Genomic DNA, 144179 nt, shown 5'->3' on the forward strand with positions numbered 1-144179 from the left:
TGTACCCTGCGATGAATTGGCACCCTATCCAGGGTGTACCCCGCCTTGTGCCCTAAGTCTCCTGGGATAAGCTTCAGGTCCCTACGACCCTGAATACAGGATGAAGCGGTATAAAAGTAAGTGAGTTTGAAAAGTGTCAGGAAATATGTATAAATTTATTAATTTAAATTATAAAAATATAAATTTGCAAACAGTGGGTGAGGGTGGCAAGAAAAAAACTCCCTGTGATGACAATCGAAAGAAACCGTGAGAAAAGCCTGATTCAACAGGGTGATAACGGATAGCAGGGATTGATCTGTAGTCATACTGAGTGTTAGGTTGCTGGAAGTTTAGTATAACAGAAAAAGTGTTAAAGTTAACATGGAGTTTTCTTTCGTTGAAGACTCTGGTATAAAAATGTTTGTGTGTGAATTTCAGTCCTGAGTGATTGCAGTCACAAGTTATCAAAGAACATCTGCCCACATCATCTTCAATTGGAACTGTCTCCAAACACCTCCCGAGGTAGGTATGAAGGTAGGTACAACTTTAATGTCATTGCATAGTTAGTACAAGTACTCAACAACAAAATACAATAACAAAAATACAATTGTCATCTAATAGAGGTGCAATTAACAAAATTAGTGTATATACATTACATCAGTGCAAATATAGGCATTGGGGTGATTATAAGGTTTTAATTGGAGGCTAAATATGAAATGGTAACATTATATATATATATATATATATATATATATATATATATATATATATATATATATATATATGTGTGTGTGTGTGTGTGTGTGTGTGATTGGTCCGGAGTGCACATACTTTTGACCATACAGTATAATGTACAGTATGTTGATTAGTCTAGGCTCAGACTTGAGCGGCACTCGGAGATGTAGTACAACAAATGACCACACGAGGGCACGAATGAGTTCAGCGCCAGTCTAAAACGCGCTTACTCTGTGCGTCCCGTACGCAGACGGGTTTCACCTCTAACTCTGTCCTGTTGGTGTTTACTGGGCGGTGTTCAGTATTTATAACCTGCACCATGCTGCAAATGAAAAATCGTTTAAAATATTGTCCGCTCGCCATCGCCGCCGGCCGCGTGCTGTCAGGGGCGGGGAGAAACCCGCGGGTCTTCCTGGATGTCGCGGCTGACGGCGAGTTTCTTGGCAGGATTATAATCGAAGTAAGACGCTATACTGTGTTTATTCATTAACTTAAACGCGTGCTGTGTGTATCCTGCTTTAGAAATGATTTTTTTTCTTTCTTTTGTTCAGCTCAATGCAGAGGTGGTTCCCAAAACAGCAGGTGAGACTCTATGGTCGGTCTGTTTGTTTGTTTGTTTGAACCTATAGCACTGCGTTGTTGAATCCTCGATTTTGATTGGTCAGAATGTAATACCGTATAACAGCAGCTCTGTTCTGGAAAATTCCAGTTTCACATTAATGTGCTAGTTCTATGTAGTATTATAGTTTCTATAGTAACAATGGGGGGAAAACTAATACACATAAACTAATTATAAACAGATTAAAATCATGTTCTTATTTAATGAAGAAATATCATATTATACAGATCCCAGAAGTCAATATCTACAATCGTGGCCAAAAGTTTGGAGAATGACACAAATATTAGTTTTCACAAAGTTTGCTGCTGAACTGCTTTTAGTTTGTTTCAGTTGTTTCTGTGATGTACTAAAATATAATTACAAGCACTTCATATGTTTCAAAGGCTTTTATCGACAATTACATTTCGACATTTATGCAAAGAGCCAGTATTTGCAGTATTGGCCCTTCTATTTCAGGACCTCTGCAATTCGACTGGGCATGCTCTCAATCAACTTCTGGGCCAAATCCTGACTGATAGCAACCCCTTCTTTCACAATCACTTCTTGGAGTTTGTCAGAATTAGTGGGTTTTTGTTTGTCCACCCGCCTCTTGAGGATTGACCACAAGTTCTCAATGGGATTAAGATCTGGGGAGTTTCCAGGCCGTGGACCCAAAATTTCAACGTTTTGGTCCCCGAGCCACTTAGTTATTACTTTTGCCTTATGGCACGGTGCTCCATCGTGCTAGAAAATGCATTGTTCTTCACCAAACTGTTGTTGGATTGTTGGAAGAAGTTGCTGTTGGAGGGTGTTTTGGTGCCATTCTTTATTCATGGCTGTGTTTTTGGGCAAAATTGTGAGTGAGCCCACTCCCTTGGATGAGAAGCAACCCCACACATGAATGGTCTCAGGATGCTTTACTGTTGGCATTACACAGGACTGATGGTAGCGCTCACCTTTTCTTCTCCGGACAAGCCTTTTTCCAGATGCCCCAAACAATTGGAAAGAAGTGGCTTCTTTGCTGCCCTTCTTGACACCAGGCCATCTTTCAAAAGTCTTCGCCTCACTGTTCATGCAGATGCGCTCACACCTGTCTGCTGCCATTCCTGAGCAAAGCCATGGTTAACAATAGAAGAACAATCATTTCAAGCATCACCCTCCTTTTAACATGTCAAGTCTGCCAACTCTTCATAACATTCTGGAGTATATGCAAATTGCTATTATAAAAACTTAAGCAGCAACTTTTCCAATTTCGAATATTTATGTAATTCTCAAAACTTTTGGCCACAACTGTACATGCATTTTCCTTCTCTGAGTGGTATCACAAATTTAAAAGATTATTTTTGTAACACACCAACAGATGGCAGCACTGTGAGGCAGAGGTACAGTAAGGTGGCTTTACCTTCGTAAGTCAGTGTGCCAAAAGACATCGTCCTGTGTACATCGGGAGCTGTGCAACTAGAGCCAATGAGACCACATGCGTTACCACATCTGCTTTTTATGTCATGGACAACAAGTTAGAACAAATAGCGATTGTGAATTTTTGCATGAAACTGGGCAAATCTGCCACAGATACATGATTCGGCAAGTTTACAGCCATGCTGCAATGAATTGTTCAAGGTGTTGTGAGTGGCACGTGCACTTCAGTGGAAGAACATTACTGGAAGACGACGAAAGATCACGAAGACCTTCAACAAGCTCAATCCCTGAAAAATGTCAGAACCATTCAGCAACTCTCTTTTAAACATAATATAGCTAATCGTAAACTTTGATACTACTCCGAATGAAATTTTATATAATTATTTTTTAGCTTAAATACATCCGGACCCAACACCACTCAGCTGTTTTCTTTGGGTCTAAAGTCAGTAGTCTACCAGACTCAGCCCAGAACAATCACTGCACTAAACATCTGCATGTAACATCACCAGCTCACAAGTATTGCAAAGTCAGAGACAGTCCATTTAAACTTTTGCTGTAATTTATAATCAAATAGTATACAAAAAAATGCTTGTTTATGGATTCCGGCCTTTAGTTCGCCTTGTCTATTTAAAGAGTGTCAGCGGTCAGCTCTTTGTAACACTTGACAAGCTTTCCATTACAAGAATGTCTATTATTTTTAAATTTTAAAAATAGATAATGGAACCACATAAAAAATGAGAAATTCTAAGGTAATATTAGATACTAATTCGTTTATGCAATTCCACAACATTGAATCTAACTTAACCAGTTGAACAGCATGACATGTAGCCATGTGTTAAGTTCAAAATTGTAATTATGGTTTGCAAATTTGTGTGTTGTAAGAGAAATTAAACACTTTAGGTTATGTTTTTATTGACGAAGATTCAAGTCTTACGTTGTAACTGTAACTGTGCTTCATGTTGAGCTACAGCACCTTGCAAAAGTCTTGAGCCGTCCCTCTGTGATTTCTTCATATTTTCCTATAAAAGAGCCAGATTTTCTTGTATTTTTAATGTTTTCTTGAGGAATACTTCTTCTTCCTCCTCCTTTTCTCTTTCCTCCTGAAGGACTTTTTTGGCTCTCGTTTTCAGTCTAGTTTATGTACTTGACCAGTTTCGTTGGAATGTTTGTTTGTTAAGCCACAAAGAGACCTATGAATCATTTAAAAAAAAAAACAAAAAAAAAAAAACATTTACATTAAGGCATGAAACAGTGAGAAGGTGCAGATGATTAGGAGGGTGATTAGTATAGTGGATATGTAGAATGCTGAGCAGTTGGAACAGACGAAAGGGGAAATGAGGTTGCTGTTGAGGTTGTTACATAAATTTTAAATAAATCAAACCAATTTTTTAAATATAATTTTTAGGCTCTTTGCAGCATGCCGCATTAAAAATTTCCTCCCAATTCTTTGACTTAAGACTTTTAATTTATTATTTTCCAACATGTCCCATGTTTTTTTTAAAGCTCCTTGCTTAAAAAGTTAAGCATTGTCATCATATTTGCCATTATTGATAATGATATGGATTTGTTTTATTTTTCAGAGAACTTCAGAGCACTGTGTACAGGAGAGCATGGGTTTGGATACAAGGGTTCCATTTTCCACAGAATCATTCCTGAGTTCATGTGTCAGGTATTTGGTCATTAGCAGTTCTGACACACATTTCATTTTATTTTACACACCTGTCATTACTTCTACAAGGAAGTTTCACAGTATGAAGAAATCACAGAATGTATTTTAATTTTAATGGGCTCTGTTAAAAAAAAAAAAAAGAAGAAAAAAGTCCCTGTGACGATAAAACTTTGAGATTTCCTCTATTTACACTTCAGGCAGCCTAGCAGATGTTAACTGTATAATGTAGTGTTCAACTGCGTGTACTGTGCAGATGTTACATGTGTGCTTGAGCCTGTTCCACAGCTCGAGTGCGTTTATTTTTTACAGGGTGGAGATTTCACAAATCACAATGGCACTGGCGGAAAATCAATTTACGGGAAGAAATTCAACGATGAGAATTTCCAGTTAAAACACACTGAACCAGGTGATGTAACAATGTTATATAAATAAAAACTTTTTTTTTTCCATTTAGTTTTGAGTGATGTAAGATGTTACTCTAGCCTTTTGCTATTTACAGGTTCTCACGTATCATGGATTATAAGGAAACAAACATGGTTCAATAATATATTTTGTAGACGTACATAGAACATGTAGAGTGTATTAGAGAACATTATGATCCAGTCTAGTGTGAGCTGAAGAGCCATTGAGACAGGACAAAGACATTGTTTTAATTGGAAAATGCCCGGTTAGGTAAGTGTTATTAAGAGGAAACAGCTTTCACACATGTTAGGAAGGTGGGGCAGGTGTCAAGACATGACTTGTTCTAATGGCTGAGTGGTCTTATCTTTTTTCTCTTGTTTTTTAAGGGGTAAAATCAGGACATATATTACTATATTTGTATACATCTATACAATACAGCACATTTTAGTTTTATTGGGTATTAATAGTTGGGTAAAAATATTAGGGATTTTCATTAGAGAGTTTCACTTCTACACAGTTCCACTAGATGGTGACATAAGACTTAGTGGTAAAAAGCTCAGATTTTGTAATTCCCTGGCGAATGACCTACTTTTACAGAAAATCAACATCGATGTCTCATAGTGCACTTTTAGTGCCAGGGGGATCCTAAACCAACAGACCCTCCTGATAGATTAATATGGCCAAATTGTGTCAGTTTGTGCAATACTGGCCTGGATGTAATTATAGTAGTGAAGCATAACTTACCCAATCCAGATGTGCCCTCTGCACTGGTATTTTCTGGCTTCCTAGCCACCCCCCCTCCCCCACCAGATTTTATATTTGCGGAACATTTTGTTATAATGTGGCCACTAAATCATTTTTGGTTGTAAATCATTTACTAAACTGTACAATGTGATACATGTCAGCAGTGCATTAAGGGATTGAGACTGAAGTGTGTAATGTTTGCTTGTCTCGGCCTTCACAGGTGTGCTGTCAATGGCGAACTCTGGTCCGAACACCAACGGATCTCAGTTTTTCATCTGCACTGCCAAAACAGAATGGTACGCAGACACGGCCTGCATTCACATAAGATCAAATTCTGTTACTGACATGGTGTACGAGCTGCGTTATCGCGCTGTTTAAGGTTTGTTTTTGTAGTGCTTTATTAACTCTGAAGTCTGACACATCATAGTATATGCTTTATGCTCCCTCTCATTGTTTCCTCAGGCTTGATGGCAAGCATGTTGTGTTTGGTCAAGTGAAAGAGGGCATGGAGACTGTCAGGGTAATGGAGTCGTATGGTTTGCATGATGGAGGAACACTTAAGAAGATTGTCATCACAGACTGTGGGGAACTTAAATAAAATACGGCTTTACACTGCACAGAGCCGACAAATGACTCTTCTCATGAACAGTAAATGATTAATCCCAAGCCAAAAGGTAAATAATTTGATTTTATAGCCAATACTGCATTTGGATGTAATTCTTTCTGATTATAAAGATCTAATGTTTTATGACGTTTTGATTTAAATAAATATGACCCGCTTTTATGTGTGGGGAAATTAGTTTCAGTGCCTTATGCTTGCTAAGTAAGCTCTTCTGCACAACATATTAAATCTTAACAATTTAAATTAAACATTAAAGTTTAAAAAAGGGCATGCAGTTTGTATAACTTTACAGAATAAACTAAACTGTATATAAAACCTATTGTGTGTCTTGTTGTATGGTATTCATTTTTAATGGCTGAAGTGCTGTTTCCAGATGAAGATTACAGCTTTTTTCCCCTGGATCCCTAAGCGCAGACCTACAGAATATACACATGTGGGGTTTAGTTATAGCGTGCATTTCCACAATTCTGCACCGTTGCATTATAAACCTTTTAAACAGACAGTTTAGTTGTGCTTTTTTTGACAATAATGTTAATCTTTTCTTTAAGCCAAGCCTTCCAGTTCCCTGGAACAGGAAGTGACATCATATAGCTGGGTCTATAAAACTTTTTAACATTAAGCTTATTTAGGTTTCTTTTGTATGACGTGAAAGCAAAGCTTCTGTTCCAGTATTCGCCAGACCGTCCATACCTTTCATAGCCTATGTTCTGTGAGTTGAGGTGGAGATGAAGGTGTAGCTTATCACTGTAATGCCTTATGAAAGTAAATTATGAATCTTTTTGGAAAAACAGTCAGCTCTCTTAAATGAAACCATATGTAAGCTGAGATCACAAGGTTTGTTTGAGTTCTCAGATTACAGTGTTACCATGGTGACGCTCACATTCTCATTCTGTTTAAGTCTACATTGTTGTAAAACAAACTTGATATAATTTGGACCTCCACCCTCTTGTGAATTTTTTAGTGATTTGGAATATGTAGTCCAATTACAGAAACTTGGCTTTGAGAGGAACATCTGTCCCACTGCCAAGATCCAACTTTCTCATGTAGTACTCACATGTTTACAATCATCACAAGCCATTATGTGAACAGTAAAAAAAAAAAAAAAAAGACATCTGTCTTTTTTTACTGTGGGCTGTGTGGCAAAGAATATAATTTTTTTTTAGTGAAGTGTTCTAAAAGTATGAAGTGCCAGAAATTCTCTGCCATTCTGTTTTCTTTTTTCTTTTTTTTTAAACAATATATGAACCTGATATCAGAATAGCAATTACTCCTAAGGCAGGATTTAAATGTGGGTTTTTGTTACACAATCATCACCCCTAAGGACCGTATTCTTAATCATTAAACTAAGCATACTGGCTCTCGAGTACGAGATTTGTGATTTTTCAACTCTTACTTAGAGCCAGAAAAAATATACAGCTATCTTTATATAGTTATAGGTGCATCTAGCAAGAAATGTATTATGCTGTATCAAGAAAACAACAAAGGAGAGAAACAAAATAAATTTAGATTCAAAGTTTTAATTCGACAAACCCTAAAAGCAAAGTATTCGATTTTTCTAACTAACAAATAAGGCACATATCGGAATGCCATTTCATGGACATTATGCAACAGTTGAACAGTTGTTTAAAATTCTCCTTTTTCATGCTGTTGCTGTGTCCAATCCAATATGATTTCAAAAGTGTTACAGACATTATAAACATAAACATGAGTTTCTAACTTGTCGCATGAGATTCATCAGTACATTCAGTAAATATGCATTAATCGATATACCCTACATGTGAATAAAGGCATTTCTTTATAACAATCAGTTATTTGCAAGGTGAACTCTATTAAAGCACATCTTCAAGAAATTATATGAACTAATATTAAATAATAAATTGCACAAAAGTATACTTATTAAATCTGTTAAAGTACATGCACATGCAAACTCAACTACAGTTCTTTGTCTCACACGATTAAGCAAACCCTAATTTCAAAAAGACAAGGAAAATAATTCAGATTCATTCTTTGACGTGGCATTAATTGGTGACATTAAAACACTCACAGTTTGATACAGTTTGACTTACAGTGGTGTGAGTCAGTCTTTTACATGAAGTGTTAGTTATTACAATGTTATTGCTTTCCTATAATTGCTATTCGAAAACATCTGTGCAGACACACGGTGATTTTATATCCATATTAAAGCACTTACGTTTGTAATACATAAACTCATGTTATATACTAAGAATATCTAAAACAGCAAAACACAAAATGGCTTGAAAGGGCAACATAATTTTGTACCAACCTTTGAATAATATTATGTCATTATCAATATTTCCTTCATAGTGTATTTCTGTTACTTTTTATACAAAAAAGGTAAAGAAAATGCAGAAAGACCTTCCATAAATATTTTTGTAGGATAAAACCTAAGATTACTGTAAAACAATGTAAAAACTCCCAGCTCGTTAATATCTCAAAAATCTGCCCTTTTTCGCATAAACATTTTTAATATTGCATCATAACATTTAAAAGAGCTAACTTAAAAATTATGGCCATCGAATATATACAGAAAAGTGTACATAAAATTGTATCTTTTAAAAGGGAAAAAAAAATCTCATCTGGTTTCAAATTGCTAAATTTTCCACATCTATACTGGTTTCCAAAATACACATATTGTTCATAAAAAATAAGTTTATGTTGAAAGTAAGCTATAAAAGTCAAGTATATGTATTTCAAGACAAACACACTTGTACTGCAAATGCATGTACATCATTACCTGCAATCGCTCCAGGCCTTTCTGGCTGTAAGAGCAAAACGAGCACATCACAGGGCTTTTAAAAAAAAAACGAATGAATTATAATCTCAGCCATGGTAATCTGTTCTTTTTATGACTTTGATAAATCTGGTAAGATTTTCCTCCTAATTAGTATAATCTTCTAGCTTAAAATGGTGCATACCATTTAGAGTAAATAGCAACTAAGTGGAGAGATTAGGAAATTTACTTCTGAGAAAATTTCTATTTAAGAATAGTAAAGTAGACAGTTTTGTGTTGGGCATTTAGGAATCAGCAGCAAGCAATTAAACTGAAGTCTTAGCTTTTTATGGAGAAAAACAGGCTCTGGCTGATCCACTACCATGATGATCAAAACATAGCACAAACTCGTTGCAAGCTAAATGACTCTGGAAGTAAAAGTTGCCATGTACCAATGTGGGCACAGAGGAGCTATTAGCAACACAATTCCACAGTAAAACTAGACTTATTAAGCAATGAAGAAGCTCTAGCCAAAGACCTTTGGCACTAAGGAACCGATTTTGCACAGAGTTGTTGATTTAAATTTTTTGAGCCAGTAATCTTCCTATCTTTCTGCTGATTCATCCGCAGCAGACTTTACTGATGATTTATCACCAGGCAATCAAATCTAAGGTACAACAAACAGTATTAAATGGAGGGAAAAATAAAGGATGGTTTTAGGTTTTCAGTGCTAATGGGTCCGTTACTTTACCGCCCCATCAAATTCACATCTTAGACCAGCATGAGACATGACATTTACCTCCAGGAATCTCAACATTTCACATCACCTCTTAAAGCATTTTACACTTATCTCTTCAGGCACAGTATACTTCTAAATAGTATCAAACAATTTGTCTCTACAAAACAATTATAGACAACAGAATATATATGAGGTTAGGACTTTTAAAGTTTAGTAAACAATTATACACATTCTAAAGAATCGAGAAATGTGTCTCATTTTATATGTACATCTAGAGTTTTGACAAGACAATATTCTGCCTATAATAACTTCAATCAGAAATTGCTTACAAATGTGTCTACAAATGACCTTTGTTATACAAAATAAAGCTACATTTAAAATATGAACTGGTTTTGATCACACTCAGATGTGACCATTTAGTATGTAAAGTAACTGCTTATAAAACAGAGGTAAACTACAGTATAGACTTTCCATCTTGTAAGTAATATTTATGTCCTTCTCCCAAAACTATAAATTCTTTACATTATACTACATTCCTTAAATAACTCCCTAGCTGATCCTTGGTTCAATCAACTGTAACCAAAACCATGTCTTGTCAGTTTGAGTGCTTTCAAGGCTTTTCAATATAACATACATTGTCCTTTTCTTACTTTTCAGCCATATAACCTCCATTTCATCAAGACTGGCAATTATTTCCCAAAAATCACAGCTCTGATGAAACGAAATCCATCATTTGTCAATTCTATCGGTAATTTGGAAAGCTTTTATACAGCCATGAGTATACAAAATTTTTTAAAGACATGAAATGTGTAACTGTTTTTTTTATATCACTACCCTATTATATACCCCAAGTCTTTACCCCATTATAGTACTTGACAGATATTAGATAAGTATGTATACATCAGAGCTGGTCTGGTTGATTTAAGCACATAAACTAAGTTCTTTTACAGCCACTAATAAATGTTACTAATATAAAATAAACGTCTGGCACTTCGGCTATTGAAGACAAAACCAATGAAGAATTGCATAGATACATCAAAGTCAGAGTCCTGCCTTTAGCAGGCCTTAAACATTATGACATCTTAAATGCAACGGTACCCACATTCAAAAAGATATATGGAGATTGTAATACTGATTCTATCCTGAACAAAATGAACATCCTGTAGCGTTCAGACCTATAATATTGTGAATCTACATCTGCTACTGCTCAGCAAAATAACTAAGACTTGTATACGTTGCATTTCAATGTTGTCCAAAATAATAAGAAAGAGTTAACGTTGGTACTTCTTGACTGCTGAATGCTGTAGTGTTTGGTAAAGTAATCTTGCATGTTATCTGTACTGTATATACGTCAAAAGAAGGAACTTTGCTAAGTTTCCTATAAGATAAATCTATCCTACAGTAGTTTCTAATGGTAAGAGGTGGGGGTTAAATAATATGTGCATACAAATCCCAGTTTAGTTTAATCAATTGCACGACAATATAAAAACATTACAAATAAATATGCAAATAAAAGCCAGGGATGACTAGTACAATATCCCCTGTTAATTCACAGTTAAATTGGTGTGCTGTTGACCCAAAAAAAAAAACATTGCAAGGCATACTCTGCCCTGTGTGACTGAACTAATACAATACCTTTACCACTCAGCACATCCACATAGTTCACTTGACAGGGGAAATGACGGCAGTCTGTAAACACGCAGTCAGAGAGCACAAGGTTGAGGTCAGCCATTGTGCCTGGGTTTGGATATCAATACTGGCAGTGACACCCTTCTAGAATCATATTTTCAATTGTCAATTATACACATATCTCAAATAAATGTGTTTTATGCTTTTGATACACAAGGCCATAATTGCATTAGCGATATTTACAAAACCATTTTGGCACATTTCACTTTTTTCATGAAGCTCCTCATGGGTAGGGCAGATGGGAAGATGGGCAGAGGGAGAGGGACGCAGGAGTGGACATGGACGTGTAGGTCCTTATTGCACACGGCGGCAGTAGTAGCCCAGGACTTTGCACTTCTCACACAGATGCTGCGGGTGCTCCTTGCTCTGGTCAGAGACATCCAGACCATCAGGCTTCTCCAGAGGACGCTGGGAAAAGAAAATACAGCCCGATTCATACTCAGCATTTCTTTTAAATCGGTTCTTCCGACCATAAATCTTTCTCCACCTCAATACCCGGCTAGGGCTGTGGCGCCTTTCAAAGATGGTGATGAGGCCTTGAAGACCAGTATTATGGAAAGTCACGCGAGTTCGGCTTCCTAACCACAATCCGGATCCATCAGACAGGGTGTGTCAAATATCACAGAACTGGTACTGGATATTATGTTCTGATCACTAAAACAATTTCAGTGACATTGGAAACTTTTCAGGATTCCATCCCTCTTGTATGCTTATTGCTCTTGCAAAGTTTCACACCAGCATGACATTTAACAAGGTGAATACTGTTCTTGGAAATTATGTACAAGACCCTGAGAATATGTGTGGGAGCCAGCAGGCTTTGGCTGTTGATCATTAACAATACCTCCACAATCATTTGTTTTCCCATTCATTGCTGCTGCTGAATCTTTTCATGACCCTGTTATTCTTTCCAGTGTGTCTCTGCTGTATTTTATAAATTATGGAAAATCAGGCTAACATGGGTCATTGGGAGGAGGCAATGTAGTATTACACTAGAGTGTTTACTCAAGAATGAAGGGCTTTGTGAATGATAATATTAGGGAATATCGGATACCGCTCTGGATTAAGCATTTGGCTTATGTGCCTAATAACTGGAATAAATTACCTTCAAACAGCAAAAGAACAGAGTCAAGCAGCAAAATTTGAGAGACTGTAGAATTACACCTCTGCTTCTAATCTGCTCATACACAATGTCAGTCGTACTCCCAGAGCAAGGCATTAAATCAGAGGATGATGGAAGCAGCGCTGAAAGCTGTTTTAATGAATTGCTGGAACCATTTCCTTATTGGTCCTTAGTGTGGCAAAGGGCACTATTGAGACACTCTCACTTAGTCATGTAATAGAAACTATTGGGAATGATTAATACTACATTGTGGTACAGCACCACCTCTTCAGCATAAAAAAATAAACAGAGAACATAAGCACACACACATACACACACAAACACTGCGATGTGATTGCTTAAGTTTTAAGAGTTGGCTGCCAATCCAAAGCCTTAGAAACACCGTGTCTAGCTATGGATGTTCTCTCCCAGTTCACCTTGTGTGTTAAACCTTACCTCCTCTGGCACACTGTGCAAATGCTTATCCAGCAATCTATCAAATGTGGTGGATCTGAAGCCCTGGAGAGGATGCCAGTCCGTACCTGGCATCATGTAGACACATATTCACACACTTATTAACATCTGGGCTAATTTAGTCTAGCTAATGCTTCTGGGTTGTGGGGCGAAAAAACATACAGATGAACATGCTGTAGGGAAAACAGATCAGGAAGTATGCATGCATACTATTCTGCATAGTGCGCATAGTCAATAAGCTTTCATATTCCCTCATTAAAAAAAGGCTGAATGCACTGCTGTCTTAACTGCTTCATTAAAGTCATAGTCTTCATTCTCATAGAGCCGCTTTCAAGGGAAACAGGTAAAAGTCTGATGGAGCAATCAGGACTGTAAGGATGGATGTGGATGGGCATCCAGCTCCTTGTTGAATGGCTAACACTTGTGCAACCTTTTTTGAACTTCTCAATCTATTTATACACGTGTCTTTCTCGCCATACTGCGCACAAAGTCTTTGATAAATAACGGCACCAGGTACACCCTCAGATCACCAAAAAAAAAAACTAATCTGCTCTACTTTTGTGCAAATCACAAGTGGGGCCACCATTTTTACTTTTTTAGTCTTCTAACGAAGACTGCACAGTGCGCACCTCAGACTCATAATGTGGTAAATATCTTAAATGCTGATGCTTAAAAGGCACAGAATTTGCCTGCAAGACAAAAGTTAACCACAACAAATTTAATAAAAGGAGCTTCATTTTCCCTTGAGTCTTCTGGTTAGTTTCTCATTATTTTAAAGCCACATTAAAGAACAATGACTTTAGTCAAAGCTTTCTTATTCACCCTTTAATCTAATCCATACTTCCCAGAAATTCTGCGTAAATATACAGCATTAAACGGCAGGGTTTTTGTTTCTTTTTTATATTAAATACAATTAATACACTTTAGACAGACTATACAGGAGTAGTGGTGGTTTTAATCAGACTTCATCTGCTCATTTGAACAGGATTTCCTGGAAACAGAAACCCTGAGGTACATTTTTTTTTTAACTTCTGAGCATGCCTGGGTTCAATCTCAGGTTTCAAGGTAACCAAAATTGCCCCATCCACCACAAAAATTTCACCACACAGTGCAATGTGTGTGTACATTATGAAAGTATGCTTATCATGCAGCATTGTACATGCTCACTGGCATGTATGTGAAATATATGGAAAATGTAGTGAAAGCGGTGTTGCACCTGTTTGTGAGGGTACACGTTGATATGACACTTGATACACTCCTGTCCCATATTGGCCCAGGAGTTTCCACTCATCCACTTCCTCTTGCATTTAGGACACTTGTACTCTCCAAAGCACCTCTTCTTTCCTTGATAAGGTGTCAGTCCTTCACCTTTCGGCCGAGCCTGAAACAGAATCGCAGAATAAAAATTTAGACCTGTATCTTTACTTTTTGATCTGACAAAATTGATCAAAAGTGCTTCATCTCCAGACCTCATTGTGGCAGGTGTAGTTCAAATGTATTTTAATTGAATGTGTAGCAGAGTAAATGTCCTGCTGTTCCATGTCAACATAAGAAATAGATAAAATTTGGACAAATAGTTTTATATCAAAAGTTTCCCTCAAATTTAGGGCCCTAGACAATTAGTTTTAAAAGCTGTTAATGAGATTACACAAGACTTTGATTATAATATAAATATTTGTTTACTGTGCTCCAAAGCGCTATTAAAAAAAAAAAAAAAAGTTGGACATGAATTTATCTGAGTGAGTAATGCTGGCATTGGTATCTGGGCCACAAAAGCAGGATGGAAAACTCATATTTTCCCTTGTGTGTCACAAACAAGAGTTTTATGTCACTGTTATGAGAGAGCATGAAATGCCAACATCCAAAACAAACAAATTTAGAAAATGCCACAAGTCGGTTTATTTCCTTTTAACAGGACAGAAAACAGTATGCATTACATTTATGGAAGAGTAATATTACAGGCATGCAGACTGCCAAGCAAAAACTCCCCTACTGTCACCAGTTCATCACTGGTAAACCAAAGCCATTGTAATGCAAACCAGAAGTGCATGAAGTACAAGCTACAGCAATAACTTCAGCTGCAGAATCCAGCCACTCTTTAAATTTGTGCACTCAAAATGCAGAATCTCAAAGCGTTTTAAATCATTTAAGCACAGATAAGAGTTCGCTCAGTGTGTCAGCATATGTGTATTACTATGGCTCCTTTCCAAATAGTTTGTCCTTACAGGAAAGATAGAGAGAAGGATGAAACAGACAGAAAACAACCTAATCAGTCATTGGCTTCATATATTTTACATCCTGGGCTCTAAGGAGGGCTTTTCAAACAGGTGATAAAAGGAGTCTTCTGAGGACCTGGTCTGTCCATATGAAAGCTATCATATCATATTAGTTCCTGCCTCTGGGTGATGGCTTTCTGCGCCTGAAGCTGATTTCAGACTGTACTAATGATGAGAGGTGGTGGATATGCTGCATTGGTCCCAGATGAGTTATAGTAGGTGAAATCATTAGCATGTGCTCCAGTGTGCAAAGAGCCAGCAACATGCGTCACAACAGGCTCGCTGCATGCAACGGGCCTTCCTCCCAACCTTAAACAATATGACTCAACCACTGTCAACAAACCATCTCCCATGTTAGCAGCAGCTGGAAACCATGACTTTTGTGGCTACATTTCTAAACTTCACAAATGGACTGACGCAAGGCCGATCGAGCATCGCTGTAGGACTGGTGTGGGTGGGGAGCTCTAGGACAGGGGAAAAATAATAAACCCCCCAACATAACTGACCTCAGTCCCACTGATTCATACTTTCCATTGTTGTGATTTATAAAGCATTAGGTGTAACTCCAGCTTAATGGAATGAACAGTCCAAAAACACTGTTGTGTGCTGTTTAAAGCGTATGCTCTGTGTTATGATGTCATGTACGATATGACTCTTTTGCTAGTCATTTGTAGTACATCAGCAGCACATCAACCTTGGCTAACATGCTATACTTTCTGCCTGTTTATGTAGCAAAGAAATATATGATTGATGGCCTTGTGAGTAAGAACCGATGAGCATTACAAGACAATTCACAAGTCCATCTGCTCATGTAAAGGCTTTATTTTTGCAGCAGTCTCTGCTGTATTGTGATTTGTGTTTTAATAGATTTGTTTTTTAATAGATCAAAAAGTTGGCACTAATCTATACATATAATAAAACTGTAAAGTGTGTCTGTACATTGAAGATATTTGCAAAAAAATATTTTGGTGTTGCAACATGAGTAATAGAACACATCAAGATAATTTTTGGAATTTTTGTTTCTCTGTTTGTTTGTGCATGCATCACGTAAAAACTACTGAACGAATTTTAATGGGATTCCACAGATGTGTATTTGGCAGAGCTTGAGGTAACATATAGGCATTGTTTTATTACAATCTTTCCAGGGGGATGCCGATTGCACTTACGAGTGGGCAATTGAGATCTACTTAATAAACACAATCTCATACCTTTATTCCACGCACTTCACCGTAACACGTAAAAATTTTTGTTCCTTCCAAAATTCAACAAATGGCGTTGTACATTTTTTAAAACGCGCTTATGAGTGTGCAGTTAAATTTCACATAAACAAAGTTGTGGGCACAACTATTTAAATCTAAATTTGAAACTGAATTTGTGAAATACCTGACCATCACACACATGTGCATGCTGAACATCAATGTTTCAGATTTAATCTTTGCATTCCTGTAATGATACCCTCTAATCTTCAGGGAAGATTTCACTTTCAGCTACAAGAATGAGAGTGAGATCAGGCACTGACACTGTCTGCGAAGGCCTTGGGTGAAGTCGGCATTCCACTTTATCTTTGTGAGTTTAAGGTCCGTGCTCTTTGAGGATCACTCAACTTTATAAACCTTGCTTTGTCCAAAGAGGCACTGCCATGCTGTAGAACTGTTGGGGATTTCAGTTACAGTGAACACGTACGAAGACATCCTATATGCTGTTATATACTGTGTGCATTAAACTTGGCAACAGTTTGGGGGAAACACACATATGGGTGTGATGATCAGGTGTTGACAAACATCTGGCCATAAAGAGTATTTCATCAATAGTTGAGAATTCAATAAATGGCTGAATAGTATAAGGGTAGCCGGATAGCAAATGAGAAGAGCTTGAATCATAGTCTACATCTGGTTTGTCTAAATGTCTTTTTTACAAGGAATTTAAAAACAGCAGAGAAACAAAAACCCACAAGCTTTAATGGTCTGTAACGCACTGAATTACATTCATCAGTTTATAACTATCTGGATAGCACTGCTCTAAAATCACCTCAAGTGTCTCTATTTGAAGGCAACCTTTTATAATGAATACACCAACAAACAGCTCTGTCTTAATTACAGATTGATGCCAAGGTCTCTGCATTTTGTTTGCATGTTTACACAGTTATCCTCTGTGCACTGCTCTAAAACCAGCGTGACCACTTTACCCTGAATCTCGGCCCTAGCATGCTGGTCAAAGTAGAAGGATGTTTAAAGACAGTTCAGGCTGTTCTTGTGCTAGCATGCTTAAAAAAACAAAAAGAGCACACTGGACCACAAAAGGCTATTTGATGACCACAAGCACAGAGGCACCTAAGCATGGAGATACTGCAAGCACATTGTCTCTCGATGCTATAATCGGCATGCTCTAGCCCTCATGCAGCCTCAAACACTCATGCACTGATGGCTGCTTGGGACATTAGAGGCACGTATCCAGTGACTGTAAGCTGTTTTTGAGGTAAAAAAGGGAATCGAATTTAAGCAGCGTCTCCCCCTTCCCCAGCCCTCCAGCTGTGTCCCCTAAGGAGGATGGAGGAGGCTGGGATTGAGCAACAGAGCCAACCTCCCTGTAACAGGACAAATACCACAGCACGGCAGTCATTGCTCGCAGCTGGAGAGGGCTCTCCAATCAAGCCCTACACGACTGAAGGGAGGAGGAAATCAGAAACAGATGGGTCCCACACTGGTATAACACAAGAAAAAGCTACCCCCCCCCCCTTATAAAACCACTGATCTGCTTTGAATTAGGCATTTAAGTTAGCAAACACGGACCTAAGGAAAGTGCTAAGCTGAAACATTCGCAATGACCGCAGTTGATCGGCATATTATCATTGGAAAAGATCTGCCATATGATTGATAAGTATGTGGCTTCCATGGCTAAGGAACATTTGGAGCACTTAATAACATGACAGGATGAAAAAAAACCAAACAAACTAACTTTCTTTGTGTGAGCCAACAATAATTTGTAAAAACTAATCCCGCCACATGCCAAATCATTGTCTTCATCATTTCCATGTACTGTATGCTGGACTCTCTCTTCCATAGTGAGGCTGATCATTTCTTGACTTTTTTAGTGTTTGTTTAATTTATAACTTCTAGTCCTCTAGTCCTGTGGAATTTTGTGGTTCCAAACACCGACATTATATTTCATGTGCAAACATGTTTTGCACATTGAAACAAACATTGAAATAAATCCAGATAACCTGCAAATTTCAAATGGAAACTATTTCTGAAACCCTAAAAATTAATGGCACATCTTACTCAGAAATGTAATGTTGTTTACAACTACAACATCTTTCTTGCTTCCCTTCTGTGTCACATGTTAATGCCTTCTAGATGACATGATTTATTTGAAGCATGTATTGGAAGCACGACCATGCCATTTAAGTGCATTCTTTGTGGAAATAGTAGAAGACCGCTTTTCTGGCTTCGACTGAGCATTTTGTTTTTGTTAGGAAATACATGCCATCTTTTTCAGACACAGGATGGAGAAAAGCCTGTACAAATCTGTGGACTGCTTTTGGCATTCAGTTGCACAATAGATGTGGTGAATTTGGAAATGACCGAGAGATATAATCTTTAACTAAACACACAACCACTCTTGGAAACTGCAAACAATAGCCTGGAGTTCTTTAGTATGGGCTGAGCATTCACATGAAAATAATTAGGCTTGTAAAATTGAAAATAACTAACATTGGCATACATTTATATCTTTGACACAATTCTACACTGACCGGCAAAAAAAAGAGAAGTCACACACTTCAAGATGTCATTGGCTGCCTCGCCTTTAGCTTTAATTACTGTAATTACGCAGTTTGGTCAATTCATGTGAGAAAATGATTTCTCATGCTCCCAGAACCGCACTCTTATAAATTCAATGCTGGAACATTTAATTTATCACAGAATAAAAAAATTACATACAGTAGATGCAAATTCAGGTCATCATGTGACTTCATTTTATTGCATCATAATGTTGTTGAGACTAGACCTGACCAATTAAAGCAACACAGATCATAACACTGCCTCCAGAGACTTGTTCAGTGGCCACTATGCATGATGGGTACATCTCTTCATGCGCTTCCCTTTTTACCCTGACATGCCCATCGCTCTTGAATAGGGTCAATCTGAACTCAGACCACATGACCTTTTTCCATTGCTGGAGCCCAATCTTTATAATCAATAGAAAATTTAAGTGTTTTTTTCCATCTTAATCTCACTAACGAGTGGTTTTCTTATTTATGGCCACACAGCTGTTTAGTCCCAATCCTGTGATTTCTCATCACATTGTGTAAATTATTTTACGCCAAGCCAGATGTCAATGAGGATTATTAAAATGACATTTTAACATTAATTTAAATGTTAATGTTAATCAAAATTCATATAATTTAAATTAATTGTGGTATTCATTTGTCTTTAGTTGATCTCCTGTTAATATACATGGTCCGAGTACCAGTGTGTGCTCAGTAACACAGCTCCATTAGCATCACAATGCAAAGAGAGGATCAAGCGATGCTCTGTCTGTGCTGGATAGAGAGATTTAGCCAAGGCCAAGTCTTAGTGTGCAGATGGCCTTCCCTGGAGACACACACAGGAGTGACAGTGTCACTCTCATCAGCTGCATGTGTGTGTGTGTGTGTACGCGTGCGTGCGTGAGTGTGTGTGTGTGTCTGTGTGTGTGTGTGTGTGTGTGTGTGTGAGTGTGTGTGCGTGTGTGTGTGCGTGTGCGTGTGTGAGTGCGCGCAAGATTTCCGGCAAGCTCTGCAAAAGGCCTGGGCATTCCAGTCAGGTGCGTGCTGGTGTTATTAATTCCCACAGGGGAGCTTAAATGAAGCCAGTGTTTCCTTAGGTCTTCCCGGGTTCTTTTCTTGCGGGTGCAGCTGTCTCCTTTTCTGCCTGAGACCGAGAGACTGCATCACCGAGACTGACGAAGAGGAACAGGTGTGCTGCTAAATGATAAAGCTGCACGCACACAATGCCTCAGTGTTAGTGAAATCTCCCCTCCTGAAACCGAGCTCTGAGTCTGTCCACAAATTATTAAGCAAAGGCTCTCCTGAGAAACAAGTTGAGTTGGCACTAGCACAGTCTTAGCAGCTGACCTGGGAACAGCACAGCAGCTTTGCTATTCACGGTGTAAGGATAGATGATTCTGGAGTGAGATCCAATGTAGGAGAGGAGAGAAAACGCTAAAAGTATAGTATAATGATTAGCTGGTAAAATCTAACCTGACATTAAGTTCACTAAGCTAAATACTTAAAAACTCTTGGATACTTATCCTTGGATCTGAAACAAAAAACAGGTCTATATTTTCTACCATCTGTAAGTAATAGTAAAATAAATGTGTCTAAAATGTACAAATACACTCATATACTTTTAAGATGCAATGATATCAGGGAGATAAAAAAATACCTTCATTTAAAAACATTTATTTTAAACCTATTACATTTGTTTAGCCTTCATTCATCCCCATACCGCAAACCAATTTAAATGTCTTTAAACCACAATTAAAGTTTTTTCCTTTTTGCTTAAAAGTATTGTGCTTTTTTATCCAACAGTCTAATTTACAATTACTTCAGTGAGGAATATTACATGGAAATGGAAACATCTGCATGTCTGTTCCAGTGCTCCTATATACATTTCCTGGGTATACAATATAGCATGGGGTTAAAGAAGTACAGAATAAAACACTGCATTATACACTCACTCCTTATTTATCTCTCGGGTGTAGTTTAAGGTCAGATAACAATCTGTTCAAGAAATATGCAACAATCCTGAATCTCGGCAGAGGAAATTAGTTTTTTTGTTGCACTGTACAACTTATGAATAATATGCCCAGTTCCTAACATTTTGCATCCTGGGATTTTCTCATTCCAAGAGGTCACTTAATAATTAAACACAGCCCAACTGTTGGGCCCTGCATTCACTTCTAGGTTATTACAAAGCTGCACCATGTTTCCAAGTATTCCAGATAGCGCTGGACAGCTTCCTGGCTACTGGCGCAGGCCCAGCGAGTTTGGCTGCTCCCTCTGCCAGCATATGGAAACTATCAGTGTAAACAATGGAGGACTCGGAGCCTGAGCCCCTGCGCCGGCTCCCACTGCAACACTGGAACAGCAAACCCACCAGATACAACATGCTCAATTACTCCACAAAGAAGAGCAAGTTTGAGTTTGACTTGGCTGAGATGCTGAGGAGATAGAGTTACAGATATGCAAAAGCACCATGATCATTTGTGGCCTCTTTGACTAGCTCAGTCAGCTATCTGATATTTATTTAAACAATTAGCTACAGAATGTTCGATCAGACATCTTATCATTTAATTGAGGTTCACATTGTTTGACTTAAGTAGACGATCTAGCATGTGTTCGTCGGATAAACAGAGCTTAAGCATGATTCTTGCTCCCTTTGGATATTATTTTCTGCTCAATTTCCTATAAATGGCAGTTATAATCCTGAACCATAATTCAATTTTGACCATATTTTCCTTTTCTTAAAAACAATAGTCATAAACTGTAACTTGTAAAGTCCTTATGAATGTACAGCATCCTGTGCAAGTCTGCTTATTTGCTTCACCACATCAGAACTGCTGTCAGTGGGAGTTTGCACTTAGTGCATTCCAGACTAATATAGCATGTACGCAGGCACAGTAACAGGCACAGAAAAAGAGGGCACCCAGGCCAAGTGCTTTCAGGGTTAGCTACTAACACAGATGAATGAGAAGCTCTCTTTATGCTAAATCAAGCCATGGATTATTCACCTGTTTATTTATGCTGACTTATTTATACACTGTGTAAGTCAAGCATCGTTGGCCTCCACTCAATTCTGAGCGATGGCCAAATATTACTTGACTCACAAATACAAACTGTATGAGCTGTAGTAAATGTTGTACTAGCACAAAGACCAGCTATGCATGAGTGCATGTTAGTGTATTAACAGATACACTATCTGACGCATTAATGCAGAGACAGAATGCGCTTATGTTGCTAAATTGGAATATTAACGCTACACAATCAATTAAAACTGCTTCAAGGTTCATTATCCTTTACAAAAGTGGCAGCGCATAAAATATATATTTACATGGCTGTGTTTATTTTTGTTTGTATGCAGACACTGCCAAAAGAAACAGAAATAAAAAAAAAAAAACATTGCCAAGAGGAATAGATATAGTACTTTAAGCACCACAACAGCTCTGTGTTATCCCAATAACGTGCTTTAAACACAATGAAACACAGACCTTAATATGCTTTCAGTAGTCACTTAAAAACATAACACCATATAAATCAGCTCATGGAAACTGGTAGGGTTTTAATTTAGTGGCAGTAAAAAAATATTCAGTTACAGGAACAAATGGAGAAGTAATTATAATACCACTAAATTTTCTCAGTCCCTCACAGGACCAGGTACTGGGGCTTAAACGGTCCAGTGCGAGTGGCTTTAAATTAATTTTATATTTTAAGCATATTATATTATGGTCAACAAGTTTCACTTAAAAAAAAAAACAGATTACAGAATGTAAAAAAATTATATACAAATATATGACTTGTACTGTACTATAGCATTCATTTCCCATAATCAGAGACTGCAGCGAGTGACATGTCATCAGTGTTTATTAGAAGGAACAAGAAGTGTGACCTTGTTGCCTGATCCACAAACCAGCCACATCCACATTTACCGCAAGACTAATATTTCCAGTGACCAGCAAACAGATGGCGAACCACTAATATTTTCCACAAGCTTTACCAAATATGTATTAATCTGTAAACACTTTGCTAAAACACAGTCACTATGAAACACCTATTAGACTTTATGTATTGTAGCACAGCTGGGTAAAATTCTCAAATCTGTTTGTTCAGGAGGTGTTGAATAATTGCATTACTTAACATTAATGCCATCTGCACGGCAGATCACAGGTTTATAGGAATTGTCCTATACATTATCGATCCTATAGTAACAGCGCACTCAATGCAACCTGTAAAGTATAGTGGATGCAGCAATAATCTAGGCATAATTAAAATTTAATTTAATCTCCTGACACCCATGTTACTTTATGTAACATTGCAATTTCTCTTCACTGTTTTTGGTTATTAGCACCTGATAACTATGAAGTTAACTAAAAACAAAAACAAGGAAGTCTGGTAAAAGAACTATATCTAAAGGGCATCGTGTGAGGATTATCAGATGAGGACATTTGGGTCTCAAGTAGTAGAAATTGTGTTTGTTGTTATTTAACAAATAATTATCTTTAATATAATGAAACTTGTATGGTATCACTTTGTAACAGACATAACGCTCAAATGTTTACTTTTCCTCAATGTAAAAGTCTTTAGGACAGATGACATAGTGCTTTTTCATGGTAACATGATGTATTTTAGTATTAATAATTTCAAGAAAGGGGAAAAGGTGTCTCCTGAAGAGATCTTTTACAGCTGCTGTAGGAACCTGTTCTGCAGGCATGCCACAATGTTAATTTGTAAATGTAGGCACACTGCTGTTATAAGAGTAATAAAAATTTTAAGACAAGCTGTTATAGGAAAATGATCAACTGCAGAGTACATTGGGCTGCCCTGCACCATCCAATCATTTAATATTCTCCTGTAACAGCACACCCTATTGCATTTTATGCCTTAGTTTAGCTTCACTTTATTCAGTATGTGTTTATCACGTGTCTCTAGAGTCAGCTGAGCCATTAATCTATGCATCCCTGTATCCAATACACTTGACATTCTTTCTTCAGATATTCATCATATGCAGACAGAAAGACTATAGCTTTAGTGCATTCATGTGACACCAAAACCTCTCTTGGTTTTGTATTCACATTTCAAGTCTTTTAGCCAAGACTGAGTGCTAGAAGCTTCTACACAAAGCTTATGCAAAAAGGCAAATGTTTTCCCATATTCCCTAAAACATTCAATAAAATCCTAAACCATATAAAGTAGTCTTCAGTGCTTTGGATAGACTTATGCATAATGTCTTACCCTCCAATATTTTAGTCACTATTCCTGCTGGATCATATTTGTATATAAATGACCATGCAAAGTGCCTCTTTTTTTCCCCCCAAAACACAGGAGAGAACAGACTGATCTTGGCTGATTATCTGTCTGACATTTCTCAGATATTATACCTCTAAACAGACCTGCTTTTTATGATCCCTTAGGGGACAGGAATGTAACAGCGAATAAACACTTCCTTCGCAATAGATCTGAGAGAAATACACAATGACTGCTGTTTAGTCTCCTCTCAGACACTTTGTCTAACTCCTCTGCGTCAACGTCACCTCTTTCTGGTCTTACAGAAAGAGACGTCACTGAGCGGTTTGTGATTTGCTGTGGTTAGCGAACACAGCTGATCCATGGTAAGGAATTTTAAGTGCACATCCAAACTGCTATCATGTCAGTCAAGCCTAGAAGAGGATAAAGGCCTGTGAAAGGTCATGTGAACCTCTTTTGAACATCCAGTAAAGTTGCAAACAATCATAGCAATTTTGTAATCGACACTATCCTACAACACAAACAATGAAAGGTAACATGTCACATCGCGCAGGTAACTGACAGCATTATAAACAAATAAACACAGCACTTTTATTGTGCAAACAAAATATAAGATTAGCTTTGTTGGCTACATTATTTTACATTATTTGAGGAACCTATAAAGATATCCTTCATATAAACCCAAATCTCCACCAATGTCACACATTGGTATACACGTTTTTAATGTTTACATCACTACCTGCTCACTTAAGTTTGCCATAGTGCTGCACAATTGATTGCATAAAAATATAAATCACAACATGGACCTGTGCAATTATTTTATGTAATTATTTAAGGCTGCAATTTGTTATAGGTAATATACACATAGTAAGGAATGTACATAGCGCTTGCCAATTACTTAAATATTTGTCTATTATTCTTTTTAAATACTTGAGTTGATAAAAAAATATCTGCAAACATCCCTTTAATGAGATCATTTGTGCCATTATTTAGTGTTAACCTTAACAAATATGTGTGAATACAAATTGGTATTTGCTACTATTTAAATACTATTTTACTATTTAAATATCACAGTTTAAATTGAAATCACTGAAATTGTTCTTTTTTTTTTATTAAATTGTGCAGCCTTAGTTGCACAAAACAATAGATATGCTGTATGATGGTAATAACTGTAGAATCTTACTAGTGGTTTTAAAACCAGAAGCTCACCTTAAAATTGTGCCATGTGTAAAGCCATTGTTTTAAGTAAAAAAATTATCTATTGTTTTATGATTGTTTTTACTTAAACTATTACCTTGTGTAAAACACTAATGCCTGTATGCTGAAATGTGCATGTACATGTTGCTGCTCCTAAGATACACTGCATGCTTAATTCAGACTGTAGAATAATACTTTATGCCATTGTGTGCTGTTTTGATTGTTCCATTTGTCAAAACAAGTAAGAATTGATGCTACAGGGAAAGGGCCACAGGATGGTGGCTTGTTCCCAATTCCCTCCCCATATCTTTATTTCAGTTTGAGTAACGCTTAGACAGAAATTGCGGAGAGTCACACCAGACTTCATTCAATACTCGGTGCAGATTATCTCTCACACTTAGATCTCTGATTAGTCTAACCAATCAGGGTTTTTTAAAAACAAATTAAGTAGAATTATCCAAGCATTTTTATTGTAGTTTTGCTCCATCTGATTAAAATTTGAACAAAGGGTAGTCATTTTTTCTCAGCAGCCATATCAACAATAAACACTAGTGACCCAATTTCAGTGACAGCCATGCATGCTCATGCTATAAACTGCCTCCTCCATGTTTGCAAGATGATGTGTTCCGCTTTGGAACACGAGCTCTTCCTTCTTCATACCCTTCTTTTTCTTTCTAGTAAATTCTAGTCTGTTCTTTCTGTTTCTGAGAGTTACCAGTGATTTTAACCTTGAGGAAAACCAACTATAGGCCTATTTACATTCTTGAAAATGTGATTCACTTCGATAATAATGTGCCAATCTCCTCCAGAATAATCGTGACCTGAATACAGGATAAATGTTGTGAACATAGTTTCTCTTTTGTGAACCTCATCATTAGTTGTCTTATCTGGTCTTCATGGCCTTTTGTTGCCGTTCAGTTTGACAGTGCATTCCTTCTTTTAAGAACGTACCAAATTGTTGATCTGGTCACTTCTCTTACAATGAACTCCAGTACTTTAATCTGATTAATGTCATGAACTACTAAGGACAGACACCACACCTGGCCATGATACTGCTTCTCACTCAGTTCGCCAATTAAAGACTGTGTAAAGTCTGAAAATTAAACCATTAAAGCAATGGTTTTGTTGAACTCCCTGTTGAATTTAGGTTAAAAGTCTACTCTTCTATAATATCCTGATTGCTTCATTTCAAGTCCATTGAGGCAAAAATAATTTAAAAAAAAATTGTCAGAGTAATGAGAAGAGTGGTGCCGTGTAGTTTGACTCCCTTTACCCGCGCACAGATTTTAACATTTTTGTTAAGTATATTTATATACTTCTTTTCCAAGTCTAAATTTATTTTAACAATTCATATGGCAAATCTTAATGAAGTTCACAGAGTTCAGCATTAACAGTTTGCCTGTCATTCATCTCTAAATCTGGCATCTGTGTCACCCCTTAAATAAGCCATATCAGTGGTCTCGACCACTAATTAATACCTAAATATGAGCGGGCTTAAAGAGGTGTCGAAACTTAAGAACAGCGTGTGAGAGACTTATTTGTGAATAGGCGCATTGTGTTCTTCGGTTTCTAAGGAGAAGATTTTCTCTACGCCTGGTGCGTAGATAAATGTTTTCAGTGCATCAGGTTTCACTGGAAAAAAAAGATTGCGTTAGCATCAGCATTAGCTGGTATGGCCAAATGTCTTCGACAGATAAAAGTCGACTTTGCAATTTTAGTAGAAAAGACCGAACAGATTTTCTGAGACTACTTTCACACCTTAAACAATCGCTGCTCAAAAACATATGTGTGTAACAGCATATAACATGGAAAGTAAACTGTTTGATGGGGCCAAAGGAATATAACACCAGATTTCACCTTGACCACATGTGTTTATGTAGACCATGACATGACTCTCTTTAAAAACAGGTCACTTCTATAATCACCTCAGTACTGACATGGTCTATCAGCCATGACATGGTCTATCAGCTCAAAAAATCAGCATAAAAATTTGCAAGAAAAATCCATTTGTTTCCTGGAATTTCTAAAAGGTTGATTAATGACTATAATTTAGAAAAAGCTACTTTTCTTGATTCTGTAAGTTGTGGCATGTAGTAGGTCGGCTTGCCTGGTAGCTGCTAATTTGCTTTTGGAAGACTAAGCTCTGCATTAGTCACCTCCATGTTCACAATCCAGCTCCGACTCTGCTCGCCATAACAACTCGTACAGCTGCAAAATGGGGTTAAGTTACCCGGACGATGAATGACAAGAGCAGGTTGGGGGCCTTGCAATATAATGAAAAAGAAAAAAAAAAAAAACAGCAACACATACTCACATCAGATGCATGAACAATTGCAACTGTAACTTCATTGCGCAGTTGTTTTCTTAAATATGGCAACCAAGCAAGTTTTTAAAATAGCAAGCTGATGTTTAGTTTAACATTGACACTGTTGCTCAGTTTGTGTTCATTTTTCTGTGCTGTTTTTGAGATGGATTTTGTCTAGTTTTGTTGGTTGTGTGATACACAGCCATGAAGATGCACATCTCTTTGTGCAACAGAATGGAGCAGCAACCTAGATGCAGAGTGTCTTTTCAAGAGGAAAAAGCCTTCTGTTATATCTCCAGTGTCCCAGATAAGCCCTATCTGTTTACATTTCAGCCTCTGTTTCGCTGTCCGCTCTCAGATAGCCCAAGCAATGTGTCTCTTTCTCCTTCACATAATCTGTGCAACTCTCTTTCTCTCTCTCTCTATCTCTCTCTCTCTCTCTCAAACACACACACACACACACACACACACACACACACACACACACACACACACACACGATGGAGTTTAGGAACTTGAGTAACTGGATGTCTGCAAGACTGCGTTAGAATAGAAGGAAGAGCTCAGGTCAGACTGTAAAAACATTCCCATAGTACCCTTCCCCCACATTCTCTGCTCGCTCACTTCATTCCCACCCCCCTCCTCCAGCGCTTCCCTCAAGACCTCTTTCCAGCAGCTAGGAAGACCAGACACAGGACATTTTTGCCCATGACAAGGCCCTCTCTATATAGCACTAATGTTGATCTGAAAGATTTGGTACACTATGTACCATTTGTCTGCCTTGAGTATAGCTTAAGCTCAGTCGTAAGATTTTGTACATTTAGATGTTATATACATATCAAAAAAAACTTTTTTTACAACAGTGGCACTAATATCGTCTTTCATTTTGACATAAGCAAACACTAATACTGCATGAACACTTCAGTGCAAAGCAGTTAACAATATTAAAACGGTTGAAGACAGAAATTACACTGTGCACGTACGTGAAATTAAACATTTATCTCACATGTTCAGCAAAACTCATGGTAGACAACAGAAGCTGTCTTTTCTGTTCTCTTAGTCAGACTTAAAAGTGATCTGTATCCTTAGTCAGCAGCCCACAAGGGGGAGAACAATATGCACTGACTTCCTGACCCCCTTCGTCTAGAGATCTTAAGTCAAACAATGTGATCCTTAATTAACACTGGCCATTCTGGGCAACGCAAGGCTCTTCCCAACAGTTCCAATTGAGGCGTACACACAAAGCCTGCTGTGTTTGTCCCTCTGACACCACATACTGTGCCCAGGCTGCAAGTCTCCACGGCATGATCGCTGCCATTCAGGCCACAGCGATATTGCTTTTCAGCAAAGAGTGGGAATAATTGAACCCTTCTTATCTATGACTCAAATATGAGAAATGGCCTCTGATTATGTGCATAAAATTCAGTCTTTGACTGCACAGTAATGCTTTTTAATCACACAGGGTATGTTTCATTAAAGATGTAATACCCTTACTTTGCACATTAAACACATTCTAATCATTTTTTAAAGTGTGTTATTAAGAATCAACATGAAATCTAATTAAATAAATACTTGAATTTCCTAATTAAAAAAAAAACATTTACCTACAAGATCCAGATGTGCAAAACGCTCATGTTCGTTTCACTGGCAGGATACATCCTCTTAGACATTGTCAAACTTCTTATTGTTTGTTTTCTTTTATTAGCTTTGAAGCTTAAGAGACATGCCCTGACATGGTCCCCTTGTTAGAAGACAACTGAAGCCTTTAGAGAGGACCTGCTATAAAAATAAACATACATGGAAAATAATTACAGAGGATTTCATTTATAATTGCACTAAACCCTGCAGGATCTCAGAGGCAGAATGATGAGCTGAGAAAACAGACTCTCTCTCTCGCCATCCAAGAAAAGCAGACTTTCTGCAGGACCACCATACAACCGTTGTCTTGTTACTCTTAATAAAGGCATTTTTAAACAACTGAGAAAGCCAGCCTGACAAAACTTTTCAAGCCCTCATAAATCACAATTGCACACTCTTTGAAGATAAAAACATTCCCTAAAAGAGGAGAAAAGAAGCTTTGAGTAAATGCAGCATTAATTTTTAGTAATTTTACTTCAATCTTCACATACAGTATGTCACACAGTATAAGGATTGTTGTGGTGACAGTTAGCATCTCGTCTCTCTGTAAGAAATGAATGCCAAGGCAAAGGCTGGGTGCGTATCTCTATCTACGACAAAGGGAAGTGCTGTGGCTGTTGTATCAGCAAAACCCAGAGGAAGAGTTGTATTCCTGTACTGAACACAAACCATCTGGCAGGAAAGCCTCTTTTCATTTTCTTTCAACTTTGATTTCCGTTTAAAGGAACGGTTCTCAGCGTGTCCTCTTTGACATTGACACTCCATTCACTTCTGTCTGTTTCCAAATTCTGTCCCCCTCTCCTATTTGATGGTAAACATTATTTAATAAACTATACGCTTAGTTTAAACTACACGCATGCAGTTAAAGCTGACTATTCTATTGCACTCTGGCTAAAATATCTTAAGCATCAAACATGGGAAATATGGAACTATTTTGTCTATATACAGACAATTTGTAAATCCTAATTGTATGATCTGCAGGCTATTATTTTAATAATGATAAAATGGTAAACACTGCCTATCCCAAGGACTGACTGAAACATTTGTTTAGTTTCTGAATGTTAGTCCACACGTTTAATGATTTTATGATGCTGTGTTGCAGAATAAAGGCAGTTTATCAGGCCCACAGACAGACAGACTGCGAAAAACACATAGCAGCTGGCTTAGACATCAAGGAATGCAAACACATGATTTATGGCAAGAGTGCACTTAAATTCACAAGGCCAATAGTGGCTGTGCGGTTGTAATGCAAAACAGAGCCTTGTACATTTTTATAACAACACTGAATGATCACAGCTATTGTTTGTTGTGATTCAAGTGATCAGATCAAAGTCAGAGAACTTATGCAAAATAAGATAAGTTATGTTGATTGGAAATACTGAAAGTACAGTATAAATATAGTATGTCCGTTCAGAGTTATTGTTCTGAGGCACTCGTCAGGAAATTGCCTGTGCCCAGATTACAGGAACTAATTGTTTTCCAACTGTGGTAAAGGGTCATCTGTGATGTAACCTACTGCAAAGACAAATTGAAAAGAGATTGCATGGATATATGTAGATTTGGGGATTCGGTGCGGCATGGGTACTATAACTGGGCTTTGCTTATTACATCTGTGTTTATGCAATTATCTCAGCGAGAGCCTTGAGAGAAGGTGGCTGCCTCCTCAAAGATCTCTGATTGCCTCTTACATCAGAGTGTTTTGCTTTCACAGATGTGTCTAGTGTTAATGGAAGTTTTGAACAAACAATGGCTTTCATCTCAAAGAAAAATACACCACCACAGGACTGATATTTGTCATTTCAATATGTTGCAAAACACAAATATTCTCAAAAACAGCAATAACACACCATCAAGGCTTTATCACCTGGACCAAGTGCAGGCAAATGGGTAGGACACGACATGACAACGTTTTTAAACCATTTGCTTAAGCCTGAGTGAGCCTGCAACATGGAGCGGGGGTCGCGGACACACAGGATTAAATTTTTCACTGTTGCTGGAAAGGAGCGAGATCTCCAAAGCCATATGTTACAAAATGCCACAGCGTGTTAAATCTGCCACAGTTGATCAGCAGACCTGTGAGAACCACTGCATTGAGAGGAAGTGAGCCAACGCAACATGAGGGAAACATTTGGGATCAAACCTGAGTCGGCTGATTTGACTCAACAATTTGCTGCCAGGAACAGCAGGGTGGTGTTGTAAGAAGCACTGCTGCCTCACAGCTCCATAGTCACACGTTCAGTCCTGAGCTTGGGTCACTATTTTTACAGAGGTTTACATTTTCTACCTGTGTCCTTGTGGGTTACATACAGTTTGGTCCTCACCTCTTAAAAACAAGTTGAATTGGCTAGGCTGAATCGCCCCTAGGTCTGGATGTGTGTGTATGTTGCATTTTTATAGCCTGGCATCCTATTCTATTCGATTAATTGCATTACTCAGAATAATTAAGTGGGTACTGGAGATGAATAAATAAATAGGTTGTTTAAGAGAAAAATAAGTGGTATTTCTTTCTCAAGAAAAAAAAGCATATACTGTAAAAGATCTTAATGAACAGGAAGAGTGGAAAAGAGAGAAATTTCAGCGAATACAACACTTAATTAAATTACCAGCAAACAAGATCCAGTAACAGACCTTTCAGTGATCATATGGGCTTGGTTAATTGACCGGCAGTTTACTCACAGTGTGCATGAACACAGGTACACAACTGACATAATATTAAACACTTCTTTCTCATGGATTCCTTTCAGCAACCTGACACGCAAATCCGGATATTATTCCACATCCATGCTTAATATTATATTAAAAACCTCCACTTACACGGCCCTGCCACTGATATATTCTGTTAATGATATGACTTGAACCAAGAACCGTCTTTGGTACTTCAATTATCCCAAAAATTCTTTAACATGATCGGGAGATGGCAATAAAGGAACATAATGTTTAATGAAGTTAAACCAGATGTGTTAAAGTAAATCTGAAAGTCTGAAATCTTTGAAATGCAATGTGATGATTCTTTCATGTTAATAAAAAACACATGGATGCCACTGATTTCATACAGAGCTTCCTTTATTCCATTGAGATAATGTATCTTTTGTTGAAACTGTGATCATGGCAATGGAATGTGTATATTTAACCATGTTTCCAATGCAATTTTCCTTTCTGAATTCTTCATTTGCAATTTGCTGCTTTTGAGTAGGTGTTTCGGTAACAAGTTGCCACTGACAATCATGAACCTGTTGAGATTGTTACATTTATCAGCTTTTAATGATAACTACACAACACTTCTTACATTAAGAGGCAGATTTGTAAAATTTTGTGCCATCATAACCTAGGCATTAATGTAAAGGTTTTTGTCGCTTCACTGTTTTTCCATCTAATAACACAAAATTAGAACCTAAAATAATCTAATGATCCACTCATTCTGATAAGACTAATCCACTAATGACAACTTAATGATTTCATGCAATCCTTATGTTTAAGATTATTATAATATATATAATATTCAAGTTCCAAACTTGAAAGAGAACTAAAAGAAACCTCCATTTAAGAGCCAATCGAAACTGCCAATCAGTTTCTGTCAAGTTCTTTTTAGCATTACATGGCCTCAGCTGCTGGAATGCCAATGAGCTTTTTCTTCTACACTCCTCTGAATTTCTGTGATCACTTACTGTATATGATTTCAAAGCCACACATTGTTTCCAAATGGCAAGAATGCACACAATGATTCTGGGCACAGAGTAAAAAAATAATAATAATAAAATATATTTATTTATATATTATGCGATGCTGTTTTGAAGTAAACTTATACGTCTTGCAACCTGTTTCATTGTATGCTGGTTTTGAAGATTCACTATAAACAATTTAAATGCAATCACTTTTCAAAAGTTAACAAACAAACAAAAGTTAATGCTTAAACATATTGTGCAAGACAAAAGGCATAATACATTCCTGTTTCAACACACTGTATTCCTAACAACAGCCACACTGATATTAATGCTATTAGCTATAAGAATACCTGCCATAAATGACTAGCGGTCTCACAATGTGACAGACATGGACACTGGCATGAGGGATGCACTGCAGAGTTCGTGCCTCGCGAGCCTGGCTTACATGCCAAGCAGTCACAGTTCTGCAACCTGCGTTCCATCGCAACACATTTTCCATGAGGAAATCCCTCTGCACGCCAGCATGCACTCAAACTGTTTGGCAAGTGGCAAAACCTCTAAAATGATAACTAGACAGCTCAGGTCTAGATCCAAAAGGATGCTGATAGTAAATGAAAAAACATAAGCTGTCCTGTTTCATAACTAACTTCCACTTGCACTGGTTACTAGCTGCCAACACAGAGGTTTTCACTCTAACTAGCGTTTTAACTAGCGTTTCCAATGGACTGGCCTTCCACTGCTTCCTGTGGTTCAGTTCCCAGCATGGTTGACAAGTGGGATGTCACATGCCAGGCGACTTTAACCCAGCACACATGCTTCCTGCCCCCGTGCAAAATTTTCTCCTCAGCCATGACTTTCACTCATTCCTATCCAATCTGTGCCTTAACACACACCTCCGCTCTCTGTGTCCTGGAAAGAAGGCAGTGTTTCATCCAAGAGCTGGGTAGTGAGCAGGGATGCGGAGTGTGCGCCAAAAGAAGGCTGGAGAATGTGATTCTCAGACCTGGCCTTAGATCACAGAGTTTGCTGTGACCTGTGAAGTCATATCCTCCTGTTTGTGTTGGCAGGGGGCCGGTAGTCCTCTGGGCACTGACGAACTCAGTGAGGACCAGCTTATCCTGGAAATTATTTTCAGTCAGAGTTTACCAAGAAACCTAAGATCTGCTCATATGCTGCTCATTTTTGTTAAGGGCGGACACACACACACTAAAAAACAACATTAGTTTTAAATGTATATAATTTCCTCGTGATCTTTACAGTTTAGTATCAGTAAACTATGTAAGTGCTAATTCAGTGGTGGGGATTTTTCTGTGCATAGTTATGAGAAATGGTAAGTAAATCATATATAGTGAAGACTCAAGAGGGAGCTAAACTGCTTGAATTTAAAGTGTGTAGGTGTGGACGCTGCTTGGGGACCGCTCTTTCTTCTGTTTCTATTGGCATACAGCTGAGAGGCTGAAATTTAAAACAGGTCAGATCTAGCTTATGATTTACACTACGCCCCAGCTCCAGAGCCACAACACACACAAACACACACAAAACACAGAATCTCTCAGGAGGCTCAAAGTCAAAGGAAGTGCACACACAGTCACTGTTTGGACTTCCTGCACTGCAGAGATTCAATCACTCATTTGAATGAAATCCTATTTTTTATTTATTATTCACCTTTTAACAGACAAATGCAAAAATTATTGTTATGCTAAATATTGTGATTGCACCCAAATCATTACAACTACAACTACAACTCAATCTCTTTTGGGATTAGAGATGACTAAACACAGTAGTTATATTAACAGATTTTAAGGCCTATAAACATTATTAGAAGTTGCTTGTTTGTCGCAACATGCAATACTAAACATGTCAGCGTTCCTGTCACAAAATTCACCTAAGGGACTGGTGACAAAGTAGAGGTATTTTATCGCGACGCAGGTCTTTGAACAGTCTGCAGGGAACCCTCATCATCTTTCATAAAGGGCGGCTTGCCATTTTAATCCCACATCTGGTGTGCATTACCATTCCATGCAGCTCTGACTCAAGTCTGGATCTTACTGAGCACCTCACCCTCTCTTTGCGTCCAAAACTCATAAAAACTTCCAGAGTGATGCTGCTTACTGACAAGATCGTTGCACACAAATTAAATTCATGTTAAAGACCACTGCAGAAGAGAGATGCTGTAAATAATTCAATGATTTACAAATGCTCTGCAGTTTACTGTATGATTCACACAACCAGAGAAATCTAAGTAGGTACTGCAAAAGCTTAGTTATGGGAAATCTGATATGCTGCCTTGTGCTGTAAAACAGTGGCCTGCCTGGATCATCTTATCGAACAAGACTGACAAGTAAAACAGAATATCACAAGTTCTCACTCTGTGTCTTTAAATAATGCAGTAATGCATGATTCAGATCAGATTCTGTGTAGACAGACTGGAGACTGATGCTTTGCTTAAGATATTAGTCTCCTTTGTTTATTAAACATCACTTGCTTATAAAAAGACTATGTAGGTGATTTTTAAGAATAGAGGAGTGGGTGTTGAAAAAAAAGAGCTACTTGTGTGAGCGTTAAGTAAAACAAAAAAAACAGAAGAAAAAGAAACATTTGCTAATTATTTAAAGACCACTGGAGTTGCGTACAATACGGTATGGGCTCATTAAATGAACTGGACACACATGACTAAAAGGATTGAGAGTTGCCAGTTTCACAAAGTAGGTTACTGCATCGTCTTTTGCACAACAATATGATATCCTGCTGTTAAATTCATAACAACTCCATCAACTCACTTTGCATTAAAAAAAAGTCAGCAGTATCTTTTGTTAAAGCCTTCATATGAAATTCAACACATGATACTGGGATTAATGGAAATTACCTGAGGGCAATCCTTGATGTAATGGCCCTTATTAAAGCAGAGGTGGCACAGGTAGTTAGGTGGAGGTCTTTTGCTGGGCTTGCGTGGCTCAGAGGTCAGGGAGAGGTCGGAGAAGTGGTCCGTTAGAGAGTTTAGCCCATCTACGATGTTGTTCAGAGAGCCATACGGAGAAACGCTTTTATATAAGCCGTTATTCAAGGCCTGCACATGAACAGAAAACAAAAGAAGCACTTTTAAAATCCATTTACTAAATGAAAAAAAAAAAAGCCAGACATGAAACATGAAGTAAAACTTTTTTTTTAGGAAATATCGTAATTTACACCAAGTTGTTTTCGACCTTCATTTTAAGCCTGCCTGATGGTATTAATCATATTAGTCACATTATGCCAACAGCCTCATAAAACAGGAGTGGAAAACGATATAAACAATTGCATAATGGCTAAATAACCAGAAACCTATAAATATTGGTTTGGTGTACTTAAATTTGCCTAACAACATTGGGGTGGGGTGGGGTGGTAATGGGGTGTACCCAAATTTGCTCAACAACATTACTGCTGCAAGTTACATGCACACAACTAACTTTGCAAGTCAGAGTGATTATTTAGAATAAAATGAAACACCTCACAACTTTTCAAACACTCTGTTTTGCTTAATAATCAGTACGGTTGTGATCACTGCTTTAGCCTAAGGTGCATTAGAAGCACAGCGAGTGCAGGAATGTCACACACACAAATGTCAAAAGGTCTGGGGTGAATAAACTGCGGGAGGAATATCTATTTCTTAAAAAGAGTTTCACCTTGGATTGATATGTTACAGTTGATGTCTTACATATTGCAGAAAACAAATCCTTGGCAAGCGGGCAAAACCGAGTGGCGTGCGGTTTCACGATGCTAACCAGCTCTCGTCTTTTTGCCTGATTCTGTTCATAGGCTAGATAACGTCAGAATACATCAAACGCAATTTATTAAAGCTTTCCCCATGGCTCAACATCTGCCTGTCATTTCCCATCCTGACCGCTGAAACCCATCTTATTGTTTTTCGTGACAGTTGTCTGATCTAGTAATAAGACACACAATAAGCACAAATTTATTCAGACATGTGTAATCTACACTTACATAAGTGGCTTCTATTAAGCTGAGAAAAATAAGTAGATGTTCCCATCATCACATAGAACTGTGTGTGTGCATGTGCTTTCCATTACTGAAGAAAAGCAGTACTGTATTAACTATTGAAGTTTCCAAAACAAATACTCTTTACGCATAAATTTGAGTTTGTGCAACCCAACGTCGAATAAAAAAGGAGAGCATAACAAAAACATTCCTTAATGCAACCATTATGAAAAATAAAATGTGTATAAAGTATCAAATGATTGCAGTAATAAAAGCAGATGATTTAAGATGGTTCGTGATGAACTTAAGTACTGAGGTAGCCTGGAGTGAGAGCAGATGGACATCACACACTTCGTCTTATGGTGGAGTTGTCGTTTCCCTGTTCTCTCACTCAGTAGGAGAGCATCTCAGGGGGTTATTCCTGCCGTGTTATACCTTACTGCTACTTCTTACACACACACACACACACACACACACACACACACACACACACACACACACAGACAGATGCTTACACTTAAAGCATGCATACAGCATGTACACTCACATACTGTATGCAAACATATGTACATAACCAGGCACACATGAGCACACACACTCAAACACACACAGCTGTTGTTGTTATGAGGTTTCTGATTAGGTGAAAGCTTTCTCTAGAGTAGAGGTGATGCTCTGCACACTTCACTGCTTTTACAGAGCTCACAAACAGCACTAAACCTTGCTGACTGTCATCTGGGGCACACTTCTCTAGTAAAGGCCACTATTACCCCTCCCCAACAAAAAACAACATGAAAACTGACCTGGACACAAAGTCTATAACACCATAAATCCATCTCATCCCTTTATGATTAAATAAAAAAATGTTTAATTTAATTGTTTTTTTAATGTGGTACCTGGTATATGTAAAACAGAATACACTCAGGAAGAGGAAATGGCTAATTTAAAGTAACTGAAACTGCCGTACATGTGACATTCACTGCAAAGTTCTCCCTGTGCATGGCAACAAAATGCCACATTGCAGATGAAAAAAAAAAAGATTTCTAACTATTATGTAAATCTATTCATAAGGAAAACTTTATAACTTTAATATAAAGCATCTTATTAAGCTCCTGGAAAAAAAATTCTCTTAACAAATATGCTTTACAGCCATCATCTCAAAAGCATCTCTACAATCCGGTGTTTATTCTTGAAACTTGGTCTTTCCCTATGTAGTGCCAACAGTAATAATGTACTGCACTCATCTTCTGAGGCCCTGGTCTACACATTATGCCAGCAGTTGTTTGTCATTAAACAATCCACTGTAAAACCAGATTCAGATGCTATTTAATTTAACTGGCCAACTTTTTTTTTTTTTTATTGTGTGTTAGTGGATTGCATTTGAAATAATGAGGTCATGTCATTTTACATGCTGCCTGATTTTGTAGAATAATGTTCTCATCAAAGAATTGTGATAAACGCATCCAAACTTTCACAGAAATGTAATTACACAGCGGAAACTAATGCATTTAAAAAAAAACAATCTTCCACAATTTTCCCTTTTTTCTTTTTTAAGATTGGCAGGTGAAAGCAATGGAAGAGCGAAGATCATTTAAAGGAACGCATTCAAGGTGCATAACACAAAGACACAAGTTCATCATGAGTGGAAGAGACGAGTCAGAAATGGCAATCGTGTAAAGGATGTTTTGTAAATAAATTTTGCATTTTGCTAAGTATACAGATTTTTTGGACCTCCTGTACTACATCAGATCAGAAATTAGTCCCCTTTAGCATTCATGGAACATTGTTTAAATAGTCACGTCTTAAGCAATGAATAGTGTGTGCATAGCCTGTATAAGGATTTAACCCTCATATTAACATTGATATTTGACCTTTTCTTTAAGAAAGCAGTAACTCTGTGATCTTAACACATCACAACATCATAACTTATTTCATCTGGGAGGTATTTGAGGATGATGAACATCTCATAATCAGGTTACATAAGATTAAATTTAAATGAATTTGCCAATTTTAGAAAGACACAGTTAAGAGTAATATATAGTATGGAGATAGTGTTTACATAAGAGTCTGTGCGATTCAGTGAGTCAAATCAAAGCGATTCATTAATGAATCAGTGTCTGTGTGTGAAGTTCACTAACATTCTTCAACTTCATATTGAGAAAATTATTATTATTTTTTTTAAACAAGTTGTATTATCGATAATGTATTGACAATAACAAAACAAGAGCTGAGTGTGTCATTCAGAAATGGTTGTTTTATTATAAAAAGTGAGTGTGAACGCAAAAGCTATTTAGCGATAACTAACGGATTCATGTGGCTCGAAATAAACGTCATGGCGCTGCTTATAGACACGGAGCCGTGTGAGCTCACACACACACACACACACCAGGCACAAAGTCAGACTGACGCGAACTTTTCTTGGCACTAAATAGAGAGTGAATCTTCAGAGAAAGGCCCACCTCGTTGCGCTGCAGCTGGAAGAAGCTGTTGAGATAGTTGGAGCTGAGAGAGGAGCTGAGCTCGGCGGCGGGGGTTTTGCTGTAGCTCAGGTCCGGATGGCCAGAACTCGCTTCGGGTCGGAAAGCATCGAAAGCGCTGGTCTGGTGCGTGTCTTGTAAAGAGAGATAAACCCAGTTTAAAAGCTGCGCGGGCTGGTACACCGAGCTGCTGCTGTCAACAGACAACAAGCTCATCTTTAACTGCGGCTAACTTTCTCTTCTGCCACAGTTACTTGTTTTAGACAACTTCGATGACTTGCACGGCTAAGTTTAGTTATAACGCCGCGTCCTGGGCTTTTCCACACCCTTCAGCTCGAAAAGACGCCCTTCTCCCCACTCGGAAAGTGATATTCCTGCCCCAAAACCCCTCTCCGTTACTAGTTCAACTATTCCTCTAACATGTCATGACGGAAAAAAACTGTTTTAGCGCGTTGCTCGCGGCCCGTTATCTGTCTTTATTTGCACAGCTACAGCTAGGACATCATTGCGTATTCAGTAGGTATCCGTGTGCGTCATCGGCTCTAACAGCCAATCAGCACATGGAATACAACACATGCGATACATATTAATGAGGCTCGATAATTATTGGCTAATATTAAGCACTTATCAAATATTCACACTGGCAAGCTGCTAGGGCCATGTCAACCCAAAGTCTGAAACAAAACAGAAATTGTATTCGAGTACCTATTAAAACTGGTTGAGTCATGCGCATATCGTAATATGAATGGTATATATAATGACAAAGTGCATTAAAGGTTATATATATATATATATATATAAACGGATCTTGGAGAAAAACAAGCTTTGATTCTTAGATCAATTACAAACTTCTTATACTAGTTCCTGGAAACATCGCAATGTCGACAAAACTAAACTCAGCAAATTCATTTTAAAACGTTTTTAAGCTTTTTAGGTAATTACTACGTTATAACAAGCGGTGTGTATTTTCACATATTCCACTCAAAAGGAAAACAGACTCACATAAAACAAATGGTCCTGTTTATTTAGCTAGAGGTGAGATTTCTAAGCAACTCCTAAGTAAACATATAACACTTTTCAACACACTGTTGCTTTCACTTCTTTAATCTCAGGATAAATACATAGGTGATGACAAAAGTACTTGTTTCTTTTTTTTAAGGGTTGATTTAATTAGTACAATTTATGGCAAATACACCCTTTAAAATAAGTTCATAAGTTAAAAATGCAGAATGATCTCAGACACTTGCAATATACACTGCTGTATATTTTAAGATTCATTAATCTTATACACAAATAATTAAATGCAGAAGGACTATTTAAGGGTAACCATCAAGCACGCATGTGGTTAAGAGACAAATAAACCCAGTAGTTCCAGCCCTAATAAACCACTGTGCACTTTAAGGGATTTAAGCTACTCCCAGAAGGTTTTGAAGTGTTATTCATAAAATAAATGTAGCTACTGTACATCTCTTGAAAGGATGGTCTTAATGTAGCCTAATAATCTAATTCTGAATATGATGAATAATATTGCATCATATTCAGAATTAGAATAAAACTATTAAAAGGTGCATTAATATGATACCTCAAGAATCAAAAAATACTGTCTGACTCAGTAGCATGCAGATCTCCATGCATTATGTTTAAACTCCCCCTTGTGGTGCTGTAAAGAATCGTTCCTTTTGCATAAAATGTACAACTACATTTACAATTATGGCATTTGGTAGATACCCTTATCCAGACTTACAAAAATTGTTACGGTGTTTAAAAAGGGGGGGAAAAAGAAAGACTGCATTTAGAAACAAAAACAACAAAAAAAATTAAAAGGACATCACATAGTGATGATTTATATCCAGCTTGTATTAAGCAAACTGATAAATTTTACTAAGTGCCTTATTTAAAAGGTTAATTAGCAGATTTTTAATTATTTAAACTTTATTGCATATTCATTATTTTTACTGATTTTGAATCCCTTAAATGACTAATTTATTGATTATTATTTTGTTGATTGTCTAATTGATTTTTTTTTTGTTGTTGTTGCAAATTTGCACTCTTAAAATAGCCTTAATATAATTCAAGCAACAACAATAAACATTCTTTGTCAATTTGGAGTAGCCAGGAAAAAATACTAAAGCGAAGAACCATTTCCCATAATGTTTATTATAATACATAAACTAGTAGCATACATAAGCATACATAAAATGTACTAAGGCATTAGAGGTTAAAAGCTCTTACTTCACTTACTTCTGGAAATGAAAAAGCTTGTCCAGGCATTGCACACACCCTGAAATAATCAGTGCAATCCTTTCATAGTGAATGCTCAAGTTAATTCTGTCCACCCTATGGTAAAATGAATGTGGAAAAATACAGTAGTGAGATCTTCAAATGTCATTTTCGTGAATTCTCAGCACAAACTGCAAACATTACTGTTTGTTCATTTTAAGCTATTTCAAAAAGATTGTTATTTTTAAAAAACGTATACTTTAATAATATATATTTTTAAAAAACATTTTACATCTGTGAGGAATTTTTTGTTTCTAGGGATGTAAAGCACTAGGTAGACACTCGACATACAATATCATGGTATCGAGGTGCTGATTCAATCTTTATTGCGATTATATATATATATTAAAAAATAATAATTCGAAATCACCCTCCTAATTATTTGCTCGTACCACACACATACTGGAACCCTGCGATACCTTCCAATGTGTGAACAGTTTAGACCACGCCACCTGCAGGATTATCGAGGAACAGCAACATTTTACATCAAATGCGAAAATATACAAATGAAAAATTAATTGCAATTTTTTTTTTGAGTCATTGCAATACATGGGCTGCCACACAAAAGAATAACAATAAATCATTAAATCATTTTTCCTCAATCTCTACTTTCTTCCCTGCCTTTTAAAAAGCTTTTCTTCAGTCTTTATTTTATTTATGTACAGTATCATTTTCTTTTCATGTGACTATGATAAAAATCTATTTTTCATGATTTTTCATGTGTAATCTGTAACTGTAACCATATTTATAGGCTCTTCCACAGACATTACACTCAAAAGGCTTTGCATCTGAATGAGTTTTTTTGTGCTTGTTCAGGATATAAATCCGCTTGAAGCTCTTGCCACACTCTCGGCACACGTATGGTCTCTCTCCCGTGTGATCACGCTGGTGCACTCCTAAGTCGTACTTGTCAAAAAACCTTTTGTCACACTGGTCGCAAGAAAATGCCCTTTCCCCAGCATGTCTGCGCAGATGGATTTTCAGATAGGCAGGTTTGGAGAACATCCTGCCACACTGATCACATTCGTACGGCCTTTTCCTACTGTGCCCTCTCCTGTGGTCACTGAGAAGATCATACCGTTTAAACCTTTTCCCACAAGTTTCACAACAGAATGCTTCTTCATTGTCAATGTTTGAGTGCACTTTTAAAAACGTCCTGCCATCATGGCCTTTGTCACGGTGATATTTCTTATGTTTCTGTGTCTTTTTCTGTTTGCATTTTCGTTTCTTGTCTGCATTTGAAGCACAAATCTTTACAAAAGCACAATTTGTTTTTTTATTTAAACATTTATTTAGACGTGTGTTTAGGTTTTCTGCGCATTCTACATCAGACTCTTCATCTTCCATTTCGATAGGAGGAATCAGGCCTTGTGGTAATTCATCATCAGACTGCTGAGATACTTCACTGGTTAGGGTCAGGCCAGAGTCATCATGCTGCTCCTTTTCAATAAGTTCATTCATCTCAGCAGGCTCTTCCTTTATGTCGTCCAATTGAGCACAAGGCAACAATTCTGACTGAGGTAGCTCTGATTCCTGTTTAACTTGTACAGGGCAGGTCAGGTCAGAGTGCAGATCAATAGTGTGCAATGACAAGATGCAGCTTCTTTTAGGTGGTCCATGTTGTGTGTTTTGTTCAGTTTTAATCCGACAAAGCCTCGGTACAGATGACAACCCAGTCTCCATGACTCTCAAGACGATCTGGCATTTCCTGAGGTGTGTACTACTGCTCTCAGAACCTTATTTATTTCCTCTCCTGCTTCCAAGAGAAAAGGGAAAAGCAATAAGCATAAGCAAAAAACAAAAAAAAAGTTAAAAAACAAAACAAAACAATCAATCAAAAATAAAATGAGTTATAGTACTTCACAATTTAAAGATGTGTCATTAAGGACATATAATCTTTCTCCAAATATCTCAGAAGGCTTCCAGAGCAAGAAAACATTCAACTCCAAAACTACTGGCACATTTTAGAAAAAAGGCCAAAAAGGGCCATATTTAAATGAAACAAAAAGAAAAAAATTAATACTATTTATTTTATCTTACTTTAAAAAGATGAACCGAATGAAAACCACCTCCTTTTTTATTTTAGGTTTGATACAACAATAGCAGGGTATATTGATTACAATAATAGTTTTACTTTAGCAACATCAAACTGCTTCTTTAGTTTATGTCCTGCATTTACAGTTTTTATCTGATTTACCCTTGTAGTTAAATGAGAAGCAGGTATTTCTTTTTTTTAATCCAGCAATAAGCAAGATGTTAACCAAGTTGCGTCTTTACAGTTCACATCTCTCGCAAATACAAGGCCCTGCTGTAATGAAACTTCATCAGTTATGTGACTTATCAGATTGTATTGCTGAGCAAGTCTCCATAAATTAATATTTCTGTTCTCTGCCATCTGATATCCTCCAGACCGTATCTAATGTAATATTTTTGTTCTGGCAAAAAAGATGCAGATATATCAATGATGATTAAAATGCTCCCACAGACATGTGTACCTGTAGCAAATGTAATGTGATTACGATAGGAGTTATTAAATGTTAGACAAATCCATAATATCCTCAATTCTTTCACAAAAGATACATGTGTAGCTGTAGGAACTGTAATATAATAAGCAGAATGTTTTAGAAACACTCTCTTTTTAGCTTAAACAAAGGGAACACACTTTCCTATTGGTCGGCAAAATCTGTTTCTACCTGTTCTTCTAATCTGCTATACCTACTGACTGTGTACAGTAAATGTAAGGGATGTGTTGAATTCATTTACAGACATGTGAACCTAAGAAAATGTAATACAATAATCAGAATGCTTGAAAATCAGTCTTTTAAATTTAAACAAGTGGAACAAATTTCCTGGACATCAGGAAAATCTGTTTCCCCTCCTCCCTGCTGGCTGTAGAAAGATCAGGGATGAGATAAAAGCACATGTGTACCAATGCCTAGGAAAATCTGTTAAAATATGTATTAACTTTGTATGTTAGAAATTTAAAGAATAATGAATCAATTCAATCTTACCAACACATTGTCTTTACCGCTATATCCTGTATACAGAGCTGCGATACACCCTGGACAGGGTTCCAATCCATCGCAGGACACAGACACACACTACGGGCAATTTGTGTAAATGCCAATTAGCCTAATCTACATGTCTCTGGACTATTGGTGGAAATCAACTAAGCATGGAAAGAAAATGAAAAACTGTGCACGCAGACCCAAGATGGGAATCAAACCCAGACCCTGGAGGTGCAAGGCCACGATGGTAACCATTAAACCAATGTGCCACCTAAATCAATTCAGATGTTAAATATAATATTAAATGCTTGGCCTGCTTCATGTCTGTTTAATTACCGGGAAACATATATCATGGATTTCAGGAAATTATGCTTTCCTATGATATTTGGGCAAAGATGTAGCTAAAATGGCTGAAAGTCTTTCACATATATTATTACACATGGATAACTATTAAATATTAAATAATCATCAAAGCTTAGAATTGCAGAATGCTTCAATCATTTACAAATTGAAATTGTTTTTAAATCATCAGCAATGAGGTCTAGACTCGCTGTATGTATATTTAAATAGGGAGAACCTCATATACTAGCCTTAAGATAATGGTTCTCTTTATAACTAAGCACTGATCAGCTTCACATCTTAATGCAAACACTTTTGTTTTATGATTTTGGTGTCCTGTCCACACACTAATAGTTTATTAGAAATAGATTTGGTTGTATGAACTGATTTTCGTATGAGTGGAAGGATTATTGTCAATAGTAGATCATAAATATGCGAAAGTCCTTTAAAACACCTGGGCGACGCACGGTTTAAAAGCAGCGCACGCGCCATCGCGTTGCTAGGTTACCAATATATCCCATGCCCGTTAGGTCTGGTGAAACAAATCATCCGGTAAAAATAATGATGATAATAAAGTAAATATTCCGTAAGTAATTATGTTTTTATGTGACTATTCCAGTGATATCTCGATAATAAAATACTTTATAAACCCACAGTTCATTCCCATTAACGTAAACTCTCCCATCTCTGCGGCTCAGTGTTTACGGCCGCCATTTTTAAAGCTGCAGTGGCTCATGGGATATGTAGGACATTAATGAATACCTGTATTCAGCTTTCAAACCCCGGACAGATAAAAGCTCTCCCTGAGGCAGCATGACATGCAAGCATCTGATACGGACTCGATGCCTTAATCTTTACATTTCACACAAACCTCCAGTACATTGGAGATGCCCGAATAGTGATAATCAGATATAGTCCTAAAATAGACAGCGCAGGAACAGGAAAAAAATCCCAAAACTGGCGATATTTTTACTGGAATACGACTGAGCACAAGAGCTGCACACTGACTACAGGGATTATAAAAGCACGCATAGGTTATAATTACTCACACAGCACAGAAAGCGACGTCCTGTTTACATTGTGTTGTCGGTGGATCCGTCATCAGTCTGACTCTGTATCACCACCTAGTGCTGTGGAGGAGACTTGATGCAAGTTTTGCACTGAAGGTGGCGGTGATGAGGGGGTGTATAAACACAAAAGTGGACTGTTAATTATTTCCAGGAAATTTAGCGTTACAAAAATATATGATTTATAATGCAATGGTGCACAATGCTAAAATAAAAATCTTGAGCCTGAACTAGACTTGTACACATTATTTATTGAGATTGCCCAAATCACAATACAGTATTCAAGTCATGTGTTTGATTTCATTTTTCTTAAAAACAAACAAACAAACAAACAAACTGTGAAATGAATAAAAAAATGAGAGAAGGCAAATACATGAGGGAGAGATAAGAGGTCATGTAAAAACAAAATAAAAGATGATGTGGAACAGAAATCAGGAACGTATATTAAGTGTCTAAGTAAGGTTTAAAAAACATTTAAAAGATTTTCTAATTAATCTATCTAAAATCAAATTTCAAAATCAAATCTAATGTTAGTTTAAAACTAAAAAACTTTTTTCTTTTTTAATGCATGAAAAAGTTTAACTGGTAAATTTGGCTGCTGACAACAAATATAAAGTTAAAATATTTTATCAACTTTAAAATATAAAACTCAGCATATAAACCTTCTTATTACAACTGACTTATAAAGATAGGGCAATAGTTTTTGTTCTATCAGGATATCACTGGAATCTCTTTAAAAGAAGCGCAGAGTTAACTTTTTACAAATTTGCTGTGATCTTTCTCTGTGATGGATTGTAGTGTGATATGAGGCGCTCTGCTTCTCTCCAGCCAGCAAGCAACGCTCCATGGACAGTGGAAAAGAAAGATCTGTGTGTGGCCTCTCCAGCATACAGCACCTGTAAGGGCTACAGACGAAGGCCAAGCTATATCACTTTTACATCAAAAACAAATGACTACAGGTAATAAGCACTTGTAAGATTGTAAGATTTTCACTGAAGTTCGTCCCATGACAAAATTGCTATTACAAAGATAAGATTACGATCAAGAAAACAATGTTATCTAATAAAACAGTTTATAGGCTTAAACATTATACAGACACTGGAACTCAGAAGGAATCAGAAAACTTTGTCCTACTGTGAAGTGATGAAGATAACTATACTGTAATATACCTCAGCTTTTGAGCCTGTTAGTGGAAGAGGCTCCGCGAGGTTATCAATATCTTGGCCTGAGCAACCTTTTGCCACATAAGAGTATGATCCGCAAGTGTAGGGATCATGGAACCATTGAGACCGGACAAGCTTCTTTGGTGTAATTGTTGGATTTCCTGCAACATTGCAAAAATATTTAGTTTTTAATGTGCACATATACTGTAATATACATACGTTTGAACATATTAAAATTATTTCTGCCACAGCCCTATTTGAATCCCGAATATATCAAAAATTATTGAATAAATTTTCTGTAACAGCTACCCTGACAGTGATGGCAACTCTAACTCAATTATCGCAAAACACACACCCATATCTTGATAGCTTGCTTTAAATACCATAAATTTTTATTACATAAAGAGCTGGGAAATTTAATTACAAAAAGAGCTTTGGATAAATTACAGTAAAATGTATGTCATGTTACATAACATCTGTGTCGTAATGTTAACAGCATCATACAGCAATAAGTTCACCTGTAAAACTGCAGAGAGTTTAATATAAAGAAATAAAAATGGCAGTAATGGCAGTATTACTGACCTTTTTCATAAATCACAGAGTGTTTGTGTTTATAGCCTTTTCAGCAGGTAAATGCCATAACTCCACTACAGTACGATATTATACTATTTTCTTTTTGTAGTTAGGTAAATTTTATTACTTATGTCTAAATAACAGACATAACATGATTAATAATTACCCATCCTGCAAGTAAAGTCAGTTTTAATGCTAATTCAACTTGCTAAAGTTATCGGAATATCAACCACTGTTGATCCTGGTTATGGGCAGGAAGGGATTAAAAAATATCAAATAAAAATTTTAACATACATACCTAACATTTTGAAAATGAAAACTGACTAAAATTTCCTAATGCACCTTAATGTATTAATAAATAGTTAAAAAGAATGACATGACATTTATTAACAAACAAAAATTGTAAATCACTGACAAAATTCTGCAGTTAAAGAGAATAAAACTTTTATTTTTTGTGGTATGGAACGTAACTGGCTGAATTTCATGGGTCTGACAGTTCACAATTTCAAAACGGGTCGCATCGTGACACCTCAAGGTTGATTATCTTTCCATGGAGTTTTATAACTTAATTAATTTAATATAAGATTTTGTATAATTTTGATGCATCTTGTTAAATCATCACTGTCATTTTACTGTGATAACTGCTTCCATAATACTTATACAATTTATGTTATGTAAAAAAATTCAATTACCGCTACGACGGATATAAATAGAGGTGGCAGTAAGGGTGTTTTCACAATAAGGCTCCGGGTTCATTTCCGAGTGCACAAAAACATTCTGGTTCATGGATTTGGACTAGTGAGAACACAGTCAATCCGCGGCAGCTCAAGGACAAAAAAAAGACAAATTTCCCTGAACATAATATAGACAATAATGTGTATATAGTCATAATATACAATATGTTGTATTCAACAAAAATCTATAAGGGTTTATTACAATGAAAAATAAATATTGCAAAAACTTAAAAATGCAGGCGTCAACTACCAACCAGACAGGGTGAAGACTATCATACACTTTCTCTGAGACATGTGATGCCAGACAACCACATCTTTTCGAACTGCTCTCACTCAACATTTTGGATGCAACAAAAGTCAAAGCAAATCTCTATCCATCCCCTTTGCTTGCGTAAGCTCACAGACATCCATGATTGGCCAGCGTCACCTGATTGCTGCGGGAGTGTGGGTATATAACATCCCTTAGAAAGCACAACCAATCTGCTTTATTACAAGCAAAAGATTCTCCCCCGGAGTCAATCTTCAGATTGCTGTAGCATCACTTGGGAACTGAATTCGTGATCTTTGGCTGAAAGGTCAAATCCCCTTCTATTTCGCCACTTGGAAGCCCAAAAAAATGCTATTTTAACATTGTTGTGTATACATTTCTATGTGCTCTATATTAAGTATGAACATAGTTATTAGAATTACCTGTAAATCTGCGAAGGAGCTGAGTCACTGTGTGCAGCACTTCCTCTTCAGGCAGAGTTTCCATATACTCAGACTCGTGCCCAGCAATCCAACCACAAAGGATATGGCCATATCTGCGTCATAAAAAAAAAAAAAATAATAATAATGTACAATTTAAATATCTGAAATAAGATTAAATTAAGAACTGAATCCTGCTTACCTCTCTGTCGGTTTCAGTACAGAGAAGCAAGACATCTTCCTGATCCAGGAAGTCTTCATATCAGAAACATGATTCTGAAGATCATGTTCATCCTCCCATACAAGGAAAAGCACTTCACAGTCTTTATCCCAAAAGGGCTGCTCAAACTCTAAGAATATTTTATTATTGGTACCAAAACCCAATCTCTGGATGGCGTGCAACTTGTGTTGTGGCAGAGGAGGATTTAGAAGAGTGTTGTGGTGTTTCTTCATATAACCTTTACAAATCAAGACAAATATTAAATTCTTAATCATAATACAGCATGAAATAACAAGGAGAAACAAACATGAGATTGTATAAAATGTACAAAGAAGACAAATAATGTATGGATGGTGCAACAAACTAAACATACCCAGTGGAATGGTAACAATGACATGATCTGCCTCAAAAGTCTCTCCGTTAACACATTCGACTTTAACAGGACATGACCCTCCTCCTGAGCTCAACTGGTTATTCCAGTGAATACACTTAACTGGTTTATTAAACAAGACAATGTCCTTTGGCAGTTCATTCATTATGTGTGTAATTAAGCCTTCATAGCCTCTGAAAAAAGGACACAAATACATAAATTAGATTCAGAATTTACCTATATCCTCAGCTTTAGCTATGAATATTTAGAATAATCTAAAGAGAAGCTGAAGAACAACAGCTTATGACGAGCTTACCCTGGAAAAGTGCAGTCCAGTCCTGGAAGGGACTTATACATGCCAAAGGATTCAAGGTCCACATCATCCATTGTGTGTGTCCCACTCACACCACACTCAAGCTTTATCATTGTGCTGAACATAGCCTGTCTAAGCTTTCTAGCCTCATCATCTTTCCATTCATCATTGCTGATCCGAAGAGCCTCTGTTTTAAGGAACTCCCCCACAGTAGACATGGGAGCTCTGCTACTACTGTGAAACTCCATGCACTTCTCAAGTAATTTCAGAAAGACCTCCACTGCAGGTGCCATTACTTCAGCCTCAAGCTTCTTGCCTGAGCTGGAAAGCCAGGTAGGAAAGAAAAGTGGATGACCACCAACATCCACAGACTGATTCTCCTCAGACATGGACTCTTCGTCAAGTAGCTGGTACTGGGAGGCCAAGCGGAAGACTGGGTTCTCCTGTGAGGGACCATGGATCCAGTTGGCCCCTATTTCTATGATTTTATCACCTGGAGGAAAAAAAAGCAAAGATTTATGACATATTAAATAGATTTTATTTTTGGTCAGGTTTTACTGTACTGTACTGTTTAAAAATATGATTTCTGTAAGAATTAATCTCTATGGATTAGATTGTTTTCCTATAATAATACATTCTAAAGTGTTTTATTCCTCTTTTATGACAGCAAATTGTCAACAATTATTTATGAATTATATAACAGCATGTGGTACTTTATCTAGTGATGTTTATAAATTTTAGTTAATAAATGCTGTTCATGTTATCACTTACATTAAGAAACAGTCATCCCCTCACTAACTCGTTCTTTCTGAGTGCTTTAAATCTGGTCTCAAATATTTTCCCATGAATGTTACTAAGCCTTATCACCTTCAACTTCTTTCACAAATAAGAAATACAGTTACTGTCTTATTACAATTTTTTTTTTAAAATCATTACTTTTATTAGTCTGTATATTATAAGGCTTATATTTCTGTCTGCCAAAGAATCCCTGAGATTTACTGTGGCCAGTTACTACAATCAATCATGTACTGTATTAGAGCGAGTGCATTAATATAAACCTGCTATTTAAACAAAAGTGGAAAAGGCAGAGCCATGCTGTTAAAGAAAATTGACTGCTTTTTTTTAAACCTTATAACTATTCAGGTTTAAGAATTAAACAGCACTGAGGTACAAGCCAATGTTATGTATCACATTCAAGCTACTTCTGCATTCAAACATGCTGACAGGGACAAATTAGTAACCTTTAGTTACAGTTTCTAAGGAAGTGACAGTGCATAGTTCATATAGTGCAGAGATACAGGTCCATACATTTATTACTCTAGTTCATGCACGCACTAACCCATGAATTCAATAAAACAGTAACAAATAGCTGACAGTGGTTTATGTAAACATCACAGGAGATAAGAGGTTTTCAAGCCTACATCTGCAGTGTGTCAAATTATGAATATTTTTTACTTTATACTTTAATTACACTATTTGTTAGGATTTTTTTTGGACACTTCTCCTAGACTGTGAAATCTCATATGCATATGTGTGTGTGTGTGTGTGTGTGTGTGTGTGTGTGTGTGTGTGTGTGTCTTCCTTCCAGCCAACAAGCAGCAAAGCTGACCTGTAAACTTATGGAAGCACAGCAGACACTTCAAGCTTTTCTGTAATAATTTTAAACTGAACAATCTCAAAGCACAGTCCATTTTCTTGGTTTAAACTTTAACTGTTCTTAAAGGAACAAATCAAAAGATTTGTACCTGTGTCACAATCTGTCATACTCCTGCGTAAATTCACAGCATACACTATTCTCATCTTAAGTAATAATTAAAGTGGAGGTGAGTTAGTCTTAGTAACAATTTAATATCATATTTTACTACAACCTTAGCATTACAGTTGTTGGATACGGTGTTGTGTTGTGTCTTCACTCATAAAACAAATTAATGATATACATATTTATGTAATACATACAGTAGATTTATATTGTGTGCGGTATTTTAGGCCGCATCATTCCTCGTTATGCTTCCTTATTATGCCATTTGACATTTCTTTGGATGCCTTTTCCCGAATGGTTCCTATTTAAAATCCACCCACCCACCGACTCCCCACACCACCACTGTGTATAAACTGTGGTGATTACCTTGTTTCCTGAACATGGTATCACCTGCATGGGATTGGCTTATCTGTTATGAGATGGTATGCTGATAAACCATGGCTTGTATATTAAGAATGCTTTCGAATTGGCATATTTCTGCATGCAGAGCCCATACTTGCACATTGACCATGGTAAATGTTACTTATGAGCTTTGTTTCAATGCTTATCTGGTGCTGTAATGCTACGACCTGTATGTTGGGTCTGCTTAGCCATCTTGTTCCCCTAAATTGTGTATTCATAACAGTTTATTTCCCTATCTATCTTTTTATATCTGATGTTTTTAGTTATACACTGCAATGAGGTGTGACTGGATATTTCACAACACTATGTGTTTTGTGCCTTATAAATAAGTTAATCTGTAAACAACAGACCTTATAGGACATGTTCTCTTTCTTATGTCGTATAAATAATTATTTGCCTTTGATAAAGTAGGAATCATTGCTGTGGCTGAGAACACAGCTATAAAAGTAACACTTCATGCATATTATAATATTTAATGTTGTAAACAGCAGTTAAACATTATGAACCATTTTATATAAATAAAAAAATGAAATAAATAAAAAACTTAAATTAACAGAAAAAAAATAAGATGACCTGATATTATGCAGAGTTTTAAAATGCCATTTAAAATGGGTAACAGGACACAGTCAGCTGTCTTCATTGGTCTAGTTATAAGGGCAGTTAGGAAACTGTGTCTGGCGTTACCCATGATAACGAGAGCTGCAGAAAGAATTAGGTTCGTTGAAGAAGTGGGTTCAGGATTAACTTGAAAAACCTGGGCTCTAAGGTGGCAACAAATTGACATTTTTTTTTTTGTCATTTTACAGAAATGACAACAAAATAAGTTTATTTCGAAAGCTGCTCTGAACAATCGTCCGTCACTCAAAATTGGCCGATAATCACTTAACTTTTATAGACTGGTAGTCTTCCAACTGGCCAATCACATAAACGAAAAACGATTGTGGAGCCGCAAGTTGACAGCCACAATAACACTGTGGTCACCAGTCTGGGAATATTACCAAGTCTGTAAACCACAGCAAAACCAAATGGGATAACAGCTGCCAAAAGCTTTAACACAACAAACCTTATTTCCCACTTAAGGAACAAAGCACCGTGGATAATTATGTATGTAAAATTATGAAGGCAGCAGCTAAATCTTGTAAGTCAACCCTCACTCAACCACCTTAGCCTTGAGCCTAAAATATACACAAATAATAATGAAGTGAGAAAAAAGGAGTGGTTTTGTGCGCTGGGTTTACCTTACCGCTGCAAAAATGCGGGCTGATATAAAAGGTGAGCAACTGTTCAGATGCTAATTAAGGAATGAAAATTTTTTGCTCTTAAGTCAAACATCAGCTATTATATTGGTAGTTTCAGTTTCTTTATAATTCACGTGGAACAAATATGTGAGGAAAAAAGAATGGAATATGTTGCCTTGCAATAAAAAAAAGTTTTACATTTATGATGCTTTCTCAGATTGCAAATAAATAAACAAGACTACATAATAAATAGAACACTTTAAATAGCTGATCCCAATGTTTCCCTAAACACCTGGGATCAGCACTCGATATTGGCCAATTCTGATTTCTATGATCGGATCGGTCCCCAAAACACTGATTGGAGCACAGCTAATCATTACTATACGCTTCAACAACATGCAATTTTAGATTATTTTTAGGTGTAGGATAGTATATGGGGCTTAGGTTATATACTGTACTGTAATGTTAGTAGCCGCATGCCAGTGGGAAGAAGTGGTTCAGGTTAGCACTGATGAGAGTTTTTTTTTCCACCGCTCTAGTTCAGGTGCCTGATTTATGAGAGAGAGAAACTGCATGATAGTTTACCTTTGTTACATATACATTAAAAGTGATAGCTAATGTAGGCACAGTTTGCTAAAGATCGGTTCTGATTTAATTGCTATTAATCTACTGTATTTTCACAGTACTGCTAGATTTTAATGTTAAGTTGCTAGATTGAGCTTTATGATACTGAAATCTGTGATTGATTATTCTGAACCATTTTATTATTATTATTATTATTATTATAATAGTCAACAATAAAATGAGCCACATTAGGATTTTTTTGCTCCGGTGACACCAACTAGAACTACAAATAGAGTTCGCACTGATGTTATGAAGATGAACTTGAGGTTTCCATTGGCAGCTGTTGCTTATATAAAAAACTGAAACAGCTTTTAGACACATAATCATGTTTTAAGCTAGCATGTAAAAAACAAAAACAAGAATGTACAATAAATAATTAAATCATAATAAAAACTTCTCTTAAATTGCGGTTGAACTCTGTCTCTCACTCTGGTATTAACGATCACAGCACGTCAGATGCCAGATGTTACTGAAACACTGACAGTTATCTGGCTGTTATGGTTTAGTTACAGGGCTCGGGCAGAGTCGAGCAGTGCTGGGATTGAACTTTTGATCTGCACTGAGTAAGCACTGTGTGTGTGTGTGTGTGTGTGTGTTTCTGCCACAGACATACAGTTCTCTCTCTTACCCAGTCTGCCGGTTTTAACTCTCCCTCCGCTTCTTGCCGTTGCTTCAATAATGCGGACATTTCGGAAGCCCTGTCTGATTAACTTCTGCGCAGCACCGATTCCTGAAATCCCACATCCGATAATAAGCACTGTTGCGTCAAGACCGGAATGGAGACTCATCTTCTCCTTCCTCGAAGCTACTTTCTAACTCACTAATCAACACAGCAGTGACAGTGAGGCTGCAGGGGGAACGAGTCACTTCTGTCACTCAGCGTTTCTGTTTTGCATCTAGATGTATTACCGCCATCTAGCGGCTTGGAATCTGAAACAAGCGATCAACGGATAGAAAAAAAGACCACAGCAGTTTCCTTAGATAATCTTAGATATAATCCTTAAGCACTTTGTAAAGTCTTATCTATTTAATTTCTTGGATTAATCTCCAATCAAGTTTTTTTTTGCCGAATGCAGTTACTAGTTTTCCAGTGCCATTTTTAATCATTTTTTATCATATTCTTTGCATTTCATTAATACGTGTCTAATTGATTACAGTGTGTACAGATTCCATTCAGAAGTTTGCCTATCTTATTGTTTTTAATTGAGTCCTATAGGTCCTAAATTCTCTCACAACACACCACTTCCCCGCTCCCGTCTATGGTTTCATGTAGCTGCCGATGTCAAACTTAAAACGCTGCTAGACCAAAACGCTAAAAACAGTCAAGCACCCACTTACCTCTCAGCTCAAATCACACCCCACACTGCATTACGCTCCCTCAGATCCTCCAGCACTGCTCGACTGGTCCCACCATCTTTTAGGGACTGAGGAAGACATGCATTTAGACTGCTTCCTTTTTTGGCACCTAGGTTGTGGAATCATGTCTAGATGTCTGTTTAAAAAAAAAGGAAGAAAAAAAAAAACATTTACAACAACGTTTGACTGAAGGTACTTATACAGTAGTTATTAACCTAGTAACCAGTGTAAGGATCTTTAAAAAAAACTTGAAAACTTCAACAAAACTTTTGTGAGTTGCCCTGTTATTGCCCTTCTGAATGGAATCTGTACACAGATGTCTGCCAAATGTCTGTCTATTAGTGTAGAATAGCTATTATTTCTACTGTAGGCTATATAATGATATTTGATGAGTTTTTTTTCTTAATCATTGTCTATTATTACATTATGGAATAACCGTCTTTCCCAGTATAACATGTCTCAAGATTTTAGAATGATGAAAATTACAGGCCTCTCTCATCTTTTTAAGTGGGAGAACTTGCAAAGTTGGTGGCTGACTAAATCCTTTTTTGCCCCGCTGTATATTGATTACCTTCTCTGACTTCTAAAACTGTGTACCATCCAGTTATATATCTTACCATATGCTGCTAGCTTGTTAAATTCGATTAGCTGTCCTTCCACAGCATATCATCAAAATCATCAGCATATCATCTACATCAAAATTCTGCCCTTACTGTTTCCTCATTTGCCTAAGCTTTCCTTATATCTGCTTCTAATCCAATCTATTTCTTCATTTTCTAAATCCATTTTGGTATGCAGGCACAAGTTTCTAATTTCTAGGAAATAGGTTAATTATTCTTTTAGAATTCTCCATCGTCTTTTTCCTACTTGCAACATGAGTGCTGATGATTTTTACCAGGTTTTAAAATAAGTATTATAACTGTTTCTACTTTGTTTACATTTTTTCACTAGCCCAGAATTTTAGTACTGCCATCTATTTAATTCTAATATACTAACAGGGCAATTTAAATAATTATTTATTTAAGTGTCAGTTTTATTATTTAAATAATTCCCTATATTTTTAATATTGTCTTCCCTCCTATCTTATTCTAGTATTTTGGAGTTCTTATATTTTTTCTCATATAACTGCTGCTTTAGAGCTCTTTTATACCAAGTTCATGTTTTGAGTAAATGGTGCATTTTGAACTGTCTAAATACTCTGTTTCTATTGCATTTTTACATTTTTCATCACACCATGCATTTTTCTTCTTTTTTTTTTTTTGCTACATATCTCAGCGATGTTTCTACTGCTGTTTTAATAATAACTGTGCACCTTTTAATTTATTTTTTATAAATATACAGTCTTCTTTGTTTTTCGGCTGTTCCCTTTCAGGGGTTGCCACAGCGAATCATCTGCCTGCATCTAACCCTATCCTCTGCATCATCTTCTCTCACCCCAACTAACTTCATGTTCTCTCTCACTGCATCCATAAATCTCCTCTTTGGTCTTCCTTTATACCTGCCGCCTGGCAGTTCCAACCTCAGCATCCTTCTACCAATATTCTCAACTCTGAACATGTCCAAACCACCTCAATCGGGCCTCTCTGACTTGATCTCTAAAACATCTAACATGGGTTGTCCCTCTGAGAAACTAATTTTTGATCCTATCTATCCTTATCACTCCCAAAGAGAACCTCAAGATTTTCATCTCTGCTACCTCCAACTCTTTTCTTCAGTGCCACTGTCTCTAAGCCGTAGAGCATCGCTGGTCTCACCACTGTCTTGAACACCTTTGCTTTTACTCTCGCTTATACTCTTTTGTCACATAACACACCTGACACATTTCGCGACCTATTCCAACCTGCCTGTATCGGCCTCATCACCTTCTTTCCTGCTTTCCGGCTGCTCTGGATCATTGACCCTAAGTACTTAAAGTCCTGCACCCTCTTTATCTCTGCTCCCTGTAGCCTTACCCTTCCACTTACAGTAGGGTCCTCTTATTCATACGCATGTATTATGTCTTGTTACGACTAACTTTCATTCCTCTGCTTTCCAGAGTGTACCTCCATCTCTCTAGATTTTCCTCCACCTGTTCCCTGCTCTCGTTACAAAGCACAATGTCATCTGCAAACATCATTGTCATGGAGACTCTTCTAACCTCATCTGTCATCCTGTCCATCACCATAGCAAACAAAAAGGGGCTCAGAGCCGATCCTTGATGCAGACCCACCTCCACCTTGAACACTTCTGTCACACCTACAGCACATCTCACCACTGTCTTACAGCTCTCATGCATGTTCTGCACCACTCTAACATACTACTTTGCCACTCCAGACTTCCTCATACAATACCACAGCTCCTCTCTCAGCACCCTGTCATACGCTTTCTCTAAATCTACAAAGACACAATGCCTGTTACCTTCTCTGTACTTCTCCATCAGCATCCTCAAAGAAAATACTGCATCCGTTGTACTCTTTCTAGGCATGAAACCATATTGCTGCTTACAAATGCTAACACTCATGGCATGACATTAGGTAAATAAGTAACAACAACAACAGTCAGTGTTTTGGAACAGTTCTTGAAAGAACAGGATTGTCAAGCGCATTTGCAAAACTAATCAAATTCCATGATGAAACTGGCTCTCATGAAGACCATCAGATATATATTATTTATTCTACAGGTTCGTTGCACATTATTTATTGAGTGAAATAAATAACCTGCAAAAAAAACTATAGAAAAAGTAAAAAAAAAACAAAAAAACATTACAATTATGTCTTTGTGGTAGGGGCACAGTGGTAATGGAGGCTAAACCATAGACTATAATTGGTGTTGACGCAAATCCTAAATTTCTGAAATATCGCCCTGAATGTCCTCTAAACAACTCAGATTATTCACATTGTTTTGCAAAACCAAACAGTTGTGTATTAGATATTGTGCTGCTTAATCAGCATTTACTGTAACTCTACCGTCTTCATCAATCACACTGACTTTTTTTGTCAGCCAGGTGACCAGTTCAAGTTTGACAACATTTTGAAGCGTAGAAATGGCAAGCCTCATCCTGCCAAAAAGACTATGAAAAAAGGGGTAAAGAAAATATTCAAATGTGTTGTGAATATTCTTTATATATTAATATAGACCTAGCCAGGTAGAGATTTATAGTTTTTAATAATTGATTGTTCAGTTCTTTGAATGCTGATTGATGTTAAAATCTTCCATACAGTCTTTTATTGTTTTACACTCACTTCAAGGATTTTAGCTATGTTTATTCTTTCCTTTCTGTTGCTTAACATTGAATTTCAGCTTCAATTTAAGTCCCCCCTCCCCAAGATTTTTTTAAACTTATGTCGCGGTGTGTCTTACCTTGATCACAAACTTCAGAGTTACAGTAACTATTTTTGTCATTGGTTTATTTAATGCTTCTCTCGAAATGTATCACATTATATCTTAACAGGCGCTTTTTCTGCTCTTTTTACTCAATTTTATTTATTTCAACTGCAATTTAATTAATTTTAAACCTCATAGGACACTTTATTTCTCCTAGTTTTGGTTAGTTATTTGGGTTCCATTCAACAACCGATGCGTCTTCTAGAACTATCTTAATGCGTACTTTATATCCTTCGCCTCTCCTGTTAGTCTTATAGTTTGTTCCTTAGCCGTTTTTTTTGAGCTTCATTTATTTAATCTACTTTTTTATTTAATCTACTTTTTACTTAGGTTTATCTATTAAAAATGCATTTATTCTGGACCATATTCCACCCTTTACTTTAGCCGCTACTTACGTCTGTTCCCCCAACGCACTTCCTGGTCCGTCACTGTCCTTCTCCCTCCCGGTCGTTTACAATCCGAGCTGTGTTCATTCTCGCCGAGCCTCTCCACCGGCCTCCCTCACAACCCGCACTAATCACTTACTCACTCACTTCCGGTTTTCTATCAGGCTTCGTGCGAGTCAGTCGGGCTCTTTTTACTGAGTCGGTTTATCAGTAAGACTCGGCTCTTTTGATTCATTACACATTATATTTAATGTAGCCTATTAGGATTTTACTGATGTTGTAGAGGAGACTTGTTCGGCTGTCAGTATGGCCTTTTCTTCCAGTTTGGAAGGCCATCCATGGACAGTCATCTCCCTCCCTCACTCTCTCATTCTCTATACTATTTATTCAGGGTGCCTGGAGCCTATGCAAAGAAACCCGGGGCATGAGGAAGGTACATGGCAGGGAACACACACGCGCACACACACTATGGGCAATGCACCAGTTCCACTGTTGGAGGAAAGCCAAGTCCCTGGAGGAAACCCAGCAAGAACATGAAGAAAATGAAAATACCATGCACATAGGGGCACTGGTGGCTCAGAGGGCTAAGGGACTGAGTTACTGATTGAAAGATCGGTGGTTTGATCCCCAGCTCCACCAGGTTGCCACTGTTGTTAACCCTATCTGCTCCAGGGGCGCTGACTCTGCGCTCTGACCTCAGTTATGCTAGGATATGCGAACAAGGAATTTTACTGTGCCATAATGTATAGGTGATAAATAAAGGCTTAACTAAAAAAAAAAAAAAAAAAAAAAAAACAGACCCAATGCCGGAATCAAACCCCTCGACCCTGAAGGTGCAAGGCCACAGTGCCATAGGTATGGACAATACAAAAAAATAAAAATAATTAAAAAACAAACTCCAACAACAAGCCATTTGTACAATAGAAGGTATGTATGGAAGGCTGAATTTAATGGTTGTTTTATGTATGGTCTAAAATAGAAGTACTTTAAAATAATTAATTATTTTTCTAAACAACTCCATTCAAATACTCGAAAAAGAAACGTCCTCTGACTTTCAACTGTTTTTATTTTCAGTAAACTTAATGTGTAAATATTTGTATGAACACTAAAAGAGTCAACACCATAAGACATAAACTAAAAATGTTAGTTTTTTGTTAGTTGGCCACCAGCTGCGTAAAGTACTGCAGTGCATCTCCTCCTCATGGACTGCCTATTGCGGACAGTCTGAGCACTGATGGAGGGATTGTGTGTTCCTGGTATGACTCGGGCAATTGTTGTGGCCATCCTGTACCTGTCACGCAGGTGTGATATTCGGATGTACCGATCCTGTGCAGGTGTTGTTACGCGTGGTCTTCCACTGCGAGGATGATCAGCTGTCCTTCCTGTCTCCCTGTAGCGCTTAGGAGGTCTTAGGCGTCTCACAGTGCGGACATGGCAATTTATTGCCCTAGCCACATCAGCGGTCCTCATGCCCCCCTGCAGCATGCCTAATGCAGGTTCACGCAGATGAGCAGGGACCATGGGCATCTTTCTTTCACTCAAAAAAATGAACATGGCTACCTGTTACATGTACTAAAATGTAATATGTGTTTTGTACATAATAATTTCATGTTTCCAAGATGAACATGAATAAATTATGTTGTATTTGCATGAAATTCTACAACTTAACCTTTATTAGATTCAATCATGGTGAGATAAACCAAAGAGATCTCGTCACTATGAAAACCGGAAATATCAAAGCAAACATCGCGAGAAGAGAACACAGTTGAGAAGACAAACGTTTGGCGGGCGTGTGAAAAAGGTAAGCAGAGATTAATTCCCATCTTTCTAAATAGAAACGAAATACTGAACATAAATGTCACCTGCTGTTTAGCGATGTTTAGTCACGTTATTTTGGTTTAAGCTATTTCTTGTATTTTTAATCACACTTAAAATACCGACGGTAATATGCGCGTGCTTAATCTGCGGTTCGGTTCTGGTTTCGGTCTGTTCTCATGAGTTGTGAAGCGAGAGGAACAAAGTATAAATATTGTTCATTTGATAAATTAAGTATCATAAATTTTAATTGAATCTATCTCTGTATTTTTTCCACAGCAGTTTGTGAGTGAAAAGTGTCCTGTCTGCATCTGACTTCAGGAGTTACCTGACCAACCGTCTCTAACGGTCATATTTAAGTCATAACGTACAGTTATAAAGTACAAAACGTTTCTGTTGGTGTTAATTTTTTTTCTATGATTAATACTTATTTGTGGTGTTTTATGTTTTGTACATCTTTTCAAATTGAGACCTCATCTGTAAGTTGCTGCTGGTGTAAAATAAAAATCTCTGTTTTATCCCGATTGTCTTATGATTCCTTCCTTCACAGAATTCTCTTGACCAGGGCTTGAAATTTAAATTTACTTGAGTTGGATCAACTTAATTTACAACTGAAAAAAATGTTGTACCAACGCTATTCATTTATGTTAACATTATTAAATTATGTTGGACGCAGCTGTAGTAAATAAGTTAAATGAACCTAAAAAATAAATTTGACTGAACCTAAGAACATTAAGTTGGGCCAAAAAAATTGCTTAATGCTGAAAGAAAGCCATTAAATCAGGTGGGAATTCTTTCTATAATTGAATTATGTTCATTCAACGAGTTTTTTTTTTTTTTTTTGAGAGAGTCTCTTAAGTGTCCTGCATTTTTAGAACTGTGACCTTAAATGCCTACTTTCTGTAAGCTGTTAAGGTCTCAACGACCATTCCACAGGTGCATGTTAATTAATTGATTATGGTTAATTGAACATGCTTGGAAAACATTGTTTAAACCCTTTACAATGAAGATCTGTAAAGTTATTTGGATTTTTACAACATTGTTGAAATACACAGTCCTGAAAAAGGGACGTTTCTTGTTTTGCTGAGTATGTGTGTGTATATATATATATATATATATATATATATATATATATATATGAATATTTATGTATGTACAGAAACATGTGGTATTAACCACTAGATGGCACAATTACTGCAATTTATTTCCATTGGGAATGCCAGGAAATTTATTTTAAGCCTATCTTGGCCATATATTGGAACATTTGAATAAACAGGGCCTATAATATGCTTGATTTTACCCAAAATTATTTTATTTTGTTTAATGAAAAAATGTCTGCACTATTTCATTAATCCACAGAAACCCCTATTATTTGGGTAACAAAGCAGTGTGGGTAATAAATAAATTAATGCCCATTTTCCATAATCTTTGTGAAATTTATGACTATAAAATTGGTGTCATTAATTTAGTGTTCCTTGGGTATGTGAGTTATGTAATGCCAAACAAAATTTGAAACTGCTGCTGCTTTCGAGTTTGATATTCTTAAACCACAGGTTCTACATAATGCAACCCTTATGACACAAACAACAATATTTGTAAGCAAAGGTCATTATCTTTGGGAGCATGGCTACTGTTTAGTGCTTCTGTTATCTAAGAATAAGCTTTTTTTTTTATCTTGTGTAGTACAAGTTATATGGCTGTTTGAATGGTTAAACATTGACCTTGGAAATAAAAATTAATGCAGATTTAATGACGTATAAATGTTTATAATTTAAAACTATTTTTTTCAAGTCAACAGACTCAAGTCCAAGTTTTTTTGATTTGTAAATGTACTTTGCACAATGACAATAAGCTCAACTTTAATCTAAATTTTAGACAAGTATTTTTTATTAGTGTCAAGTTGAGATAGAAGTCTGTAAATTTGTGATGCAAGTCCAGAATACTGCTTATTTGTCCTGACTTACTGTAAAAGAGGAGTTAAGCATATTTACAGTACAGTAGGTCACTTCTTGTGGCACATTCACATTTGGCAGTGGGTTTCAACCAATATCACATGTAGGTAAGAGAAAAAGCATAAAACAGTTTAATAAAACCACAAATGATAAAGTCACAACAAAACAAAGGTGGCAGTACTTGTATTTGACAGTAAATTGGGGGTGGAGGTTCGAATATTGCTTCCAGTTTGCGTGTGTGTGTGTGTGTACTGTAAATAGCATTTCCTTTCTTTTCTTTTGTTGGGTACTGCTAGGTAGTTTGGTCCAAACCCCAGAAGTAAAACTTCCAGAGCTAGGTTAATACTTTCATATAAACAGTCCAACAGTCCCACTATTTGAGGACCTTTTCACAAGTTGGCTATTAATTTTCCTGATTTATTAATACTAAAGGTCACAACCCAAATTTGATTGGAACAACTTTTTCCACATGGCATAGTTGAACAAATCAGTTAAGTTTCATCATGAATTTTATGCATGTCTAGATAGTGCTAAATTGTAAAACATCACTGGAAATATGATTGGCTTGTTGTGCACATATGTTTTTTAAAACCATAATTCATATAAAACAATGCACAGACTAGTACACAGGTGGAGTGCCTATTATTTCAACTTAATCAGAACTGAAAAATTATTCAACGACATCAGTCCTGAGAAATTGGCTTTATATTGTTTCCCATGTTGCCTTAGTGAGACAGTGGCACTCCTGCCAGCCGGCACTGATTACTTGTCTTATTCTCATCAAAACACTCCTGGAATAACTCGTGGGAACTGCTACACTCCATAGGTCACTCCCAGAACAATGAGTAGATCTGCTGGACTCATTGTGAGCATGAAGGAAACAGCAAATTACTTTTTTTCTTCTCAAGGAAAATAACTTTGACAATGAATCGCGATAATGCTATTGCTCGTGGAGCATAATAATGTTTCTATAAAAGTGAAGTATAAAATCTGGAAATTAAAAAGTTTATATAGGTTCATTGGTAAATTGTATTTTGATTTTATGGTTGCACAAGTGTGTAAAAAAATACATTAAAAAGGAAAAAAGCAAGATTACCACAGCAAATAACTAAACACATTAATTCAAAACAGAAAGGGAGGGTTTCTTGTTGAAAATCACATGATCATGGCTAATTGTTTACAGTGTGCATCAATCTGAAAGACCTTCTAAAAATGAAGAACTGGAGGATGTTTACACTGAGATTACAGGAAATATGAATCTGCTTAGAATTTTTTTTAATCAAGGGAATTTATAAAATATGATTTATTTATTTATTTTTTTCAGATTTTGTTGTTTTGTGTCTTTGGTTTCGTTATTTTGATGCCCTGCTCTTGATTGGAGTGCTTTGTTTTTGTATTGTGGAATCAAATATAGCTGAAACATACCTTAGAAACCTTATAGTTTATAAGTAGAGTTAGCACAAACAAAATAGAAATATCATGTGTATAAAAGTTTTATTATATATTCTTAAAAAAACAACAATAATAGTGTACTATGTTCAGTGTAAAATCATGATATGTTGTTCAAAAAGTCACTAAATCTTACAAAAAAAATCTAAAGTAAACAAACGGAAAAAAAAAACATAATTTTAAAAATACTTAAGTGCTTTATAAGTTATTTTAACAGTAGCATCTGGTATTGTTGTCATACCTGGTATTGGTATTATGTCATACCTGAGTATTCTATATGAAATCAGAGCCTGGTACTTGCAAACACTAAAAACAGTATAAAGCTTATTGCATCTAGTATGTTCTCTGTCAAAACAAGTAAAAAACTAAGCTCATCACACACAGTCAGTACTTTCAGAAACATCCTTTAGCTGCTGTAGGATCATTGATTTCAGTGCACTGTACCTATTAAAGAAAAAAAATGTTTGAATTAGTGAACTAAATTTTATTTTATTTTAGTCTAGTCTCAGGGTTTACACAGGTCAAACATTCTTTTAAAAATAAATAATTATGTAACAGTAATAAGATTTGTGATAAAACATACTTTTCTGTAAGTTTTGAGATCTCCCTCTCCTCTTCTTCCATCAGTTTTGTGACAAAGCTGTTCAACACTGGCATCTCAAACTTAATGTACTGTGCAACCTAAAAAACACAAAAACAACATTATTTCGTATTGTGGGGGTAACATCCTGCATTTCAAGTAATCGACCTATCACATAGTTTAATCTTGAGTTTGGACAACTTTTACATTTACCTATAAAAGAGTGGCAGCCTGGGAAAGCTAGCCATGGTTGTTGTTAAAAAAAAAAAAAAAAAAAAAAAAACAATTTCCTTTTACATACAGTACAGTTCTGGGATCTATAGGCTGCTTTTTTTCATTGTTTCGTGATGGTGTGCAGACATTTAGACAGCTTGCACCTAACACAACAGAATTAATTTGGCTTATGGTCATTTGGCTATATGGCATGTAACTATCCATCAACTTGATCAAAGCTTGACATTAACGGTGTATAGAAATTGCAGTTGGAATCTTTAGGCAGACTGAAAACTAACTTCTTACTTAACACCACAAAGCCAAAGCCAGGTTAGAAAGAAACTTAAATTAAAACAGTTTTTCATTTTGGTAAAACAATACTTACAGTCCACTTTATGAGAAACATCTGTATGTGCGCACATTCATGCCGTTATCCAATCACCAATAAATGTGCGAGAATGAGAGACAGTTCTGTTAGTGGCTTTCACTTTTGGATGGTCACCCAAGAACATGAGTCTGACTAACCCAAACTGGACAAATGAAGATTTATTAATTCTTCAGCTGTTCAGTTTCGGTTTGTGTGTGTGCCTATTTTGTGCCCATTCTAGCACTAGATACTTATTTTTGCCAAATGCTGTAAAATGCAAGTTTCATTCCTGTTCCAAGGTGTTTTTCTGCTCAGCACAGTTGTAAAGAGGTCTTATCGGAGTTACTATTGTATATACTGCCCATCATTATTTTGCTCATTGGACCATTCTGACTAAACTTTTGATAATGTTGTGTAAATATCCCAGGAGATAGCAGTTACAGAAATACACAAACCAGCCCATACGACACCCACAACCAAGATGATGCCACATTATTGGCTGATTAAAGATTTGAATGAATGTGGAGGTTTTCCTAATAAAATGTATTTATTTTTGACATGCCAACATGACTCACTCAAAAGATGCCCAGAATATTTAGTAATAACTCTCGATAACACTAAGCAATCTGAATTAAACAATGTAGCAGGGCGCCCTTGCGCTAGACAGCCATCGCACCGGTCACCAATTTGTTTAAGCGATGTCAGAATAAATCTAAGAAAAAACTTCCCTGATGTGAATAGTTTTCCTGATGTGCACTCAAAGAATGTTATTCAGAGGATGGTATGGGAACTGGAAATGACGGGATCATCGATCCCTTCTCCTGGCGGAGGCCGTCCATAAATGTCGCAGGACACAATCAGGGACGTGCAACGTGTCTCCATCAGTCGCCTATAAAATCTCTGAGATGCTTAACACAGGAGACTGGAAGCTCTTATTCAACATGTAAAAGTGCTGCAAAAAGGACAAAACTGCATGCATATCGTGTCACCATCATTCAGGAGCTCAAAGCAGTCAGATACTTTTACTGGTTCCATGCGTTTAAGAGTGACAATATTCTTGCTGATATTTTCAGGAACATGGAGTACTGCGTAAAAATGTGTATGACAGGAAAAGGAGATCACTTCCAGGATTACATGCAGTATAATGCAATCGATTGCATATACGTCAAGGTAGCAAATTTTTTGGGGTTCAGATTGCTTAACCATAGCGTTAAGCAGAGAGTTAATACAGAATATTTGGGGCCTCTTTCGAGTGAATCACTCTGTACATTATTAACAGTGAAATCACATACTCCTGTCAATTTGGTAGTGTTTTTTTTTCTTTCTTTCGGATTTCAGCTACAGCAACACATATACATATAACTAGGACTATTAGACTGGATACATGTGTTTAAGGATACAGGCAGAAAGACTCACATCATAAGTAACCTCTTCACCCAGATCCTTTTCCATGATAAAAAGTTTGGCAATTTTTTCACATGGACCATGTAGCACACGGGACACCAAGGGATACTCAGAGTCTTTAATCTTTGTCCTTTCTGTATTGGAAATAATATTACAAATATTACACATAAATACACACCAGGCTGGCAGTGATTGGAAATAAAAAAGACAAGGAAAAAGCAATAAAAGGTAAACGTTACCCCCTGATTGATGTACAAAATAAAGCGCAAATTCATCTGCTTTATTTTCCACCTGCAGATAGACAGTATGATAAACGGTATAGCTTCAGGATTGAAGAAATGTAAGGTTTACTCATGTAAGACTCACATTTGTGAAATATGCTTAAAATCTTTACAAAATGACATACCCGAAATTTATTCAGCAGCAGAGTCAGCACTTGTTGTGCCGTCATTGAACTGCTCACACGAACATTAGTTACTGACGCGTAAGCTGGGGTGAAGATCGATGTCTGAAAATACAGAACAATTACTGTATCCACTGAAAGATAAAGAACTTATAATAAATAAAACAACTTACAAACTTAGTCAGTATAAGAAAATACAAGGACAGTACGTTTTCCTACTTTTTTACTTCAAAGTGCATATCTTTTAAAAAAATGAATGATAATATATGGGTATTCATGTAAAACTCTGCTTCAAGTCCTGTTTACTTTCATGCGGTCAAAGACAGTATACCCATCCACCCTCACTATCATCATCCACTCCCAAGACAAATCGTTTAAATACACAGCTTCCCGTCCATTTTCTTCACATCTGCAGAAAGACCTTTCTGACCAGGCTGATCCCTAACCTTGAAGAGTGCTGATGAGAAAAGCAGGTGACGGGGCTTTGTGGAGAGCGTGCTGCTGCCAGGGGAACGCCTGCACAGGAAAGCACTCCCTTTCAACACCTGCACCCATCCATTACAGCTCAGTGACTCAAAGGACACTCGCACAACCAACACTTCCTGTTAGACATGCTGCTACAGTGATTACCGAGAGCTTCAGGGCTCTTTGCCAGCCACGGGACGTGATCATTCCTTACAAACGCTATTGTGCTCATCTTTACTGATGTTCCTGAAGACACCCATTATGCTTTAAGTTTCTTTTCTTTTAGAAGCAGCATTTTAACAGGTTTCCAGGACAGGATGTGAAATTGAAAAATGTTTAAGATAACATTTCACCTTGTGATTGTAAAAGTGCCCGTTGATGGAGAAGCGATGCCTTTTAACCCTTTGTAAGTCTCCCGATGATCGCTGCTTGGACCTTCTTTGGACGTTCATGAAGCTGGCATCACTTCTCGTTCTTGGAAGTTGAGGAGTTTCATCTTCTGAACTAAGACCATCGATACCTAAAGGAGATGGGACAAATCCGACGAACTCACAAGATTAATATAGCACTCTTACACTTTAAAAAATCATGATATTTAACAATGGAACAGTGGCTAGCATGTGTATGAGATGGAAATGCTCGGTCATAGAAAAATGGTTTGAGAAAAACAATGTGGCTAAAAATAAGCAATACAAAAATACAACCTATACACAATTTCTGCCAGTGAGTCACGTACACAATTACTCCAGTAAGAGAAATTACACGACACACAGTTTTTAATTATGTGAGCTTAATACAAACATATTTACAACAATAAAACTTTCACAGTAATTTCATTTGTCTGTCATGGACTAGCACAGAGAAAGAAAAAAAACTAAAAAAAACAACAAAAGCTTGAGACTATTTTAGGACTCACTGTTTTTCGCCTGGACAGCAACTTCATTGTTGTTTGACTCAAATGACAACCGGATGGGACTCTGTTGATTTTCATTCCTGTCGACAAAGATAGCACAAAAGATTTAGTGCACATTGATTGAAAAATATCATTTATGTCTGTTTAAAATGTGGAAATTTTTAAACCGTTATTTTCGTGATGTTTTTTCACAAATTTACTTGGTTCTATTCCCAAAATGTAAACTAATAAAGTAGCATAATTTAAACCACTTGGCAGTAACTACTGATGATGCATACAGAACCAAATGCTCGTGCTTATATCCCATAATGCAAAAAACCCCAAATGGTTTACCAAGAGGTGTGCAGTATAAAATGTCAGTATACAAAACTCTAATGATTACATAGCCTGCTGTTCGGATCCTGCTGTCCAGTCTCTCTCTCGCTCTCTCACAAGAACACAGAGCTAAATGGGAAAATTCACCATCAGGATGAATGATTGTTCTGTTTTGGTAGACTTTACTAGCAAATGACTTTAAAACATTTTTTCCATATTTTCTTAAAACATCTGCTTCTGCATGGTCCAACTTTACTTACCCTTAAACATCCTCCTTGTTCCATAACTCCGGCCCGCATGACTGTTTTGTTGCAGCGTCATGCACATTGTCTTACGTTCTCTCTAATTCATGTTTGTTAGACTCTTATAAATATGAATAGTGACACCTTATTTTTGTGTATGATTAAACTTAATGCAAATAATTGAACATATGCTTGTTCAGTCTTGTGATGCCGGAACTAAAAAAGTTTGGATATCACTGCCATCGCTTTAGTTCGATCCCTTAAAGATTTGAATCTGTACACATCAATACAATACATAGAAAACATCATGTCTAGATGCAGGATTGTCAGCAACCAATGACAGGGTCACTAAATTGTGGCTTATGAAAGCTCAATGTTTACTTGACCAAGGAGAATGCTACACATACTGTATGACAAACGACACAACATGTTTCTACTCAGCAAAAATCACCAACAGTGTAGGTCATTAAATATCTTTTAAAAAAATTATGCTTTACATTTATAGGTTAAGGGCCTTGCTCAAAAGACCAACAACATCTGTCCTGGGCATTAAGCTAAATAATGCACTCATATGATGAACATACTGTAATAAAGCTTTGAGCTTTATTTTCATGAAAGTAAAAGCTAGTAGTGGGTGTAGCTCAGTCCCACCCACCTGTGGTCTCTCCCTGGGCTCTCTGGCCGCCATAATCCTGCACTGGCGAAGTGAAAGCGCTCATGGTCGTCCTGCATCTGCAATCTGATTGGCCGCCGCAGACCCCAGGAGATGTTGAGTAAACCCTCCATAATCAACTCACCCCTCTCCTGCAAGGAGAGAAGAAATAATAATAATAATTGTGAATTCTTCTATTGGACAGAGGAAATCCTGCTGGCTCATGTCCAGCCCAGCTCTGTTTCAAGTCTACGTGCTCGAAAGCAGTCAAAGGCACAAAGTTCCTCTTCTGAGACTCTTGAGCAGTGGAAAGTCACATTGGGAGGTGTCCGCTTCACACAATCTACCTTAGGTCATGTCTTGGAAAGTTGCACTGAATCACGACCGAGTAGTGTATTAAGTCACGTCCACATTTTTGTGTATGTGTCAAAACGTGCAATGCACATGGCCGATATTCTTAACTCAAGTCTAGATTAATTTAATTTATTAGTAAGTACCAGCAATAAAAAAATTTTTTTAGCCAAAATATATTTTTAACTCTTAAAACGCAGTACTTTTATTGCTTAAAACCATTTATTGCAGTACTGTACCATGTTTAAATACATGTAGGGTTTCGCAATATAGAGAGGATTCCTTTTTTTTACCCCCACCTAGTTGTGCTGAAATTTATTTTATTTTATTTAAATTAAATGAATGAGCTGGAAAACTATAAAGATGGATCATACAGGCAAAGCGCATATCACAGATGCAACCAGAATCAACCATGTGATCACGTGTATGTTTGACTTTTTTTGCAACTTTTTGGGAGCAGTAGAATTTACATGGTTTAAAAGTAATAAGTTTCGTTCTACAGTACGTGATGTATTAGAAAACACATTCTGATGTCTGAAATCTCCCCTGTTAAGCACACACCGACAGGACTTCTATATACAGTAAACATTATTATTAATATGATTATTATTATTTTTATTTTTTAATCATTAATTGACCAATGTGTTTCTGGCACAGATCCATGCTGCTTGTGTTTTAAGAGCTCATATGTCTATAGTACTGTACTGTGCAAAAGTCTTAGGCACCATATTATCTGTAGTAATGTTATATATGTTTATCAAGTCTGTATTATTATGTACAGAACCAACCATTTACTACTTCCAAACATACAAAAAGAATTATGATAATAATCATAAAGAAATAAAATTACTGAATAATATTTGAATGTTTGTAAAGAAAGCAACGTATTACACAACATACAAGTTTTTAGATGGAACAAGAGAAAAACACTGAATGTAGGCTCCTGGACTTTTTAAGGGACCAAGTGTGACAAAGTTACCAGAACTCCAAAAGTAAAACAGCTGGATGTTTTAATGTTTCTGGTAAGAGTTTATCTGGTAAATGTGTTTGGCACTCTTTTCCTGGAATCCCCTTTAAAAATCTGCAGGGACAAATATTTTCTCTTAAAATACCCAGACTGCATAGCTTCTTATTTCAAGCTCTCCACCACTGAATGCCGACTGCAATAGTTTCAGAGGCCATGTACGATCACAAATTGCTGTATAGCAGCTGAAGGCAAACGTGTCATGTGAACACATGTCTAATCCTTTCAGGATCTAGTTGGATAATCCTCCTTCAATCCCGTGTGAGAACTGTACATCACATGGTCAAAAAGACAGGAGATTACTCTGAATGGCAAATATAGCTGTCTTAATACATCAGTGTCCTAATTTCTACCTAGCAACATACGGTTTTATTTAAATTTATATTTTCACTTTTGCTTAATGAACATTCAATTAGGTTTAAATGTCAGGTTCAGCAAATCAATGTAACTATTCAGACGTACTGTAACTCACCAAATAAACAGTTCACTTAGTTTAATCTTGGTGCAGAAGTCGTCTTGCCAAGGCATTAGAAGTATTAGAAGGCAGCTTTCCAAGTTCTGACCCTGGAGTGAATTAGTAACTACTAGTACACTGAGTTCAGGATTATTGCCTTTTTTAAACAAACAGCTGACAAGATTTACAGCCATTAAACTGATCTTTAGTAGAAATGATTTAATTTACTGTAAATAATAACTTACAGTAGTTATACCTCGTTTCCCAACAATAATGTAGCATTTAATTGCATTTGTATTTTATGAGTATTAATGTTTCTTTATACAACCTCTTAACTGGCCCTCATACGGACCCGGTTCCATCAAGTGCACTTCCAGTATGTTGTACAGAAAATTTAAATCTCAGGATACAGTATGATCCCTGTACACCATGATGTTATTCACACCAGTTACAAAAGTTTCAATTTGTGACCAAATGAGTTCATACTGGCAAACCCCACTATTTTTCTGCATGAGGACTAAAGTAGGAGGAAACAGTGACTGATGATTTATCTATAGTGATTTCATAAAACCAAGGGTGTTTTTTGCATTTAGACCATACACTAATCTTTTTTTGCTCAGTTACTTATCTCTTATAGCTTTGCACACAAATCTCTGCATACATTAAATCAAAGGTTTATCAGTTTCTTTGACCCCATCAATCATGGTTTATAATATGGGAATTACTTTATCATTGTACACATTTAAGCATAACAGTGACATGTAAAATACTGTAATACACACACACATATATATAATATATAAATTCTCAACCTGTTCAAACCTTAATTCAACCTTCATACAAATGTTTCACAAAAAAATGATTTCTGCAAAATTATATGAATTTGCAATGTAGAAAGTCCTCAGCATGCATACAGTAAGTGTGGACACAACATTTACTTTTTATTTTCACTAAGAACCTAAACCTGTAATTTTATTATATGTTTAGTTATGTGAAAAGGGCAAATGCTGCATTACGTTTCCCTTAAACATTTGTCAGTCCTGGAATAATCCTTCAGCACACTAACAATAAAACAGATGACTCAAAAGCTGAAGCCTTCCAAAAATCATTCCCACATGTATCCCTAAGGCCCTGTAAGTGTATAAGAGGGTGAAGTAGTTGATGTACTGCTGGCAACAGACTGAGCGAGGGCAAGTGTGTGTGTGTGTGCGTGCGTATTCTCCTGTGTGAGCTAGGTGGAGGGCTGATTGCTCCCAGGGCTTCATTGTGTCTGAAACATAAACAATCAGGGCAGCTGCAGCAGTGAAGCATGGTCATCTGCCACGCCACAGCTTCCTCCACCCTCCCAGCTCAGCACACACACACTTCCTCCAGAGAGAGCGAGGTCAGTGCATGGCTATATTTAGTGCCGAGCCTTGGCTTACACCCCACACTGGTATAAAAGGGTTGTGCCTGTTGAGCAGATCAAACCCAGCTCACAGACTCACAGGCAAGCAGCCGCTCCCTGAAACAGAGCAGTATCAGGACTACATTGTATTTCACAAGACTCGAGCATTGATTTACTACAGGTGAGTACTTGCTTTGATTTGGGAATACTATTATGTACCAGAAATGTTATGGTACATAAATAGAGTTTAACAAAGCTTGTTTTTTATTACGATTTAAAAAAAAAATGCAAACTAACACTTGGATGATTTGTCTGCAGCATGAAGCCGAGAAGACTGCTGTTATCCGTGGCTCCTTTGCCCACAATAACAGAAACGCACGAGGATGCCTCACAGACGGGATGCTCCTCGCAGTCTATGGAGGAATACGTCGACTCTATTAAAAAGCTGGCCCAGCCTGCATTCGGTCCTGTCCGGGTTGCGCGGACTCTGAGGCCTCGTCTCTTTTCCAAGCCTCTGGACAAACACTTGGCAAGCAGCAGCCCGCTTCACTGTTCCTACAGGACCCCACGGTCACGTGTAAGCGAGCTCACACAGAGTTTCAGCAGCCACAGAGACCCCGTGGACTGGCTCTTCGCACAGACACAGTTACCTGCACCTCGAGATGAGGTGCGCAGGACTGACAGTGCCCCAGCTGCCCTGAGGTTACTGTAATACACTACACACCACAGACAGGTGTTTCACTGGACTGAGAAACGATACACTGGAGGATGTTGGACGTGGAATATTAGCTTAAGTTATTAGTGTGTGTGTGTGTGTGTGTGTGTGTGTTTTGTATTTAAGTTTGAATTATGTGTTTTAAATAAAATGTAAAATTTCTAAAGTGTGGTCATCTTTAGGCTATTTTTTTTTTTCAATGCATTATGACGATCGTTTAAAGAAATCAACATCATACAAACAGGAAGTAACAGCACACACTAAAAACAGTCAGAGGGTGTTGTACTGTAGGGCCAAAGGAACATTTTGAAAACAATAACATGCAGCAACCTATTTCTCCAATTCTTTAAGGGTCATCAACCATTTATTCAATTATTAATAATTTTAATTTACCAACTTATTTATTATAATGAGGACACTGGTTATTATGAAGCTCTATCATCTCATATGAATCTCACATTAAAATGCTATAAAAAGTACCAATGTCTTGTCAGGGTGGAACCATTAAAGATAAATCTTCTGTACCTAAAGTTTTTCTTTCTTTAGCCCAAAAAAGGGCCTTTAAAACACATTTTAGAATTAAAGCCCCATGGGTGTACCTAAAAAAAGTTTGAAATGCTTTATTTTTCCAGGAAAAAAAATTCTTGATACAGAGTGGTACCTTAATTATGTGTATTTTATGTTAAAATTAACGCCTGATTAGCTCCACAGATCTGTTATTGCACATGAATGTAAAATTTATTTAGCAATTACATTTTCAAAATCCAACTCTCCAACACTGAATCCCTTAATCCAACCACTAAATCAATCAACACTGAATTAATTTATACATAATAGTTTACACAAGCTGGAAGTAATACACGTTTTCTGTAGATAAAACAAAATGTCTTTTATAAACAACCATCAAAGCGCCTTATACTTGATATACCACACTGATAAGGGTATACTTATATACCATATATGGTTGTACAATAGAAAGAAAATAATAGAATTTACATCATATTCTAAATGATATTCAACATTTTTTTTAAACACTGCATTTGTGGAACCCTTGTTTCAGCTTTTATAATAGGGTACCACCCTAGTTGGATAGGGTGTGTAATGAAATAAATAAATTAAAAAAAAAAAAAAAAATATATATATATATATATATATATATATATATATATATATATATATATATATATATATATATATATTACATTACATGTATGCACACAGTATACAGTATACACAGACGGACAGACATACGTATATACAGTACACATACAGACACACACCCCTTATCCATATATTACCATACACACATACATAACCAACAAAATCAATAATATCTTGCTTTATTATCATGCCTAAATATGTCTTTTCATTATAATAAATTCAAGAGTTATTGATTTTAAAGCACTTCGTTGTTTCTACACAATCAATCTAAAAGTGCACCCTGGGCAACAAGAAATGCCTCAGTCACTGTGACTCACGTAAGATTATTAACATTCAACTGCCTCCCTCTGCTGGTTAAAATCCCACACTGTAGAATGTTTTTAAAATGAACAAAATTCAGTTTGAGACTATAACACATGATCATTGCCATGGACTACTATATAGTAAATCTAACTTTGGCCAGGCACATTTCTGGTAGATTTGAGATATTATCCACCCCATCATCATCTTTCCCTCTTCCAATATTTGCAACATACACTCACTAAACAATTTATTAAGACTGCTGCATTAATAGGGGTTAGGGTCAAATTTTTCTCTCAAAACAGCATCAATTCTTCTGGGCATGGATTCCCCAAGATGTTAAAGACATACCTTACAGATTTTGGTCCATCATGAAACAAGTTTCGTATGTTTTTTCAGATGTACTGTACTTTTCATGCTGTAACTCTCCTGTTCTACCCCATCCCAAATCCTGTTCGAGCCGTTTTAATGGATTCAGATCCGGTGATAAGAAGGCCACAGACGAACACTGAACTCATTGTCATGTACATAAAACCAGTTTACGATGACTTTTGCTTTGTGGCATGCTTTGTATCATGCTGGAAAAAGCCATTCGAAGAGAAGTAAATTATGACCATGACGAGATGCATATAGTCAGTAACAATACGCAAATATAGTGTAAATCAAGTTAAAAATACCCAAGGTATGAAAATAAAAACATTGCACACCATTACACTACCTGCACCAGCCTATACTGTTAGCAGGTTGAGTTCATGGGTTTATGCTGCTGGCATCAAATTCTTACACTGTGTGCCTCAGCAGTAACGGTCATTTACCAGACCAGGCTTAGTTTGTGAATTCAGTCTGGCAACTGCCATCCTGCCGCAGGCATCACAGATACAGTATCACAATCTCCTATTACTGATGGTTGACATAAACATCAAAAGCTGCGGTCCTGTATGCATGATTTCATGCACTGCACTGTGGCCACATGATTGACTAATTAGATAAAAGCATGAAATGTTCTGCTGTATGGGCGTTCATTAGAAAATTAACATAAAACAAACCTTACAATAGAAATGGCTCTATATGTTAGGACTCATTGACTGCGTCATGTTGAATAAATGTATTGAATATAAATACAATTATTTGTTATGAAACAAGTTCTTTGTGACTGGTTAAGACTAAAACCGGCTTAATCTGGCAATCCCAAGATTGAAAGATGGGAAACGTGACTCCTGCCCCAATGGTTTCTCTAGCATGTTGCAGTTAATACTTCTGACCATCAGAAGCAATAATAACTGTATGGAAGCTAAGTGGGGCACTTTCCTTATTCCCAATGATCATGCATCATCTAATAAAGTAAAAATAATCAAAGGATCCCTACTATACCCAACTATTACCACCTGGATTTAACAAATCAAATAGGTGAGTCTTCCATTGTATAATCACTGCAATGATCAACATGGTTTAGCTGGCATGAAGTTATTTAACCCTTACCAATAAAGTGAGGAGCTTCTTGCAGTATTTCTTAAACAACCATGTCTGAAGGCATATCCTGTGGTCATGGCACAGATGTTACTCTGTTTCAGAAGCGTCAAATTATTTTCCAGAATCAAGCAAAGAATACACACTAAGGAGATTGCTGAAACAACTAAAATTGGGTTAGTAACTGTAAAATACATTAAAAGCTGGAAGATAGCTCTTCAAGATAGAAATGTGGTCAGAAAACCAAACTAACTGAGTGTGATTCACAGATCATCATTTTCACACATGGCTTGGCCAACACAGAGTTCAGACCTTAATCACATTGAGAATCTTTGGAATGAAGACTTTACTCAGCAGTCCTAACTATCCCATCAACACTTGGAAATTAGGCTTACTGAAACAATGATACTGTGTATGTCTGCCGTAATCAAAGAAAAATGCGTCTCAATGAAATAGTAGAGCTTTTTTTTTTCGGTTGGGTAGGGTAGAATTCAGTCAGTCATGTGGCAACAGCACAATTAATAATAATGATAATAATAAATAAATAAAAAAATGAACAGGAATCTGAAGCTATTATTGAGCACAAAGTCAGATTCTCGTTTTTGGCCGACTGGTGCCAGACAGGCTTGTTTGAGGATTTCTTAAATGCTGATCTCCTGGTATTATAACTGCTGATCTAGGATTTTCACGAAAGAAAAATTTCTAGCATTTACTCAAAATAGTGCGATGAAGAGAAACCATTCCCACAGAGTGGCATTTTTTCTAACAGAAAGCTTTTTGATATGAGAGGTCAGTGGATTGTTTGGGCCAGACCGGTCCAAACTGACAAAAAACTACAGTAGCTCAGATAATTTGTGGTTTTAATTAGATCTGCACCAGTAGGCCATTGGAAAGACTGGAAATGGCAGCAGTGTCGGTATGGTCTGTAAATTCTGGCTCTGAAAGTCCCTCACATTTCCCCTACCTCATCTGCGTCGTTTTCACCACCTTAGTTCATAACTGTTCCCGAATGGATTTAAACATAGCTATGTTTTTTAAAAAATTGACAAAGGAGTTCTATTTATAAGCATAACCACAATATCATTTCCACCTTCTTTTCCTCCCGCAGAAAAACAGGAAACCTTGCTTCTATTCACACACAGGATTCCAAAGATCCTCATGGCTTATTTATTCAATACCTCTGCTCATCAACATGTCGAAACCTGTAGTGTAAAATAATTCATATTCAGCTGTCGAGGCATGCACTCAGTACATGGGAACCTGTAAACTGATCACATGCTTATGGAGTGTGTAGGTATGGCTATAATGAATTCATTCATCACCTGCGCTGCCTTTTTTTATTTTATTTATTGATGCAATTGATGCATAACTTCTACAGTAGGTACTTAAATGTAATATCATGCTGCTTCAATGTTCTTTACCATTAAGTAAGAGTCTTGAGTATATTCCGTAACCAGACTACAACTGAGTAAAAAAAGATGAATGTACAGTGACATGTTTACTTTGGACCGGGTCTCATAAGAAGAAAGCATTTGTGATGAGCTTTTTGGGGGGGAAAAACAGAACTATTGGATTCATCACTCCCACACACACCCACACACACAACTGGCAGAAAAATAATTAAAAAAAAAAAAAAAACAGCATCCATGAACTTAAAGCCTCACCCTTGGATTGTTTACTTCATCTGACTCACATCCTGCTCAAGCAAAACTCCAGTCTGAATCTGTCATTATGCAACATCACCGCAGCAAACCGCTTACAAACATTTGGCCTTGATCACTATTACTCGCTTCATCATTATACTACTTGAACGCTCATCATAATACTTTCTGAATTGAATTTCAGTTCACTTAAAGTTATCAAATGCAAACATTAGTTTGAGGTCAGTGGAAAAACACTTTGAGTAGCTCACTGGAACCCATATGGCTTCCCTCCAAAAGTGGCTCTGCACGCTGGGAAATTCCTACAGGCCTGACCTAATAGAGCAAATCGAAAACACAACTCAGTTTTGTCTCTACTGCCCACAAATGATAAGTGAAACCAACAACCCTGGGCTAAAAACACCCAGCATGGTGTCGTTGTGATAAGTGGTATATGTGTAGCGTACTGTATATAATGGGGAAAGCAGTACGCTGAACTGCTTCCTGAAACTTGTCACAGATAACCATTCATTGATGGTTTACACTTCGCAGTCACACATCCAAGAGAGTAAACATTACCTTGATACTTCAGTTGAACTTTCTGTATTAGAGTTGTGCACATACCTCTCGGAGACGAAGCTGAAAACTCTTTCCGTCATGGTAGCAGTTGTAGGTCTTCAAAAGTGACAACAGCTCTGACCTTGAATGAGGATATAAAAATACATTTTATATACTGTATATATTATATATAAAAATTTTAAACCACACACACACACACACACACACACAACAATTAGGGGTCTGAATCGTGGAAATCAGCTGAGAGTTGAACTCACTTTGAGATGACTCTCTCTTCATTCACTCTGACAAAGGGGATCTGAGCAGGATTCATGATGGGAGATTTCCGTTATCCTCTCAGCTAGAAGGGATGATAGAGATCATTTAGCAGAGAAAGCACAAAGACAATAAGGTTTCATTTTTATTTGTTCAAAAACGGTTTCTTCAGAAGTTAGTTCAAGTGAAAGTAAATACCAGCGATCAGGTTGGGAAAAATATGAAGCATATGACCATTCAGAGATTATGCCGTTAGTTATGTCACAACAAGTGAACAGGCACTGGCATGTCTTGAAATCTTGATGTTTAGGCATATAAGATCACTCATCCAAATACTCAAAGATGTAGATAAACAGCACTTTGTCACAAGCCTGATGTTGTTAACTTTACACACACACAAACAGATTTCTCTTGCATCACACATACTTCTTGCTTACATACCAAGACACGAAGTGGAACACTCAAAATAAACTCTAAGAGAAATACACTATGGTTTATGTTGTCCGGTACAGAGTTCTTGTGAAGGTGACCGATACAAAACAGGTCCACTCCCCCCCCAAAAAAATGAATGATTATTGAATCTTCAATCATCATTAAACCAAACCACCTACTACTGCACAAAAGACGATTAACAGGTGTGTGAATATTTAATGCTTAGATACTTAAATACTGGAATACATAATACTGAGTAACAGTTTAACGGGCGCTTCAAAATGAGCTTTTGACCCATGACAATAAACAGAACAAAGAAGGAAACATTGAAATGATTGAAATGAGGCACAGGTATTGTACAGCTGTGCATTACAAAGGATACATTGAAAGATTTCATGCTAGAGAAGTGAGGAAGTGAAGGAAATAAATTAAATTGTTTAGCTTATTATTGGACTATTCATGTATTTGTTAAGAAAAAAATGCCTTTTATAAAACAGCCGGAGGTGTCGTGTGCTAGCAAGTGCCAAATGTGTTTAACATTAAGATACATGCAATCACTCTCTGTAGAGTAATTTTAACTTCTACAACACAGTTAACATTTAAGCTTCATTGCATTACATTAAAGCATTACATAAATATCAATTCCATAGTTACATCAGACAAGTAACAGTTGGCGTATTTAATTCTGGATTGTTAACAATAATGATTACAAATACTGATATGATTTAGAAGGGTTAAAATAAAGAGATATATAAAAAGATAAATGTAAATCATGCATCATGGACTTGGTGTTACTGTGCCCTTGCACCACCAGGGTCGTGGGTTTGATTTCCCATCCTGGGACTGTGCGTTTCTTTCCACAGTACAATAACATACAGATTAGATTAATGGGTATTCTCAAATTTGCCCGTTGTGTGTGTGTGTTTGTGCGTGTATGCACACGTATTGGAACACAGGTATAGAAGATAAATAAAAGAAAGAATGCATCTTAAACTTTTTCTTAAAATACATTCCTTATGATATTCCCAACTGTTATAACTAGAACCGAAATGTGTAACAAAGAAAGCCAGTACGGGAACAGGATGTTAAAAGTTATGTTTTTCCCCATAACATTAAAGTTTTGTTTTATATAATATTATTGAAAAATTTTGTCAAATATTTAATTCAGTCATTCTTACTTATTGGCACAAATTAAATAATTATTTGTTAAATAAAAATTATTAATAATTAAAGTAACAAAATAAATTTTTTCAGCTCTTATCTAGACTTAATCAAGTCATAAGCCTGGACCGTCAGGGCAAAAATAGAAGTTATCATATGCTTTTCCAAGGCTGCCTCAAGTCATCCCATTTCTAATAAATCCTTGTAGTTTAACTGAAGAGTAAAAGAATTTCCAGGGAGTGGCTGATGGCCTGGGAAACCCCATTTATAGCGTTTAAAAGCCACCCAGCTCAAAACCCTGGCAGTGTTACAATGAAGTTTACACTAGACACTTTCCCTGCTCTGCTGGTTCTGGGAATCTGCATTCACTTTGCAGGTGAGTAATAATGAATCACAGATCACAGAAAGATTACAGACCTTTAGAAATTTTGAATATTTTTTAAAAATATATTCTTTTGCAATATCTTTGCAAATATCTAACCGATTTAATACTCAGCTATTGTGTAAAAGACCAAATTCTGGTGTAAATATGGCCATTTCTTAATGCAGTTCACAATGCAGAGGGTCAACATATTCCAAACCGCTGTGCCTGTCTAAAATCCAGGAATGGACTCTTGGGACCATTTTCAGATTTTACTGTCACTTTAAAAAGATCTGGCTGTACACGAGACGAAATTATGTAAGTAATCCACTTGAGATTAGACCAAAGGTTGCTCAGCTTCCTTTATAGCACACCTCCGAGTCTTAAAATATGTTTTAAAATATGTTTCTTAAAATATTTCCAAACGTAGAGTGATGCTGCAGAAGGACACCCGAAAGGTGTGTTTAAGTCCTCATGGACCTCAGGGGAAAAGACTGCTGAAATGTTGGCACAGGTAAAAGGATGGCAACCACACACACACACACACACACACACATACACATACACATCCTAACACACAGTATATACACACATATACAAAAATAAATATTACATACATATTTATTTGATTCATGCTCCTTGAACTTTTCTACATTTTGTAGTATTATAACCTGAAGATTATATAACGTTAGAAATGTTTGAAAGTTAAGAAGATAAATCTTTATGCAAATATTGTACATTTGGTACTTAAATGCTTTTTTTAAGTTTGTTAAGTCAATAATTACCTGGTTCTCTTTTAAAGGAAACAGAAAGAGGGCAAAGACGTGAAGAAATGCATAAAAAGACTCCAACCACGGCAACGTACCAAATCAAAGATGACAAAAAGACAATGAGAGCAGCAGGATGATGGCAGCTATCTCACATAGTCCTGAACACACCACTGTGTAAATACTTTTACAAACTTTACAGAAAGGGCTGGCCCCAGTCATAGTTAGTTAAATTACAGCAAATGTAAAGAAGTCAGTGCTGGTTTAGGTAACGGTTAGAAAAGAAGTGAAAAGGATTTTGCACTATGTTTGTACAGATTTAAAAATAAATAAATAAAAATGTAATGTATATGTACAGTATTTTTTTTTATAATAAATTGTTAAAAATATGCACAAGAGTATGGTTTATTCGTTTTTACTTCATTATTATTGCATGAAAAACTCAACAGTGGATACAGACTAGGTTTAATGTTACAATATTTCAGTCAGAAGGTTTGGAATGAACTATTGGTTGTTAATTTATGTATGAATCTCCAGTTACAGCTTTATCAAGGTCACACTGGGGTCAAAGGCTATCACAAAGTACAATACATGCTGGATGGGACTTTAGTCCTTTGCAGGAAATCTCAGTTCACACATACGGGCAATTCAGCATAATGCCACCTACTGACATGATTTTGGGAAGACAAACAGGAAGAAAACAAGCAAAACACATGCTGAAACCTGGCTCCACAGTTCAATTTTCTATTACACAGTAATTTTATGATATTTTACTTTATTTTACTTATTATACTTAATTTGAAAGTATTTTTTACTTAAGTTATTAATGCACATTTTCAAAAATGCTTTAATATCTAGGTACATCTGACTCAATATGATATACTGCATATAAAATACAATGTAATTAAACTAATTCCTTTAAAATAAAACACCTTTACACTTGACATTTCTGTTTTGCCCAGGTAAGAATTTCCTTTTCAAGAATGACTACCTTTGATGGGTTAATAATTAACAAACAAGGAATTCAAGATTTCAGCTGCTCCAAGCCAATACTAGATATCATGTCACAGGCCAATTATGGGCAGGCCGGAAGAAAAGGAGAAAAACGTGAAGAAAAAGCTTGTATCTCCTCCAGCAAACTCAAACGCAGAGATTCTTCACTGCAACCAACATGGCTTTCAGCATCGTGAAAAAGACTTTGCCTCCACTGCTTGTTTTCCTTTGCTTAAACATCATCACAAGTAGAATGCTTAACATGCACTTCTATACACTTTTCAAATTTGGGCAAAAGTTTGGGTTATCCTTCTTCCCTTCAACTTCTTTTTGTTTCCAGACAAGACAGAAGCAGTAAACATTCGGGAGAAATGCATGTGCATCCAACAGACTGAAGCAGTATTATGGGGACGCGTGAAGGACTTCAGCGTGATTAATTCAGGACCTCATTGCAATAAAGATCAGATCATGTAAGTACACCTTTTCCATTGTTGAACATTTTCAATGAAACCAGTTTATTTGCCATTAAATACAGATCAGTTCTGGTTTATACTGGAGTTAATCGAATCAATTTGAATTTTTTGGAATCCAGTCAAATTAATTTGTAGCACTTTGAGATTTGCTTCATATATAAAGTGCATTATAAATAAAATGTATTATTATTATTATTATTAGACTGAAAGCGCATTCTCTTGAAATGCACACAAAAAGCTTGCACCATATTCTGGACTGAACAATAGCAACTGATTGAGCAGAGAAACACAAACCCTTACATTTGTGTTGCCATGCTTAATCATAACTTTCGTCCTTTTTTTCCCTCAAGCCTTTGGACTTAGAAACTTGCTTAATTGACTCTCAATGCCCGTCACTGGTTTAGTCGAAAGGAAAGTATTTGTCCTTAGGCTTAGCTTTAACACGAAAGAGCTGTTGAGACATGATTTGGTACAACAGTAATTTAGATCATGTCTGGACTGTGCAACTGTAAACAAAACTGTGACAAGTTCTAAAAGTCTTTTAAATGTTAAAAAAACATTTCACTCCTGCAAAAAGCTGGTAAAAGTGTTTAAAAACAGTTGTGTGTTACGCCTACAAACAACATAACCTTTGCCTTGTTTATTTATCACACACTGACTGCTTTGTTCTTCTCCTGATAATCTCATTCCTAGTATCAAAATGCAGAGTAAATCAGTTTGTCTGGCTCCGAACTCCAAACAAGGCAAGAAGCTGCAGAAATGTTGGAAGAGGTACGTAAGTGACTTATAAACTCTTTCAAGATAGTTTGATAAACAATGACATTCCAACTGATTTCTCAATGAATATGAATTAAATGGGTAGAAAGTAAGTACATCAAATGTGAAAATATGCAAGTGTTGTGTATCTTGTGTTAATAAAACTTTAGGCAAATAGGCAAAGTGTGCATGAAAAACATAAAATGTGAAAGTGTTCATACCCTGTATTATCATGTTTTTTTTAGATCAGAAACTCTGTGTGCAACTGTGCTAATGTCATTTTATAAGGTGTACCCATTAGACACAGTAGATATACTGTACCACAGACCCTGTATACATACATACTGTACATTTATATATATCAAATCATGTATCATACACACACACATATATACACACACACACACACACACGTATTTATTTGTGAATTACTGTATTAAGTATTTGATCAGTTGCTTATCAGCCAGATTTCTGACCCTCAAAGACCCTTTATTTTGCTTTTAAATAGTCCAGCTACACTCTGCTCATGATTCTAAATTAGTAGCACCTGTTTGAGGTTATTAGCGGTCAAAAAGACACCTGTGCACCCCACAATCAGCCAAAGTCTAAGTAGATACATGGGGTATCAATGATGCTAAGAATGGTAAAGAATTATCCCAGAACTACACGGGAGGAGCTGGTCAATGCCGTGAAGAGAGCGGGGACCATCGTTTCCAAGACTACTATCAGTAATACACTAAGACGTCATGGTTTAAAATCTTGCATCGCCGAGAAGGTTCCCCTGCTTAAGTCAGCCCATGTCCAGGCCCGACTGAAGTTTGCCAGGGACCATCTGGATGATCCAGAGGAGTCATGGGAGAAAGTCCTGTGGTCAGATGAGACCAAAGTAGAACTTTTTGGTCTTAACTCCATTCGCTGTGTTTGGAGGAAGAAAATTGATGAGTATCATCCCAATGATACCATACCTACAGTGAAGCATGGGGCTGGAAGCATCATGCTCTGGGGGTGTTTTTTTTGCACAGGGGACAGGACAACTGCAGTGTATTAAGGAGAGTATGAACAAGAGGCCATGTATTGTGACATATTGGGCAAAAACCTCCTTTCCTCAGTCAGAGCATTAAAGATGGGTCGTGGCTGGGTCTTTCAACATGACAACGACCCAAAGCACACAGCCAGGAAAACCAGGGAATGGCTCTATAAGGAGCACATGGACTATTTAAAAGCTAAATAACTGGTCTTTGAGGGTCCGAAATCTGGCTGATAAGCAAGTGATCAAATATATATATAAGTATATATAAGTTAGTAAGTATATACACATAATGTGTGTGTGTGTATATAAAAAAAATCTGATTTATATACACTAAATCATGTTACACACACACACACACACACACACACACACACACACACATATACATAATATATATATATATAATTTTTTTTTCTCCCCTACAGAAACAGCACAATTCCACTTTTATATATATACACACACACACACACACATAAGATGAATTATTTAGTTATAAATAAAATAATACTAGTCTCATAAGCAAATTAAACCAAATAAACTGACAGGTAGGTGCATCAACAAATTTATGTTTAATGAACACTGCCACCTTGTGTTAGAGTAAAAAACTGCATGCACCTGTTTCTCAAAAGTAGTGAACAAGTGATTATGCACCAGTCTCACTACAGGTTTATAAGACAGGGCAGTAAATACAAAGAGCATTGAACATGAACTAGACATAAAACAGTTTTGAATGGATTATATGGCATGGGTTAAAAAGGTTTAAACAAACTGTGCGGTTTAATTTCTACAGTTTTACAGCTGTGCCACCATCAGTACACTTTTATTACAGTAGTACACCATCAAGCAATTAAATTGGAAAAACAGCTGCAATTTACTGTTTATTGTGATATACATTTGCAATTGAGTAAAAGCAAAATTACAATGCAATGAATATTGAAATGAACAGCAAATTTGCAACAAAGGTATACCGATGCAAAGAAAATTGGCCTCTAAAAGCATTATAGAGCTACAGTAAATGGTTATGTTCATTACCTGGTTAAATGATGTTGGAAAGTAACGTCTTGTGATACTGCTTACTGATTTTTTTTATGTCCTCTTTAAAATAAAGTACTTGTGTGATTCAGTGCAGATAGAGGGTCTGCAGGGCTTGAATTAGAGTAATGGTACCTAAACTGTAACAAAAGTCAGGAGCCTGCATGACACTAAGGCTGAAAATGTATTCAGTGCTTTTGTTGCTTTGATCAGATTAATCCCTCATAATGAATTCATTTACCCTTTTAATTTCTTTAGGATTAACTTCAATAAAGGGAAGAAGAAGGCTTGCCTGCAGCAAAGAAAAGTCAAACGAAAACAAAAAAAGTCCAAAACGCCATAACTCTGTTAAAGTTATTTGACAGCTATATATAACGCACATGTAACCTTTTGGTTATTGATTTTTACGTACAAAAGAATTTTTGGTAGGTAATTTCCAGGAGTGTACTACAAAGAAGTGCTAATTTGAGGCCAAGCCCTTTGTTATTTCAGCAGTTCTACAGTATGTATTTTGAATATAGGTTTCACACCTAAATGGAAGGTATAAAAACTGTCAAAAAAGGCCCAATATGTATTGTTCTATGCGTGTACTAAAGAATAGTGCTGATGCAACTTTATTCGATAATTGCATTTTCAGCAATGCTTACATTATATTATATTATACTATAGTTAGACATTTTTTGTGTTCTAATAACTTACAGAAATAAAATGTGTAGCTTCAAATTACTCATGTATAATGTAAACCAAGCAAAGTTGCCTAGAACAAAATATGTTTGCTGCTTAGAATTAATTTAGTGACTTACTTAAGGACAAATTAATGGCTATTATAAAGTATAGCTGACAAGTTGCATGTTGCTAATTGCACTTCTATCATACAAGGCTGCATATACATTAATAAAACAATGATTTCTGTACTTTCCTTTGTCCTCTTTTAAAACACACTGTGATATTAAGTTTTTTTTTACATTACATATATACAATGTGAAAGAGGATTGTCAGGTAATTTCCCGATGCCATTGGTTCATACCAAGGTAAGACACTTTGAATAACGTAAATATCCTATGTGCAACTTTATTGTGGGACAACGCCTGTAAAGAGACAAATCCCTCATGTATATAGGGAATTTCACACTTTTCTTCAACATTTTGAAGAATCGATTGAATCAGTATTAAATTGACTATACCAGCCAGTTCTACAAGACTTTATTCATTATCTACACATGAACTGCAGAATATAGCAACCATACTGTACCTTGCACCGCTTATTACAGAGGAGAACAAATTCAGCAAGGTATCAGATCGGCATTGTAGCAAAAATTCGACTTGTTTGATACTTACAACCTGTTTTATAAAAAATATTACGAACATCCAAATTACGAACGGACTGCAGATCTACGAACATATGAACACACAATGCGAAAAATCGTGAAACTAGCTCATGTGTATTATGCAAAAAATTACAACTGCAATGATCCAGATACCAATATTTATAATTATATACAATATTTTCAGTATGTAAGTGAATGTATAAAATGTCCAAAATCCGGTATATTGTATATGTGTGTTGCGGGGTACAGGAGAAAAAACCGGTCTCACCGGTTTCAATAAATCAGTCCGGGAGCACAATGATAGAAAATGGCTATCCTGTAAAGCTGTCCTAATGACCTTATTTTCGCAAAGTTCATAGTCCAATACAGCTCTGAGACAAAATGGCGTCAATTCAAGCATGCAGTAAACACCATGTAGCGTTGTCTGCTCTGGACTGCCTTTAAACAAGGTAGTTGACCCCGCTGCGTCACTGGGATTCCCCTGGCGGTATACTCGCAAGAGTACAATACGGAACCAAAACAACAAATCTTTGTGCTTTTTTACATTTTTCATATGCTTTACATTGTATATATGTATCGAAAGTGTACATCATCCACATGGCGACAGGCACTGCAAATGACCACCAGACATTTCACGAGATTCTGCAGGGTCTGCAAGCTTCCGTGAGAACTTCCTCACTAAATTGAACATGAAAGATTATCACTTTGCCCGAACTGCAAAAACTCGTTGTGAATCCCAATAAACCATACTTTCTGCCATTGAACAAAACCGTGCTGACGCCGCGTTAGATAGGTGAGATAGGAGTGCAAGAATCACTTTGTTGGACTTAAGAACAAATCCGACTTACAAACATGCCTCCAGAACGAAACTCGTTCATGTGTCAGGGACTTACTGTAATACCTAAAAATACCACCTTGTGGTATTACACTGTGGCCAAATTATTAATACAATAACTTCTGACTGTTTCTGTGTTACAGTAAATAAATATATAAATTGGCGCGTTATGTTGACATGGGAGGGGAAACACTGAGTATGTAATGCATAATGCTGGATGTTTTCTGTATTGCTTTGCAAAACCTCATTGTGTGGTAATTTTGTAACAATAAAATGATTAGCCAAAATGTAAACTAACAATGGAGTGAAAATTGGCAGAAAAACATGCCAAAAGCAGAAAAACAAAAATACTTCATTCTGAATATCAATTTAATAGTTATTTATTCATGGAATGCATAATAAAAAACAATTATAATGAAATATTCTGATAAGCCCACCGTCTGTCTATGGCAATAAATTATTAAATATGGCAGGTTGCGCTGGAGAAAAGACAATAAATGACTGTCACATAAAATATGAACAAACCCATCTGTATCAGACACAAAGGAAGTTTCCAAAATAGCAAAAAAAAGAAGTAGAACGACGGGATTTGAATTTAAATCCGAGTTCAACCCAATTTGTAAACTAATTACTCTAATTCAGAAGCTGTGTCAGGAGAGCCAGGGGGATGGCAGATACTGCTACTTCCCCACAGCTTCAGAGTCTCTGTTTCTATCCTTCAAATCTCTTGTACACAGGTTTCCACTAGATGCTCTAGTTTCCTCACTCTGTCCAAAAACATGCATGTAGGTTGAATGGCTACACTAAATTGCCTTTAGGTGTGAATGTGTGAGGCTTAGCGTTTAGCACTGTCGCCATGCACCTCCAGGGTTGAGGGTTCAATTCCCGCCTTGGGCCTGTGTGCATGGAGATTGCATGTTCTCCTCCGTGCTTGGTGGGTTTCAACCAGGTTCTCCGGTTTCCTCCCACCGCTCATAGAGTGCGAGTGTACGTGTGTGCCCTGCAATGGATTGGCACCCTGTCTCTGGTGTACCCTTCCTTGTCTTCCAAGTCTTCTGGGATACGGCGCTATAGATTATGTGTGTGTGTATGGTATCCTATCCACCCTATATTCCTGTCTTTTGCCCGGAGTTCCTGGGACTGAATCATCTGGTTGAAGAGTTACTAAGGCTTAATGCATGACTTTAGAGGATATGTGCATGAGTCTGAGTCTGATCATGCAGCACAGTTCTCACCCACAGCATATATCCGTATATAGATTTAGTTAGTGGATATGATGTGTAAAGAGAAGCAGAACTTCTGCAAAATAGATCAGCTACAAAAAGTGACCACGTCAAGTTAATTTCCATAGCAGGAAAAAAAAAATCCCTTCTGATGTAACTGCCATGAACAGAGTAAGGCCTGGTCACAGACACGGAATACTACAGGTACAGTCTAACTCAATGTCCAGCAGTTATATAATATAGCTGAATACTTCCTTCATGAGTAAATCGGAATGCTTTTATTCAGTAGTTAACTCGGAGCGTTCACCTGCAGAGCTATTAAACAGTGAAAATACCACCAACCACCCGGTTATTCTCAAACTCACTACAGCGACAGGATTTCTCAATCAGAACAACATTTGTCAGAATATTCGCGATTTAAAAACATACCTTACCATCTCATTACACGTCCCCCCCTTTTCCACGGCCAACAAAGAAATCGCGTTAAGATGGATGTGTTTTTTTCTGCTTTCTTTATCTTCCAGTCTCTCTGTAGTCTACTTGACCGTCCAGGATCTGGGAGACGCTCCGGTCAAAATAACTTATAGTGAATGGCAGGTGTACGAACCAAAGAGAATAAAACATGTGACAACACCAGCCAATAAAATGCGACTAAAGGCGGGTTCTTTTTGGTTACCACAGAAACGGCTAGATCAGGGCTTTTCAATCCGCAGGACGCTGTTCCATCATGGCGTAGATCTTCCCTGTATGTTTAACCGCAAAATTAGAAAGGATTACAGGATTGCCCGAGTAACTAGATAACATCACATGCCATTGATATACATGCTATTGTACATATGTATTAGTATTATTAAAAAGCAACCTTAAAATCTGGTTAGGAAAAGGCAGAATTTAAGTCAAATCCAGCATCCGTTTTGTTAAGAGCTGATTATGCAGCTTCTGCTTCCCTAATTGATTTGCGGTGATTTTACACACACACACACACACACACAGCGTATGCATGTATAGAATTATACTTAGTGTAAGTGTGTATATATATATATATATATATATATATATATATATATATATATATATATATATATATATATATATATATATATAGAGAGAGAGAGAGAGAGAGAGAGAGAGAGAGATACATACATACAGAGACACACTGATGATGGAGCTTCTGCTTCCCTACTCCATAGCGCGCGTACACACACACACACACACACACACACACCATGTAGACACAAACCTACAGAATCAACTTTTTATAAAAGAGTCACAATTTCCCCCGCTTACTCTGTCACCTGTCTGTATAAACCTGGCTGCTCTGACTGCAGCTATTAAGCTTCCTGTTTTTGAGCTTTGTCTACCAGCTACTAACATGTGACACTGCAAGAACTAAAACGATTTTTGAGGAAGCTGAAGTGTTGAGCTGCCAAGACACTTCCTCTGTCGGGAAGCTCGCTTTGTCAGAAAGGATAAGATTATTACAAAGAGCACTACAAAAGGAAACTTGTATATAAAATTATTGAAAAAGTATATAAAAATATGAAAACCAATAAGAGCGTGTTTTATAATGAATTTATTCGCTCTTTATGTAAAAATCTTAAAAATGTATTTCTTTATTATTAAAGACTTTAGTGTTTTTGTATTTTTAAAAAGGCAATTTTACTCTAGGCTGTGTGGAAACAGTAAGTTATGATAACTGTAACTGTCTTGTGGTACTGCTAACCATAGGCTATTGCTTGTGTTCTAGAAAATACTACTTCTGCTCAGACTGAGCCTCTGCCGTGCTTGAATCCATCATAGGGGTACTCACACACACACACACTCATTCATACATCACAGGCAATTTGGGAACACCAATTAGCCTAAGATAAATGTTTTTGGACTGTGGAAGGAAGCCGGAGGAAACCCCCAATCATCAGGAGAACATGCACAGACAGACCCGAGGTGGGAAACAAACCCAGACCTTTGAGGTGCAAAGCGACAGTGCCAGCCAATAAACCACCATGGCGCTGACAAGTAAATATATGCTTGGATTAAGATAAATGCATATTTGTCGGTGGAAAACTCATTAATTTATTATCAATACAGCTTATCCTGCACAGGGTCACGGGGTTGGAACCTATACCTTAAGACTTATGGCACAAGGCGGGGTATACACTGTACAGATTGCCAGTTCATCGCAGGGCACGCACGCATGTGCACACATGCACACAATAACAGACTACAGGAAATTTGGCCTAACTACAGGCCTATTAGCCTAATCCTAATGTCTTTGGACATGAAAACTCCATGCACACAGAAACGAGGCGGGAAGCAAACCGTTACCCTGGAGGTGCGAGTCCACAGTGCTAACCACTACACTACTGTGCTGTCTACAAACATTTTAATTAACCTAAATATTTGCTTGTTTTTGGAATATAAAATAGGCAATCAGTATAGGGTAGGACCGGAAGAGAGAGAGAAAGAACACAACCATTTATTTGACCTTTTATCTTTTGTTGACAGGATGTTTATAACAGTGGAGAATGCCTGAGAAGGGTAGGCTGTTTAGCAGACTGTTAACCCCAAGGGGATTGCAGCAATCCACTTGTGATGGAAAATAATCTTGTCTGGATCTGACTAGCAAGAAACAGGATGATGGATGGACACTTAGGCTTTTATTGATTTTGGGACGTAGATGTAGGTGATACTGTCTTAAGGCAAAGCTTCCCTAATGGACTAATGTGTACAACCATAAAGATAAGGACCTACTTCAAATAAAGCAGTAACAGCAGGATTACAATGGTTTAAGCACAATAATAATAAAAAAACAGCATTTTATATATATATATATATATATATTATAATATTTATATATTAATATATATATTAATATATATATATATATATAATATTTTTCATGTTCTTCATTTACAAGAAATGTGTTAGATCAATAAGTGTAAGTATCAGCTGTGTGCTCTTTGTTTTGCCAGCTGAGCCTTGGAGAGATTAACCCCTGTGATGCCAGGTGTGGCTCTGAATACAAGCACACAGACCCTGCTTTTATATATATATTAGTGCTGTCAAAATTAGTGCGTTAACGCATGCGATTAATTTGAAATATTTAACGCATAAAAAAAAATTAACGCAATTAACGCGGTTGCAGTTTTTTTTATTTTCTGTTGTGGCCGACGTGTGTTCAACGTGCAAAGTAGTATGGATAAGACCAAGGAAGGACTTTTAGACGGAAAGTTTCAGTATAAAACTCTGCCGGATGGTCCTGTGGATAAAACAAAAGTAATCTGTACATTTTGCAAAGCCGAATTTAAATACCAGAGAAGTAATTCGTCTTTGACATATCACTTAAAAGCAAAACACCCCACCGAAACAATCTCTACAGGGCCTCACCAATGTAAATTGCATTGATTGTTTTGAAATTCAAATGACACAAATGGCACATACCTGTGTTTTTATTTCTGTAATAAATATGGCTTTCAAGCCAACAGTTAATTTGGAGAATATTGATGGTTTATTGCAGGTATGTTGTTTACATGAGAAAATCTGTGTTACAAGTTAAACAAAAATTCCAATAAACAATCATATTTGAATTTAAATAGTTTCATTGTCTTGAGTTTACATTAATTATTTACATTTACATATCCAAAAAGTTTTAGTCTTTTAATTGTGATTAATCGCGATTAATTGCAAAAAATTGTGCGATTAATTAGTTAATTTTTTTTAATCGATTGACAGCACTAATATATATATATAAAAGCAGGGGTTAATCTCTCCAAGGCTCAGCTGGCAAAACAAAGAAGCAATCTTAGCATTAAGAAATCAGTATTTGGTGGAATAACCCTAATTAGCAATTACAAATTTTCTGCATGCTCCATTCCAGTTTTCTGGAGTAAATTGCAGTGCTCTCTTATAGTGGTCTCTACAATGGTGGTCTCTTTTGGCACCCTTTATAAAAAATGCAAAACATATGACATTTCCTTTTATTTTTATTTGTTATTTTTCCCCCTTTCATTCATTCATTTATTCATTCATTTATCTTAGTAACTGTTTTATCCTCGGAGAGCCACAGTGGATCTGTAGCCTCTCAGGAACACCCTGGATGGGACACCAATCCACATCCACAGGGGCAATTTAGCAAAGCCACCTACTGGCTGTTTTTTGGACAAAGGAAGGAAATGCGAGAACCCAGAGGAAATAAACACAAAAAAGAACACACAATTCCTCACGTGGAGTATCCTGAGTTCAAAATCAAACCCTGTAACTGTGAGTCAGAAATACTACTAGCACAATTAATTTTACAGAACAATGGTTTGAATGTATTGGCACCATATTCCCTGCATCAGGTAGAATAATGGCACAAAATATTTTTCTTTAATGGATAACAAGGTTGAAATTGTGTTCTGGGATCTTGGTCCACTTCTCCATGTAAACTATTTAAAGCTCCCTTTGTGGCCTTCTTCTTATTATTATTGTTTGGGTCAATCATCTTAATGAAAACTATGACTACGATCAAGATTGACCATCCTAGCAAAAAGAAACATAATTTAGGTTAACATATTCTGATATTTAGCAGAATTCCTGATGCCATTAATCTTAAGAAAAAAAAAAAAAAAACCCAGGCACTAAACAACCCCAAAGGATCACAAACACCACTACACAGTGGGGAATCAGATGCTTTTTCCCTGTTTGTAGCTTCTTCTTTTTGCCAGATGCGGTAATGCTATGCATGACAACAAGTAGTTCTAGCAATAATGAGTAATAACTTAAAATATTCCTAAACATTTTCTCTCTAAGTTTGGTTCTATTATTAAAAATATCTGTTATTTTACACTACAGGGTTAATAATATGCTGACACTGATAGTGTCAGAATACAGTACTTTAGAGTTATTCTTCTTTACTTAAAACATATACATAATTTAAATATATAGACAGACAGATTGCTGTACATATTTCACCTGTAAATTAAATATTCTTGGCACCTTTGCAAACTTCATTTACAAATATAATTTTTTAAAGTTTGATGCTTTAGTGTTTCTAAATCTTTTTGTCAGATGTTACTATGGCATACTGAAGTATAATTACTTCAGTATGCCAGTAACATCTGTATAATTAGTATAATTTATACTTATTTAGGTATAATTCACATTTCATAAGCGTTAAAGGCTTTTATTGTCAATTACAATGACAAGTTTATTCAAAGAGTAAGTATTTGCAGTGTTAACCCTTCTTTTTCAGAACATTTCAGTTTAACCCCGACATGCTGTCAATCATCTTCTTTGCCACAACCTGGCAGCACATTATTGCATAATTAATACTTGGAGTTTGTCAACATTTGTGGTTTTTTTTTTGTTCACCAACCTTTTGAGGATTGACCACAAGTTCTTAATGTAATTAAAACCTAGGCGGTTTCTTAGGCAGTTAACTTAGTAATCATTTTTTGCCTTATGGTTAGGTGTTCCATTATGCTGGAAAAGGCATTGTTCATCACCAAACTGTTATTGGATGGCTGGGAGAAGTTGCTCTTGGGGGATTTTTTTGTACCATTCTTTATTCATGAAGCTGTGTTTTTAGTCAAAATTGTGATCCACCCCCAAGTTTACCCTCTTGACTGAGGAGCAACCCCACACATGAATGGTCTCAGGATGCTTTACTGTTAGCATGACACAGGACTGATGGTAGCGCTAACCTTCATATGTTTCAAGAAGGGCAGCAAACAAGCCACTTCTTTCTAGGAAAAATATCAAGGATAGACTGATTCCGCAAACCAAAAAGTACATGGATTGGACTACTGAAAACTGGGGTAAAGTCATTTTCTTGACTTTACCCCTTGACTTTCCAATTGTTTGGGGCATCCCGTAAAAAAACTTGTCCTGAGAAAATCAGTCCTGTGTCATGCAAACAGTAAAGTATCCTGAGACAAAAAAAGGTCTAAAACACTAAAGCAGCAGCCTTTGTAAAAATTAATATTTGTGTCATTCTCAAACTTTTTGGCCATGGCTGTATTTGCATATGAAAGCAAAATTATTTAACACTCCTAGATTCCTTCAACTGATCTTAAAAAAGAAGGAAACAAACAAAGTAAGATAATCACATTCCATTACGGTGTACTGATAAATGTTTTTGCAATTCCATGACTTGTATTTAATAATCAACTTAAGTCAAACTTAATATTTTTGAACATCTTTTAATATTTTCTACTATTCTCATTTCACATTGTTATTATTGGTGCTTCATCTGAGGTGGTCTCCTCTGGATCCATGTCAAACTCATCCATTTCAGTGTCATCTTCATTAGAACTCTTGATGATGGGCACATTTCTTTGTTCAGCATTGCTCAGTAGGTTGTAAATATTTTGTTTGCAATGATCTGGTCTGAACACGACCTGAGAACAGTCAGAAGAGTTTTTCAATTTTCTGGCTAAGTAAGATGCTCTCTTCCCAGAGATGATAGGGAGGAAAGAATAGGTTTGCTCAGGTTGCTCTGACTCAGCCATGCACACAGACGAGTTACCAGAAGTCTCTGTGCATTCTTTGGAAGGACTTGTTTTTTTCCTTTTGCTTAAAGTTAAGTTCAGCAGTCCTGACAGCAGCAGCATTGTCCCTAGAGAGATAAAGACTTTAAAGTATTTCCATGACAGTGAACTAGCTACAATTTGCTGAAATCATGAAGACCATTTTGTGCTTATCTTAGGACTCATTCAAAATAACATCACCCTGAACATCCTTTCAGTACACAGAGTTATGTTTGAATTTACATGTCTTTGTTCCAAAATGACTCATAACCCCAGTATCTGGTGTCACTGAGAAGAGATTGGAATTCTTACTCATGTCACCTGAGGCAGTATTTCTTTAGTCCTTGCTTATTAGGAATCAAATCAATAATTTATATTCAAATTCCTGTAAAGCCGTTATCTGAAAAATTATGTTGCTAAAAGCACAAGAAAAAGAAGTCTTAATATTGAGTTAGTAAATGTGCATTGTGTAGTGAATGAACAAATTATTTTATTTACTCAAATTATTTTATTAATATACAGTACAGTATGTAAGGTATAGGATTTGTAATTATAATCTTGGATATTAAATAATATTTTCCTGATTACTTTAATTTGCCAGTCTGATTGGTGAAGTAATCTCAAACACAAGTCTTATTTACCTGGTATGACAGCATGCCAGACTAACACTGGATGCAAAAAACACATCACAGACATAATGGTGTAGTAAAGGAATTTTTGGAAGCCTCCAACATTAACCACCTTTTTCCAAATAACAAATAATTTAGACGTAACTGGATACCTGCAATAAATTAAATATTACATTTTAAAGGTCAGTAACAAAGCATGCAGAGTAATTTTTAATTATATAAAGGGTGTTCATGTCAAATCAGAATTTTTGATTGTGCAGAGTGACAGAACATTATTACATGCAATGATAAGAGTAAAATCTACCCTCATTTTTCTATATAATCCTCTGCTACATTAATGCACTTATTCCAGCTTTTCACTAGTGCTTGGATACCATTAAAGTAGGAAGTTTTCTCAGTCTGCCAGAGAAATGATTGGAATGCTTGATTAATGGCTGAAAGCTGCCCCCCCTTCCAGAAACACCTTTAATGACTCATGCATGTGAAAATTGCTTGAAGTGAGGTCAGGACTGTAAAGGGAATGTGGAAATACTTCTGCAAATGCCTTTCAGTTTTACACTTTTATTGACAAAAACGTTAATCACAAGTCCCGGTTTGACATGAACACTCTACAGAAGCATAACACATAAGTGAATAGTTTTTTGCTATTGCTGTATGATTTGGAACTTACGGAAAGCATGTCACCAACAATACATCAATGAAATATGTCATTTCAAAAAACATCATTCCAGCTGAAGAGACCCTTTAGAAAGCAAGAATAAAAAATGATTTGTTAGCTATACAGGGACATTAAGTCACTCGTACAAAATTAGCAAAGAGCAATATTTCAGTCTTCATAATATAGGATCCTACTAGACGTTTCAAAAGAAAACTTTTGAAAACAATCATGTCTATGTTCTTTTGAGTCTAAACGTATGTTCTACCAATTATGTTTTGTTATTCTCAAATATTTCCCCCATTCTTTCATGCTAAACATTTTAGTTTCCAAGACAAGCCCAAACACCTGAAATAATCAAAGTTTTATGGTATTCAGTTTTAACCTAAAATATATGGTGTGTTTATAAAAAAAGACTGAGGCTTATTTGATTATTTGTTTTTTTAAATAGGGACATGATTGAAATGATAACTACAGAACAAGTCTATGGCTTTAAAGGTGTTGGCAACTATTCCATTTCTTCTGCTCTCCCAGCATACAGTAAGACATTAGATAAAAATGAACTACACACTGTTATAGTCTTATGCAACCACGGGGGGGGGGGGGGGGGGGGGGTTGCGCAATCCAGTGTCTTCTTGTGCCAGTCCCAAGTCTGGATAAATGCAGAGGGTTGTGTCAGGAAGGGCATCCGACGTAAAACATTTGCCAAATCAATGATGCGAATCACGAATATAATTCCCATACCGGATCGGTCGTGGCCCGGGTTAACAATGACCGCCACTGGTGTTGTTGACCTACAGGGTGCTGGTGGAAATTGGGCTACTGTTGGTCGAAGAAGGAGAGGAGGAAGGCGTGTTCGAAAGCAGAGAGAGAAAAGGAAAGGCAAGAGTTTAGGAATGATAGTGGGGACTTGGAATGTTGGGACTATGACAGGGAAGGGAAGAGAGTTAGTTGATATGATGCAGAGAAGGAAGGTGGATATACTGTGTGTCCAGGAGACCAGGTGGAAAGGTAGCAAGGCTAGAAGCTTAGGATCAGGATTCAAATTGTTTTACCATGGTGTGGATAGGAAAAGAAGTGGAGTAGGAGTTATTCTAAAAGATGAGTTTGTAAGGAATGTTCTAGAGGTGAAGAGAGTATCAGATAGAGTGATGAGTCTGAAGCTGGAAATTGAAGGGATAATGTTCAATGTTGTTAGTGGTTATGCCCCACAGGTAGGATGTGAGTTAAAAGAGAAGGAGAAATTCTGGAGTGAGTTAGATGAAGTGATACAGAGCATCCCAAGAGGTGAAAGAGTGGTGATTGGTGCAGACTTCAATGGACATGTTGGGGAAGGGAACAGAGGTGATGAAAATGTGATGGGCAGGTTTGGTCTTCAGGACAGGAATGTAGAAGGACAGATGGTGGTGGACTTTGCAAAGAGGATGGAAATGGCAGTAGTAAATACTTTCTTCCAGAAGAGGCAGGAACATAGGGTGACATATAAGAGTGGAGGCAGAAGCACTCAGGTGGACTACATCTTGTGTCGACGTTGTAATCTGAAAGAGATTAGTGACTGCAAAGTGTTGGTAGGGGAGAGTGTAGCCAGACAACTCAGGATGGTGGTGTGTAAAATAACCCTGGTGGTGAGGAAGGCGAAGAGGACAAAGGCAGAGCAGAGGACAAAGTGGTGGAAGCTGAGAAAGGAAGAATGTTGTGAAGTCTTTAGGGAGAAGTTGAGACAGGCTATGGGTGGTCAGGAGGGGCTTTCAGTTGACTGGACAACTACAGCCAATGTGATCAGGGAGACAGGTAGGAGGGTACTTGGTGTATCATCAGGTAAGTGGACAAGCAGACTTGGTGGTGGAATGAGGAAGTCCAGGAGTGTATACAGGGAAAGAGGCTAGCTAAGAAGAAGTGGGACACTGAGAGGACTGAAAAGAGTAGACAGGAGTACAGGGAGATGCAGAGTAAGGTGAAGGTAGAGGTGGCAAAGGCCAAACAAAGAGCATATGAGGACTTGTATGCTAGGCTAGACAGTAAGGAGGGAGAGCTGGATCTGTACAGGTTGGCAAGGCAGAGAGATAGAGATGGGAAGGATGTGCAGCAGGTTAGAGTGATTAAAGATAGAGATGGAAATGTACTGACAGATGCCAGGAGGGTGATGGGAAGATGGAAGGAGTACTTTAAGGAGTTGATGAATGAGGAAAATGAAAGAGAACAAAGAGTAGAAGAGGTGACTGTTGTGGAACAGGAAGTAGCAAATATTAGTAGAAGTGAGGTGAGAAGGGCGTTGAAGAGGATGAAGAGTGGAAAGGCTGTTGGTCCTGATGACATACTGTACCTGTGGAGGTATGGAAGTGCTTAGGAGAGGTGGCAGTAGAGTTTCTGACAAGTTTGTTTAACAAGATCTTGGAGAGTGAGAGGATTCCAGAGGAATGGAGGAGAAGTGTATTGGTGCCAATTTTTAAGAACAAGGGAGATGTGCAAAGCTGTGGCAATTATAGAGGTATAAAGCTAATGAGCCAGACAATGAAGCTGTGGGAAAGAGTAGTGGAAGCTAGGTTAAGGGCAGAGGTGAGCATTTGTGAGCAGCAATATGGTTTTATGCCTAGAAAGAGTACATCAGATGCAGTATTTGCTTTGAGGATGCTGGCGGAGAAGTACAGAGAAGGTAACAGGGAGTTGCATTGTGTCTTTTTAGATTTAGAGAAAGCGTATGACAGGGTGCCAAGAGAGGAGCTGTGGTATTGTATGAGGAAGTCTGGAGTGGCAGAGAAGTATGTTAGAGTGGTGCAGGACATGTATGAGAGCTGTAAGACAGTGGTAAGATGTGCTGTACGTGTGACAGAAGAGTTCAAGGTGGAGGTGGGTCTGCATCAAGGATCGGCTCTAAGCCCCTTTTTGTTTGCTATGGTGATGGACAGGATGACAGATGAGGTAAGACAGGAGTCTCCATGGACTATGATGTTTGCAGATGACATTGTGCTCTGTAGCGAGAGCAGGGAACAGGTGGAGGAAAATTTGGAGAGGTGGAGGTATGCTCTGGAAAGCAGAGGAATGAAGGTTAGCCGCAGCAAGACAGAATACATGTGTGTAAATGAGAAGGACCCAGAAAGATTGGTGAGGCTACAGGGAGCAGAAGTAAAGAAGGTGCAGGATTTTAAGTACTTAGGGTCAACGGTCCAGAGCAACGGAGAGTGTTTAAAGGAGGTGAAGAGGCGGGTACAGGCAGGTTGGAATGGGTGGAGAAAAGTGTCAGGTGTGTTGTGCGATAAAAGAGTATCAGCGAGAATGAAAGGAAAGGTGTACAGGACAGTGGTGAGACCAGCAATGCTCTACGGCTTAGAGACATTGGCGCTGAAGAAAAGACAGGAGGCAGAGTTGGAGGTAGCAGAGCTGAAGATGTTGAGGTTCTCTTTGGGAGTGACAAGGATGGATAGGATCAAGAATTAGTTTATCAGAGGGACAACCCACGTTAGATGTTTTGGAGATAAAGTCAGAGAGGCCAGATTGAGGTGGTTTGGACATGTTCAGAGAAGAGATTGTGAATATATCGGTAGAAGGATGCTGAGGTTGGAACTGCCAGGCAGGAGGTCTGGAGGAAGCCCAAAGAGGAGATTTATGAATGCAGTGAGAGAGGACATGAAGTTAGTTGGTGTGAGAGAAGAGGATGCAGAGGATAGGGTTAGATGAAGGCAAATGATTCGCTGTGGCGTCCCCTGAAAGGGAACACCCAAAAGACAAAGAAGAAAAAGACACACTGTTATAGTCTGATGTTGGGTTCCAGCGTATGTAAGTGCACTGAAAAACAGGTTGAACAAAAAGCCAAGCCAATCCCCTTATGGTTTGATGGTAAAAATTATTGTGGGAGGCAATATTTGCCTGCACATCCCACAGATGCACAATCCGACTGTAATTTGGGGAATATGGCGGCCGTAGAAACACCTTATTGTCTACTATTAAAAGTGAACTTATTGTCATGTTTTTCAAACCATCCCTGACATTTTTTGCAGTATGACAGGATGCAGTATCCATTATTATCATTATTATCCATTATCCTGCTATTAGTGGAGACCGTTGAAGCTCACATGCACTTTGTATGTACAGTACTCTGGCAGTGAACAGGGTCAGCATGGGTGGTGTGACTAGTCTGTGACTCTTTAGCCCCATACACATGAAGCTGTGATGCATTGTGAGCGTTGATACTTTCTATTATAGCCTGCATTAACTTTTTAGCAATTTATGCTACAGTCACTTTTCTGTGTTATTAGACCTTATTTCTTTAACATGCACCATTAAGTCTTAGGTGCCCATGACCCTGTTGTTTGTCTTTCCTTACATCACTCTTGGTCAGAACTAACCACTAGAATTCTGGGGTCATCCCAATAGACCTAATATACTGACCCAGTCTTTTAACCATCACAATTTAGCCCTTGTGAAAGTCACTTAAATCCATACGCTTGCTCATTTGTCCTGCTTCCGACACATCAACGTCATGAACTGGCTGTTCACCGGCTGCCTAATATATCTCACCCCTTAGCAGGTGGCATTTTAATGAGATAATCAATGTTATTCCCTTCACCCATCAGTGGTTTTAATGTTATTGTTAATTAGTGTAAATAATCCATATGCTGTATTTAAACCATCTGGAACATACAGTATGAACTAGTAACAAAATAAAGGAAAGCCCCATCCAGTAAGGCAGGCCAGTGGTTCATGGCCTATATGTGTCCACTTGTCTCCTTAAAGAAAAAATAAGTGCAAAGACATCCAAAATCATTGGGTGAAACTACTTTTATATGACTTTGGCGAACAATGCAGACAAATATTCCAGTCAAGTGGCAAAAATTCCTTTTTGCAAATTTGACATTCGTGTGGAATTGCCTTATTTTGTCTTATTATGAAACATTTCTATCCACATGTGAGTGGCGCATCTATGAGTGGTTTAATAAGAAAATTATGAAAATCCCATGCTTATGATATTCACAGTCAATAGATCTTAAACCAGCTGAGCACCTTTGGGAGATTTTGATGCAATGTGTTAGACAGGGCTTTTTAAAACACCAGTTGGGAGATATCTTTATCTTTTCAATACAGTCCCAGAGACTTGCAAGTCTATGCCATGGCACAACACTGTAGGTTGGTGTGGTTCTTCCTTTAATTTGACACTTGTCTGGACATTAAAAACAGCCAATTGTTTATGCCAGTTTGGAAAATATTTTAGAAATCAGTAGTTTCTACAGAATGTGTTCATGGTGAATAAATGAATGGGAATACGTACAGAAGGTAAACAGCCAGGCTATAGAAGTCTGTCTGATGCAGTGTTTCCACTCCCACAGCACACAACACTGAAATAAGAAAAGATGTGAGTGTAAATGCTCAAACAGTTGTTTACAATGCTACCTCTTTATTTGCTGTTTGTATTGCTTTGCTTATAATTCTCACTTATACAGTAAATGCAATACAATGTGCAGAAGTTAGAGTTAAAATTTTGTTTTCAATCAAACAAATATTTAGCTTTTATTTATGAAGATGCAATAAAAAATTGTGTAGAAATAAACTCTTTACATATACTGTACAGTATACATATATTTGCTCTTCATTTACTCTTGTTTTCTCTATATATTTTAATTTACTGGGCTCAGTGATTAGATCACATGACTTCTCATCAGACACTCTGTAACACCTGCCAAGGTAATAACAGCCCACAAATGTAACAAACCACAAATGTAATAGTCTTACACTTTTTACAAAAAAATATCAAATCTGAACATGATTTTTAAAATTTATTTAAATTAGCAAGTCAGAGGCAGGTTGGCAAGGCGAAACTCCCTAAGATAATATGAGGTAGAAACCTTGAGCCAGACTCACAAGGAAACCAATCCTTATTTGGGTGACACTGGCATTTTGTCATAACTGCAATAAATAATGAAGAAAAACCTTTCAGGAAAATACAACAAATAGTGTACAACATAATACCATATCTGGAGCTAAGATTTTATGACTGTTATTGAAGATTGCTATACATTGAGGGTAGATGTTTCTATTCACCACAAGATGTCAGATTTGACACACAGCTTGAGAGTGTAACAACTTTTTAGTACTTGTTAAGAAATAAAAAGATTTTTTACCCTAAAATTTAAGTTCTTAAGATGCTTTTGGGTGGTAAAAAGAAGCCTGAGAATTTGAAGGAAATCCATGAACATGTGTAATACTTCACAAACAGCTAAAAGAATTTGGGGTCAAACCGTGGAGCGCTTTTAAGGCTTTTCCTCCTTATGGAGGATGTCAATGATGGTTTTCTGCACAACTGTCAGGTCAGCAGTCTTTCCCATGATTGTGCTTCCTACTGAACCAGACTGAGAGACCATTTAAAGGCTCAGGAACCCTTTGCAGATGTTATGGCTTAATTAGCTGATTAGAATAGGACACATTGAGCCTCGAATATTGAACCTGACAAAATTCTAATTGTCTAAGATTGTGGATTTGGGGTTTTCATAAGCTGTAAGCCAATCATCTCAATTATGACAAATCACGGCTTGAACTATTTTGCTTTGCATGTAATGAGTCTATCCCATATATTAGTTTCACCTTTTAAGTTGCATTACTGAAATAAATGAACTTTTGCACGCTATTCTAATTTTTTGAGTTTCACCTGTATTTTTGTTCTTGATTTACTCTTGTTTTTTTTAATAGTAATTTACTAGGTTCAGTGATAAGATCACATGACTTCTCATCAGACACCCTGTAACACCTGCCAAGGTAATAACAGTCCACAAATGGAACAAGCCACAAATGCAATAGTCTTAATCTGTAAATGTGATAATGTCTTAATCTGCAGCTTTTAACATAATAATCCCACAAATGTAATACATTTTCTACAAAAGTAATAGTCCTGTAAATACAATAACTATTTGTAATAACAGATAACATTTACTTTTGTTGGAAGTGTTGTGGGATTTTTACATTAAAACAAGGGCCTCAAACTGGATCCAGAAGAGGTCGGTGTGTGTGTAGACTTTCATTCCCACCATGTAGAAGCCACACATTATTTATTCAACTGTCATTCTTGAATAATGCTTTAAAACCTGAAGATTTGTATTATGTTTGTGGTTTATTATGTTTGTGGGCTGTTATTAATTTGGCGGGTGTTGCACAAATGCATGAGAACAGATGTTTAAGTGTGAATAAAAAAAAAAAACCTTTGTTCAGCTATTTAAAAAAAAAATAATATAAAAAAGCAGCATTTATTTTCTGACCCTCAAAGTAAAAAGGAGAAAATAAAAGATAGATAAGTGATGACAGAGGAGGGGGAGCATAGGAATTCCAAAAGTGATGGACAATATAAAATCAAGGGTAATTGTGAAACACTTGGAGAGAAAGTACAGACATATGGAGTGACTGAAAAGTGTTTCTGACGGGTTATGAAATAATATGGAAATCTAGACCAGATTTCAATAGGTCGTTTGCAGTTTAGTCAGAGGCTGATAATAATGCACGAGCTGACAACTGTTGAAACATCTGCAAGATAAGAATGAGGACACACACACACACACACACACACACACACACACACACACACACACACACACACACACACACACACACAATTTTCAAAGTAATGCACTTGAAAGTAATTGGAAGCATGTCCTTTTTAAAAACACATTCTTATCACTCAAACACTCCCATTAAAAAAACTCCCACAAAAGACCAATTTAGTGCTCTGTGACATCTGGCTAGAATGCTTTTTTTCTCTTTTAATGTAAATTGTTCTTTTTCTGAGTAAAAAAAGGTTTCATCAGATTTTGGGGTAAAACAGTTGTTCATTTTTTATGACAGATAGGTAAAGAGTAACCTGTGCTCATAATAAAACTGTAGTTATCAGAACATAAAGAGCTCTTTAGATGAAATACTGAAATACAGTGTCTGGACTGAATAAATAATTGCCTCGTATATTCCATGACATGCTTCTCTAATTAAAAATATGCAGGATAAGTATAATGCATAATAATTGTGTAAATGTGTGTATATTAATCTACATATAGTGGCGGGCCCGATAATTAAGTGTTTGTAATTACTTTGTAAGGTTTTTTTTCATTCAAGAATCTCCACTCTGCAGAACAAAGCATTTGACTGTAGATATAATTTGTAACAGCTAGAGGGCGCACTAGGCTATGCTAAAGAGCACATTTTCTCCAAATTTGCAATATGAGTAAAATAACTGTGATCCAGACAAGATGCTATTCTTAATCATTTTAAAAATCATTGCTTTACTAACTAGCCAGCTGCTTACACTGCCATAACTCAACTGTTTAAAGATATTAATACTACTTTCACATATTTTGGTGCATTGCATCATTGTAGTAGACTTATAGGAAAAACTAGGAAGTTCTACATTTACTTTCTAATTTATTTATCTATTTATTTATTTATTTAAGCCCAATAGATAAAAAAAGCAAAATTAGCTCTGCTCAGTAGGTGGGATAGTCTGTTCAAAAGATAACAATTGACATCAAGTAAATTTGGCTGATCATAGACAATCACCATAAACAAAGTAGCACTTTTTACTTTTAAATCAGTTAGATTATGTACTAGTTATTACAAGACAATTTAGAACCTAGCTGCGGTTGGAAAACCCCTGCCTTTATTCCCCATGCTGTGTGTGTTGGGGGGGGGGGGGGGATCTACCACTGACTGCGCCACTAAAAATGAGAAAAACAAAACAAACAAGATGCTCAAACAAAAGAAACTTCTTAAATAGGGACCAGTGAAATATCGAAAGAGGAATAGTCTCCCACATTGTCTACCCCCTTTCAGCTAGGGGTAGTTTTCATTTTAGTTTACTATTATAAAAAACACAGGTGGCCTAGCCAAAAAAAAAAAAGAGTCACACACTCTAATAACCTCCATTTCGGTGCTCATTCACTGTGGCATTGTTTGACAACCATTTGCAATGTCAGAACCTTTATCTCCAGGTCTTGTATTGATGATGTGAGAGACAAACCTGTAATGTCATATCTGGCAGATCCCACAGATTTTTAAGGCTGTTAAGGTCAGCACTCCGTGGTGGCCAATTCATGTGTGAAAATGATTCCTCACGCTCCCAAAACCACTTTAACAATTTAAGCATGATGAATCCTGCCATTGACATTCAATGGAAAAAAAAAATTCCAGTAGAAAATCCTGATCACTCAGTACATTTAGGTAGTCAACTGACTATTATTGAACATTTTATTGCCACATAATTATTATTATTTTTTTTCTGATCCTAGATCTGATGAACAGAAGCAATCCCATAAGATAACACTGCCAGCACAGGCTTGTACAGTAGCCACTATGCATGATGCATCACTTTATGTACTTCCCATCTCACTCTAAAATTCTTACTTTCACAATTAAAAATGGCTGCATCCAAGGATGTCCTTATGAATTCTGCCCAGCAGGTGCAGGCCCTCCACCACTGTGCTCCATAACAAAACGCTTGCAAATATATGAACACACAACAATGTATTCTCATTACTGAATATAGCCCTGGTTAAACACACTGGGGAATTCTGGTTTTCTCACATAACCACATAACTCTCACTGTTACTCTAATATTTGCTTTGATTCAAGTGTCATACAGACATATTCCCTTGTTATATAATAATTCCAAGATTAAAGTTACAATTTCTAGGTCAAAAGTAGCATTAGTTTTAAACGCAGAGGTCTTGTGGCGTCATGACCAGTGGGTCCAGAGCTACCTAGGCAGCACAAAGGGGACATACTCGGCATAATGTTTTGTGTTATAATGTTATGGTGAATCATGTATGCCCATCAGGACTGCAGATTTAGATCAAGGATGAAGAAACGCTTATATTATGTGTCCTATTTCTACATACAACCTGTTAATCTGCATCATCACACCTTGGCACAGTAAGCAGATCTTGTCCTCACAATATCTTTTTATTTCCATTATATTATCTTACTTACAGTAACTCAATCCTATAGGGTCAAAATTGACCAGGACCAAACCCAACCTCAATTAATGCTGGAATGCAGTACACAATGTCTTGTGCTATTAAGGGAAATTCTTGCACAGGAAGATGGCGGAAAAGGCTGCAGCTCCACAATTTAAGGGTGTTTTGGGATCCCGCTATCAGAAAGCAAGGTCTTTGGTACCATTAATTATATTTTTGTTGGATTGAATACCTGGAAGTTGTAATAAAGGTTAAAGGATTTTTTGGAAAAACATCCTGATTAAATTCTCATTGGAATTAGTTTCCTATTTAACCATTCACCTAACCGATGCATCAGTGAGGCATGTTTTGTTTCATTCTACATTGTTTTGTGTGTTATATTTGCTTTGTGGCAACTATCAATATGCTTTCTGTTTTTTTTTTTCTGTGAGCAATTTATATCATTTATTCAGAGTATTGAGAATCGAGTAAGATAAATTGGTAAAAACTGAGAGAAGGTGCGGTTTTTGTGCAGGAAGAACCGTTCCTTCCTCCACAGCTTCACCGCCTGGCCCCAGATCAGTCCTGAATCCGGGATATATACGCTGCCTGGGTAGGCACGTGGTCCTGGGTAGGGCTCTAAAAACTACTTGGAAGTGAAGTGGTTATTGAAGATGAAGAAGAGGGCATGATTTTCTTGTTATTTATATTTTCAAGTTTTCATTTACAAGTCTTGGCCACAGAATATTTTCACTCGAATGTCACCAAAGTGGGTCTGTAGAACTATACATGACATTTGTGTAATTTGCGTGAGTTGGAGACTCTTAGAGGCAAAAATACAGTCAGCAAAACAGAGTAACATAGTAGGATAACTAAATAGGTTGCAGTTCAGTTACAGCTTATTAAACTTCACATCTGATTGGATGAAATGAACTTAAACAGAAATTAAAGTGTGTGAGGACTGTGGATCCAGTGAATTCATTTTAACCCTTGTAGCTTGCACTAAACTATTCTACCTTTACTCTACAATTAATGAGTTTGTTATTTAAAATTAGTTTTGTTATTAATTGGTGAACAATTGATACAATTTTTTGAAAATGATCTCATCTAAAGTATCATGGAGACAAATATAGCTAATGAAATGTCTTCCATCAGCATGAATCATTGTGTGAGCATGGACAAGGTTCTCAGGCATCCAAAAGACAAATACAGTATAAAGATTGATTCATATTCTTTGGAAATTCCAAAGTACATTTAACAGTGGAACATTTAACAAGAGCCAGGGTCTGTGTAATGGGTTTTGGAGGTTAAAAACTTGCAACTAACCCATCATTAAAAAAAAAAAAACACACACAGAAAGGGTTAATACAGAAAAAAATAAACCAGAACGAAATAAATGAAATAAATAGGAGTCGACCGGTTTTATGGTGCAACATTCAATAACAAGACTAGTTTTCTAATAATTTTTTAAAACAAACTAATTTATAACTGCTAATGGTCATAAAAAGTTAGGTTAAGAAATATGTTGCTTCAAACATACTTGAGGTCTTTTGGCTGGAGCTTTTAAATCATGTCCTCTCAAGGGAACAGTTAAACAATGACTTCTCCTGTGAGATCGTTTCAGGAGGCATCTGATCCCCTTCATGATTTAAGGTAGCCATTTGCGGTAGTGTAATGTTTGTAGAAAGAGGTGTAATGAAAAGAAAATGTCAGTGGAAGAGCAGCATGTGGTAAACTCTAACTATGTTTTTAAAGAATGGGTATGGTTCCTTAATTGGGCTCAGATTGGCCATAATGGTATCTCTGTGGAAAGGTATTTGCTTTCGATACAAAAATCACAATTCTACTAAACTGAAAATAACATCCATTTGGCTTTCAATTATCTGATCCTGATCTCTTTGACCTGGTAAAACATTCTGAACAGCATGTAATTGCAGTAAACTATTTTCCCTACTGAACACATTGCAAAAGCAAGCAGTTATATAGCACGTTCACTTTCAAAAAGCCTGTTATATTACATAAAAAACAGGCACCATAATCACATGATTTTGCATTTGATTAGATCTTTTATTCCATTGACCCTACCTGCAGCAGTAGAGATGCCAAGAATTCTGCATACATGCTCCACCACAACCCACAAAACTAAGTTAGCCATTGCCTAATCCAAAGTTCTGCTCCTTTTCAGTGTTTCTTCAACATGTCACTGGTGTAATACCATGCCACAGATAAAAACAGCTCAAAGCTGTTGTTGTTGTGTGTGTGTAGGTAGCATAACCATGGAAGCATGGGATCATAGCTGATAATCTTCCAGCCTTAGGGTGCCATAAAATGGCTGCAAGGAAAAGATTTTCTCTGCTAATCTGCCTAATAAAATAACTAAAACGTCCACACTGACCACACCTACTGGTTTCACACACATTCCACTTCCTTTCAAGGTGAGGGATAAAAGTCTGGAAAAATAGTTGAGGATTACCTCGTTTTGTGTTAGCCAGTATTTGGATAAGACCATGCTCTCTCCCGGGGATAAACCCTAAATGCACACACAAAAAGCGCATTTAGGCATTTTTCGCAACATAAGAAATAGTTTTGTCCAAGAGCTGTTGATGGACAAGTGACATTGCACAAATCTAAGCTATTAAAAATGCTCAAGCCAGAATAGCAGTTGTATTCGTCCTGAACAGGATGTGCAGTGAGAAACTCTGTCATGTTTGTGTGATAAGCTGGACTAAATGAAATGATTAATGATACCCAAAGCAGGCCTGCCATACATAAAAACATGTAGAGACACAAGTTTTGACATGGGACAGACCCTCAGACACTATATCTAGCAGCCTAAAGATGTCTATGTCAGAGGTCACGCATGCACGCCTTCATTCCTTCAAAGTATATTATGAAAGATTAAAACCACAGCATACAGTAATTAGACAAAAAAAGGCAACAGTATAATATAAACAATGTAAGTTCTGATGAAATAATTTTAGTGTCATGTTAAAGCTTTATTTGTAATGAAATATTTAGTTTCCATGTTTTCATGGATGCTGCAGGTTTTAAATAGAAGCCAAATAATAACAAATAATATAGTATTATAAGATTTTTCACTCTCATTATCACTTATTAACAGGGTTGCAGAGATTTGGATACTCCCCCAGGGGGCGCAGAGCACAAGGTAGGATACACCCTCGACACGATGCCAATGCATTACTGGGCACTCAGTCATAAAAAAATTATTTTTATGTTGTCGTGGTCATATTTTATATATTACTACACAGAGATTATATTGCCTTGTTTTTAATATTTGTGCAAGATATTGAGCAAAATTGATTCAGACAGTGCAGTATATGAAGGCGTTATATTTACATGAAGCTCTATGATTTCTAAGCTTAAGTTACGTCTGTGTGACTTTTCATATGTTCTCCCCATATTCATATGGAAACCAAGGTTTCCTGCTTTATTTCCAATGTCTAAAAACATGCAGGCAGGTGGACAGGCTACAATAAATTGTTCAAAAAAGTGAAGAACTGATGACACTGCAAAACTGTGATGGTCATCACAGTTTTGCAGTGTCATCAGTTCTTTAATTTTTTGAACAACAAATATAACCTCTGGTCTAATATGGCATTTACAATCATCATGAAAATAAAATTACTATAAAGAATGATTTACGTTCTGCATCAGCCGGAGATTAGATGGCACCCAATGCTAGGTCTTTTTCCTTGTATTCAGTGTTACAGGAACTGGCTTTGGATTCACACTGACCTTGAACAAGGTAAATCACTTCCTGAAAATAAATCAATGTATTAATGAAATGTACTCCGTCAGCTTGTATAAAGTGTAATTATTATATATGAATACATACGTTTAGGACTTGGAAATGCTGTGTTCTCAAAAATGTACAAACCTTTGGACAAGTAACCCGATGAGGCCTCTTTGAAACCACAGTATGTGGTAAAGGTAAAGGCAGTTAAAGCTGTGGTGAACTGGCCTGGAAAGAAATCTCTCCTCCAGTTTATGTTGGTATCTTGCCTCCTGTTGGGAGGAAAAATTGAAATCTTCTTACACACAAAGCTAGCTTTGTTTTCAGCCAGGCTTCAAGTCATGCTTTATTACTTCAGGTATGTATGCATGTGTGTGTATGTATGTGTACGTATGTATGAGTGTATTAGTTTTCTAACTCAAACAGCAGGCATCTGAACAGCCATAAACAAGTACAGAATACTAAGTAGATCCAGTGATTTCTAAATTGTATGTTAGTGACCTTGAGCCAGTCCATATTTTTCCTCTTTGCAATCTTCCAACACACTAATCAGGCAATCATGAACGCATTCCAATGCAGATGTGATGGAAGCTGGAAGAATGTAAAAAAAAAAGCAGACTGTATGCTGTCCCCTGGAATTAGTTTGAAAATGCTGTACTAGAGCAAAGCCAAGGATTTTGTCATCACTATTTAACATTGTCATTAGTCACAAAAATCAGTGGTCAGTCAGTCTGTAAGCAATTTATTTTCTATCTATTTTTGGTCCTATTTTGTTTTTTAGAAAACAATACTTTAAAATACTTGGCAGAGTACCAAGGCACCGAGACATTTTACATTTTCCCTCCTGAATCTGGTGTCAATGTGAGTCAGATGTGGTTTATACACTTTCCCACCCATGAGGAGCTCTTTGGTCCTCTGCCAACTTAGTTTGCATCTCCAACTGAGAACCCTGTCTGTTTGCTCGTTACTGGTATCTGTTCGGTGGACCATCAAAGAGAAAAGGTCAGAAATCTTTGGGATATACTGTATATTTTATTGTATAATATAAAACAAATTATTGGTATGAAGAATACAACATATGATACTTCAACCTGCACAGCATATTTACATGCATCTATTATTTGATGTCAGGATAATGCCGCATAATATATTCTGACGATATTCTCATACCACTTAATTTTGATTGTTTAACATAGAGTAATGCATTCTGCAATATTTAAAAAAGGGTGGTAGTGATGACAGGGTATGTTGACTTCAGTCTCCTATAATAGTAATTTTTTTATATTTTCAATATTGAATGATGAAACAGTTATGTTGTACTGGTACAGCTAGTAGTTCTTTAATAGGTAGGTAAGCCGAAGGATTTGACATGCTGATGTGAATGTCGGAAATGATGGAAATGCAGGCAAAGACATTTATTATGAACACAAACAAAACAATTACTCACACAGTGATATAAAGAGATCTAAACAGCTGGTTGACAAACAGAATAACTACAGAACAACAACAGGGCTAAACCAAATGACAATAACAGATGCGGGAGCTGGCAAGACTAAACGCAAACCCTATATATAGTACTCTTAATCAGTGAGTTAATCAGGACCACTTGTGAACAAACCGGAAACATTAGACAGTGAGACAGTTTCGGGCAAAAAAATCCCGAGCACACAAAGTCCAAAAACAAAACACACACAGGGTTCATGGATACTGGGCGCCATCCAGGGGTTATCTCTAACAATGATACTAATTTAATCAGGTATACAATTTATCCATGAGATAGTACTGCATAGTACAGCTCCACAAGTCCTCTGGGGGTGTGCTGTGGTGTCTGGCACTGGGACATTAGTATTGGATCCTTCAGGTGCCGTGGGTTGCGGGATGGGATTGGACTTGTGTGTCTGGTGCATTCCATGTACACCTGGTTGAACTGATATTTGGAACAAGAGTTGTTTGCCTGCTAAACCCCATTGTTCTGCAAACTGTGATGCACCGGGTGTTCTGATACCTTTCTATTAGTGACGGGAAGTTTGGATCAGTTTAGTGATTCGGTTTTTTGAATCTCGTCCATCAAAATGAACGACTCTTTTTTTGAGTCATTTAGTTCATTTTGTTCATTTGATCAGAAATAAAATGTTACATTTCAATAAACAGACCCCCAGAAAGTCTACACAAATACACAAACTTTGGCTATAGTTTCTGTAATAAAAAACTATTACAGCAGCTAAGGACATATTATGATAAACAGAATGAGCAACTCACCTCTCATATCTTCTTTTGTCGTGTGACTCCCATAGATGCTATGTTGTGCATTACACAGGAAACAGAATTGAAAGGTTCCTTTCTTGAGTCTTTTAGTCCTAATCATTTGTTCTTATGAATCTATTGCTCTGCATAGCATCTATGGGAGTCACATAACAAAAGGACGAATGACTTGGACCAAAAGACTCAAAGGTACTACTCATTTCTGTTTCCTGTACATAATCTATGGAGCTTTTCCGATGCTTTGAACATGCAGCAAAATGAACGAATCACTCTCTGAGACTACTCGTTCTTCTGATTCACGTTAAAGACTTGTAAAAAAAAAAAAAACTAATCGTTCATTTACGACCCATCACTACTTTCTATCATAGCAATCACTTAATTTTTCAGCAATTTGTGCTACATTAGCGTTTCTGTGAGACTGGGCTAGACAGGCTAGAATTTATTCCCCTTGGGGCCGGTCACCAGTTACTGGTATAAAATCAATAATCAATATTCCATTCCCCAGTGGTGATAGTGTTCTGACTGATTGTTGTATACTCTTTGATTTGTTCAGCTGGTCAAGAAATGATCTAGTTAAATGTTTAAATGTTTTCATTTAAATATCACACTATTGGAATGTCTACATACACATTGCATATTTTGTCTGCGATACAGTTCTAACTTCATTCATGCAGCTATAATTATCATTTTAAAATAAAATGTCTTTGTTTATTTACTCTTTTCTTGCATAAACATTTGGATGTGAATGATGACGCATGAAATTGGTCTTTTCCTCAACCCCCTGAGTGCAGCTTATCTATGACAAGGTACACATATCGTTTATGACACAGAAAACATTAATCATACTGCCTCACTGGCCACAGTGTTAAATAAAGCAGAAAAGTAAGCAGAGACAGACTGCTTAAGTGCTCTCAGGAAAAAGGGGTCATTTATGTTCAAAATTTACACTAACAGTACGGCAAGCTTGCATTTATTCAGACGTGTAACAGTGCTACTGTGTTAATGACCACATGTCTTTACCGATATTTAAATATAAAATGTTCATGTAACAGTGCTACTGTGTTAATGACCACATGTTTTTACCAATATTTAAATATAAAATGTCCATAAGTGGCAGCCCAGGATGCATAGAAATCGAAACAATAGCAAGGTAGGTCTAAACTATGCAATACAACAAAGAAAAAAAAGGGAATTAAATACGAGCAACCATATCATATTTTATCTGTCTGGATTTGCTTTCATAGTTTCAGCTGATTAAGCATGATTAAGCATGTCCAGAGCTTTTCAGTTTAATAACAGAGTAATAGAAAAACTTTCATTTTTGCTTTCAAGACTTGTCATAACCTAATTCAAATTAAATGTTACAGTAACTCTCAGGCTGAATCCAAGTCCTTCTGTGAATTTGTAATTCATCTAAGCCAAATTTAACAGAAATTGTGTCTATTTTACATCATGGGAAGAAATCATAATGTAAAGAACAATAACAAACTTACTGGTAAATAAGCTTTTTGGGATCACAGGTCTGCCATATGCTCTAGGGTGTATGATTTGTTACCCTGTCACAATTACAGTACATCATATAGTACATTTTAAGTATGGAACAAATCACAATTGTAGGAAAATAATAAATGAAAAGACAATTTCTGGAGAATACAATTTAATTAAAAATAGAATATTTTGATAAAGTAATATGAATATGAATGTAAAAACATATCATCACTTATTTACCAGCCTCATGTTTTTTCTCTTTACTGAAATTAATTATTCTTTCTGGTGGCAGAAAAAAATAACTGTTACAAAATTATTTTTTTATGACATACTGTAAATGTTAAAAAAATTGCTTTTTAAAGAAGGATACACCATATAACAGACGATGCGTATTTTGTTGTAACTGAAACGCTTGTTTTAAATTATTTTTTTATTAGCATTAGAACATGTGCTCTCTGTGTCCCTGTCACTGTCAGTGAGTTGAAACAATAATGTATTACATTGAACACATTAATATCAACTTATAAATTCAATTACAGCCAGAGCTACTCTTAATGCTGCTTTTATAGAAACCGGAGCAACACCTTCTGACCGGTTACGATAGGACTCTAGTATAATACAACAATAACATATGTATCTAATTTTAACAGCTTTTTTATAATATCTACAATAATACCCTCATGATATAACCTTATAATCGAGAGACTACAAGTGGTAGCCAAAAACCTAATATAAAGCACCTCATGCAGTGACGGTACAGTAATAGAACTGACCTGAGCTTTCAGCTATAGAGAATGAATTATTGCTAAATGAGCAGTGGCATAGCTGATGACAGGCCTAAGGCTGCATGTGGAGTCTTTTAAAGAAGGCAGCTGTCTGGTGTTTAATACCGAGCCAGACCCACCGCAGCACGAAATCACAGAAACACAAACCTCCAACCTAGTGCACAGCTGTTTTTAAATTTGTTATACAGAATTTTGATCAGTTCCTGCAGCTCTTCAATCACTACATTCTTGAAGAAAGGTCAAATCTAGAACTATGAGGAAGCTAGGAAGCCATAACTATATGACTTGTTAATGTTATACAAAAAGCACACTGAAAATCTCATTTTTTAAAAAGTTTATACCAGATCACATTACCTCATATAACCGGGGTCAAGGTCCTCCTTCCGTCTGCAAAAAAACCCCTTTAGTTAAGGCAATACTGTCAAATCGGGAAGAAGCAGACTTTACCAGGAAAAACATGAATGACAGAAGCAAATCCAGACTTGTAATTTATCTGTAGTTGTTTTATTTCTAAGAAAGAAAAAAAAAAACATATTACATTTGAAATATCTTTTTTCTGTTCTGAAAAGAAGGGAGTGCAATAAAACAATGTCAAATGTTCCCGCTGTACTTTTGCCTGGCAATAAAAGCTTTTGGCTACTGATGAGTTACAGAGCACCATTTCCCATGAGGTTTGGGAATGGGGATTTTAGGATAGCTTATCTGATGAGTCAGCCTCTACTGAAGTGGGGAAATGAATTTCAGAGCAATGAGCACGAGAAGACATTGAACAAGCAGGCTATTAAAGCCATACAAAAGACTTGATACTTTTGATAAAAAATAAGTAATGAGAGAGTCAAATCCTGTAAAGTGACAAAACTCGTAAAGAATTTTCCCTTTGGATATAGTGTCATATAAACATCAACTGCTTTGTAATAAAATGAATAAAATCATAGTTTAAGATTTAAGAAAAGCTTAATGAGAACATGTTAATAGCATGACCTTGATATCAGAGTTCAAATGATACATTTGCCTCTTTACTTTATAAAGAATTCTCAAACAGCAAAGGCAAATGCAAACATGACTTTACAGGTTGGATTAATTTGTCCTTTTCTTTAGTTTAATCTGCCAGAAATGTACTCCTTGAACACCCTGTGTCTGATCCAAGTTATGAGTATGTCCTTAATGGTTAGTGCTATTTTATTAGTCCTTTATGGTTAGCCCATTTAAGTTTAGCAAAGTTAATACTGTGTACCCTGGCTATAATCCAGCATAATGCATTGTGGATTGTCAGTAATAATACGACAGAGACAAAGCAGCTTGTATTTTAAATGTGTAAAAATGTTCCAAATTACTGGTGGAGGTTATAAAAACATAGTTTATACTAATCATGCTGTACATGGAGCAATTTGCAGGAGTTATAAATACCCTGAAGGCATTCTGACAAACATAAAGTGCAGTTTTCTCTATCTGCGATACTTTCTCACACTTGCTCTCTCTCTCACTCTCTCTCGCTCTCTTCAAAATACACTTAAAACAACACATTGAACTGAGTTTAAATTATCATTATTTGGATGGTTAAATTGATTAGCACTGTTTCAAAACATAAACAAACTTTTTTTTAAATCTTGCCCATTTAGATTTTTTTTTTTTTATGTATAAACTTTTGATTTAATTTGAAGCCCAGTGCAAGCTACAGTTTCCATATATACACTACTTTATATGCACAGACTATAAATATACTGTAGTATGGAGTGGAAATTCGAATGCTTAAGATATATAAATCCGTCCAAAGCAGAAAAAATATTATTAGAGAAGCACTGAAATATGTATGAAATATGCACAGCAGTTATAGATGAGATGCCCACTACATGATATATCATCCATATAATCTGAACCTGAAATGTTTCTAAAAATTAACCAAGGAAAACATACTTCAGGTGGTCAGGTCTATGCTCAGCAAGGTAATGTGAAACATGAACTGAATCTATTATAAGATCAGGTTATCACATTAATGAAGTTTTTCTTCCCTGATGGCACAGAAATTTTCAGAACTCAAATTGTGAAAGAATGGTTATGGGAAATCATTTTTACACATGTCTGCCAAACTGGCCACCACATTGTGTTCTTTAATAAAAACTTAATGTAATGGAATTAAATGTTAGTGTGTGCATTTTTCAGTTTTTTTTCTGTTAATTGGTGCTTTTAAATTGACTCGCATGTTTTTCTTTTTTAATATTTGAAGATTTTATCACTTCACTGGTAAATTTGACTCATTTTCATAAGAGTACACTGTAAAAAATGATTTTGGTGGGTGGTAAATACTACCCTTGCAAATAGTCTACCATTTACCTATTATTTTTGTCATCAAGTTTAATTATATAATAATGAGTAAAATTCACCCACACTACCTAATTATTTATAGTAATAACTGCAACCTAAAAAAACATTGTAATATATACCCCAAAACATTGGATCTGTTGTAAGCATGAGCTATTTGAGGCACATGTTCATTTGTCAAGCTTCTGGGCTGAAGGTAAGATATCTTTGTAATATGCTGTCTATTTATCATATCATGAAAGCAAAGGGTAACATTTATTCTTATCTCTCATAAGGTTTGTGGTCATGTTCGATGAGAAGTTCACATTTGTAGCTTTCTTTAGGCAAACATTTGTCATAACAAGCTAGCTTAGCTAATGTTAATGTTAATGTACAGGAGAAAAAGTATTTTTCCCCGCATTAGTTAGGTATAAGTACGAAAAAAAAAACACGATTTCAAACGTTTTACCGGTAATATAATACTGTCTCGTATTTTATGCCTGTAAAGTAATAAAGCACAATCCGTTTTGAGTTACTGAAACATTAGCTAGTAAGATTGCCAACTCTTATACAGTAGCTAGCTACTGGCTGCCTTATCCAAAGTCTAGGCTAACAGATAAAGTTAACGAAAAAGATAGAAATAACTTTAATTACAGAAAGCTAACGTTTAAATATAAGTATTTGTGTTTTTTGCTGGTAAAACAAGAAGTTTGGAGTTAAGCTTTAGCAACAGCATTTAAAATATGCACTTGCCTGATCTTAAAGATGTGTTTAAGAATGTTTGTCACTCAAATAAATGTTATTTTTGTGCTGGAAAAATGATAGACATATTAACTTAATTGTAGATAAATTTTTACTTCAGCAAGCGTGCATAAATTAAAAATACAATTGTCCAGTATATGATGCTAACAGTGCTGTTGTTGATATTGAGTTTAACATAGTGTTGAAATCTAGAACACTTGTTTTCTAAATTATGTCTTTAATCCATTTCTTCATTAAAATGAAAAGGTTTGATACAAACTACTTAAAATTAGGACAGTCACACAACATTTTCCTTTTGTAACATGAATATAACTGACTTTAAGATGTGCTTTTTATGAGCTATGATTAGGTCAATGCCATATATGTGTTAAAAATAAAGAATTGTTATAATCCTATGTTCAATGACAATTTGAAATGTTTATAAAAGTGTGCATATGTCTGTCTGTAGGATTTGGATTTTCCTGTCTGTATGAATTGGACTCATTTGTCTGCATGGGGTGCATTTGCCTTTGACTGTTTAGGTAAACTCAGCTAAACTCCACACTGAATGGAATAGAGTGCTTCCTTGCTTTATGTTGGGGACAGTTACACAAGTACGGTTATTCAGTGTTATTCTCTTATTCTGGTATTTTTATAAAAGATAGTTTTGTACCTCGTTTCTTTGTTATTTGATTGTTTAATAAAAAAAAAAAAAAATATATATATATATATATATATATATATATATATATATATATATATATATATATATATATATAATCATAATCTACTGTGTCGGGTGAACTTTTTAAATGAAGTTAAACTTTTCTGATTAAATTATGGCTAGTTAGTCATAAACTACCTATAGAATCTACCCAAAAAATGTGAGGTAACAATTTGCATTTAATTTGTTTGGGTACATTTCACCCCATATTTTTCGTAAGAAGTACCAAAATAAATTAGCTATAACATGCTAATTTAAAATAGGTAAAGCCTACTCATTGCATAAACATAATGTTACTTAATTTTAGTAAGTAATTCATCATGTGATGCAATGGGTAGGCTTTACCTAATTTTAATTTTCATGTTATAGCTAATTTATTTTGGTACTTTTTACGAAAAATATGGGGTGAAATGTACCCAAACAAATTAAATGCAAATTGTTACCTCACATTTTTTGGGTAGATTCTATAGGTAGTTATTTACAGTGTAGCAGGTTTTAGAGCAAAATTATAAAATACATTACAATTGAATTAGATCAAATATAATTACATTAAGTGCTGGATCCAAGTTGGAACTAAGTGTTGCTGATACATAACTTTCAGCTCATTAAAAGCTTTATTATACAAACTACATGATACTTGAAGAAACATTTTTATATGATTTACCATTAGTGCAGGGAAATAAAAGGAACTAGTTTAGGATTACAATTACATTTGAGTACAATTTTGCAAAACATGTTGATATATTCCTGAACTGTAACACATTCATTACTAATTTGCTTAAATTAACTCCATATTGATCTGAGGATAGGTGAAGTATTTTAGTCTATTTTTAATGTCTTGTTCCTGTATTATGTTTAGTCAAGATATCAGTGACAAATTACTGAATCATGTGTTGGAGTATGTTCAGAGTTGCAGTTCAGGACATGGATGAAAGAAGAAGCTCTAATGACCTGGTCTACACTGACAGGGTTGATTTGTCAAGGAAATGAATGGGAGCGAATTAACCTGGTGCAGACAACACTGTCAGTGAGGATGAATGGAATACAAGCTTTTGCCTTTGCTGCCATCACACACCATGCTTAGATCTCTAGCAGTGTTTTTACAGACAAGAAGCTTGATTTGAAATGTACTGGAAAAAGAATCCCCAAAGGAAACTGTCAATGCTTTTTTAATGAAGGTGGAATATCACATAGCAGCCTCAGTCAGAAAAGCCTTGAATCTGTTAACGTGATCAAGAGTAGCTGCTGAAATTTCAGTCAGAGGTAAATTGGGGATATTGTAATTGGCCATGATATTAATCAAGTTTGTTTATCTTTCTGAGTCTTAAATACACACAGTTGGGTCGAGCGAGTAGTTTTTATTCAAACCAGGTGAGAGAACAAAGGGCTTAAGAGAGATTGATTGAGTATTGTGTTAACTGCCTGCGTTTGCCAATACTGGAATCATCATATATCAGTTTGTACATATGCGACCTAGTATAATGTCAATTAATCCTATGTTATATCATATATCATATGACACTATTGCTACATAAAGAGCTCAACAAACTCTTTATCATACGTCCTCAGTAAATGCTTTACCCTGGTCAGGGTTGTGGTGCATTTGAAACCAAGGAATACTAGGTGTAAGTTGTAATACACCCTGAATGGGATGACAGTCCATCATTGGACACCATCAACTCAAACATTCACACCCAGGTGCAATTTATCACAGCTAATCCACTACTAACATGTTTTTAGAAGTTGTAGGAACCAGAAAATCCCCAAAAGGCATTGCAGACACAGAACGAAGATGAGAATAAACTGTTTAGATTTGAATTCAAGATTTCAAGTTTGAGCAATCAGACCTGGAAGATTTGAGATTTCTGTGCTATCCTCCTATCATATGTATTTATAGAGCATTCTTATTGGGATAGGACCTGTACATCTTCTCATCTAGAAAACAGGCAGGAAAAAAAATCACCACAGATTTCTAACGCCCTGGACACAACTCTTCGCTTTCATAAGGTGCTACAGAACCATGAACATCAAAATTGCCAGACACAGAAGTTTTTTTCCCCTTTCATCATGCATTCACTCTTATAAATAGATGACTAAGGTTTTCTTCTGTAAATATAGCAATATGCTCTTCACAAATCTGTTACATTCTCTTCTTTGTCTGTCGGCTAATCCCTTTCAGGGGTCGCCACAACGAATCATCTGCCTCCATCTAACCCTATTCTCTGCTTCCTCTTCTCTTACCCCAACTAACTTCATGCCATCTCTTACTGCATCCTTACTCCACCTCTTTGGTCTCCCTTTATACCTCCCGCCTGGCAGTTTCAACCTCAGCATCCTTCTACCAATATGCTCACAATCTTTTTTTTGAACATGTTCAAGTCACCTCAATCTGGCCTCTCTGACTTTATCTCCAAAATATCTAACATGGATTGTCCTAGGATGAACTCATTCTTGATCCTATATATCCTTGTCACTCGCAAAGAGAGCCTCAACATCTTCATCTCTGCTACCTCCAACTCTGCCTCCTGTCTTTTCTTCAGTCCCACTGTCTTTAAGCTGCTGGTCTCACCACTGTCCTGTACACCTTTCCTTTCACTTTCGCTATTACTCTTTTGTCACATAACACACCTGACACTTTTCTTCATCCATTCCAACCTGCCTGTTCCCGCCTCTTCACCTCCTTTCCACACTCTCCGTAGCTCTGGCACATTGACCCTAAGTCTTTCCAGAGCATACTTCCATCTCTCTAGATTTTCCTCCACCTGTTCCCTGCTCTCGCTACAAAGCACAATGTCATCTGCAAACATCAAAGTCCATGGAGACTCCTGTCTAACCTCATCTGTCATCCTGTCCATCACCAGAGCAAACAAGAAGGGACTCAGGGCCGATCCTTGATGCAGATCCACCTCCACCTTGAACACTTCTGTTTCACCTACAGCACATCTCACCACTGTCTTACAGCTCTCATACATGTCCTGCACCACTCCAACATACTTCTCTGCCACTCCAGACTTTCTCATACAATACCACAGCTCCTCTCTTGGCACCCTGTCATACGCTTTCTCTAAATCTACAAAGACACGATGCAACTCCCTGATACCTTCTCTGTACTTTTTCATCAGCATCCTCCTAGCAAATACTGCATCCGTTGTACTCTTTCTAGGCATGAAACCATATTTCTGCTCACAAATGCTCCTCTGCCCTTAACCTAGCTTCCACTACTCTTTCCCAAAGCTTCATTGTATGGCTTATCAACTTTATTTTTCTGTAGTTGCCACAGCTCTGCATGTCCCCCTTGTTCTTGAAGGTCAGCAATAATAAACTTCTCCTCCATTCCTCTGGGATTCTCTCACTCTCCAAAATCTTGTTAAACAGACTAGTCAGAAACTGCCTTTCCACTCTTCCTCCTCTTCAACGCCCTTCTCACCTCACTCTTACTGATTTTTACTACCTCCTGGTCCACAACAGTCACCTCTTCTACTCTTTGTTCTCTTTCATTTTCCTAATTTATCAACTCTTCAAAGTACTCCTTCCATCTTCCCATCACCCTCATGGCACCTGTCAATACATTTCCGTCCCTATCTTTAATTACTCTAACATGCTACACACCCTTCCCATTCCTATCTCTCTGCCTCGCCAACCTGTACAGAGCCACCTCTCTCTCCTTACTGTCCAACCTAGCAGTAAGGCCTGGAAGCACCTCCTGACAACCCAGAGCCTGTTTTAACTCCGCCCTGAAAAGTGCACAGCATTCTTCTTTTTTCAGCTTCCACCACTTTGTCCTTTGCTCTGCCTTTGTCCTCTTCACCTTCCTCACCACCAGGGTCATTTTACACACCAGCATCCTGTGTTGGCTACACTTTTCCCTACCAATACTTTGCAGTCACTGGTCCCTTTCAAAAGCTACACTCAATGCTGCATGAAAATGCTATGGGAACGCTCTCCGCGTGACTGGTTGTTGAAGAATGTATGTCAAACACGCTAAAGATTTTGGCATATATAACCTGGGTCAGGTGACGTCATTTAATTAGGTGCACCTGGAGGTTATAAATAGGCATAAACCGGAAACATCCTCAGCTCTTTTTATCTTCAAGGACTGCATTGTTGTGTGCGTGTATGCAAGCACTTTTTCAAAAGAAAGTAAAAATAGAAAGTGTCTTATTACAGGAGTTAGACAGGAGTACGTCCGTCCGAGTAAAAGAATATCTTCACGCTTTCTGTTTTCAGTGTTTGGGGGAAGAGCATGCTGTCCTCGTGCTTAAGGGAGCACGTGAGTATTGCACATTTCTCCCTATTAAAGTCCCTCGCGCTCGGCTCTTCGTCTTTAAAACGAAACCAAATCTGGTGGAAGCGCACAAGACAGAACCTTCCCTCGCTCTCTCGCTGGATCATGAGCCATTTATCGTCCACTTCTCAAGCGCGCTTCGATGCTTCTTGTGAAGGGGAGAAGAACTTTCTCTCTCGCTTCAGCGGAGATGGAAACTATCACTTCAGAGCGCTCCTCTAGTGATGAGCGAGCGCATTGGTTGTTGTTAGAGGTGGTAACACGCGCGGTATAACGTGTACACCTCGATTCGCCGTGAAAAATATAATAAGAAGATCCCTCAAACGCTCAAAGTTAGACGACAGGTTTCTGTTAGGTTTTGCAAGCTCATCCTCCAGAAGTTTCCAATAAGGAATACAGACTCCTTCCTGGCACCCTCAGGAGGCTGTTTTTCAATCTCAGCCACCACTGGTGTTTCGGGGAGCAGCGGTCTCCAGCGAAATGTTAGGAGTTCGGTTTCTTCCTCCCATGTTTCAGGATGCCGAACATCTAACACACCCATCTATTCGAAGTGTCAAAATTTGTGCACCTTTTAGAGAGGCCGGCAGCGGGGAACCTACTGCCAGGTATGTCTCTTTAGGTACGAAGCACTGTGGAGGACCAGCACCCTCAGGAGGCCGTAGATCAATCTCCGCCATCACTGGTGTTTCGGAGAGCAGTGGTCTCCAGTGACATGTTAGGTGTTCAGTTCCTTCCTCCCATGTTTCAGGACGCCAAACATCTAACACACCCATCTAGCTGAAGTGTCAAAATTTGTGCAGCTTTTAGAGAGGCCGGCAGCGGGGAACCTACTGCCAGGTTTGTCTCTTTAGGTACAAAGCACTTTGGAGGACCAGTGACATGTTAGGTGTTCGGTTCCCGATGACGAACATCTAACAAATCCCCCCCCAACCAATCTAGCGGAAGTGCTAAAACTTGTGCCCTTTTTGAGAAGCTGGCAGCGGGGAACCTACTGCCAGGTATGTCTCTCTATGTCATGCTCTCAGCGCGCCGCGCTGATCAAAGACTGCTTTCGTCTGCTGACATTTCCCCTCTCACGCTGTCATGCTCTCCACCACGCTGGTTTGTTTTCCCACGTTGCCCAAATCCGTCCACCTGGTTCCACTCCCCAAGCTTCCCTCCGCCAACGAAACTGCTGAGCAGCTAATCCTTCATGTCTTCCATCTCCACGGTCTCCCCACTGACATAGTATTAGATCGTGGCCCTCAGTTCACCTCACGCTTATGGAGAGCCTTTTGTAAACTCATTGTGGCCACCCCTAGCCTGTCTTCCGGCTTTCATCCCCAGTCCAATGGCCAGACAGAACGCAAGAACCAAGCTATGGAGATCGCCCTCCGGTGTATGACCACCCAGGATGCTACCACCTGGAGCAAGTTCCTCCCATGGATCAAGTATGCTCACAACTCTCTGCCGTCTGCCGCCACAGGCCTCTCTCCATTCCAGTGCTGTTTAGGCTACCAACCACCGCTGTTTCCCTCTCAGGAGGAGGAGGTAGAGGTCCCCTTGGCGCAGCATTTTGTCCGCTGCTGCAAACAGACGTGGTTACGAGCCAGACGATCCCTACTGCAAGCGTCCAGATCGTACAAGAGACAGGCTGACTGCCACCGCTCCAAGACTCCCAGGTATCGTGTGGGAGACAGAGTCATGCTCGCCACCAAGGACAATCCCCTAAAGACACTTTCACGCAAGCTCTCTCCACGTTTCATTGGCCCATTTACAATAACCAAGCTAATCAATCCATGTGCCATCCAACTTTTACTCCCTTCATCCATGCGATGCATTCATCCCACCTTCCACGTGTCCCAGCTACGACGCATCGCAAACTGTCCTCTAACTGTCCTCAAACTGGATCCTCCAGTGGGGGCCGACCTGCACTGAACTTTGCCTACGGGCACAGGCTGGGACGTGTTCCAAGGAGTCCGAGGCCCCTGACGTCGACACCGACGCCACTCCATAGGAGTATCGAGACCTGGCTGAAGTCTTCTGCAAGAGAAGAGCCACCCACCTACCACCTCATCGCCCATACGACCTGGCGATAGAACTTCAGCCGGGCTCTGTCCCCCCCCGCGGCCACCTCTACTCCCTGTCGGCCGCCGAGACACAAGCCATGGAAAAGTATGTCGCCAAGGCACCATCCGGCCCTCCTCCTCACCAGCGGCCGCAGGGTTCTTCTTAGTAAAGAGGAAAGGGGCGAACTTCGCCCATGTGTCGACTATCGGGGGATAAACAAGATCACCATAAAAAAACGACATCCACTGCCACTCACCAACTCAGCCCTGGACGCCCTCTCTGGTGCCACCGTCTTCACGAAGTTGGACCTCCGGAGCTCCTACAACTTGTTGCTTATCAGAGAAGGCAATGAGTGGAAGACGGCATTTATCACTCCCACCGGACACTACGAGAGCCTGGTCATACCCTTCGGACTCTGCAACGCACCCTCGGCCTTCCAACAGTTTATTAATGATGTCCTCAGGGACATGCTGGGCCGATGGGTGTTCGTCTACCTGGACGACATCCTCATATACTCCCACAACCTCAAAGAACACATTCAACATGTTCGGGCTGTTCTCAAGAGATTGCTCGCTCACCAACTGTACTGCAAGCTGGAGAAATGTGCTTTTCACGAGCACTCCACCATGTTCCTAAGTTTCGTCATCTCGCCCCAGGGTGTGGCCATAAACCCACAGAAGCTCGAAGCTGTGCGTCACTGGCCCATACCCAGGACCCTCAAACAGCTTCAACGGTTTCTCAATACTTGGTCGATTGGGAAGGCTACGGCCTCGAGGAACGGTCTTGGATTCCGGCCCGGTTCATTCTCACCCCCGAACTCATTCGAGACTACCGTCGTCTGGTATCCTCCACCCCAGGACCATCAGAAGCCGGTCCTGGACAGGGGGGTACTGTCATGCACACTCAATCTGCGACCGGCACTAGGATCCGGAAGTAATGCGGTCGCGAATCAGGAATTATAAGAAGAGTAAACAAACCAATGCACAACGCTCAGTCATTGAGTTCACCGATATCGCCTCTAATGTGTTCACCAATTCGTGTGTACTCACTTTATGGTTTTGCTTTCATTTTGAGTGTGTTTATAGGACGCGGGTTAGATTGTGTCTTTCCCTTACTCCCCAATCATGAGAGTCCTTAGACTAAACAGCGTGATTATCCTGCCATCGCATGTCACTCCGCGTTTGGGTTTACCATTCACGCTACACTGGGCTAACCGCTAAAGCTACGTCTTCTGTTCACCTCGGGTTAGTTCTTGACAACTTCAATTCTTAGGATTGAGATTCAACGCCACAGAAAGCGTTCTCTTTCCTGCTCAAGTACGACATATTAAAGGGATTCAGCTGCAATGCGAGCACAGCTATCTCCTGTGCATGTCGAATCCATTCTCAATACTCTAAAGGAGATCAAGCCAGGGGATTTCATCCAAGGGCCAATTCCCAGAGGCAATAAGGGTTACGCGCCGAGCGCTTTAAACACTTTCTATGTGGTTTAGACCCCGGTTTGACTCTGGTCCCACTTTAGGTCCGTGTTGTCCTCACAAACTGATAATGACAGACGCTTCCCTCACGGGCTGGGGTCTGGTCTTAAATGGCCATCCAGCCCAAGGGATCTGGAGAGGTCATCTTCTCGCGTGGCACTTCAATTGCCTTAAAACGATGCCTCTATTTCTGGCCCTGAAATACTCCCTCCAGCAGCTGAAAGGCTACCGGGTCCTAGTGCGGATGGACAACACTCGGTAGTCTCGTAAATAATCGCCTGGGCAGACTGTGCTTGCGCCGCTAGGAAAAGCTAGCGCACCAGATTCTGCTTTGGGACATAGGACAAGTTCCTGTCCCTCAGGACGATTTACATTCCAGGGCATATGAATATGGGAGCAGACATGCTGTTCAAGCAAGCTGTGACACATAGGGTTAGGAAACCCCACCCCGAAGCAGTCAGGCATAGCTCCCTTCACTAGGAGAAGTTATGCCCTCAAATGGAGTGTAATGAAAATTGGTGCATAGTAAAACATGTAGACCCAGTCCACTGTTTCAGTGCTGGAGTTGCTACAAGAAAATTGACCTCTGGCTTATGCCCTAGTATTCTCAGAACATATGTAGCTGCTATTTCGGCTTGTCATGTTCTGACTGATGGGGTTTCTGTGGAAAGTACCCCCTTTTGAACCACTAGAGTCAGCGCCTGTCAGGCTTCGGACACTTAAGAGGGTTTTTCTCATGGCTTTGCAGGCTTGGTCAGCCTCCCCATCTTGCTTAGACTTTGCCCCTGGGCTAGTCAAAGCTATTCTACATCCTCACCCTAACTATCTTTCGAAGGTTCCATTCTCAACTATGCACTCGAGGTCTCTGTCCTCCGCCATTTACAGCTCCGGAGCAGGAAAGACTTCACTCACTGGGTCCACCCCGTGCTCTTCAGATTTACAGTAAATCAGAGCAACCTTTGGAGTCCAGCCCCTAAAAAAGCGGGAACGAGATGCTGCGCACCAATGCTTGCGCACCAATGCCACTGCAGGTGTGACTGGACGTCTTTTCAGACAAAATTGGCCTGAGGATGTTTCTGGTTCATGCCTATTTATAACTTCCAGGTGCACCTAATGAAATGAAGTCAACTGACCGAGGTTATATATGCCAAAATCTTTGGCGTGTTTGACACACATGCTCCAACAACCGGTCACGCGGAGAGCGTTCACATAGCGTTTTCACACAGCATCTCGTTCCCACTTTTTCAGGGAACAGGGTTACAGTAAAGTAACCTGTGATGATCTCCTTCAGATTACAACGTCGACATAAGATGAAGTCCACCTGAGTGCTTCTGCCTCCATTCTTATATGTCACCCTATCTTCCTGCCTTTTTTGGAAGAAAGTATTTACTACTGCCATTTCCATCCTCTTTGCAAAGTCCACCACCATGTGTCCTTCTATGTTCCTTTCCTGAAGACCAAACCTACCCATCACATTTTCATTACCTCTGTTTCCTTCCCCAACATGTCCATAAAATTCTGCACCAGCAACACTCTCTCACCTCTGGGGATGCTCTGCATCTCTTCATCTAACTCACTCCAGATTTTCTCTTTCTCTTTAGACTCACATCCTACCTGTGGGGCATAACCACTAATAACATTTAACATCACACCATCAATTTCCAGCTTCAGACTCATAAATATGTCTGATACTCTTTTCACCTTTAGAATATTCCTTAATAACTCCTCTTTCAGGATAACTCTATTTCTTTTTCCATTGCCTGGACACACAGTATATCCACCTTCCTTCTCTGCATCATGTCAACCAACTCTCTCGCCTTTCCTGTCATAGTTCCAACATTCAAAGTCCCTACTGTCACTCCTAAACACTTGCCTTTCTTCTTCTATTTCTGCCTACGAACAAGCCTTCCTCCTCTCCTTTTTCAACAAATTTGTTACACCCTACTAATACTGTATTGTACATTCACACGTCACTTAATTTTCATATGTAACATATATTAATTCTGTTTGTACTACCCATTTAGCTTGCAGTTGTATACTGAATATTGTACGAATTGTCATACACAACATCTTCTTTATCATATGATGCACATTTCTGTATCTGATGTTTGCACTGCCATACACACTCATACTTTTTTTTTATATTGTTGATCTGTTTAAATATTCTGTGTATTGTTGTCTTTATTTAATATCTGTGTGGCGCTTGAATGTTGTGTATTTGATGTGTTTAATGTATTGTCTGTCAACACTATGTGCATTGTCATTATTTATGCGTGTACGTCTAGATAGTCAGCATAAGCATGAAAACAAATTCCATGTGCACTAACATACAGTACTTGGCCAATAAATCTAATTCAGATTCTGGTTCATGCAGTTATCTAATCAGCCAATAAAGTTGCATCGCTGCAAGGCATAAAATTATGCAGATATGGGCCAGCAGCTAAAGGTAATGTTACACCAACTATCAGAATAAGTGATTTTGACCGTGACAAGATTGTTGGATAGCACATGGTCTGGTTTAAATATATTCGCATCTGTAACTGCTGATCAGTAAGTGGCTGCTGTGGACGCAAACACCTTTTTGATGAATGACGGTAATGGAAAATTGCCAGAGTTGTTCGAGCTGACAGAAAGGCTACAGTAACTCAGAAAACCACTTTGTAAAATTGTTGTGAGCAGAAAAAGAACATCTGTAAAATAGAACAGAGCACCAGCAAAACACCTTTGTGTTCTGTATGTGGTAGAACTGGAGATTCTCAGCATGGAAATGCTCCTAAAATATTGGCAGGAATTGCATGATGCAGTCATAATAACATAGACCAGAATCCCAAAAGAATTTTTACATCATCTTGTGGAAAGCATGCCATGAGCAATTGAAGCTGTTTTGAGAGCAAAGAGAAGCTCTACCTAGTGTTAGTACTGTATAGTGTTCGTGATAAAGTTCTCTGTAAGTCTACGCATATAAAGCCTGACAATTAAGTGGAAATGAATATAATTCTAACAGCATGATTAAAACATGTTAAATAATTGATATTTTGTTTATTGTTTATACTCAAGCACTTTAGATACATATAAGCGAAAAGGTTTAACAGCCAGTGGTTTTTGGCTTAAACATAATTGGTATAATTATAGGGATTTACCTATGTGTTGGGTAAATTATAACCAATCAGTGATCACAGTGCTCCGTATTTCAGCAGTGTATATTTATATGAATTATATGTAGCATTATATGTTGAAAGTTTATGTACTGTATATTTAGTCACTTTTCTGTATAATAACTATTCTGTTAAAAAAAAAAAAAACTCACTCATCTTCTACACATTCACACACTTCAGGCAATTTGGGAATGCCAATTAACCTAACCTGCAAATCGTTGGACTGTGGGAGAAAACCCACCAAGCACAGGGAGAACATGCACACAGAGACAGAAATCGAGCTTGGTCAGGAATCAAACCCAGACCCTGGAGGCGCAAGGCGAAGTGCTAACCACTACACCATGTGCCACCAGTAAAAAAAAACTGTTCTCAGTTATTATATTATTAATATTATAATTATTATTATTATATTATATACCTATTTGCTGGTAACAAACAGGAGGAGAAACCTCTGGAGCTCTAGATCTTTCACTCCCTTTGCCAATGATTTCCTTAATAGGGACTTTACATGGATATGCTGCTTATTTTCCCCCACATAAGATCACCTCACATTAGGATTTGTTATTTTAATGTAATGATGGTTTCTGAGAGTAACCAGATTCCCTTGAGTTTGGGTTTCCCAGCAAAAGAAATTAAGGCTGAAATTTTGGCGAGCAGAATTAATTACATCAGTCCTTAGATGTGTATTTTATAAATGTGTTAAGTGTTCAAGACCAAAATGCATCATAGAGTAAAACATGAACTCAAACAAAGCACTGGAGCAATAAAAAAGTCCCATACGGTTTATGGCTCATAAAGTCTTAAATATATTCCTTTCTGTTTTAAAAAAGGAGAATAAAGCACTTTCAAATCTATTTTTGCCCAGTGCATTTGGCTTGAACCTGTGAATTTTATTGATGTGGAAGCAGTTGGAGTGAGCAGCAGCTGAGAACTCCCAGCCGAGTCACCATCCCAAAATGGTCATCTTCAGGGGACAAACAATTCTGAACTCAGGTCCTGCATTCCATTAGTTGATGGTGCTGTAGTGAAATTAAATGCTTAAATCTCTGATTGACGTTTTAAAATAGAACTGTGGTACATTTATATCAGTAGCCTTATTAACATGTTTCTCTTGTGTTATTTTAATAAAATAAAATAAAATGAAAGACCTTTATACTGACCATAATATGTGAAAAGAAAATGAATTATGGCATGGAAATAAGCACAACAAACAAAAGCCATGGTGATGTAGAGTCACAGTGGAAAATACAGTAAAGTACCTCATAAAGAGTTAAACAAGCATTAAAGTAGACCTTAGCACTTCCACAAGCCTCTGGCAAAGTTCCACATCTGTCATAATGTCTATCATGTTAACTCCTATTCCCAATCCTATAAATTCAATCCAGCCATATTATCCTAAATTACATGTGCACATGACAGCCTAGTCCAGATGACAGTCTGGTCACATTTTGTAAGTGTTTCAGTTTCAAATTTATGCTCTTTGTGGTATTTTAGACTTTGTAAAGAAAAACAATTTTTCACATCCCATTACGGCCATAAAATTGATTTTGACTTTATGTGCTGCATAACATTCAGTATCCCTCAATTCCCATGATGCCAATTTGTAAAATTTGCATGTGCCAACTCTTATGCAAGGCTAAAAATAATGGGCTGTTAAAATGCTTGTAATTTTTTTTTTTTTTTTTTTCTTGTGAAATCAAATTATATAATAATTTTTTTCTGCAAAAAAAAATATTGTGGGAGATTAGATTGTCTATTCAAAACTCAGTATGTTGTAAACATACTCAGGCTTAGCATGTTTGGAAAAGGGTAAAATTACTGAGTGTTAAAAGGGCTGTTAAGCAAAGGAAGAGCTCATCAGGCTGTAAAGATCATCAGATCACCAACCACACCGGTGGTCGACTAAAACAGACCTGACACCATCGTATTTATTGATCACCTCCGCTGGAGCATAGGTGAGTACCAGTGACCTCCCAGTTTAACCTCACAGAAGGAGGTAGACACAGAGGTCATGGCCACAATTTAAACAAAATTCTCCCCCACTCTCACTTTCTTGCTTTTTTGCTTTTATTACTGCATGCTGGAAATCATTTGGAAATTCAGATGTCACAGAGGAACATGTGGTACCTAATGAAGTCAAAAATAAATGTGGTATATTAGAAAATGTATTGCTTGTGTACGGTGATTCCAAATAATATTTCTAGGCCTTCATTAAATAAAGATAACAGTTTGTAGAGGGGAAGATCAAAATAAATGTTTAGACCGCACAATCCATGGGACATTTTATCCTTTTCATGCAAAGTCTGAACTAAGATGATGTTATAAAAAAAAAAAAGAGTCTCCTTGACTGCTACTCACTTGATATTGTTATAATTGCTTTCTCGGTCATTGCAAAATGCTGATTTAATTAGTTCCGATGCCTGCTGAGTGAGTTTTTCTTGGCAAGGGATACACTAGTACTGCTCTGACACTCTGTTTATAAATGAAAATATACTGATGATATAAATAGTAGATATTGCTTACACACAGATATTAAGTAAACACTGTTGTAGAACTAGAAACTCTTGTTTTCCAGGGAAACATGCCATATGAAATCTGACAGTGACTAGATATTTTAAAGTGTGTACCATGGTAAACTTTCCACAATGGTCTGTTACTTTAAGGCAGGATTGAGGCATGTTCAGAGACTCAATAGAGACGCACTGGATGCAGTTAACCACTGAGCTTCCATATAAACATGGCTTATATTTCAGTTTGAGAGCTTGCATGTACTTTCCTGGATGACTGCAAGTGTATGTTCCCCATAACATTCCATTTCAAGCAAAATGAAAATCTGATACATCCTGTTGTCAACTTTATTCTGTGTAAGTTATGGTCCTAAATGGAAATGAAATCCTGTAATTTATTGTTTAACACAGTTGCAAAACTGACTTTGACATCGTTTAGGTTTTTACAAAAAATTTAAATGAGCAGATTCTTATTAATAAAAAATGTTTATCTCACTATTAAAACATACAGGGGAATAAGCTGTGGGTTCTGGAAGGTTTTCCGATCCCACTGTGGCACTGACCCTTGCCTGCAGGTGTGGAAATTCGGTTCATGGAAGCAAAGCACTTACATATTACGAAGCATTACCATACTCAAATAATATTTATTTTAGATTGTAGTCTCAGAAATCCCAATTTTGCTATGTTTTCATAGTAAGGCCAACATTTTAAACATTAAATAAAAAAATGCCATAACTCTGGAAACCAGGAACAACAAAACCATGAAATCCACACAAAGATGATTGTAAACCAATATTCCATAGCACAAAAACCACAGATTTGACTATTTGTGTCTGAGAAAATAATCCAAGACCCCTGGTTCGCATTGCTTTTAGGGATGTCATATTTTGTAGTTTATCAACTAATTACGTTTTATGAAATGAGTTGGACATAATTTAATCCATATGGCAAATACACAGTGGAGATTCTCTGACATGCAAGCATTTGTTCTAGGGTTACACAGGCTAAAATAATATGTCTGGATAAAATACGTACATAAGAAGCCAAGAGAAATAAACAGGAGAGCAGGGGCATGTGGAGCTGAGGGTGCACGACGGTTCTCCACAGCTCATCTCTCACGTTTGTGCAACACTAGGCCAAGCATGTTGAAAGTGAATTGATCGGAACCGGACAGCCAGCCTGTTGTTAGATGTAAGATAAATAAAACATATATAGGTCATGCTCACTTGCTGTCAGACTCCTAAAGGTTTGCTGTAGATTAGAGATTTTAAAAAGAGCTTACTTTTTTTTTTTGTATACTGTGTGGTCATGTCAAAAGGACAACAGGACCATTTAGTCTTGAATTCAGTCATGTGCATAACCAGATTATTGCCTGCGATTATTTATGACTTTTGAGGTATATACAACATATACAGGTACATTTTCGTTCAAGGCATTTCCAACTGTGACATGCTCATACATTAGACAAAAAACACACAAAGGTTTTTCATTACCAATGATGCAGGACAAGGTGACATTGAGAAATATCTTATTTGATCTTTGGTGCAAAATGAACAGCGCCTTGGATAACCATTTACATTGTTGAATGTTTCTACAATTTTTAATGTTGCAATTAAATTAACTAAAATGGCCTTAATTGGGATTAGATACCATAAACAATAATATGTAAATAAAATTGCATGCAGAGGGTAAAAGCAAATGAATTCACATAAAAACATGAAAAGCAACCCCTGTTAATGGGGGACACCTAAAACCAGTTATTGTGCCAAAGGTTACATATTCTATATAGTCAAAGGTTTGTGGACATCAGAAATTTTACCCCATATGTGCTTGTTAAACATGGCATTTGAGATTTAGAGTTGGAGTCTTGCGCTTTGCTGTTATAATAATCACCACTCTTCTGGGAGGGCATTCCAATAGATTTTAAAACATGGCTCTGGGGAATTTGCAGATTCAGCCACAAGAGCATTAGTGAGGTCAGCCACTGTTGTTAAACTATGATTCTTGGCACATTGTCAACATTCCAGCTCATCCCAAAGGTGTTCAGTAGGGTTGAGGTAAGGGCTCTATGCAGGCTACTTAATTTTTCCACACCAATCTTGGTAACCTACATACCTTACTTTATGGTAAGGAGCAGTTAATCTCTAGTATGAGCACCACTAGAGATTCTGGGCCAAGTGAAAACCTAATATACTTGGCCTCCAACCTTGACAAAGCCAACCCTTTTCAATTGCTATAGCATGGTAAGGGCCCCTTGTCACGCAGGAGCCCTCCCCTTCATGGCAACCCTGTTCAGGAGCACTATTATGCTAAAATAGATTTAGGCTACTTAGACTATTATTATTATTATTATTATTATTATTATTATACTGACAGGAAAGTGTTATACTACAGCATACAAAGACATTATAAACACCTGTGTGCTTCCAACTTTTTGTTTGAGTTTGAGGATACCTCATATACTGCCCTGTGGTTTGGCATCTACTTTTTTTTGGGGTGATTGGTTGAATGGAGTACACCTGTGTGCAATTTATATGTCAAATGAAGTCTATAGGATTTACTGAAAGTAATAGCCATATTGAGAACAAAAAAGTCTAGGAAAGTTCAGCAGTAAAAGTTGAATTATTTTAAAAGTGTATCATTAAAATTAATAATATGGCACAATCATGACTTGATTTAGGGAGCTGTCTACCAAAGCCAGTGCTCGGGATAAGAGGGGATTAGAGGAGCTTAAAAGATACTTTGAGAGATTCGTTTAAAACTTCTACAATAGTACTTTGATTACTTAAAACAGCTTGTGCTTGATATGGCAAATTAAAGCTGCATTAGTTACACATAAGTAGTGAAATTCTCAGAAATGTGATTTAAGCCTAGCGTTGGAGTGGAAAAATCCCTGATGACTAAATGTCATCAACTTACTATTATAGAATTTTCTGAAGAACTCAGAAAAAAAAATCATGCAATATGCAGCTTTTCATTCTTTTCCATCCATCTGTAGAAACCATTGTAGTTCAACTAGGGACCATGGAAGCCAGTGGTGACCATTTGGACACATGGTCTTGGTTATAAAAGTGTCTCACCTAGGTGAAAAAGTGAATTTTCAGATCATATAATACCATTTGTCATAATACTTAATGCTACTTATCTCATGGTCCATGCTTCATTTTTGTAAATAAGCATACACATTTATATTTTTATCAGACAAAAAGAAACACATTTGCTAAATACAACCTAATGCCCTTTCATGTCATGTTGTAACTTTTTTAAACTCAAATCTTTCATGATCTTAATTGTCATTTAGATGAAACCTGGCCAGTTTAGATGAAACACATAGACCTAAAAAAGTGTATAAGTGTTTATCAAAAACCAATTCTCTCTCTCTTTCTCTCTCTCTCATTGTCTATACTGCTTTATCCTAAATACAGTGTCGCAGAAACCTGGAGTGTCAAAATCTGAATCTTAAGAGACTTAAGAGCATGAGGGTATACCCTGGACAGGGCTCCAATCTATTGCAGGGCACACACACAGACATTTACGCACTACGGGCAGTTTGGGAATGCTAAGTAGCTTTATATGCATGATTTTGGACTGTGGAAGGCAAACAAAATACCTGAAGGAAACTCACCAAGCTTGGGGAGGATTCCATGCACATAGAGGCAGGAACTGAAACCAGGCGGGAGTTGAACCTGGACCCTTGAGGTAGAAGGTGACAGTGCTAACCATTAAGCCAAAAAACTATTTAAGCAACAATTTTACAGGTCACATGCTTCTAGAAGCTTACACAAATTTAATCAATATGAAATATGAATAATTAGCATTTTAAGTTATTATAGTTTGAAGCAAAATGGCTTTTTTTGAAGCACATAGAAAGTCTCTTCAAAATGGCCGAAATTAGCAACTTGAAATTTTTAGAAAAAAATTGGTTACTTCAGAAATTTGGCACAAACATTTCTTATATGTACTGTATAACAGAAAAAATTAAATAAAGACCAATACTGTACTATGTTTTGGACAATTGTATTTATTCTTATTTTATGACCAATGTATGAACGCTGGTCTTTGATTATGTTAAAAAAATTATACTTCAAATGAAATATTATAAGAGTATAAAGAAAATCTTACATACATAGCATATTTATGCTTTTTTGGTCATACTGTAGGTTTAGTGTGAAAAATGTTCTCCATAAAACCAACAATCCTTCAAGAAATCTTACACGAGAACGCATACATGAGAACTGCTGTTCAGTCTGAATCCTGCTGGAGTGTGATAATCAGCCTCACACACTGAGGGAATGTAAGAACAGAAGCGCCACTCAGTCTCTGATTGACAGGCCACACTGCTCATTTTGTGGTGTATTTCTTGGCCAGGGTTCAGTTGACTTTAGGCTGTGTACAAACATGGTATAGTGTTGTTTTAGTTCCAGTGGCTGATGTTACACAGTGAGAACATTTCAAGCCAGATTGTCTGCAGACATTCTCTTATTTAAATATTTAAAAATCTCCACAGTCTGAAGCTCTTTTTAGATCTTATGTGGTAAAATATAAATCATGGCCCATTTTTTAAAAAGCATATCCATCTTCTTTTTATTTAATGGAGGTCAATTAATCACCACACACTGTGTCTACTTCAAGACATGTAAAGCAAGGAGTTGGTGGTAGTAGTCTTGTAGCACAGATCCAAATAAATGGAGGAAGAAAGAAAGAAAAAGAAAAACGAAAGAGAGAATGATTAAACAAACGAACGAACGGTTATAAAAAACTCTAAATATTAAATCAGGATAGATAGATAGATCACTGGTAAATAAATGGACTGCATTAGCATAAAGTTATATACATGCACATATGTCAGGTTAGGTAGTATAAGTGAGTATTGTCGAAATGCATGTTGGTCTAATTGAATTATAATTGAATCCTATAAATAGATTATGCATACAGTATACAGGCATCAGAAGAAAAACAGTGTACACAAGAACAAGAGAAAAATAACTATATGAATAGATTATATGAAACAGATCTTCAAACCACAACAAATGGTGCCAAATGACATTAGTGCTGATAAGGTTTATTTATCCATGTGGTTTTTATACAGCTATAAAACACCAAGCAGCACACAAACCCTTATTGCCTCCCTTGTGTATGAAAGTGCTGAAACCTGTGCCTATGATGCGCATGTCCTACCCCGAGATTCTGTGCCCTGAAACCCTATAAGCTCCTGGAGGCCCCTTAACACAACACATAAAACACTCCACTCCTTTGACTGACGTTTACGCTGAGAGATGAGAAGCTCTTTGATCCCTTAGATTAAGAAAAATGGCTCGTTTTTTAAGTGTTAAAATCTTGATTTGCCAGTGTAGATGGATTTGTCACTTTAAGAGATTAACTTGTGGCCTCCTTTATATAGGCAGAAAAACTTATAGTATTTTATCTGCATGGTTATCAGGGCGAAGCATACATGTCAGAGATGCTTAACAGTAAAGCAAACAGTGATAAACAATGAATGGTGTGATGAACCTTCATGTTTGGGTTCACTGACTGACAGGACACTAAAGTAAAGATTCTGTCCTCTGGTTCTGGTAAAAGCTAACCTCATTCACAGGGCAGTAAAACAATCAAGCTGTGCCATATCTTCTCCTCATCAGCCAGAAGGGAATGTTAACATCCCTCAGTGTCATGGCATTCCTCACTCTTTACTGTGGTTTATTGGGGAACCCTGCGGGCAGCAGAGCGCCATGGTTTAACAGAGGAAACTGAAGCCTAACACCAGTTAAGGAACTAAGTATTTTTGTGTGCCATTAAAAGTCAGGGAATACATTTCTCAAACAGTAATCACTTCCACAAACAACTAAGAAACTCACAGAACCGTGGAAAATGACATTCAGTTACCTTTATGGTTTTAAATTTGCTGGATACTTTGTAAAAAAAAAAAATGTCGGTCTTTTTAAAATGTGCCAATAGAATAAGTTTCCAGGGGTGGAAAATACTTGAGTAATTACAGTATACTTCTTTAATGTATTTAGGAACCACTTTTGTCGCTTTGCATTTACTCAAATACTTTTGAAGCAAAATACTTGTACTCTTGCTCAAGTTCTCTCTGCCTATGTAATATTCATTTTGCCTATTATTATAGTGGGACCTTTTTATAATTTTTTTATTTATCACTATTCAAAATTTTCTGGTTCATGTTAAGATACAATAGTGAGATGTTTCACATGCCTACACAGAAGCAAAAGGATCAGTCTTTAAAACTATCCAATATCCAAATATTAATTATCTTAAAAAATATAGTTATTTGTGTATGCATTCGATTTTGTAAGTTAGCCTATTTATTTAGTTTTTTTAGTTATTTTATCACTGTTAGGCCTCACAGCAAAAAAGGGTTAATAAACACATAAAATTATAGTTTTGTCTTAGCAGAATAGTTTCCTTATGGTTGCTTACTGAATATAAAGGGTCAGGTATAATGAACTTGGTGGTCAGATCTTTTCATCAAAATATTTACTTTGTACTCCTAAATACTTCATTATGGTTAAATGTGAACATGTTTTGTTTTGCACTCTAGTAGATTTTTGCCTCCAAACTTTTTAATTGGGTACACTTCTGACTTTCTCTATCCTTTTTTTCTACTCTTGTTCATTTCTTAATAATGTGCCCTCATATTTCTGCGTCAGAAGGGAGAAATGATTGAAACTCTTTTTTGCATATGTGGGATGTTAGACCATTCTGACATAACCTTTGCCACCACGGAATGTTAATAGAGCTTTCGTTATATTTGCTTAGTTTTGTAAACACCTTTCGCATGTTCCATCTTCATTCCACCAGCTGCACAAATATGAATTGGTCGACCCAAAGGGAGTATGTATTTCAATTCTTGTGCAAGTGCAGTGTCAATGGCTGGGGAGTCCTCGTCCAGCCAGAGGGTCACTTTCAATATGTGTTCTCAGAAGCACTTTCTAAACAATGTAGATGTTACAGGATGTTAATTTACTATGTTTTTTATAAGAAAATTGAAGGAGTATGAGAAAAGCTTTGTTTTTCTTGGACACCGACATGGAAGTAATAGATGACTACTGAGAGATTTACTGTATCTTTTATATTCAGTTTTATGTAGAACAAATTAATTCTGTGCTATTTATATGACTGTATAACCCTGGAAGCAGAATTCCCATGGAAGCATTCATAATGATATGATAAAACTTAGCAATACACAAGCAATTGTAGTAACTTTAGAGTGAAACAAGACTTTAAAGTGAAACCAGAAACCATATGAATCACATTTTAACACCTGCACTTATTACATGAGTACAGGGCAACTCATCAAAGGTATAAAACCAGGGTGAGTAAACAACGACTTTTTTCCTGATTCTGTGTTTGCCACCATAGGTTTTTATGTCTAAAGAGCTGTTGTGGAATGTGAGGTTAAACTGACCTTTCATGTGGTCACTCACTTAGTTTATGGCTTTGTGTCTCTTGTAATAATCATAGCCTCTTCCCTTGCCACTTTCCCCCTCGTCTCCAGGCGTGCTTATCTTCTCACTGACCCATCATCAAGAGTCGTTTTTCAAGCGGCACATATAAACAAAGGGCTCCACAAAACACAGATCTGTGGTCTGTCAACAGGCAGCACGCTTGATCTGAGGCCGATCCTGGAAAAAGGCTGATTAAGCTTATAGTTGTTCAGCAGAGCCCACCGTCCAGCACGAGAAAGTGTGCTGAGGTTAGTTTGCTCCCACAGGCCCAGAACAGCAGGGAGGCAGACAAGCAGATAGATGCAAACAGCTACACAAGTCCCCGGCTAGAAAACAGCTGCACAATAAAGAGCTCATTACTGCTGGCCATGGGAGCACTTCACTCTTAAAAAGAACATTACAGCAGGGAATATGGATCGAATTAACTACAAAAAAATATATATATGGACTTTTTTTTTTATTGTTATAAGTACTGAATCACTTTTCCAAAGTATATAGATTAGGTTTACTATCATCAATCATGAAAAACATCCTCTTAAAACATTAATTTAAATTATAGTGTTTGGGATATGTGCTATTGTCTCTGTAACAGAAAACTGACAATGTTTAGTAAATATAACTTGTTCCAGATTAAATCACTTTTGCCAAATCACGGTTGCGTTATTGAAAACAGCTCCGTCAGCATTGCATCCGCACAACAGGCAGTGTGAGAATATACTTTCTGAACACATAGTCCCTAACTCAACTCTTACACCTGGACTGAGGTCATTGAGAGACACTTCTTTAACTTCCTGTGGCATTTTGTTACGTTTTTAGAAGCAATCCGAGGTGCTGAAGGTGATCCTCAGTACAGATGGCTTTAATAAAATTCTCACAATGGCATCCTCAATATAAAGCATTCTCCATCGTCTCTAACTGCTTGTGTTACAGATTACTGTCTAGTTAAATTGCTAAAATGACATTGCAGAGGCCACTTTCACCATTTTTTTTGGTTCTCACCATGCTGTAATTTATACCACATGGAGATACAGCCTGCCTGTCCCTTTGCCTGATAAAAAGCCAAATTCTATTTTAGTTACAGCATTGCCAAGTCTTGCTTTTTTGGTTCACAGCAAAATCGTATTGTGACACTGGGCAGCCTGCGGTGGGGAAAAAAGAAGCAGGAGTGCGCTCACAGGCTGTGACCCTCTGCAAACAGGTTTAGTCCTCGTGTTATGTTAATGAGATTCAAGTCAGAGGACAACAGCTGAAACCCAGGCTTTCACAGGCCTGTTTTTCAAAGACATGCCAGTTACTAAAGACAGTAGATTATTTTCCCAGCAGGACTTCTGGACTATTATAATTTGTTTTAATGTGGCTGAATTCGAAATAAATAGCTTTTCCTTACATTTGTCCGAAATAAAAGCAGGAGAGTAAAAGAAAGTGCCAAAAAGGAAGAAAGCTTTATTTTACATTCACCCATAGCGCCCCAAAAATGCACATCCAGCTCTCTTCTACAATGACAGCTTTTGTGTTATAAGTCAGGGGTTAACAGAATTCTGTCAGTATCCGGAGACGACCCTTCTCCATCCAGTGAAGTGGTCTCCAAGCATTTCATTCTTGTGTTCGTCTTTCAGGCCTAACAAGAAGGCCCCTTTTTGTGTGCACCAGGCCAACAACGACACTCTTTTGAACAAAACCTTGCCGACCAGACGGATTTCCCCAGCTCTCTAAACACCCAAAGGCCAACATCTACTATCTGTTTATACTTTATCAGTGGTAGAGCACTGGTAAAGTGGAGAAATGTTTTGATGAATAGACATTCATTTATTCTTCACAAGTAAACAAAAGTGCCTCCCAAAACAATGACAATTGTATTTGCACCCTAACAGTGCTGAACATATAGTCTATACTTCCCACAACATCCTGTCTTTTTTGTGCTGCCTTGTCAACGCTGCATAATTCAAGCTTGCATTGCTATATCAGGTCAAGGATCTTCGAGCTCTTGCTGTGTGAGAGGAGTGGGCACTGTCAACACCTTCTGGCTGCCAAATAGCATCATCATCTTTTCAGGCTATGGCTACATGACTAGATTTTTAATTTCTTACATAATGGACTAACTGTGGGATTTGGATGAAGTGATATACAGTTTTATTTATTACATACTCAACTTAACAGGTAATGAATGTAATTAACTATGAAATATTTCATTAATGTTATATTTTTTATTTACTTTCTGTACCATGGAGTAAATGCAGCTATTGTTTAAACTTTTAATAAATGCTTATTTCTAAGTGAATAATCAAAACAAGACAACAAATGTAAACAATATGAACTTTTTAACATTTGATGAATTGTACATGTTTTACTGTAAGATGTAAGGCTGTGTGTAGTGAGGCTAGTAGTTGGTGGTGCCTGGTTGTCTTGTTTGGCGGGTTTATGACCTCCGGATCGGAAATGTTGCCAGGTCTGGTCCCTGTGCCTGCACAGCAGAGGGGAAAGTTGAAATGTGCACATATTTAAGCCTCCCCCTTTCTTCTACAATAGCTAGATCAAAGAGCACATGCAGGGATGCAAATTGGTGTTAAGTGGAGGACCTCCTGTGGATGCTTGCCCTCTCCATCATGATAAGAACATGAGGAAATCTGGATGGGATTTTATGGAGGCCACCACACAGAAGCAGGGGGCTTCAACCATGCCAGATTGCTGATTCATGCGGCAGTGCATTCACGCATACCTAAAGCGCACAGCTGCCTAAACATTAAACTCGTGCCAGCTCTATAGCCATTCGACATCAGCTGGACCATGACAGACAAACATTTTTTTCAATCTCATCTGCCTTTACCAAACAAATGGTCATTATTATAATAATGAGAGTATACTGTACAATGAACAGTGATGGTTGTTTGCAAATCACATAAAAATTTATTATTTAAATTGGCTCATGTATATTATTTATGAATATATATACTATCTATCTATCTATCTATCTATCTATCTATCTCTCTCTCTCTCGCTCGCTCTCTCTCTCTCTCTTTCTCTCTCTCTCTCTCTCTCTCTCTCTCTCTCTATATATATATATATATATATATATATATATATATATATATATATATATATATACACACAATATTGAGCCCATTTGTTATTTTACTAAAATCTCTCTTGAGACTTAGTATGTAAGTGACATGGTTAATTGAACCTTGTGTATCTTTCTAAGCCACACAGAACAGTGACTTAAATTAAAAAACTAAAAAAAAAAAAGTGAAAAGACATTGCAGTGTAGTTAATTGAGACCAGAGCGTGGCCATGAGCGACTAATCAAACACAGCTCTGGAAACACTGGAGACAACACAACCTCTGCTTACCCTCACTCCACTCTTCTTTCTTTTGTCTCCATCTCTAGTGCTCTTTCACTCGCCCTGTGGAGTCTGGATGGTCTAGTATTTGGTGAAGTAACCAGAGTGCTCAGCTCCATGGTAGAGGAATGAGCTGAGGAACTACCGCAACTTTGCAACGCTTCAATTTTTTAAAATGCCTTTTTGTGCATACAGAATTAGGGACCACACAAACCTGGAGTAAAAACAATCAGGTCACATAAACAGTGAAGACATGTTATGTAAACAGTGCTCCCCAAAATAGCTGAGGCAATACCCGAAGTGATGCAGGCCATACTGTAGGACTGAAGTGGTG

At 37.3% G+C, this 144179-nt stretch overlaps 8 protein-coding genes across 16 annotated transcripts; 3 read left to right on the plus strand and 5 right to left on the minus strand.

Annotated features, from left to right (window-relative positions):
* Window positions 1-959: 959 nt before the first annotated feature.
* ppifa (peptidylprolyl isomerase Fa) lies at window positions 960-6477 on the plus strand. Of its 3 annotated transcripts, none has more exons than XM_053502845.1 (6): window positions 960-1174; window positions 1266-1296; window positions 4312-4400; window positions 4686-4806; window positions 5767-5842; window positions 6009-6477. In XM_053502845.1, the coding sequence occupies exons 1-6, from the start codon at window positions 1034-1036 to the stop codon at window positions 6142-6144; spliced, it is 594 nt and encodes a 197-aa protein (XP_053358820.1). In that variant the 5' UTR covers window positions 960-1033; the 3' UTR covers window positions 6145-6477. The 3 variants fall into 3 exon arrangements, with proteins under 3 accessions (XP_053358820.1, XP_053358821.1, XP_053358822.1); XM_053502846.1 differs by having other exon boundaries at window positions 4710-4806; XM_053502847.1 differs by lacking the exons at window positions 960-1174; window positions 1266-1296 and adding an exon at window positions 1870-3027.
* Window positions 6478-7669: 1192 nt separating this feature from the next.
* zcchc24 (zinc finger, CCHC domain containing 24) lies at window positions 7670-39917 on the minus strand. The gene is made up of 4 exons (XM_053501928.1): window positions 39411-39917; window positions 35846-36046; window positions 14117-14281; window positions 7670-11735 (listed from the first exon to the last, which is right to left on the minus strand). The coding sequence occupies exons 1-4, from the start codon at window positions 39642-39644 to the stop codon at window positions 11622-11624; spliced, it is 714 nt and encodes a 237-aa protein (XP_053357903.1). The 5' UTR covers window positions 39645-39917; the 3' UTR covers window positions 7670-11621.
* Window positions 39918-42353: 2436 nt separating this feature from the next.
* On the minus strand, window positions 42354-46166 carry wu:fj13e08 (zinc finger protein 37). Of its 5 annotated transcripts, none has more exons than XM_053501466.1 (3): window positions 46105-46135; window positions 44720-44809; window positions 42354-43461 (listed from the first exon to the last, which is right to left on the minus strand). In XM_053501466.1, exon 3 carries the CDS (start codon window positions 43389-43391, stop codon window positions 42408-42410), a length of 984 nt encoding a protein of 327 aa, XP_053357441.1. In that variant the 5' UTR covers window positions 43392-43461; window positions 44720-44809; window positions 46105-46135; the 3' UTR covers window positions 42354-42407. The 5 variants fall into 5 exon arrangements, with proteins under 5 accessions (XP_053357441.1, XP_053357442.1, XP_053357444.1 ...); XM_053501467.1 differs by having other exon boundaries at window positions 42354-43464; window positions 46105-46129; XM_053501469.1 differs by having other exon boundaries at window positions 42354-43456; window positions 46105-46121.
* A 187-nt stretch (window positions 46167-46353) lies between these two features.
* On the minus strand, window positions 46354-59412 carry paox (polyamine oxidase). 2 transcript variants are annotated; one of them, XM_053501282.1, is made up of 8 exons: window positions 59320-59412; window positions 55544-55697; window positions 50186-50675; window positions 49873-50063; window positions 49482-49737; window positions 49283-49395; window positions 47292-47446; window positions 46354-47027 (listed from the first exon to the last, which is right to left on the minus strand). In XM_053501282.1, the coding sequence occupies exons 3-8, from the start codon at window positions 50569-50571 to the stop codon at window positions 46881-46883; spliced, it is 1248 nt and encodes a 415-aa protein (XP_053357257.1). In that variant the 5' UTR covers window positions 50572-50675; window positions 55544-55697; window positions 59320-59412; the 3' UTR covers window positions 46354-46880. The 2 variants fall into 2 exon arrangements, with proteins under 2 accessions (XP_053357257.1, XP_053357256.1); XM_053501281.1 differs by lacking the exons at window positions 55544-55697; window positions 59320-59412 and adding an exon at window positions 54834-55078.
* Window positions 59413-64554: 5142 nt separating this feature from the next.
* Window positions 64555-90367, minus strand: rassf4a (Ras association domain family member 4a). 2 transcript variants are annotated; one of them, XM_053502576.1, is made up of 11 exons: window positions 90238-90367; window positions 79416-79498; window positions 79204-79279; window positions 70084-70232; window positions 68875-68951; window positions 68312-68478; window positions 67497-67598; window positions 67330-67381; window positions 67103-67224; window positions 65110-65207; window positions 64555-64970 (listed from the first exon to the last, which is right to left on the minus strand). In XM_053502576.1, exons 2-11 carry the CDS (start codon window positions 79469-79471, stop codon window positions 64901-64903), a joined length of 969 nt encoding a protein of 322 aa, XP_053358551.1. In that variant the 5' UTR covers window positions 79472-79498; window positions 90238-90367; the 3' UTR covers window positions 64555-64900. The 2 variants fall into 2 exon arrangements, with proteins under 2 accessions (XP_053358551.1, XP_053358552.1); XM_053502577.1 differs by having other exon boundaries at window positions 90233-90367.
* On the plus strand, window positions 81293-82517 carry LOC128529196 (uncharacterized). Its single transcript, XM_053502578.1, has 4 exons — window positions 81293-81382; window positions 81556-81685; window positions 81798-81881; window positions 82170-82517. The coding sequence occupies exons 1-4, from the start codon at window positions 81319-81321 to the stop codon at window positions 82258-82260; spliced, it is 369 nt and encodes a 122-aa protein (XP_053358553.1). The 5' UTR covers window positions 81293-81318; the 3' UTR covers window positions 82261-82517.
* Window positions 82743-87332, plus strand: cxcl18a.1 (chemokine (C-X-C motif) ligand 18a, duplicate 1). Its single transcript, XM_053502579.1, has 5 exons — window positions 82743-82888; window positions 83097-83375; window positions 83468-83597; window positions 84294-84371; window positions 86677-87332. Exons 2-5 carry the CDS (start codon window positions 83306-83308, stop codon window positions 86759-86761), a joined length of 363 nt encoding a protein of 120 aa, XP_053358554.1. The 5' UTR covers window positions 82743-82888; window positions 83097-83305; the 3' UTR covers window positions 86762-87332.
* Window positions 90368-96009: 5642 nt separating the features above from the next.
* On the minus strand, window positions 96010-109671 carry tmem72 (transmembrane protein 72). Its single transcript, XM_053502801.1, has 5 exons — window positions 109602-109671; window positions 102860-102926; window positions 97612-97683; window positions 96954-97093; window positions 96010-96401 (listed from the first exon to the last, which is right to left on the minus strand). Exons 1-5 carry the CDS (start codon window positions 109669-109671, stop codon window positions 96010-96012), a joined length of 741 nt encoding a protein of 246 aa, XP_053358776.1.
* Between the last annotated feature and the right edge of the window lie 34508 nt (window positions 109672-144179).

Source organism: Clarias gariepinus, chromosome 8 (genome assembly GCF_024256425.1).
Source record: "Clarias gariepinus isolate MV-2021 ecotype Netherlands chromosome 8, CGAR_prim_01v2, whole genome shotgun sequence".
In the NCBI taxonomy this organism is placed as follows: domain Eukaryota; kingdom Metazoa; phylum Chordata; class Actinopteri; order Siluriformes; family Clariidae; genus Clarias; species Clarias gariepinus.

Excerpts from the sequence above, each read along its gene's own strand:
- ppifa (XM_053502845.1), top strand. The coding sequence starts at position 1,034 with ATGCTGCAAATGAAAAATCGTTTAAAATATTGTCCGCTCGCCATCGCC. Across the intron at positions 1,175-1,265 it reads TTGGCAGGATTATAATCGAA|CTCAATGCAGAGGTGGTTCC; the intron begins GTAAGACGCTAT and ends TCTTTTGTTCAG. Across the intron at positions 5,843-6,008 it reads TGCACTGCCAAAACAGAATG|GCTTGATGGCAAGCATGTTG; the intron begins GTACGCAGACAC and ends TTGTTTCCTCAG.
- zcchc24 (XM_053501928.1), bottom strand. The coding sequence starts at position 39,644 with ATGAGCTTGTTGTCTGTTGACAGCAGCAGCTCGGTGTACCAGCCCGCG. Across the intron at positions 36,047-39,410 it reads TCCAGCTGCAGCGCAACGAG|GCCTTGAATAACGGCTTATA; the intron begins GTGGGCCTTTCT and ends GTTCATGTGCAG. Across the intron at positions 14,282-35,845 it reads ACATCAAGGATTGCCCTCAG|GCTCGGCCGAAAGGTGAAGG; the intron begins GTAATTTCCATT and ends ATTCTGTTTCAG.
- wu:fj13e08 (XM_053501465.1), bottom strand. The coding sequence starts at position 43,391 with ATGGAGACTGGGTTGTCATCTGTACCGAGGCTTTGTCGGATTAAAACT.
- paox (XM_053501281.1), bottom strand. The coding sequence starts at position 54,993 with ATGAGTCTCCATTCCGGTCTTGACGCAACAGTGCTTATTATCGGATGT. Across the intron at positions 49,396-49,481 it reads GTACTGAAACCGACAGAGAG|ATATGGCCATATCCTTTGTG; the intron begins GTAAGCAGGATT and ends TTTATGACGCAG. Across the intron at positions 47,447-49,282 it reads GCTCCTTCGCAGATTTACAG|GAAATCCAACAATTACACCA; the intron begins GTAATTCTAATA and ends GCAATGTTGCAG.
- rassf4a (XM_053502576.1), bottom strand. The coding sequence starts at position 79,471 with ATGAATCCTGCTCAGATCCCCTTTGTCAGAGTGAATGAAGAGAGAGTC. Across the intron at positions 79,280-79,415 it reads GAAGAGAGAGTCATCTCAAA|GTCAGAGCTGTTGTCACTTT; the intron begins GTGAGTTCAACT and ends TCCTCATTCAAG. Across the intron at positions 70,233-79,203 it reads TTCAGCTTCGTCTCCGAGAG|GAGAGGGGTGAGTTGATTAT; the intron begins GTATGTGCACAA and ends CTCTCCTTGCAG.
- LOC128529196 (XM_053502578.1), top strand. The coding sequence starts at position 81,319 with ATGAAGTTTACACTAGACACTTTCCCTGCTCTGCTGGTTCTGGGAATC. Across the intron at positions 81,383-81,555 it reads AATCTGCATTCACTTTGCAG|TTCACAATGCAGAGGGTCAA; the intron begins GTGAGTAATAAT and ends TTCTTAATGCAG. Across the intron at positions 81,686-81,797 it reads TGTACACGAGACGAAATTAT|AGTGATGCTGCAGAAGGACA; the intron begins GTAAGTAATCCA and ends TTCCAAACGTAG.
- cxcl18a.1 (XM_053502579.1), top strand. The coding sequence starts at position 83,306 with ATGGCTTTCAGCATCGTGAAAAAGACTTTGCCTCCACTGCTTGTTTTC. Across the intron at positions 83,598-84,293 it reads TGCAATAAAGATCAGATCAT|TATCAAAATGCAGAGTAAAT; the intron begins GTAAGTACACCT and ends TCTCATTCCTAG. Across the intron at positions 84,372-86,676 it reads CTGCAGAAATGTTGGAAGAG|GATTAACTTCAATAAAGGGA; the intron begins GTACGTAAGTGA and ends TAATTTCTTTAG.
- tmem72 (XM_053502801.1), bottom strand. The coding sequence starts at position 109,671 with ATGGCTAACTTAGTTTTGTGGGTTGTGGTGGAGCATGTATGCAGAATT. Across the intron at positions 97,684-102,859 it reads AGCCTGGCTGTTTACCTTCT|GGTCTCTTCAGCTGGAATGA; the intron begins GTACGTATTCCC and ends TGCTTTCTAAAG. Across the intron at positions 96,402-96,953 it reads CTGGCATGCTGTCATACCAG|GGACAATGCTGCTGCTGTCA; the intron begins GTAAATAAGACT and ends TTATCTCTCTAG.